This window comes from Ambystoma mexicanum, chromosome 2q, assembly GCF_040938575.1.
Source record: "Ambystoma mexicanum isolate Mex_15411 chromosome 2q, UKY_AmexF1_1, whole genome shotgun sequence".
NCBI lineage: Eukaryota > Metazoa > Chordata > Amphibia > Caudata > Ambystomatidae > Ambystoma > Ambystoma mexicanum.
Window position 1 is genome coordinate 564,700,435 of NC_090924.1, and position 144,179 is coordinate 564,844,613.

The following is a 144,179-nucleotide window of genomic DNA, read 5'->3' on the forward strand; positions in this document are numbered from 1 at the left end:
GTGTATGTTGGTCAGATATGAAGAGTAAGGACAGAAAATATCCAATACAAATGAAGTTCTTGATGCTGCTTCCCCAATGTGTCCCTCAGCGAAAGCTTTTTAGAATCTCTTCAGATAGCTCCTCTGATGGTTAGAAAGTTCCACTTGAAGTATGATTCCATGCAGGAGCATTCCAATCTGTGCAACATTAGTTGGATCTCTGATGAAAGTGAGTACGTCAACATCGATTGGTCTCCCTACTAGCTCTGGAAAATCGATGTCTAGGTGAAAAAGGACGTTGTGTGCCAACCTGCTGTCTTCTGGTGACAGGTACATCTGTCCTGTCTTTGTTGAGGTTAAGGATTATATGTTCTTTCCTAGATGTAAACAATGTCTGCACTGTCCAGTCGCATGGAGTGCAACCAGAATGAATATCTTATTTAAGAGATGGCTCAAATGTTCTGTATTTGTTGGATCTCGAAGAAATGTGATTGTGTCTGTTGTTCTCCCAATGAGAGTTGGACAATCTTCGATTATGCGAAAGAACAGTGTGTTGAGGAGCTCATCTATTTCCGCCTGTGTTGGGATCATTTGGTTCTTCTTCACTGTACTCAGGGAGTAAAACAAATCATTCAGCTATAACAGTGAGCGGTTGTCTTATTACCTTTTCATTTTCGGGATCTTACAAAAAGTCAGTGACACTGGTGAGCCTTCCTACCAATGACGAGTATGACTTTAGCACTAAGTCAAATTAGGTGATTACGTCTTTTGTGATGTTACTACTGTGGGACACCATAAGTGATTCCGAACAGGGTTATTGTGCGTAAAGAGTCAGGATATTGTTTTTTCTTCCAGCTTATATGTCCTCAATCAAAACTTCTCATGTTCTCCTTTCTTTATTAAGGCTTGTGTGTGTCTTAGTTCAAAGTTCAATAGCTAATGACCTCTGTTGTGGCTTACACGTACAATTTTCTTCTTCACCCTGCAACTAGGATGCACAGAGTGTCCGTTTTTATGTCCTTTCTCCCTTTTTTGCTTAGAGGATGTGTCCAATTTTAAGACACAACTTGCAAAGAGTTCCTTGTCTTTTGTCTGGCTGATTATGCGTCCTTCATCAGCGTCATGGATCTCGTCTGCACGTGCTGTGGTTCTTCCCTGTCACTCATCAAATCCTCTTGTTGCGGTGTAGGCAGGGGGCCTTCTCCGATGTAGGGGTTGATATCACAGAGAAAAATCCATGCTCTCCTGCCTTGCAGTTTCGCTGCGGACAGAGGACAGTCCTTCACTGTAAAAGGTTCATTGAATCTTGGCTCGTCCCACTTTTTCCTTGTATGGTTTTTCACGAGGACGACATCTCCAGGGAACATGGGTGGAACACGTAGACCTTGAACTTGGTCTGTTGTAGTGTCTCCTTCTGTGTTCTGTGCTGCGCTGCACCCTTTTCATTGTCGCTGCAGCTGGTCTGAAATTACAATAAGGCAAGATGTCATGCAGTTCAGATAGTTTTGCATTTCAGATCCTAAAACCTCTCCTGTTGACTGGGCATCACATCTATCTCTGTCTCGGGGTATTTGGGAGTTCTCATTCTTCTTCCTGTGGCTATCTCGTGTAGCGTAAGATGATGGTCAGAGCCGGGTTAGTTCTGAAGAGCATACAATGCCAGTGGAAGGCAGTGCAACCATCACTTCTTTAGAGTAGGCTTCAACTTGGCTATCCTTTCCTTTAACAAGCCATGGAGCTTCTCACAGATCCCATTACCTTGTGGATGATACGCCGACGAGAACTTGTGCTTTATACCAAGTAACAAGCTAATCTGCTCAAACACTCCATTGACAAAATGAGGGCCATTATCTGATCTCATGACTTTACAGACCCCCCATCTGGGAAAAACTTCCCTCACAAAAAATTTGGCGGCACAGGTAAAGTTTGGGTGTGTACATGGACCTGCCTCAATCCATCTAGAGAATGGACACACAACAACAATTAAGTATCTGTACCCTTCACATACTTGAATCATGTCGACGTAATCAACATGCAAGTGCTGAAAAGGCCCATCGGCCTGGGGATGACTCCTCTCATTACTTTTAATGTGTGCCCTGCTGTAAATTGCTGGCAAATTAAACAGTTCACCATGAAAAATGCAACGTGCTCCGCTAAATTCGGTATGAACCAGTCTTCCGCGAGCGTTGCTGCTAGATTCTCTTTAGTCATATGAGCTGTGTAATGTAACTGCTCCAGTGCTATTTTTAATAGGGCTACAGGCATTACTAGTTTACCAGTGCTGTCTTGTCACCACAAGCTGTCAGAGGGGTTTAAAGAACACACTCGACATTTCCACAGGTTCTTCTCTTCCTGTGGTGCCTCCCCTTGGAGTTCCATTAGTTTTGTTTGCCCCAAATCGCTATAACTTTCAGGCGTATTTCGTGCCACCATCATCCTTTCATTGATAGGGATGACTTCCACTTCCATGATCATCTCATCTTTCGATGCCCTTCATTTGGCCTCTGTGTCTGCTGCATGATTTCCACGTGAGATAAAATCTGTCCCTTTCGTGTGGGCAGTGCATTTCACGACCGCTATGCCCACTGGGAGCTGTAGTGCTTTCATGAGCCTGTCCAATAAGGCTGCGTGCTGCATTGGCGTGCCGTCCACTCGGAGGCAGCCCCTTCTTCTCCAGCGCGCTAAGCCTGCGTGCACTGTCAACGTCATATAGGCGGAGTCACTGTACATTGTTACTTCCTGGTCTGCGTGATTCTCAATGGCGAGTATCAATGCCAATAACTCTGCAGCCTGTGGTGAATAATGAGATGGTATTCGCGCACTATGAAGTACTTGAAACTCTCCATTTGTTGTGTGCTTCATCACAGCAACGCCTGTGTACTTCTGCCCATCACTTTGATCGATCCTCGAAGACATGTCAATAACTACGATCTCTCCTCCTGCCAAGGCATTTTCTTTCACCCTGGCGATTTCATCATAGAATTCTTCATAATTTGCACAGTCATGTATGGGCTCTCCTTCAGTGACTGGCTCTGCTATAAAGATAGCTGTGTTCACTATCTTAAATCAAATTATTTTAATTGATGGATTTGATATAATCACTTCATAAGCAGAAGCTCTCTGAGATGTCAATGTGCCCTTCGGTTTCTCTAGAATGGCAAATAGCGAGTGCTCGACATACAATGTCATGGAGCATCCTATTACAATGGTTGTGGTATTTTCTGTGGCAAACGCTGCGGCAGCTAAACTTTGTTCGCACAGGAAGTGGCCTCTCATCACTGGGTCCACATTCTTGCTGTAATATCCCAGGGGCTTGTACCCCAATGTGGTTCTTTAAGCAAGCACTGCCGTCATAACGCTGCCATTTGTGTGCGAAAACAGGTAAAATTCCTCTGCACAATTAGGAATCCCTAGAACTGGTGCTGTGCAAATAGCTCTTTTGAGTTTAGAAAACCCCTTTTAATTGGATTCAGACAATTCAATCTTCTCCTTCGTCACTTGGGCCTTCTTTAGGGCCTGAAGTAAAGGCTTAGTATAAGAGCTGTAGTCAAAGACCCATGCCCTGACATAGTTGCAGAGGCCTAAAACGCTCTGCATCTGCTTTATCGTGTGTGGCTTAGCCATGTTCAATATGGCTTCAGCCCTTTCTGGGGTCACCTTTTTTCCCTCATGTGAGATCAGCTGGCCTATGTACAGCACTTCTTGCTGACAATATTGTAGCTTTTCTTTGTCAACCTTGTATCCTTTCTGAGCCAGTATAATCAATAGCTGAATAGAATCGTATCTGTATTGCTCTTCTGTGGTGCTGCAAATCAAGATGGTATCCACATATTGCAAGACAACATTTTCTAGTGCAATGTTGCTTAAGTCCACCTGCAGGACTCTGTTGAAAATGGAAGGGGACTCACAGTACCCCTGTAGTAGCCTTGTGCTTTTCAGGTGCATTTGTCTGAACGTGAATGACGTCAGATCCTGTGAGTATGGTGCAACAGGATTGAGAAAAATGCATGTTTCAAGTCAATCACTGTGAAATATTTTGCCTCAACAGGTATATTACATAGGATTGTGGACGGGTTAGGGACTAGATGGAACTTGGCCTCAACAATATTGTTTATTGGCGTTAGATCTTGCACCAGCCTCCAAGACCCCCCTTTACTTTTATCACAGTATACACTGATGTATTACATGGTGACACTGACGTCACTAAGATGCCTTGGTCTATCATGACAGAAATTGTCTTAAAAATCCCCTCATCTGCCTCGCTGGACATGGGATATTGTCGTGCTTTGGATAAAATAGCTCCTGGTTTCAATTTAATTCTTACTTCTCCAACTCCCTTCAAGAGGCCTACGTCATAGGGTTCTGTAGTCCATACTGAGAGAGGCACCTGGGCCATGTCGCCATCAAAATATTCAGGATGCTGTAGTGCCAGCATCATTCGCTGGGGCACCTCTCTTTTAATCATTTTAACACAAAAGGTGACACTCACTTCCACCATTGTCTCTCCCATATCTGTTGGTTCTTCAAATAGATCGTCATCGGTGACGTCATTCACTCGATATCCTTTTTCAATGGCGATTATCGCGCACCATTGTCTGCCCTCATCATTGTAACCATCAATTAAGACTACTTTCCCTCGTACTACAGCTGTGTGTATCAAGGGAAATACTTGTCCCTCTTCCTCATGCATCAGTATTCTGGGTCTGAATAAGAACTCATCAGGGGTTCTCATTTTTTTGTCTGCCAGGCCTGGTAATCCTGCCATAAGCACCCGCATACCATATACAAAGATTTCTCGCTCTAATGGTATGGCCCTCATGGCTATATGTCCTGAGTATGCCCTAACTATTTCGCATATGTTTGAATAGTGCATTCCTGGAGTTGAACATACTATGCTCTCCTCCGTGAACAAGATTGTCATGTTTAACTTCGTCATTAAATCTCTTCCCAAAATATTTACTGGGGTCTGACGTGAATACAGTAAAGGTACGTTCATTTCACATTCTTTTATAGAGACTGGAAGTGTGTTTGTAAAGGGAACATGACTTGTTGCTGCCGTGAAACTCTGAGTATTTATGGCCTCGCCGGACAGTGAAAACTTGCCCTCATGAATACACAAGCATGTTGTACCCTTGTCAACGAGAAAGGAATATTCCCCATGCCCTATAAAGACATCCACCCTTGGTTCCTTTTGAGGGTCTGGTGTCACTGAGAGGATAGAACACATCAGGGTTCCCAGTGAGCTGTCCTAGTTCATATACACATTTGGTGCTGCTGGATTTCCTCCATGAGCAGTGTCATTTCCCATTCCAGGGTTCATGGCCTGCCCTGAGCCCACTGGTTGTGACTACTGCTTTGGTGCCTGTTGGGATTGTTCTTGTGGAAAAGTCTGCATGCTCTGAGGTTGTGCACCTTGTTGCGCTCCTGGCGCTTGTTGTTACACCGTGTGATTCTATGCAACTCCCTGCTGAAAGGCTGCAGGTGGATTCACCATACCTGCTCCTGTCCCTTGGCCGTTCTGCATCATGCCTTGGCTTCTGCATGTGCGCGCAAAGTGCCCTGTCATTCCAACAGCCAACATACGGTGGTGGTCAAATTATTTGCCCATTTGACATATCTTGATTACCATTTTGCATATTTTGAAAACCTCCTTGATTATTTTGGAAACCTCCCTGATTACTCTGCCATCCTCTTCCCCTAAATCCTCTTCCCTGTGGGTAAAACCATGCATTACCCTGATTATTTTCCTGTGGACTAGCCACCTGCTGCATACTTGATTCAGCTGTGCTAGTTATCATGGCTCCATCGAGAGCATATTTTGACAATTTCTTTTGCACCAATTTCGCTTCCTCACCATTTCGAGTTGCTTCCTTTTTGCAATTGTTATCCTGCAGCAACCTACAATAATGTGCGATGGTTAACTGTATTTCTGCCAAATGTTTATCTTCAATTCCCACCAGCTTCTTAGGCTGTTTCTGTACCGGTTCTGGCAATCCTTGGCACAATATATGGTAAAATACAGGTATGGATTTTGTCCAAGATTCTCGAGCACCCATGTGCCTTGAAAATTCTGTATATAAATCAACGGATCCTCAGACTCTGGTGGCTCTACAATTGTTAAATGGAGCTCCGTCATGCAAGGTATTAATAGTGGTTACACCAGGGTAGCCTGCTCGTGCCCACACATCATCAGCTCTCTCACCAAGTATGGCGATTAGGTGACCCTTAATATCCCCAATAGCTAACATGCTTCCCCCTGCCATTTTTTCTAACTCGTGTATCCATTTTCCGGCTCCCGATGTCAGTATTGGAAGATTGTTTTTCAAATTTTCTCGATCCATGTGTGGCCATGGAATATATTGCAGTCTTATTCCCCCCTTCGCAAGCAGTGGAATTTGGAATATGTAGCCCTCTCTCTCTTCTCTCATTGTTCTCCTGTCTATTGCAGGGGTAATATTTCCGCATCACTGTCTACCTGACAATGCCCGCAGTCTGTCTACATAGGGCGGCAAAGACACCCCCGTCTGACCATGAGATACTCCTTCATATCGGTCAGGCTGCGTGGCTGACTCTATGCCCTCGGTGCAGACTCACTAGTTTCTGACGATCTTATTCCCTTCTGCTTTGGGAGTCGCATTTCACTTCATCTCCTCCTCCTCCTCCATTTCACTTCATCTCCTCCTCCTCATTTTCCTCGCACTCCTCCTTTTCGGAGTCGGACATTGTCTGTCCCCAATTTGTGCAACTTCTTGCATTGTCTTGGTTCCTACTGATTTCTAATCTATCTAATCTATCTAGGGATAGTTCCCTATTCCCATTACTTCGGGTGACATCCTCAGTGTCGTAAAGCTGAGTGCTCTCTAGGTGCTCGTCTTCCCCTCCCCTTGGGCTATTTGTATAGTTTCTCTGATGCTTCCGGTGTCGAAGTCATCGTCAATATTTGCCCTAGACGTGCCTGGTACTGAATCATACTCAGGAAAAAATTCTTCGATGTCTTCCCAATCTACCAATGTAGCGGGTTTTTTAACCTCTCTCCCCAGATATTCAAGATCGCATGCTCTCTGTCTTCGCTTATGTTCTATGTCCTCATCAAACTCCTTGTGTTTCCTCGCCTCTTCTCTGACCATATCTTCTTCTACCTTTCTTTTTTCATTTCTATGTTCATCTGCCCTTCGAATTTCCTCATCTCTTTGTCTTTTTATTCTTTTCTCACATATCCTTTGCTCTTCTTCTAATCTTTGCTGGTTCTGTCTTCTTGATCATTGGCTGCTCTTGGGTTGCGATCGAGCTATCTCTCTTGCTATTTGCGATATAGCTGTTGTCGCCTTTGTCTGGCTTTTCTTTCCTTTTTTTCTTATCCTCTCGTCTCTTAACTCCTTCTCTTTCCCCTTTTTCTGTGCATCATCTAACTTCTCCTTCTGTCTTACGTCATCAAAGCCTTTGCCATCGAGTTTCAATAAAATGTGTCCTCCCATCCATTTGTCTTTTGCAAATGCTATCTCATCAGTTCTATTTTCATTTCCCTTCCATCGCTTTCCTTCTCTCTCCTTGTCGAGAGATGTACTTGTCTGTGCCTGATCTCTTCTTGCGTCATCACGTCTCTCCTTGTCCCGTGGGACTGCGGAGGTAACATTCTTGCCCTTATCCTTCCCTTGATTTTTGTCACTATTATGTGTAGGTGACTCATATGCTGGGTTGCTGTACCCCGTGGCTGCTTTGAGCTCTCACAGTGGGTATAACCCTGATCCTTACTTTCTTCAACTTTCGTTTCGAGTGGGGCAGGTGGCACGGTAGGCGTCTCACCCCCTTCTGTGCATACATTAAGTATCCAATCTGTTGGCGGCTCTTCCTCTTTTCCTTGTTCATACATTTTCCACAAATCGAGAACAGCAAGGCGTTTTTCCAACTTCTTGCCTGAATATGTGGCATGCAAATATGTGGTCATATGTTGTAAGGGGGCATTAGATAAAGACCCATTTTGTGGCCATGGCATAAACATCTTGTGGGCGGTACCTTTAACCCACTTGGTACTATATATCTTTAGCTTGGGTGCGTGTTTTGGCAACTGCTTGCATAAGTGTGCCAATGGAGTCATGTCTTCCATACTTAAATCTGTTCCCTTTCCTCTTATATAACAATTGTCCATGTTTTCGTGTGACTTAAACAACTTCTAACAATATGAGCGAGCACCAAAGACTGCAAGCTCCAATCCAAATTTTCACAAAAATGTCACATCTTCCAATTTACTCAAAAACATTAATTCACATGCAATTTCATCTCAGCTGTAAAATCGCACACAGTTTGGATCCGTTTTCTCAAAGAAAGAATTCTAGACATATGACGTCACAACAAAAAACATATATACGACAGACACTTGACAGACTAAACATACACCAGCTGGACACAGATATCTCTGCCACTAATCATTACCCTTTCATGGAGTGTAAACGTACCCTTTGACAACGTCTTTAAACGTTGTGGTAGTGTAATCGTTCCCCATTATGTGGGACTCTGGGTACACGTTTCTTCTAGCCGCTATATTAAAGAGTAGGAATAAGGCAAATCCTCTCACTTCTCGGGTGTCTCTCCCAGTATCCTCTAACTTCTCGGATGTCTGCACCGGTAACCTTTCACTTCTCGGGTGTCTGCCCCGGTAACCTTTCACTTCTATATTCTTGAGTCATTATCCCCTAATATATATACAGTCTTCGCTACTTCTAACTATATTTTGTTTTCTTCCCTCCTCCCTCCGTTACCTTTTCCCTTTACTTTTTCTAAGGCATACATTATTTGCCAAAACATTAAATTTTTTGATTCACTCACCGTTCGCATAGTTCCACTCTGGACCCTCAGGATCACTGCCTTCGTTACCGCCTTTTTGACTTTTTGCCCGCTCGGTTGCCTGTAGGATTGGGAAGGGAAGTGTGGGGAACACGGGTCCCTTTAGGCCCTGAATGCAGTCTTTCTTTACTCTGCCACTGTCTACAGGGAGCTTCATGGTCTACTCAGCTGAATGGCAAAAGACTTGTGATATTGCCGAAGACCTAGAGTTACTTTATGTCGACGGTCAATAGTTGTCTTACTTAATCAATTATTGATAGTCGATAAACCATCCTCTGCTTCCAAGTGTACTTGGGAGTCTCCTGGCTGGGCCCATAGAGTCAGGGTTTGCTCCGAAGTACTTTAAGACAAGATAGCTGCACCTTTGAGATGGATGGGGGTGCAGATTTATTACTCCAACACCAATCAATAAGGACAACTCAATGGTTTGGCAAAGGGAGTCTGTTTAATGACAAGTATAAAAAACGGGCAGTCATGGAAATCAGCAGTGATGCGATTGTTTGTCTCTCTTTAACTCCAATGAGCTTCATAAAAACAACATAATTTATACAAAAAACTTGTCATAGCTGACAAGAGTTAATAAGCATTTCTATTGGTTAGGAAAGGTAACTTTAATATAAGTACTATATCTGTATATGGTAACAGGGTGAGGGGATTGGGTAAGCACTGTCAGGTGGGCGTCTAAGTCCTTCCTTCAAGGATGACTACTGTAGATGTCACTAAAAGTATGATGTCCCATTGGTTCTACTAACTATAGGACCCTAGATGATTTGGTCCATTGTGATTGGGTTGGCACCAACCCAATGCATACATTTCCACTTTGCTAGCAGCATGCAGAATGGACAGCCAGGTGCAGGGTGTCCCCTCAGATTCCTGGCCTTTCTCCAATTAAGCTTACAATCAATCATCACTTCAACAACAATGTGTCAATTATGTTACTATGGTTGGCCTCGAAACTGCATCTTCTGACTGAGAAAATTCTGCTATCTTCTCCTGGGCGGATGCCACGCGTAGGTGTGAACTCGTATGGTCACGTGATGCAGACACCGTGAATTTGCCTAGTTTCTCTCGATTTGTTCATTTAATTCTTATTTGGCTTGCCACCTACCTATGCCTCCTTGACCTTTCAGAGACAGGATATTCTGTTCTTAACTTTCAATTAGATGTAGTTAATGTTCGCTTCTTCTATTGGTATGACCTTGGCTCCTTTGGCATGCGCTGCATCTGCTGAGTTTCGATTCAGCCGTTTATCCTCGTTTTGCTAGAATATTAAGCCTGTCGTGCTTGGCCTCTAGTAACCTAAGTTGATTCTGCTTTTACTGCAAAGTGGACTTGCTCTTATAATACTGTGCTTTGTTTTGAGGTACATTATGTAAACATGGTGCTTGCCGCTCTATTCTTCTACTAAGCATAGCAAGCCACACTGGTTTCTTAGCTTCTTGCATTTCAAGCATATGTACAGGCGTTAGTGGGTTGGATATCTTCATCCTGCTTACAGCCTAAGCTTCTTGTATTTTGACATTGTCCCTTCATTCTATGTTCACGATATCCTTATTCATAAAGTTTTGTCTCTCTGCATTATTCCATGGTTGTCATTTCTTCTATCTGCAAGTCAGTCCGGGCCCTTGTGATGTCACCATTCGTCTTTCATTAAGGCCTTTTTAGTTTCTTCCGGGACGGTACTTAAGCAATCTTCATTTCGTCTTATTTGCTGGGAGGGTTTTCTTAATGGATACCTTACTGTCCATGGTGTTCTTGGTATAGGTACGTCAATAGGTGCTGTTCTTCTAATGGGTATTGGGCAGAGGCCTACTGCGGCTCTGTGTTGGTTTATTTTCTCATCATATGTCACATATCTCGGTGTGAATGTTCCTGGTACTTCAAAATGGACGATTGGAGTACAGGCTTTATTTGGGACCTCCTCTAAAGATTGTTGTACAAGTCATGATACTCCTTAACATTACTCAATACAAGAAAACCGTTGTTTCATTTTCTACATTTTCAGTATTTACCCATACCGATATGACGAGATTTCAAATTAAAGATGACTAGGTGATATTTTTTCTTTCATAGTTCTAGCTTTAATTATGGTAATCATAGGTGTTCATTGGTCGAAGTGCACGAAAATAAGAAGTGGAACTGTGTTCCCTGCTGGCCTGCCCCCTCTCCTCACAAACCCCTTCACCACACCCCATCCCATGCACGATCCAAACGCCCAAACAAACACACCTGCTGTTTAGGGGAATTTTCAGTGCAGTGCACTGAAGTGCATGTTTCAACTACTTTCTACACTTTTAATTTAAAACAAAACCATTCCGGAAAGTGTCTTTTTAAAATAAAACTATTGGAACAGTAAAACATCTAAAAAAGTAAGTAGAGGAGCTCTGCTCCTAACCGCTCCTGCCTACTTCGACAACTGTAAGGGATTTTGAAATATTCTAGCTGTTCCAGAGGGAAGATAAACATTCTAGTATATCTTAAAGGTCAACATCAGTCAGTATTTCATCGGAACACTTCTGTCCTCTTTTTAAAATGCAGGAATTAACATTGATTACTTCCAGGAAGGGGGCAGAGATCTCGTTGATGTATTCATTGTCATTGAAAAGGCTAAACGTACAGGAATCACTCTCCTTTTGAATTCAAAAGGCATTTTTGAGTCAGATGGAATGAGATGAATATGCAGTATAATAAAAGTATGTAAGTTTAATCCATCGACTACATTTGCCTCTATGATGTGTCTTGTTAGGCACGTAATTGACAACCTTGTTCCATTGCAGAGTCCCTGTGATGGTGTAAGATTGTATTATAACATAATTACAACACCTACTTTCAGGTTTAGCTCGTGAGGAGGCATTTGTCCAACAGCATTTCACTCTTTAGAGACTGAAGCATTGAACCAGTTGTTAACTGTTCATTGATGCTAGAACCACAGTGCCTTGTTTGAAGAGAAGTGGGGGTGGAAAGAAGTAACTTGAAATTATTCAGAATATTTGTGATAGTGGAAGGTGACCATGCAGACCGTATTAACATGATAACAGTTGTTGAAGTGGAAGGGCAAACAGAGGTGCACTTTGCCATTTGGACAGCAAAGGGCAACCTACGACTGATAAATTGCTTTGTTTAAATGATAGCTGTTGTTGGAATGGAAGGGCACACAGAAATTGCAGAGGGAAACCTAACACTGATAAATTGTATCAGCTGAGTATTGAAACATACCAAAGCATTTTATTCATATAGATGGGCAGAGATTTCAAATTGAAGATGACAAAGTGATATTTTATCTTTCATAGTTCTAGAATTAGTATATGTGATCAGTGGTTGAAGTGTGTGAATAGAAGTAGTGGAACTATGGTCCCTGCTGGCCTGTCCCCACCCATGTGGCCAATAGTGAGTGGTATTGGCTCACAAGTGGAATCTTTGTCAGAGCTTATTGTGTGAAACCAGAAGGTGTCTCACCCACTAGTGCCTGGGTATCTGTCACCCAGCTGGCCGGTGGCCAGGACATGGCCATCACTTTTGGATCCAATTCCTGGGGGAGGAGTAGTGCCGGAGGATCACATGGGTGAGGGGTCTTCGGGGAGTGGGACACCAGATGGTGAGATGCAGTATCCCCTTTCCTTTAACACATTTACCCCAACCTACCACGTAGGATATTTAGGAACTCTACCCCCATTTTACACACCAACCACTTCAACATAGACAGTCGACTATGAGAGAAAACAGACTAAGACTCGAGTAGTATACCTGACGTGTCCCAATACAATGGTCAGGTGAGGTCAGGCAATAACTGACCATCACACACACCTGACTTCTATTAAGCTTCCCTACACAGATAAAAGGCAGAGCACAGGAGCACCCTCTGAGCGAGGCAAAGCACATGAAGAAACAGCAGTTTTGAGATGGCAGCTGAATGAGAGAAGAAAGATGGCAAAACAGAAGGGGATCACAAAGAGGGAGGTTCCCTTGACCTTTTTGACAAGGAATCATTACTTTCTAGTAACTTTGAGAATAGAAAGCTTAACACCAGGAAACCAAGCTGAAGAATCCTGCATTGTGCATCAGAGATACCCGATGACCTCCCGCGTCAATAATTAAGGCGGGTAGAAGCATAAGACGCTGTGATACTGTCCTTGGCTCCAAGAACAAAGCAGCCTCTATGAAATCAACATTGTATGGCGAGCGCTGGAACGGACATTGTTAAACCACGTGTGATAAAAGACAGTACATTTTAACTGCTGATGAGTGATTGAACTTTACAAGCAAGATACAATACCTTTGACAGAGTGGACCGGCACTGCTTGAGTGCTCATTCGAAGGTCTCTGTAAGGTATCCAGCTGAGAAGTTGTGAAAGTGAGATAAGGTTATATCAAGAAGAGAATGAGTAATTGTGAATAGAAGTGGTCCTGCAATGTTTCAAGCAATGTCCTTTGCACAGTCGAAAGTCTTTGATTTGAATGAAGTAGAGAAAGTTTGTTAAAGTAAAGACATATGGTCCGAGCTCGGTGGAGGGAGACCAATTGAATGTTTTGTGTTAAAGTGGGCCTGAGCCCAGCGGAGGGGGACCCGCTGTGAACAGTAAATCACCCGAGTAAAATCCTAATGAAGAAAGGAACTTTAATGTTTGTCGTGTTGCATAATGCCCTCTGGAATAATAAACTTTGAATGGCAAAGAGACTTTGGCACTGAAGGCCCTGATGTTAAGGTTTTGATCTGAATCCTTGTGATAGAGAAGTCAGAGATTGTGCTAAGCTCGAGTGTGTGGCTTTGTCCTGTCCTGAAAACATGGGGAAGGGAAGCCAACTGCTTAAGTATCCTGACATAAAATTTATTTTCTTTTGCATAACATTGTTTCCCACACAATTAGTATTTAAAAGTATGGATTGGCAATAGGTTTATTAGTATAGGCCCTTTTATTTTGACAGACTCGACTAGGACTGCGTTATTATTGTTTGATGGTCATAGTTTGCTCACCTCTTTAGATTTAGGATTGGATAGGCATTTTTCAAACCCAATTTAAGTTCAATAAACACCCTTCAACTGAGATCACTTGTGTCTGTTTTACTGTTTGATACATTGCCCTCATAACATTATCAATTGTTATTTTAGCCCAATAGTCTCTAATTTACCTTTTTATGCAAGGCACTCAATGCAGGTCTTTCAAAACCTCTCAGACTTACAATGGAATAGCAATTATATTTTGGTGACATTAGATGTAGTCATCTTTTATACCTCGATCTGACAAAAAATACCTTAAGAAGCTGTCACATATTTTTATGACAAGACATCAGCTTCATTCATGCGTGAACACACAATGATTATTGAGATATTAGAGACGACTTTGAATAATAATCATGTTTTATTCAATGGCACACTATATAAACAAAGGATTGGAGTAGACATGGCAGCAAAGTTTGCTCCTTGTTAGCTAATCTCTTTATGGGATATGTGGAACAGACCTATAGCAACATTGTAAATGATAACAATATAATGGTCTGGTTAGTGTTTATCAATGACATTTTTCTGATTTGAAAGGGGGATGAAACATCACTGAACCAGTATTTTGAATATCTGAATATCAATAATTTGGGAATACAACATACAATAACCATTAGCAAAACTAAAATCACTTTCTTGCATTCAGACATTTAGCAACATAATGGGAAACTAGAAACTAAGACCTATCAAAAACCCATTTAAGGAAATATTTTACAAAGTAGTAGTTGCCATAAGAGGAATGTGATCAATACCATACATTTAGGTGAATTCAAGAGGGCCAAAAGAAATTGTAGTCTTACCATGGACAATATGAATAAAGTTCAACTAATATATAAGAGCTTTAAGGAAAGAAGCTATGATGAAAACAACTGTTACTAACTGTGAATTAAAGGTACATATTAAAGTGAGAACAGAACTGCTGACATCCAACGTGAAATATACAGAAGCAGTTATTAAACAAATCAGATTCATAAATCAAAATAATTATAATAGTGATTACATATATAGGTATTAGAATAGACATTGGGCATCATCACGACTTGGGCGGTAACGGTAACGCTATTAGCGGGGGCGGTATTAGCCCTACTGCCGAACTCCCCGGCGCTAATAGCGCCGGATCACGAGTTCGGCGGTAATGTAAGTCCCCATTCCCCACTGAACCCATTCGGGAATGCCCCATTCCCCATTGGGCTCAATGGGGAATCTTTGCGCTAATACCGCCGGTGGATTTCCCGCTGGCGGTAATAGCGCAAATATTTGGCGGATTTCCCCCCAGCTCAGAGCTGGGGCGAAATCCGCCGAAGCCCTGATCGGCGACCCTTAAATCCGGCGGTAATAGCGCTACCGCTGGATTTAAGGGTTACCGCCGAAGTCGTGATGAGGCCTATTGACAAGTACTTAAGTCTGAAATGGACGTATGCCAATATATTTATAAATCACCTCTGATTAACTGTAATAAAGCTACAATTTAGAAAGACAAAATATCCAATTTGAAATATCTGCAGATCGGACGTGGTTAAACCCTGAAAGATGAGGTTTTCATAACTGTGGAAATTGGAACAAATGTTTTCTCACATTGAACGTTTTTAAGCAATATCATGTTAATGTTAATGTTAATGTTAAAGGATATTTTTACCGTGCACTATCACCACCAGAGTGGTCCCCTGATGCTCTAGTGGCTTTGAAAGAGGAAGGGAAGGTGAGTTAGTGGGAGGAAGCTGGAAAAGTGCAAGAATGCAGTGATCTGCTCTTGGCGGCCTCAGCCCGGTGGGTCCGTTGGCTGGGCCTGGTGTGTATTCGGCTGGTAGTCGTCGTGTACTGTGTGCTAGTCTATGTGTGCTTTTTTGTTTTGTTGTGCAGTGTAGTGAAGTTTGTGCAGTTTGTTGTGCTGTAGATTTGTGGTTGTGTTTGGTTTGGAGTTTGAGAGGTGTATGCAGAGGGGGGAAATTGTTAGTGGAATTGGTTAGTTGGCATCTCTATCCTGAATTGGTGTGTTGGGCTACCGTAATCTCACCAGATGGGATGGTGGTTCCCCGCACCACTGTCGTGATCTGGGCCCGTCTGGCATTCAATGACCTCATATCTCAATCCCATCTCCACCAGCCTCCCTGACAACCCCACCTGTCCTCCCTACCCACTTAAGTGGGCAGTGCACCTACCAGCACCCACAGCTCAGTTGGATGGGGTGATTGGTAATATCCTGATTAATCCACAACAGTGTGGTACCTAGTAGAAACTAAGGGGCGGATGAAGATGTTGAATGGGAATGGCTGGGGTTGTTAACTCTGTCTCTATGGGTGTCGCCTGTGTTCCATTCTACCCAATGTCACCCATCCAGGTGTCATGGGTGATTCTCAGTCGGCTCTGGGAGCATGTCAATGTTCTTTCCGGTTTAGTCATTCTTTTTTCCTTTCTGTTTCGGTTTTCAGTTTTGGTCTGTGGTGTTGAAGAGCCAGGTTTTTAGCAATTTCTCAGAATTTTAGGTGATCTTTGGTGTTTCTTATTTCTTTTGGGATGCTGTTCCAGGTTTTTGCGGCTAAGTGGTAGAAGGAGGTGCCTCCAAGTTTTTTCTTAAGGTATGGTTTTTGTTCCAGGCAGATTTCGTTGCTTGACCTGAGGAGTCTCGTTGGCTTGTAGATGGTTTAGGAATTGTGCTCCTTGTCCAAAGATTACCCTGTGCGTTATGCACATTGTTTTGAAGGTGATGCAATGTTTAACTGGGAGCCAGTGTAGTGTTTCTAGGGCAGGAGTGATGTGGTCTCTTCTGGATAGTTTGAGGAGTAGTCTGGCTGCTGAGTTTTGCATCCGTTGTAGTTTCTTTTAGAGGTATTCTGGTATTTCGAGGTAGAGGCTGTTTGCATAGTTGATTCTTGACATGATGAGGGCGATGATAGTGAGTGTTTTGTGCGTGAAGGAGAGGAAAGGTAGGATTCTTCTTGCCGTGTGGAGGAGGAAGAAACATTTGACTGTTGCATTTATTTGTTGTTCTAAGGTTAGGGTGTTGTCCATTAGGACTCCCAGATTTTTTACTACCTTGGATGGTAATGGTGCAGTTCCCACTTCTGTTGACCACGGGATGGTGATTTGTTCTCTTGGCCATTGGATATGATCATGATTTCTGTTTTTCCTGGGTTGATTTTTAGGTCCAGGCTTGGCAAAATAGTCATATATCAATCGTTGTATTACATTTTTATCTAGATGTGCACAGGCTACATTGGGGAATACATCAACCTAACTGTACAACTCAATCACAGGCTGCAGGATCGAAAAATGGATCAAAGTAGGGCAGAAGGGTGATTGGTCAATGTGCAATCTCGTGATAATCTACCCAAGTCACACGAACAGACCAAACCCATGCAACTTGGGGGACTATGGAGTCCTCTCACCAAGGCAGAACGAGACAAAAGGAGATGACAACAACTCTGCTTGTATTGTGGCAATGCAGGCCATTTTCTTCGAGAATACCCATTGAAACCACCCAGGAAAATAGTCGGAGCAACCGACAAAGATGAAGGAGAACAAGACTTGGAAAACTCCAATGCCTGGCAACCGTAGGGGTCCACTTGTTGAGCGGTAAAAAGGAACCTGTACAGACCTCACATCTAGTCATTCCGGTGCTCTTCGAAGACCACAAACAACCGTCAAACATACATGCTTTGGAGGCATACATTGACAGCGGAGCTGTGGGAAACTAAATAGGCCTTCCTTTCCGGCAAAAGCTGAAATCGGAAAATGTCACAGCGATAGATGGATCTCAACTTTCATCTGGCCCAGTAACACATTATACCGAAAAAGTCAAGCTCTTGTGTCAGGACGGCCACCAAGAGGACATTACCTTCAATTTCATTGGTGCTCCTCAGTTCCAGATGATATTAGTAATGCCTTGTTTCGAGACCAATAACCCTAAGATTGACTGGCAGAAACAAGTTCTGACCTTTCCCCCCAAGACTATTTTGACACCTGTTATGCTCAAACGCCCACCAACCCAAAGAGCAAGGAAGGGATTGTACTGGGTCTAACTGGCTCCTACCCACTTGAATACCTAGAATACCAGGATGTCTTTCAAAAGGAACAAGGAAATATCCTTCCTCCGCACAGGTCCTACGACTGCCAAATTGATCCCATACCTGGAGGCCAGATACCCTGCAGTCGGATTTGTGCTCTAACTGAGCAGGAAAACCAACACCTGAAATCTTACCTACACCAGTACCTAGCCAATGGCTTCATCCGCCCATCTAAATCCCCTGACTCCTCTGCACTCTTTTTCATGCCTAAAAAGGAGGGTGACTTAAGAACACGCGTTGATTATAGAGCACGAAACCAGATCACGGTGAAGAATAGATACCCGTTACCACTTATTCCAGAACTCTTGGATCAGGAAAAAAACACTCAAATCTACACCAAACTGGATTTACAAGGGGCTTACCACCTTGTAAGGGTCAAAGAAGGAGACGAGTGAAAGACGGCGTTCCATACTAAATATGGTCTCTACGAATACCAGATGATGCCCTTTGGGTTATGTAATGCCCTTGCGACATTCCAGTTCATTATGAACGACGTGCTCCGTGAATTACTGGATGTTTGCACCCTTGTCTATATTGATGACATTCTCATTTATTCAAGTTCCAAAGAAGAGCATATTGGTCATGTCCGGGCAGTGCTAGAAAAGCTTCGGCAACATCGACTATTTGCCAAGTTGGAGAAGTGTTTTTTCCATGTAACAGAGGTTGAATTTCTTGCCTTTATTCTCACACCATGAGGCGTTCGCATGTATAAACGCAAAGTGGACGCTATCCTTCAATGGCCCTCACTGACGTCTACAAAAGGAGTACAAAGTGTGCTTGGATTCGCCAACTTCTATCGTCAGTTTATACCCGGTTTCTCTCAGATCGTCCATCCTATTACCTCTATGCTGCGAAAAAACAAACAATTCTGCTGGTCCCCAGAGGCTGAGGAAGCCTTTCAGAAACTAAAACAAGCATTTACCATAGCACCCGTTCTACGACACCCGCAACCAGATTTGCTGTATGTGGTTGAAACTGATGCCTGTATCAAAGCAATGCAAGCTGTATTGTCACAACGAAACCCAGAAACCTGACAGTTACACCCCGTGGCATTCTGGTCCCGTAGGTTTTCTGCTCCCGAATTGAACTATGCAATCACTGACAAAGAATTGCTAGCAATCAAGGCAGCGTGTTAAACATGGAAACATTATCTTCTCGGAGCCAGACATACAGTCACTGCCATCACGGATCACCGCAACCTACAATACTTAAAGTCTGCTAAAGCGCAATCTCTGTGCCAACTTCGTTGGGCCCTCTTCTTTGAGGAATACGACTTTGTCATTACCTATAGACCAGGAGTTCATAATGGGAAAGCCATTGCCCTCTCCCGCATGAGCAAGGAAAAGGAAGCTTTCACTAAACCGGACCCTGTGGCTATCATTCCTGAAGAGCGGATTCACAATATGATTGTCACAGCAACCTGTCTGGACGATCTACATTCCAACTTGCGATGCCAGATGAGTCAATCTGTCCAACAGGAATGGCTTCGAAAAGGAGACTGATACACCATTAAAGACAATCTACCCTACTTCCAAGGACGATTGTACATTCCAGATAAGAAATTACAAAACCAGATCATTGCCAACTATCATGATTCCTTGGTAAATGGACATCCAGGAATAGCAAAAACTCAGGCTAAAGTAAAGAAACACTATTGGTGGCCCACTTGGAGGAAGAACATTGTCACTTCATTGCGACCTGTGGTGTCTGCGCTCAACACAAATTTCAAAAGCAAAACCCTGCCGGTCTACTACTTCCATTGATGGTACCGCCAGCACCTTGGCACACTCTGTCCATGGATTTTATTACATATCTCCCTTCCTGCAACGGTTACAACACCATCTTGGTTATTGTGGATTTGTTCTCCAAAATGGCCCACTTCATTCCTTTGAAAGGGCTCCCCGCTGCTTCTCCTCTCGTGACAGTGTTTATAGAACAGATTGTGCAACTGCATGGGTTCCCATCGGTATTGATATCGGATCGTGGAACCCAATTTGTTTCACAATTCTGGAGAAGGTGTTGTAAAATTGCCAAAATCAACCTTCAGCTGTCCACAAGTCACCACCCCAAAACCGATGGTCAAACCGAACAAACCAACCAGACCCTAGAGCAGTATTTAAGATGCATGTTACAACAATCTGAAGATTCCTGGAAAGACATACTTTGGTTGGCGGAGTTTGCATATAACAATTCCATTCACACCAGTACAAGGCAAAGTCCATTTTATACTGTGTGCGGAAGACATCCACGAACATCTGGTTTTGATCCTCTCGACACATTAGAAATGCCAGCAATTACAAACCTGCACAAAAAGATCACCAAGGTTTTTAAAGAAGCAACTTAGCATCTGACCAGAGCCAAGGAGAGACAGAAAAGGTTTGCAGATCAACATTGAAGAGAAGCTCCCAGTTACCAAATCGGAGACAAAGTCTGGTTGGCATCAAATAAAATTCCTCTGAAAGGACCAAGAGCTTTCTACCCCAGATACTTGGGACTCTACATAATCAAGGCCATAATCAATCCTGCTGCCATGAAATTGGAGTTGACATTCAACATGCAGATTTATCCGGTGTTTCACGTTTCACTTATAAAACCAATGGAACCGGGTACACGTATCAGCATTCCACCAGATCCTGAGATAATTGAGGGGGATCCAGAATACAAAGTCAAAACTATCCTAGACTCTAAGGTAGTCTGATCCAAATTATACTACCTCATAGACTGGAAAGGATACAGGCCTCAAGACCGAACTTGGGAACCCAGCGAACATGTCCATGCTCCCCGATTGGTTAGGCAGTTCCATCGCAACAACCCCACCAAACCAGGACCAGGAGGAGGACCACCCTTGAGAGAGGCCTTGAGGGGGAGTGCTGTCATGGCCAATTGCCCAGGATCACATGAGCTGCACCATCAGGTCGAGGGAGCAAGGGGCACCATACTTCACGCACGTCCCTTTGGGACGTTTATACACTGGGGGTCCGGTTGGACTCAGTCCTGGCGCCTTTGGAGCCAGGCTCATGGAGAAACATAAGAAACATAAGCAAGACTCTTTTATTATGGGCAGGAGTGCTTGAAACATAAGCAAGACTCTTTTATTATGGGCAGAAGTGCTTTCAAGAACTTTCCACTAGTGTGCAATCAGTCCGGGTGTGGCTTTCTATCTTAAGCTGTACGTGCAAGGATTGGCAGGGTGTGGCAAGCAGAACTGAGCTAGTGGGCGTGGCCTTATGAGCTCAACTATAAAAGCCAGCCCAACCCCAAGGCACACGCTTCGTGTTAATCTGCATTTGCATGAAGCCTAACGCTCACCGCCACCTGGGTTAAGTAACACTTACCTTGGGAATCCAGTCTCCTGTCCATACGCTTACCTCCTGGAGTCAGCTTTCACCTGCATTGTTCATCGCTGAGCCTAGCGTCCATTCTTCATGTTCCGGATTGCAGGACTTCAACTCTGAGCATGTCATCTTCTTCATCTCCAGCATGCAGATCTTCAGCTCCCGGCACCGCAGCATGACATCTTCTTCATCTTCCGACACGCAGGACTTTGGCTCTGGGCTCCACAGCACGACATCTTCTTCTTCCATGAAGGTGGACCCTGTAAAAGGACAAAAGGCAAGGTTAGACATACAAACCTCAGCTTAAAGTCGCGCTTGAAAAATTCTTCGTGTTTGTCCTTAAAAGCTAACTTACCTGCTGCCGGGCCGCCGCAGGATCCTCTGCTCCTCATCTGGAGCCACCTCGGGATCTGTTGCTCTGCTGGATGGCAATCACACCTAGTTAGGAGAAAGATAGACAATGTTACAGGGCTGAAAACAATCTGTGAACAAAACCATACCAATACTTCAAGACAAACAGAAAACAGAAAGACACTTACCAGAAAGGCGTGGAATAGTCGCAGCTGGACTGGACACCACGTATAAAGTGAAGGAACTCGGTCCTCATTCTACATGCGCCCCTGCCAGAAGTAGCAGGATGGAGAGTTCACCATTAACAATCTACAGGTGAGACTTAATTGGACGATGCATGCTCACCACACTATGGGAGGAATGGTTTGAGAGGGAATTCACTCGCAGGCCAGCAAACTTACATCCTCCCATATCTACGCAGGAGCATGGTTCCAATTCATCTCAGCAGCCCATGGCCTATTTGCAGTGGGAGAAAGCAGATCGGGGGTCCTACTTCATGGGAGAGCTGCAACCGTGCCCCAACGTCCCCGCAGAGACTAGGTGAGCGGAACAGCCTTGTGCCTTGGCCCATTTCCTCTGCTTACTGCTAACCCAGACTTCTCACCCAGAATGAATAAACTGGCCTTTGCACAATGGGAAAGGGATTCTCTAGTGAAATTAGGTGACCTATATAGGGAAGGGATGCCGCTAACATTTACTGACTGTAAGGAGACATTTGGTATCCCAGAATGTGAAAGATTCAGGTACGCACAGGTGAGACACTGGATCATAAAACCCAATAGTCAAAAGGGTGGCTATCAGGGCCCTGATGGGACTAGAACTAATGGTGCAGAAAGGTGCAGGTCTGGGAAGGACTCTCAATTATAAAAGCATCTAAAGAAACCAGATGAAGAAGGTAATTCCCCTACATGCTTCAACAGGCTTAGAACTAGGCCAAGAAATATCAGAACTCAGAAGAGCTCTAGATGCATACATATTAAAGAGATGACTATTAAACTGTGCTAGACTTTACAAAATATTTCTGAATACTGCTGACCACTTCTGGCTCGGTTGTGGGGACATGGGAGACATGATACAAATGTAGTGGACTTGCACAGTGATACAAGTGTATTGGACAGAGATCCTGGCACAGGTAAAATAAATCACAGGGAACCACCCTCCCTTATGTACCATGGTGATTCTTTTGGAGGATGTCCCAGAGGATGGCACATTCCCTCTTTCGGGTCCGCAGGCAACACTCCTCACTCAGTTACTGCTTGCAGCTAAAATAACCAGAGCATGCTTCTGGAAGTTTTCAGAGGACCCCCAATAGCATATTGGTGGATCAAGGTCTGGGAAATTCTGGCCATGGCAAGGATTCCAGCACTAATGACCAATTCCATCCCCAGATATGCCAGTGTGAGGTGCCCATTTATAGAGCATGTGAAAGATATGGATGCTGCACTGTAAAGGCCCCAACTCATGTGACACCTATGACTTGGCTTGTGGATTCTGTGGAAGGGCACTGATGGGTTGTGCTTGCTAAAACCTGTGAGTAGGTGGATTTTATCAGTCTACGGGTAATGAGTTCACACACGTTGTTGCTCTTTTAATAGAAATGCTTGTTTTGCCGTGTTGCTGTTTTCCCTTTTTCTTTTTGTTCTTTTTTTTGGGGGGGGGGTTAGGTCATAATTTTATTATCTATCCCTGTTATCATATTTCTATGTTGCACAATGTTACATGTTATGCGGATAAAGATGAAAAATAAGATTTATAAAAAAAAAGATGGCCTAACTGTTAATCACACATTAGTCCTTTTTTTACCTCGATTACTGTTTAAAATGGCGCCTAACTGCTGAATGATTTTATATTAGGAAATCAAATACGGGCCACAACAGGGAATCATTTATCAAGTATATGGTGCTATTGCCAGCCAAAAGATTTAGAATTAAATTCATATCAATATGCAAGATTCTGGTGATAATAAAGTAACTAGAGAGGCACATATATACCTAAAGTTGGCTGAACCATTAGCCATATGTCAGCCCTTTGCTTACCTCAATGATCAGTGAACTACTTAACAGCCATGACACCTGAGTGTTCAGGATGCCAGCTAACATGCAGGAATCTTGCTGCAGATGTACATTGTATTGCAAGGTATAAAGGAGTAACATTAAGCAGTAATACCCCCGATGGTGCCCCATTTAACAACTGTCAGGCACATCTATGGAAAGCTTTGAGGGACATATACCCAGGCACATCTGACATAAACTCTATCATGGCCACACAATGAAGGAAGATGAGGACCCTGCATACTACATTCAACAGATACAGGAGATATGGCAGTTAGATACTGGAGAAGCATGGGACAAGAATGTATGTTGTGTTATGTTATGTTAGACACATTTATAGAGTGCACAGACACCCGAAGGCACCCTGGCACTTGGATGAATGCAGGGCTACCAATAATAAATTAAAACACAGATGTTTTGAGCAAACGCCGAAAGGTAAAGTGATCGACTGTCATCCACAGTGACAAGGGAGTGGCATACCAGGCTTTGGCGGCAGCCACAGACACCGCACGGCCCCCCATACGAGTCAGTCTAAACCAGGAAACCTTGACCAGAAAAGCAGAGTCAGAGCGGAGACAGCGTGTAGGTATGTAATGGAGGAACTTTTCTTGAATATATTCCGGCCCAAGGCCATTGAAAGCCCAACGTACCATACACAAGGATTTGAACAGTATCCTCTTTTCCACCGAAAACCAGTGGAGCTGCCTCAGCAGAGGGGTAATGTGGGCTCCAATAGGGGGCCGGAGGATAGCTCTGACAGCAGCATTCTGCAATAGCTGTAATCGATGAATCACATATCGGGGCTGGGCAAGATATAGTGAGTTACAGTAATCTAGACCACTCAAATCGAGTGCTGCTACCACCGGAGCAGGGCATTTTTCCGGTATAAAAAGGAGGACTTTCCGGAGTATGCACAGCTTAAAATGACCACTCTTACATACTGCCACAAACTGGGCGTCCATCGCAAGGGAGGAAGAATTTACAACCCCTAAGTTCTTAACGGATGCCACAGGAACCAGAAGAGGGCCAAGGGAGGCCGGCCAGCAATCATTGGTCCAATAAAGAAGAGGCGAGGTAGTACCAGCCACCAGTACCTCTGTCTTGCTACCATTAATTATGAGCCAATTTGATGACATCCATTCCCCAACCTCCTGAAGACAAAACCTAAACCGACTGGCCGTATTGGCATGATTAAGGTCAAGACGAACCAGAATATGGGTGTCATCATCATAGGAATAATAGCGGAAGCCATGGGAATGAATAAGAGCCAAAAGGTGCCTAATATACAAATTAAAAGGAATCAGGCGGAGAGCATAACCCTGCGGAACACTGCAGGAAAGGAAGACAGGGCTGGAGGGAAAGGGAGGGAGAGAAACTGATTGTAAATGGTCGACTAAAAAGGAGATGAACCAGTCCAGAACTCTACCAGCCAGCCCGGCAGTAGAAAGCCGGTAGATGAAGGTGGGATGGTCGACAATGTCGAATGCAGCTGACAGATCTAAAAGAACAACTGCACTGACACCCCCCTGGTCAACCAAATGGGCCAGGTGATTGAGCACCGAGTTCAGGACTGTTTCGGTTCCCCTACCAGGCCGAAAACCAGACTGAAATAAGTCAAAGTAAGAACGTGGATTCCAAAAAAGTGGAAAGCAGAGGGGAGACCAGGGTCTCCAACAATTTCATAAGAAACGGAAGTAAAGAGATAGGCTGATAGTTTGTTAACACTTCAGGATCAAGTGAAGGTTTTTTTAGTAAAGGGATCACAAGGGCGTGTGTTTAAGTGTAGGTGGAATCACCCCCTCCCGAAAGGAGGGTTTTACGGCTGCAGTAACCTGAGAGATAATAGCCCTCGGGTTTTCCTTCAACAACGCCAACGGAATAGGGTCAGTGGGAGATGCTGATTTCAACCCAAGAATGTCAGCAAGAATATCTAATTCTAGGAAAGTGGGGAAAGAGGACCATGTCCTGTCTTCTCGACAAGGCTCAGTCAATGTTTTAGTGACTGTGGGGCACGCTACATCATTATTAATATTATCACGAATAGCAGCGATTTTAGACACAAAAAAGGATGCCAGAGAGTCACATAATGGTTGAGAAGGGGTAACCTGCGTGCTATTCATCGCAGTGGAAGAGAGGGACTGAACAAGCTGGAAGAGGGCTCTGGCTTGATTAAGGGCCTCTTCAACCGTAAGGGCAAAAAACGCCTTCTTAGCCGCTACCAGTAATTTATGGTAGGAAGTGAGTTGCTGGCAGATGCAGATTTAGTTTCCGGCAAGTAGTCAATACACCACTTTCTCTCAGCCTGTCTACACAGAAGCCTTTCAGCACCTAGCTGATCAGTGTACCATGGCTCTGACGGACATGCTTTTTGGTTGCACATCCTAAGAGGAGCCAATTGGTAGGCAGTGGTGGAGAAGGCAGATTCCAAAGTAGACAGGGAGCAAGACATATGCTGACCACAATGAGTGGCCAAGACAGTAGATATGGACGAACCCAGGACCCTGTGCCAGCTACATTTCAGAATCGTTGGCTTAGGCTGTACAGCAATCGGGACAGGAAGAGGGATGAAGAAAAGGGCCAAGTAATGGTCAGGCCAGATAATAGGGGCGGGGAGACAGGGTAATAGATTTCTCCACAGCAAAGACCAGATCAAGAGTATTACCCTGTAAGTGGGTAGGTTTAGCCACCCACTGATGGAGGCCAAGATCAAGCATCAGATCAAGAAATGTTTCCCCATGACCACTAAAGGCCGGGTTGTTAAGAAGATTGAAATCACCCATAATCTCTAGGTTGGGATGCTGAATCTGAAGCTCAAGGGCTAGTGCCGGAAAATTCAAGCAGAACAGAGTATTGATACCAGGGGGCAGATATGTTAATAGTACAGGCAGGGTAAATGTAGAGGATATGGAGATGCGGGCAAGAAGACATGTTCACAATGTAGCTGTCTTTTATCAAGTGTTGCTCCACAGTTTTCCCCCAGAGGTGCAAGCAAGTTTGAATAAGGTGGTTGGCATCGAAACAAAGGCATGGCCCAAAATACATGCACACATTGTACACTATTGGTGGGGAGGCAACAAAAGGAGAAGGAGAAAGTAGAGCAAGCACAGAAGATAGAAGCATAACTATTCTGAGCATGGAAGTGCAGTGATTACCAACACCACGGAAGGGCAGCTGGAAAAGAGCCCTGTGCAGGGATGGACAGAAGATGGGTGGTTTCCAGAGGGTAAGGGGCAGTTACCATACAAGTAGAGGAGGTGAAAGGGGAGGAATGAGAACAAGTTCGGAGGGCCGAGTTATGGACAGGACACTTTGCACAAGAATACAGAAGTAGGCCACCCCCGTCCTACAACAACACAAGTGGTCTACAGAATCGGCTCACTTACCACCCACCATTACAAATGCATGCTAGGCAGAATTATATGCAGTAACCTTTGGGAACACCACACACAATTAGGACTACAAGTGGCAGTACAAATTCACCTTTGGTACAAGCATGAACTACACAGTAAAGTGGTAGCAATGGCTGAGCAGCCAGACTTATCTTAAGAGTAAGTAAGCAGTATCAATAGTTACACAAAGGACAGCAATTTATATGATTCAAACAAACACTAACTCAAGGTTTCTGAATAAAAGAATAAACATTTATTTACACATCAGTTGTAGAACATTTCACTAAAGTAAAGCAGTTGAAAAATCACACTTTTAATGCACTACACCGCACCCAATAGATTCTGGACAAGTTAGGCTCAAAATAAAGTGTGAGCAAAATGGGACTCTTGCAATTTAAAAAGGAGGGAAAGACAAAGTTAGACAAGAATTGAGCAGTACCAACAAGTAAGTAAGCAGGGAAAACTAGAAAAAGGAACTACAGTGAGGAAATCAAATTAAAGTGGCCTGGCCCAAAGTCAAGGGACCAACGTCTTTGCTCAAGATCACAAAGTTCAGGGTAGTTCGCGGTTACATTTTTGCCAAGAATTCCGGACGAAGTTGGTCGGCAGAAAAGTTAGCTTAAAGAATAGTGAAGGACAAGCCCTCAGATTGGCAAAAGGTTTCACAGGCTTTCACCGCGGCTGAACGTAACGAACAACCGGATTTCACAGTACCTTAAATGGAGAAGAACGCGGTAGCTGAGGCGGACGTTCCTGGCAGGTCCTGCAGGTTCGCGGTCCCTGAAGCAACTGTCGGTGTGACACAAAGTAGGAAGACTGGAGGGTTCTGCACTGTCCAGGGAAGAAACCAGCAGCAGAGCAAAGCAACAAATAAAAGGTGCCAATCACACAGCAGGGTGGGGTTTCCACCGCAACAGTCACCACAGCCAATCAGAGTGCGACATGGATCTCCAAGGAGACCCTGTGCAGGGAGTCCTAAACTCCTCCCTCACATCCTGTCCCCCCAGACATACAGGTGCCTAAGGAGGGCTTCTGTGCAGAACCCCGCGAAAGGACAGCGAAAAATAGGAACCAAACCTGGTTTGGCGTGCAGAGTAAAACACAAGAAAGACTTTTACAAAAAGAAATGGCTAATAAATCCAGCCGGAACCGTACAAAAACATATATGTTTAAGTTCAAGATAGCCTAAAACAATACCAGGGTTATTTAAGATAACTGCGGTAGGAAAAATAGGGTAGTTACCACTGCCACCAGCCAAGTCTTAGTGAAAGCTAAACAATGCTCCAAGAGAAACAGACAAAAAGGAATAAGTATTAACCCTCTCCAGAACTCTATTTAAGATAGTTTGTACTGGATCTGTGACTTTTAAAAGAGACTAATAAAGTCAATGACAACTTTACATGTTCTGGGAGACAGTAGCCAGCCCCAGAAAATGGAGTCGGAGTGGGGGAGTCAAAAAGACACACCTGTGTCACTGCACTGAAGGTGCTGTGTAACACATAGTAAAAAGATGATGCCTATGGAGTAGGTGAGGCTCCACAGTCTAGGAACACAAGAAAATGTTAAACACACACAGCTAAACACATGTTAGAGTGGGACAAAAGGCTCACACTCTTACCAGGTGAATATAATAAATCCCAGAAATCCAAAAAAGCTGCTGAGGGACTGAGTAGGTAAGGGAAATTAGCCATTCTGGAGAATTCTCCCAAACAATGCAGCTGCCCATTATCCCACCTGTGCGAGGTCCCAAGAGGCCAGAATTGATTCAATATCCAGCAGCAAATCTCCCTCAGGCAAACAGGCAGCAGGCACCTGCTCAGCCATGGGATAAAAAAAAATGACCACAGGGCACAGTAACTCATTACACATTGTTGAGTGTGATAGGGAGCAATGCTTTCAAGCTTCCTGGCATGGATGTTTGCCCACAATAGGACAACACACAGAGAGATCTATCTGTACAATCTGTGGTTGACAGAGTTATCAATTCTCTGGAGATGTTGTTTTGGTTCCTTTCAGTTAAGGTTTACCAATCACCACAGGCACACTAGAATTGACAGCACCCGTATTGCATTCATAGATACCCCAGTTAACCTCCTAGGCAGGGATATCATGAGCATGTTGAGCATGACCATTTCATTCACTGAGGAGGGCATAGTGTGTTCTTCCCAGGCACATACCATGATAGAACTCAATACAAGAACTTTGTGACCACAGCGCCCTGTGGGTTTGTGTCCCTCTGCCCAGATTTGTTCATCTATGGAGTAGCATTTCTGTTAGGTTGGGTGCCCCGCAATTTTTAATTTTTTATTTTTACATTTATAAAGCGCACAAAACCCAGAGGCATCAAGGCACTTTTACAACCAGTTACACTTACATAAAAGAGCAAAGGAGAGAGTTTGGGTAAGTGTTAAAACAGATTTCCTATACTATACCAGGTGGATAGATGTATAGAAGGCCAACCTCTATTGTGACAAGGACAACTCTGGGAAGCTGTAGCCAAACCAGTTTAAGGTAGCAGTGACAGGCGGTCTAGGCCAAGATCTTCAGTGGGGTGAGAGTGTAAAGGGTCCACAATGAGGTCACACAATGGGAGTTACAAATTGGCCTTGGACAGGATGTATAAAAAATACAGTTATTTAATTATGGCCAAATACACTATAATAAAAATGAACATAGGCAAGTAGACTTATCAACCAATACCATCAAACTAAAATACATATATACTATCAGAGGTTCAAGTGCATAATACAAATCAGAATACTCCTGCAAGGGAATGAATAGGTGGGTATTACAAACAAAAAGGTCCACAGAGAGTTTACCCCCTAACTAATATTGTCCAACCCTAAGTTGCCTGGGGCCTTGTGCCCTATTCTTCAGGATACAAAGATACAGCACTCAGGAGGCAGGAGAAAATGAAGGTAGGGTCTCTATGGTCCAGTGATGGATTCTTATAGTCAGGGTTCAAGATAGACAGTGTGCAAAATTACCCCCCGACAGTTAGAAGTCTTGCCAAGGCAAGTATTGGCAAAGCCACTAGGTTTAAGATAAAGAATATTGTAAGTCCATTGACTTACAATGGGAGTGTAGGGGTATGTTAAAAGCTCAGTAACGTACCCCCCCACTCCGAATCTTCCCAAGACTTTCCAGAACAAATGTAGGGTGCTCTGGCTTGCTTTTCCCATCAAATTCCGCGGTCCTCGATTTTCACGGGTTGCAGGTTCGAGTGATTCTCCGGTTAGGATCTTTTGCTGGTGCAAGGACTCTTGATGAAGAAATGCAGAAACAAAAAGAAATGCAGAAACAAACGATGCAGCACCCTTCTCGGGACTGGAGGTGGGTCAGAAAAGCAGGTTTTGGACCGTGCACGCCGCGCACAGCGATGCAGCAGGACTCAGTAGCCGCGGTCAGACTTTCCAGTCTTTCTCGGTGTTAGGGAGAATTCTCTGTTTAGGCTGAATTTCCTAACCTAGTGAGTCCCCCAGCAGCTTTGCTGGATTTCTGGAGTTTGTTTTTTCCATCCTGCCAAGAGTGTGACCCTTTTCCTCTCACTCTTGGACATGTATGTGTGTAATTCCTTTGAGATGTCAATGTGTTCGATGGGCTATGGGGTCTTTTACTCCATAGGGTCTCATAAGTTTTTCTATGTGTGTCACTCTGCACCCTACGTGTCGTGACACGGGGGCACCCTAGCGGGTCCCCCCACCATAGACTCCATACCCGGGGACTGACTACTGTCTCCCCGGGCATGTAAAGTCACCATTGGCTTTACTAGACCTAAATTTGCTAACAGAACTAGTACCAACCATCTTATTGTGGACGTGCTAGTAGGGGTAATACGATTACTCCTGGATCTGTTACTCGAGGGGGCACTGTCCCGTCCCTCCTCGTCGAGTTTTGGCTGGTGGCAGTGGAAACTACTTGTTATGTTCGACCCCGAGCATAACCCTATGGGATCCGTCCCATTGTTGAAGATTGATACTGTTTTTTTCGTTAATCTCCAACGTACCACCGATCTACTTATCTTAAATAGGTTTATCGAGTGGTATTTTCTGCCAGAACTCGGGTTGTAAAATGGCGTCTGTGTTTTTTCTGTGACTCCTAAACCAAAGGTTGAGCCCTTTGTTCCACTTTTGGCGGGCCTCTGGACAGAGACCCGCGAAGGTGGCGCCATTCTGTCTGGGTTACCTCAGGGGTGTGGGAGGGGGTTTAGACACCCTGGACCGAGTTGCCTTGCCAACTCAGGTCGCACTCTGAAGTGATTGGCCCAGGTGGTGAGCCTTCCCGCTCACCACTTAGCATGTGTTGATTGGCAAGCTAGGCTGAATGAATGGGGGACGTCTGCATAAAAGCAGGGCCTTTGGGACTGGATCTTCAGGAAGTCGCCACTGGACCTAAAGAATCCGACGAGGGTAACGCTGAATCGACCTGCACGACGACACCTCCGGTGGAGCCCTGCGGAATCGTCTCACAATCTCCCGACGACAGAAGAGATCTCCCTGCCGGAGAGGCTCTTTCCCTGGCTGGTGGGAACAACCAGTCTTCTTCTTCTTTGTGCTTTTTGGTCGCCCAGGACGCGGTGGTCGAATTGCCCGTGCAGAGCACCCGGCAACCGGATAGCCACTACTCCTGCCCCGTGATCGAAAGGTGGTGCCTCGTGACGGAGCACTCCGCGGCTGGTTTCTTCCCTGGTGGTGCACCGGACATCTTCTCTTCGACGACGAGAGCATCTCTTCTCTTGGCCAAGACCCGTCGTGCATCCACCACCAGGAACAACTGCCCCCGTCGGAGCTGTCTTCCACAACAAGGTACCGTAACCGCCTGGCTTCCCTTTTCGATCGGTTCGTGTGAGGTATCTGATTCCTCTCCGTTCCGTTGGGTTGCCTCCAAGCTTTATTCACTCTTTGTTCTGAACTGGTTCCACCTGTCGCTAACCAATTTGCTAAACGAGACTTGAATGCATCACCCGTAGAGACTTTCCAGGACATCGTGCCTTGCCTCTCACCGAGTGGGCCTGGCCGCCGAACTGTATGATCTAGTGTGATTAATGCTTTCTTGCCTTGCATTTTTACCCGCTTCAGTACGAACCGTGTTGACTTCGTTACCTGCCTTTCTCTTCTCTCCCTTCCTCACTAAATATTCGAGTGTCATCTGGGTTGAGGTATACACCTCTGTCTGAAAATAAGTGGTGCCGTAGAACCTAGAGTTGTCAATAGGGTGTTTCGGGGGATTGAGCTTATTCCATTCTGCAGAGTAATTGTATTTTGAATTATTTGCCGTGTTTCGCTTTAGTATTTTTCGTAGACGTTCTGTTATCAATAAATAACTTACTATCTTTATACTAAAGCCTAGTTGCGTGTTTACTCGTTTTACTGCAGAGAATTACCCTATATTGTATGCTCCCTATACTGACCAACTTTTCTTGAGAGAAGTCTGACTGCTCAGCCACAGCTACCAATTGAATCTGTGTGGTACAGACTGCTACCAAGTGGGTTCATCGCAACACCTGTAGTCCTAAATCTTTTGCAGTGGTCCCAGAGGGAACTGCACAGGTTTCCGCCTAACACTGGTGTACAGCGGTGGGATTAGTATCGAGTATACAGTTTAGAGTGTTTTTCGACGCTGTAGAACGACTAACCACAAAACGTTACAAAAGCAACTTTCAAAAAAAAAAAAAAAAACATGTCTACAATGGAAATTTACAGCCAAGAGTCTTTGTCGGATAAAAATACTGAGAGTCTGCGAGCTCTCTGTAGACAAGAGAATCTTCCTGTAAAAGGCAAGAAGTTAGAACTGATAGAGAGATTGCTGGCGAACCAAAGTCTGGGTACTGGTTCAGAGGAACCAAACTCTCCAGCAACTGTAGATAACAGTAATGGTGTTGATCTGAATCGTAATTCTGATGATAGCGATGAAGAGGCTGACGAGGACGGCGAGGCTAACGAAACTGTCTCACCTGTTCCTCTACCTGCCTTACCAACTGTGCCTACGGGGCCAATACCAGGTCCCACGAGTAATTCTGCTTATTTTGAACTTGAAAAAATGAAGCTCGAATTAGAATATAAACGTTTCTTGGCTCAAGCTGAACGAAACCAAGAGCTCGAGTTCAGACGAATGAATGCCCAGGCTGAGCAGAAACAAGCTGAGTTAAGACTCAGGGAAATAGAGCTTAATCATGAGTTACAAATGAAAAAGTTGTCTATGGAAAATGCTTCTCTCTCCTCTGGTTCCTCTAGGAGCTCCAGTCCCAAAAGACCTCGGATGCCGAAGGAATTAGTGGGTATGTACGAACCGAGATTGGATGTGTTGGATTGGTTGAAACTGTTTGAATACAATCATGGGCTCCAGGACATCACCGGGAATGCGTTGCTTCCCTGGTTGTTCTCTAGGCTTCCTCCTGTTGCGACTGATGTGGTAATGGAATTGGGGGAGGTGGATAAGACGGATTACGAAAGTGTGAAACTAGCGTTGATAGCTAGATTCGGGAAGACCCCTTCCCAGTATCTTAAGAGGTTTAGAACCCTCAAAAAGCATGATGGTACCCCTTGGGCTACCTGGGTGAGTGAAGGGTTGAAAAACTTAGAGGGATGGATTAAGGGTTACAAAGTTGACACTTACGAGGGTATGCGAAATCTTTTTATGTTGGAGTCGATTTATGATGCCTGTTCTCCTGAGCTCAGACAGCACTTGGCTGATTCGAAGGAATTAGATTCCAGGGCTCTAGCTAAGGCTGCTGACTTGTGGGTTGCCAACAGTGCTATGTTCGATGGGCTATGGGGTCTTTTACTCCATAGGGTCTCATAAGTTTTTCTATGTGTGTCACTCTGCACCCTACGTGTCGTGACACGGGGGCGCCCTAGCGGGTCCCCCCACCATAGACTCCATACCCGGGGACTGACTACTGTCTCCCCGGGCATGTAAAGTCACCATTGGCTTTACTAGACCTAAATTTGCTAACAGAACTAGTACCAACCATCTTATTGTGGACGTGCTAGTAGGGGTAATACGATTACTCCTGGATCTGTTACTCGAGGGGGCACTGTCCCGTCCCTCCTCGTCGAGTTTTGGCTGGTGGCAGTGGAAACTACTTGTTATGTTCGACCCCGAGCATAACCCTATGGGATCCGTCCCATTGTTGAAGATTGATACTGTTTTTTTCGTTAATCTCCAACGTACCACCGATCTACTTATCTTAAATAGGTTTATCGAGTGGTATTTTCTGCCAGAACTCGGGTTGTAAAATGGCGTCTGTGTTTTTTCTGTGACTCCTAAACCAAAGGTTGAGCCCTTTGTTCCACTTTTGGCGGGCCTCTGGACAGAGACCCGCGAAGGTGGCGCCATTCTGTCTGGGTTACCTCAGGGGTGTGGGAGGGGGTTTAGACACCCTGGACCGAGTTGCCTTGCCAACTCAGGTCGCACTCTGAAGTGATTGGCCCAGGTGGTGAGCCTTCCCGCTCACCACTTAGCATGTGTTGATTGGCAAGCTAGGCTGAATGAATGGGGGACGTCTGCATAAAAGCAGGGCCTTTGGGACTGGATCTTCAGGAAGTCGCCACTGGACCTAAAGAATCCGACGAGGGTAACGCTGAATCGACCTGCACGACGACACCTCCGGTGGAGCCCTGCGGAATCGTCTCACAATCTCCCGACGACAGAAGAGATCTCCCTGCCGGAGAGGCTCTTTCCCTGGCTGGTGGGAACAACCAGTCTTCTTCTTCTTTGTGCTTTTTGGTCGCCCAGGACGCAGTGGTCGAATTGCCCGTGCAGAGCACCCGGCAACCGGATAGCCACTACTCCTGCCCCGTGATCGAAAGGTGGTGCCTCGTGACGGAGCACTCCGCGGCTGGTTTCTTCCCTGGTGGTGCACCGGACATCTTCTCTTCGACGACGAGAGCATCTCTTCTCTTGGCCAAGACCCGTCGTGCATCCACCACCAGGAACAACTGCCCCCGTCGGAGCTGTCTTCCACAACAAGGTACCGTAACCGCCTGGCTTCCCTTTTCGATCGGTTCGTGTGAGGTATCTGATTCCTCTCCGTTCCGTTGGGTTGCCTCCAAGCTTTATTCACTCTTTGTTCTGAACTGGTTCCACCTGTCGCTAACCAATTTGCTAAACGAGACTTGAATGCATCACCCGTAGAGACTTTCCAGGACATCGTGCCTTGCCTCTCACCGAGTGGGCCTGGCCGCCGAACTGTATGATCTAGTGTGATTAATGCTTTCTTGCCTTGCATTTTTACCCGCTTCAGTACGAACCGTGTTGACTTCGTTACCTGCCTTTCTCTTCTCTCCCTTCCTCACTAAATATTCGAGTGTCATCTGGGTTGAGGTATACACCTCTGTCTGAAAATAAGTGGTGCCGTAGAACCTAGAGTTGTCGATAGGGTGTTTCGGGGGATTGAGCTTATTCCATTCTGCAGAGTAATTGTATTTTGAATTATTTGCCGTGTTTCGCTTTAGTATTTTTCGTAGACGTTCTGTTATCAATAAATAACTTACTATCTTTATACTAAAGCCTAGTTGCGTGTTTACTCGTTTTACTGCAGAGAATTACCCTATATTGTATGCTCCCTATACTGACCAACTTTTCTTGAGAGAAGTCTGACTGCTCAGCCACAGCTACCAATTGAATCTGTGTGGTACAGACTGCTACCAAGTGGGTTCATCGCAACACCTGTAGTCCTAAATCTTTTGCAGTGGTCCCAGAGGGAACTGCACAGGTTTCCGCCTAACACTGGTGTACAGCGGTGGGATTAGTATCGAGTATACAGTTTAGAGTGTTTTTCGACGCTGTAGAACGACTAACCACAAAACGTTACAAAAGCAACTTTCAAAAAAAAAAAAAAAAACATGTCTACAATGGAAATTTACAGCCAAGAGTCTTTGTCGGATAAAAATACTGAGAGTCTGCGAGCTCTCTGTAGACAAGAGAATCTTCCTGTAAAAGGCAAGAAGTTAGAACTGATAGAGAGATTGCTGGCGAACCAAAGTCTGGGTACTGGTTCAGAGGAACCAAACTCTCCAGCAACTGTAGATAACAGTAATGGTGTTGATCTGAATCGTAATTCTGATGATAGCGATGAAGAGGCTGACGAGGACGGCGAGGCTAACGAAACTGTCTCACCTGTTCCTCTACCTGCCTTACCAACTGTGCCTACGGGGCCAATACCAGGTCCCACGAGTAATTCTGCTTATTTTGAACTTGAAAAAATGAAGCTCGAATTAGAATATAAACGGTTCTTGGCTCAAGCTGAACGAAACCAAGAGCTCGAGTTCAGACGAATGAATGCCCAGGCTGAGCAGAAACAAGCTGAGTTAAGACTCAGGGAAATAGAGCTTAATCATGAGTTACAAATGAAAAAGTTTTCTATGGAAAATGCTTCTCTCTCCTCTGGTTCCTCTAGGAGCTCCAGTCCCAAAAGACCTCGGATGCCGAAGGAATTAGTGGGTATGTACGAACCGAGATTGGATGTGTTGGATTGGTTGAAACTGTTTGAATACAATCATGGGCTCCAGGACATCACCGGGAATGCGTTGCTTCCCTGGTTGTTCTCTAGGCTTCCTCCTGTTGCGACTGATGTGGTAATGGAATTGGGGGAGGTGGATAAGACGGATTACGAAAGTGTGAAACTAGCATTGATAGCTAGATTCGGGAAGACCCCTTCCCAGTATCTTAAGAGGTTTAGAACCCTCAAAAAGCATGATGGTACCCCTTGGGCTACCTGGGTGAGTGAAGGGTTGAAAAACTTAGAGGGATGGATTAAGGGTTACAAAGTTGACACTTACGAGGGTATGCGAAATCTTTTTATGTTGGAGTCGATTTATGATGCCTGTTCTCCTGAGCTCAGACAGCACTTGGCTGATTCGAAGGAATTAGATTCCAGGGCTCTAGCTAAGGCTGCTGACTTGTGGGTTGCCAACAGGGCTATGTTCGATGGGCTATGGGGTCTTTTACTCCATAGGGTCTCATAAGTTTTTCTATGTGTGTCACTCTGCACCCTACGTGTCGTGACACGGGGGCGCCCTAGCGGGTCCCCCCACCATAGACTCGATACCCGGGGACTGACTACTGTCTCCCCGGGCATGTAAAGTCACCATTGGCTTTACTAGACCTAAATTTGCTAACAGAACTAGTACCAACCATCTTATTGTGGACGTGCTAGTAGGGGTAATACGATTACTCCTGGATCTGTTACTCGAGGGGGCACTGTCCCGTCCCTCCTCGTCGAGTTTTGGCTGGTGGCAGTGGAAACTACTTGTTATGTTCGACCCCGAGCATAACCCTATGGGATCCGTCCCATTGTTGAAGATTGATACTGTTTTTTTCGTTAATCTCCAACGTACCACCGATCTACTTATCTTAAATAGGTTTATCGAGTGGTATTTTCTGCCAGAACTCGGGTTGTAAAATGGCGTCTGTGTTTTTCTCTGTGACTCCTAAACCAAAGGTTGAGCCCTTTGTTCCACTTTTGGCGGGCCTCTGGACAGAGACCCGCGAAGGTGGCGCCATTCTGTCTGGGTTACCTCAGGGGTGTGGGAGGGGGTTTAGACACCCTGGACCGAGTTGCCTTGCCAACTCAGGTCGCACTCTGAAGTGATTGGCCCAGGTGGTGAGCCTTCCCGCTCACCACTTAGCATGTGTTGATTGGCAAGCTAGGCTGAATGAATGGGGGACGTCTGCATAAAAGCAGGGCCTTTGGGACTGGATCTTCAGGAAGTCGCCACTGGACCTAAAGAATCCGACGAGGGTAACGCTGAATCGACCTGCACGACGACACCTCCGGTGGAGCCCTGCGGAATCGTCTCACAATCTCCCGACGACAGAAGAGATCTCCCTGCCGGAGAGGCTCTTTCCCTGGCTGGTGTCTTCTTCTTCTTTGTGCTTTTTGGTCGCCCAGGACGCAGTGGTCGAATTGCCTGTGCAGAGCACCCGGCAACCGGATTGCCACTACTCCTGCCCCGTGATCGAAATGTGGTGCCTCGTGACGGAGCACTCCGCGGCTGGTTTCTTCCCTGGTGGTGCACCGGACATCTTCTCTTCGACGACGAGAGCATCTCTTCTCTTGGCCAAGACCCGTCGTGCATCCACCACCAGGAACAACTGCCCCCGTCGGAGCTGTCTTCCACAACAAGGTACCGTAACCGCCTGGCTTCCCTTTTCGATCGGTTCGTGTGAGGTATCTGATTCCTCTCCGTTCCGTTGGGTTGCCTCCAAGCTTTATTCACTCTTTGTTCTGAACTGGTTCCACCTGTCGCTAACCAATTTGCTAAACGAGACTTGAATGCATCACCCGTAGAGACTTTCCAGGACATCGTGCCTTGCCTCTCACCGAGTGGGCCTGGCCGCCGAACTGTATGATCTAGTGTGATTAATGCTTTCTTGCCTTGCATTTTTACCCGCTTCAGTACGAACCGTGTTGACTTCGTTACCTGCCTTTCTCTTCTCTCCCTTCCTCACTAAATATTCGAGTGTCATCTGGGTTGAGGTATACACCTCTGTCTGAAAATAAGTGGTGCCGTAGAACCTAGAGTTGTCGATAGGGTGTTTCGGGGGATTGAGCTTATTCCATTCTACAGAGTAATTGTATTTTGAATTATTTGCCGTGTTTCGCTTTAGTATTTTTCGTAGACGTTCTGTTATCAATAAATAACTTACTATCTTTATACTAAAGCCTAGTTGCGTGTTTACTCGTTTTACTGCAGAGAATTACCCTATATTGTATGCTCCCTATACTGACCAACTTTTCTTGAGAGAAGTCTGACTGCTCAGCCACAGCTACCAATTGAATCTGTGTGGTACAGACTGCTACCAAGTGGGTTCATCGTAACACCTGTAGTCCTAAATCTTTTGCAGTGGTCCCAGAGGGAACTGCACAGGTTTCCGCCTAACACTGGTGTACAGCGGTGGGATTAGTATCGAGTATACAGTTTAGAGTGTTTTTCGACGCTGTAGAACGACTAACCACAAAACGTTACAAAAGCAACTTTCAAAAAAAAAAAAAAAAACATGTCTACAATGGAAATTTACAGCCAAGAGTCTTTGTCGGATAAAAATACTGAGAGTCTGCGAGCTCTCTGTAGACAAGAGAATCTTCCTGTAAAAGGCAAGAAGTTAGAACTGATAGAGAGATTGCTGGCGAACCAAAGTCTGGGTACTGGTTCAGAGGAACCAAACTCTCCAGCAACTGTAGATAACAGTAATGGTGTTGATCTGAATCGTAATTCTGATGATAGCGATGAAGAGGCTGACGAGGACGGCGAGGCTAACGAAACTGTCTCACCTGTTCCTCTACCTGCCTTACCAACTGTGCCTACGGGGCCAATACCAGGTCCCACGAGTAATTCTGCTTATTTTGAACTTGAAAAAATGAAGCTCGAATTAGAATATAAACGGTTCTTGGCTCAAGCTGAACGAAACCAAGAGCTCGAGTTCAGACGAATGAATGCCCAGGCTGAGCAGAAACAAGCTGAGTTAAGACTCAGGGAAATAGAGCTTAATCATGAGTTACAAATGAAAAAGTTGTCTATGGAAAATGCTTCTCTCTCCTCTGGTTCCTCTAGGAGCTCCAGTCCCAAAAGACCTCGGATGCCGAAGAAATTAGTGGGTATGTACGAACCGAGATTGGATGTGTTGGATTGGTTGAAACTGTTTGAATACAATCATGGGCTCCAGGACATCACCGGGAATGCGTTGCTTCCCTGGTTGTTCTCTAGGCTTCCTCCTGTTGCGACTGATGTGGTAATGGAATTGGGGGAGGTGGATAAGACGGATTACGAAAGTGTGAAACTAGCGTTGATAGCTAGATTCGGGAAGACCCCTTCCCAGTATCTTAAGAGGTTTAGAACCCTCAAAAAGCATGATGGTACCCCTTGGGCTACCTGGGTGAGTGAAGGGTTGAAAAACTTAGAGGGATGGATTAAGGGTTACAAAGTTGACACTTACGAGGGTATGCGAAATCTTTTTATGTTGGAGTCGATTTATGATGCCTGTTCTCCTGAGCTCAGACAGCACTTGGCTGATTCGAAGGAATTAGATTCCAGGGCTCTAGCTAAGGCTGCTGACTTGTGGGTTGCCAACAGGGCTATGTTCGATGGGCTATGGGGTCTTTTACTCCATAGGGTCTCATAAGTTTTTCTATGTGTGTCACTCTGCACCCTACGTGTCGTGACACGGGGGCGCCCTAGCGGGTCCCCCCACCATAGACTCCATACCCGGGGACTGACTACTGTCTCCCCGGGCATGTAAAGTCACCATTGGCTTTACTAGACCTAAATTTGCTAACAGAACTAGTACCAACCATCTTATTGTGGACGTGCTAGTAGGGGTAATACGATTACTCCTGGATCTGTTACTCGAGGGGGCACTGTCCCGCCCCTCCTCGTCGAGTTTTGGCTGGTGGCAGTGGAAACTACTTGTTATGTTCGACCCCGAGCATAACCCTATGGGATCCGTCCCATTGTTGAAGATTGATACTGTTTTTTTCGTTAATCTCCAACGTACCACCGATCTACTTATCTTAAATAGGTTTATCGAGTGGTATTTTCTGCCAGAACTCGGGTTGTAAAATGGCGTCTGTGTTTTTCTCTGTGACTCCTAAACCAAAGGTTGAGCCCTTTGTTCCACTTTTGGCGGGCCTCTGGACAGAGACCCGCGAAGGTGGCGCCATTCTGTCTGGGTTACCTCAGGGGTGTGGGAGGGGGTTTAGACACCCTGGACCGAGTTGCCTTGCCAACTCAGGTCGCACTCTGAAGTGATTGGCCCAGGTGTTGAGCCTTCCCGCTCACCACTTAGCATGTGTTGATTGGCAAGCTAGGCTGAATGAATGGGGGACGTCTGCATAAAAGCAGGGCCTTTGGGACTGGATCTTCAGGAAGTCGCCACTGGACCTAAAGAATCCGACGAGGGTAACGCTGAATCGACCTGCACGACGACACCTCCGGTGGAGCCCTGCGGAATCGTCTCACAATCTCCCGACGACAGAAGAGATCTCCCTGCCGGAGAGGCTCTTTCCCTGGCTGGTGGGAACAACCAGTCTTCTTCTTCTTTGTGCTTTTTGGTCGCCCAGGACGCAGTGGTCGAATTGCCCGTGCAGAGCACCCGGCAACTGGATAGCCACTACTCCTGCCCCGTGATCGAAAGGTGGTGCCTTGTGACGGAGCACTCCGCGGCTGGTTTCTTCCCTGGTGGTGCACCGGACATCTTCTCTTCGACGACGAGAGCATCTCTTCTCTTGGCCAAGACCCGTCGTGCATCCACCACCAGGAACAACTGCCCCCGTCGGAGCTGTCTTCCACAACAAGGTACCGTAACCGCCTGGCTTCCCTTTTCGATCGGTTCGTGTGAGGTATCTGATTCCTCTCCGTTCCGTTGGGTTGCCTCCAAGCTTTATTCACTCTTTGTTCTGAACTGGTTCCACCTGTCGCTAACCAATTTGCTAAATGAGACTTGAATGCATCACCCGTAGAGACTTTCCAGGACATCGTGCCTTGCCTCTCACCGAGTGGGCCTGGCCGCCGAACTGTATGATCTAGTGTGATTAATGCTTTCTTGCCTTGCATTTTTACCCGCTTCAGTACGAACCGTGTTGACTTCGTTACCTGCCTTTCTCTTCTCTCCCTTCCTCACTAAATATTCGAGTGTCATCTGGGTTGAGGTATACACCTCTGTCTGAAAATAAGTGGTGCCGTAGAACCTAGAGTTGTCGATAGGGTGTTTCGGGGGATTGAGCTTATTCCATTCTGCAGAGTAATTGTATTTTGAATTATTTGCCGTGTTTCGCTTTAGTATTTTTCGTAGACGTTCTGTTATCAATAAATAACTTACTATCTTTATACTAAAGCCTAGTTGCGTGTTTACTCGTTTTACTGCAGAGAATTACCCTATATTGTATGCTCCCTATACTGACCAACTTTTCTTGAGAGAAGTCTGACTGCTCAGCCACAGCTACCAATTGAATCTGTGTGGTACAGACTGCTACCAAGTGGGTTCATCGCAACACCTGTAGTCCTAAATCTTTTGCAGTGGTCCCAGAGGGAACTGCACAGGTTTCCGCCTAACACTCGGGTCCCCTTGGAGCTAGGGCGACAACATTTTCCAGAGGGTGTCGTTGCAGTGGAAGCTGAGGGTGTGCCAAGTTTCAGGAGACATCTCGGAACGGCAATGAAGATAACCCGGTAGCCCAAAAACAAAGCTTGTCAGCCACAGGACGATTCCCGGGCACTTCCGAATGCGGTTTTTGCACTGGGCACCGAGAAGGCTTCGGGACTGGACGGTCCCTCCACTCCTGGGGTCGTAGCACCTTTGCAGGCCTACTGGAGATCAAGAGACAGACAGGGCTCCACCATGACTGCAGCAGAAGTTGGTTGCCAGGCCTCCTTCAGACAGGTTACAGGTTTCTTTGTGGGTCTTCTCAGCTGGACGGATTCTTGGCTCCTTCAGATTCTTCCAGGATCTCTGAGAATTGCATGCAGGGGCCCTCTTCCTATCCTAAAATCCAGGTAGGAGTTGAAACTCCCACTAGCTAATGGCAGAACTAGCCCACACACACACCCCACAGTGGTCCAAGCAGGACCACTGGTGGGAACACTTATGCATACCACTCAGACACACAGAAACCAGGATGTGTATTAGGGTCACACTGACCCAGCCCACATCCTGCCTGCAAACACACAAAGCCTTCCAGTGGCCCGCCAAAAGCTTCTGCTTTCCTGGGCACTGGAAGTCCTTATAAGGATCTTTCTGGCCTCTGAGGCCAGGAAGAAGGCTAAACAACAAGATGCAAAAAGAATGGGCGAAAAACCTCGTGGCACAGCCGTGTTTGACTAGTAGCCACAGTAAGTAGCGAAAACGAAATTCCGCAAAAAGTGGGGAAAAGTCACTGCTGCCACCAGCCCATCTTTTCAGCACCTCAGAATAACCAAACATTCCTTTGAGTGTTAGTCTAGGGCAAAACAAAAATGAACCCCATTGCACTGCAGTGTAAACTGCTGTGTGCAATGATAAAAAGTTACCACATGTGATACAAAAGTAACCACAAGTAGCAACACAGTCACAAGACTAAGGGAAACACTGTTTCCCAGTACTGAAAGCCTTAAGGACATATCAGCTTCCCCATAACATGTGAGCAAAGGCCAGTAAAGTGAAGCTTAAGGCTTCACTGTACTGCAAAAAGTACAGGTCAGATTGAAAAATAAAAGTAACACGTTTGGGGGTTCCATAAAGATGGAAGGAAAGGTGCAGTAAAGATAATCTTTCCTAACACACGCCCCCTACAGACCAAGGGGCAGTGGGAACTAATCTACCCCTGGATGGGTCCTCTGTTCCAGTCGGTTAACCCTGTTGGACAGCCCATCAACATTGCTACATTTGGGATGTGGCCTATGGCCAATAGTGAAGTTCAAGACCTGAAGACTCATGAACCACCTGAGCCACTTTGGATTCTCTCCCTTAACATCTATCAAGCACTTCAAAGTTTGAGGGGGAGCATACACAGTGAAGTGAGTCCCATAGAGGTAGGACCTGAACTTCTAAGGCAACATACAATGGAAAAGCAACTCTTTTCCACCTGGAGCCAACTGAGTTCTCCACTCCTAAACTGGTAGCTGACTAGACATATAGGGTGTTCCTCAACTTTGTCATTAAGCTGTGAAAGTGTTCCAACTAACCCAGTGTCATAGGCATCTGTCTGCACTAGGAAAGGTCTCTTTAAATCAGGTGCCCTTCGACCAGGGACCTGATCTAGGGATTATTTCAGGCCAGTGAAGGCCTTCTCACACTAGGGAGTCCATAAGAACTCTTTAGGTCCCCTATAAGTAGTGAGGGCAGTCAGAGGGACAGCTATATTTCTATAGGCTGCCACTTTACTCCTGTATTTCCCAGTGAGGCCCAGGAAAGTCCTCACTTGGGCTTGGGTAGTGGGGGTTGCCCAGTTCAGTACATGGTGTACATCACTGACAAGAGGTTGCATCTTGTCCCCACATAAACCAACTTCATGCATGAGGAAGGCCAATGGCTCCTGTTCATTTTGACACTTGGCTGTCTTTCTGAACAAGTTGGCCTGATGAAGGCCCTGACACCCAGTCTCTTGAGTCAGACCCAGTTCCTCCCGAGTGGGGGTTGAATCTGCCATGTCATCCAGACATGTATTGCTAAGATCCATTTTCCGATCCAGAACAGGGGCTAAGCTCAGTTGACAGGTGTCAGTTGCAGCCACCAATCCAGAAGACCTTACACTGAAGTAGTGCTCTGAAAAGGCCGAAACTGCTGTCTCCTCCTCAGCACAGACTGACAGGATATATTGCCATACCCTGCAGAGAGATCATAACAGCCTCTGTACCTTTCATTACAGAGCTGACCCACTAAGGTGTTACCCTTTAGTGAAGAGTGTGCTTCTGTCTTAGGGACAGAACCCAGAACTCTAGTGTCCATACATAATCCAGAACTGGCTTTACATGTATATCCCTCCAGTTCCTCAGAACTGAACTCTTGACAGCTAGAATCCTCAGACACTCTTTGTTCCAACACAGGGTGGATCTCACACCAACTGTCAGAACTTTGTCTTGGTTCTGAACCACCACAACACCCAATCTTGGTGGGTTCACTTATTCCCAGTATACAGTCTGGTTCCCACCATCCTGTTATAAAGGGTGTCAGTGACAACAAGAGGGGAGATTGCCTCAGCAAACTCTCCAGCTCACCTTGCTGATGTGGGGTCAAGTGAGGAGACACTATGCCATCCTCACTGAAGCCATTTGAAAGGCTGCTTTGACACAGGATAGGGAGACACACATATTTTTCTGGCTCCCACTGCATAGCCATAAGCAGGGCTCCAATTTCATCTCTCAAGATAAAATCCACCATACTATTCACAGTAAACTGTATGGCAACCTGTCCAGGTTCACCAAAGCCTTGAGAATAGTTTACCTTGCCAAGCTGTGAAACATGGCAAGGCCCAGACCACTGACAGGTAGTCGGGGATTTGTAGAACAGATTTGACAGGAGAAGGTCCCACCTCCTTCTGTGGGGCTCACAAAGAGCTCCAATCAAACTCCTGAGAGATCTGACAGATCAGTGACACTTGACAGGTCACTTCACCATCCCTCCACTGGGTCTGACCACTACTGATGACAGCAGAGGAGCTACCTCTGTAGCTGTCATTCAGCATGGTGTCAATGACTGACTTGGCAGTCATTCCCTGTGGGTCGGCATAAGGGCATATGGGACTATGATCAGTAATCCCTGATTGCATCTTATCGCCTGAAGTCTCCAGAGTCAAAGGGCTATTAAAATTAGGCCTTGTTTCTGGTAACAATGAGTTCACTCCTAAAAGTGAACTCTGGAGTAACTGAATTCCTGCCTCACTTCGGTCAACCTGGTGACAGAGAGTGAGACCACACCTTTGGTTTTTCTCTGGGTCCCCCATCCTGGGCCAGCAGGAATGTGTGTTAGACCACACAGGTGATATCCTGACACTAGGATGCATCACAAGGGGAATGTCACACACCAACTGTAGGAGGAAGGGCCTCACAACCTGAGTAACCTCCAACCTCTCAAAGTTTGCTCTGGTGGGCTCTGTGGACTTACTTTGCAGTAACCCACCTTCCTTGTGAATTCTTTGCTTCACTGGAGGAGAATCCTCTCCATTGGCCTAACCATGATGGTTTCCTTTTCTGTCTGCCCATACTTCTTGTTCTCCTATGACTCTCCTCTACCTGTATACTAGGCAGCTGAGGAGACCCATAGGATTCAAGGTTTTCTGGGGGTCCCTCTTCCAAACTAGGAGTGGGGACACTTCCAACTACCTCAACATCAGTTGTAGGTAAGGCAGGAGGAGTATTCTCCTGTCCTCTGCCTGTTCTTCTGAATCCACTAGACATGGGTTTCCCCTTAGGCCTAGGACTTCTCTTAGGCTTGGCTAAGAGAGCCTGATTTTGAGACATGGTGCTTGAAGGGGCTGGTGAGGGCCTATCAGGACCTATATCTTGAAGGTTCAACTCACCCAGCACTTTTCAAGGAACCATTCTCCTGACATTGACAGATGCCCTGACCATTTCTCTATGCACAGCTCGAATGACAGATGCTATTGGAACAATAAGAGAGGGCCTACCAGCAAACTGAGTATCCCCCACAGGAACTCTGGCAAGAACCTGTGGGTTTACCATGGAAGAAGCTACTTCCGTAGGACTGGGCCTAGTGTTCCTAACAGTAGAGGTACTTACACCTACTACCTGAACACTATCCTCAACATAATTATTACAATGCAATAGGACAGGAATGGGAGCCAAGGCTCCAGCACTGCTAGTTTCCAAGGAATCTAGACAAACTTTAGACTCTTCCTCTGAGGGAATGGGGCCTAAAGAGAAGGCCACCCCTGCTATCCCTTCTTCCTAATACTGAGAGAAGGCCAGACTAGCAGAGTGGACCCCCAAGGTCTTACCCTTACATTTGGGGGTCCCCCTTCCTGTGGTCACTTGCTCCACAAGTGTAACAAGCCCCACTGGCACTTGACACATAGGGAGGCTTAGAGTAGCCACTTACTTGCTTGGGAGGGTTAGGCCCACTACCCTGACCAAATTCTGATGACTTTCCCCTATTAAACTTTTTGTGGGCCATCTTGGACATAGTTTTATCAGTATCCCTAACCTCTTTCTACTTCTTTCCCTCCTCCTGCTTACCCGAAGCAGGCTTGTCCTTATGGGACACTCTATGTGAAGCCCCTAAATCAACAGCAATGGCTAGCCTCTTAACTCCGTTGAGTCAGCCAAATGCTGCTTGAGCTCTGGGGAACAAGAGGCAAAAATATGTTCAAGCATGACCAAATTAACCATCCACTCAAGTTGTTCAGAGAATCTGCAACAAAACTTACATAGGTCATACATTCTTTCTTTCTATATTCTCTAAGCCTCCTCAAATATTGGGCATGAATCTTCCCAAACTTGAGGATAAGAGAATGCTTAAGTTTTACAAAGTCTAACCTATCAGCCTTTGACATTTCCATAATTGCACCACAGCCAGAATGGGGCAGTCTGCTGATCAACCATGCAATTCTGTCAGCATCACTAACTCCTTGTACCTCACAAGCATATTCAAAAGTTACAAGCCAGTCAATTATATCATTCTTTTCCTCATACATACTCAGGAGATCTTCGGGAAACTGAGGATGTGAAGAGGACCCAGTACCATCTCCAGATCCTCTGGAAGAACCTAGTGAAGCCTGAATCATGGCAAGCTCCAACTGTTGATCCCTATCTTTCTGCTTCTCAACCCTCTCAATTTCCAATTTGGCCATGGCAACCTCAAGTTCTTTTTCATTGAACCTCAGGGTGTCTTTCTCAAAATTGAACAATGCCTCAGCATTAGAAAAGGCCTCAACCAGAAGTTCAGAGGATGCACTTTCTCTCTCCTCATCTAAAACACCAGTCACTGGAGTGACAGTAATGACATTACTGGTGCTGGGTCTACCCCCAGCTCTACTATCAGGACCGTTAGTTAAGATAGGCACAACTTTGTTTCTTTCAAAATCCAGAATTTTTACAATTAACTCAGCTTTTAAACCAGAGACTGCCGAGCCTCTATCAACAAATAACTTTTTCAATTGTTCCTCTTTTAAGGCACTCAAAGTGGTGAAAGTGATTGTTTTCATGATACTTAGTTTAGTAGTTGATTTATATCCACAAAGCAATCAAATAGTATAGTGTCTTGTGTGAGTATAATCTGGACACACCACCAGTGATCTACTGTAGCACCCAATACTGATCATGTTCACAAAACACCCAGATGTTATGTGGAGAGGGTCATCCCACAGCTGCCACCAATTTGTTAAGACTGATTTCCTATACTCTGGCCTGGTGGACATATGTATAGAAGGCCAACCTATATTGTGACAGGGACAACTCTGGGAAGCTGCAGCTAAACCAGTTTAAGGTAGCAGTGACAGGCGGTCTAGACTAAGATCTTCAGAGGGGTGAGAGTGTAAAGGGTCCACAATGAGGTCACACAATGGGAGTCACAAATTACCTTTAGACAGTATGAATAAAAATACAGTTATTGAATTATGGCCAAATATATTATAAGAAAAATGAACATAAGCAAGTAGACTTATCAACCAATACCATCAAACTAAAATACATTTATGTAATCACAGGTTCAAGTGCATAATACAAATCAGAATACTCCTGCAAGGGAATGAATAGGTGAGTATTACACACAAAATGCTCCACAGAGAGTTTACCCCAAACAAATATTATCCAACCCTAAATTGCCTGGGGCCTTGTGCCCTATTCTTCAGGATACAAAGATACAGCACTCAGGAGGCAGGAGAAAATGTAGGTAGGGTCGCTGGGGTCCAGTGATAGATTCTTAGAGTCAGTGTTCAAGATAGGCAGTGTCCAAAATTACCCCCCAACAGTTAGAAGTCTTGCCAAGGCAAGTATTGGCAAAGCCAATAGGTTTAAGACAAAGAATATGTCCATTGACTTACAATGGAAGTGTAGGGGCATGATAAAAGCTCAGTAACTTACCCCCCTGACTCCAAATCTTCCCAAGACTTTTGAGAACCAAGGAAGGGTATCCTGGCTTGCTTTTTCCGCTGAATTCGCAGTCCTCTATTTTCAAGGGTTGCAGGTTTGAGTGATTCTCCGGTTAGAATCGTTTGCTGGTGCAAGGACTCTTGATGAAGAAATGAAGAAACCAACAATGCAGCCCCCTTCTCGGGACTAGAGGTGGGTCTGAAAAGCAGGTTTTGGACTGTGCACGCCGCGCACAGCGATGCAGCAAGACTCAGTATCTGTGGTCGGACTTTCTGGTCTTTCTCAGGTCCCCATGGTGCTAGGATGCCCAAATTTCGCAGAGTGTCATTGCAATGGCAGCTGAGGAAGTGCCAAGTTTCAGGCGGGAACTCTGAACGGAAACAAAGAAAACCCGTAGCCCAAAAACGAAACTGGTCAGCCACAGGATAATTCCTGTGCACTTCCGAAGGTGGTTTTTGCACTGGGCACTGAGTAGGCTTTGGGAATGGGTGGTCTGTCCACTCCTGGGGTTGTAGCACCTTCGCAGGCCTACTGGAAATCAAGAGACAGACAGGGCTCCACCAGGACTGCAGCAGAAGTTGGTTGCCAGGTCTCCTTCAGACAGGTAACAGGTTTCTTTGTGGGTCTTCTCAGCTGGACGGATTCTTGGCGTCTTCAGGCTCTTCCAGGATCTCTGAGAATTGCATGCAGGGGCCCTCTTCTTATCCTAAAATCCAAGTAGGAGTCGAAACTCCCACTAGCCAAAACTAGCCCACACACACACCCTACCGTGGTCCAATCAGGACCACTGGCGGGAACACTCATGCACACAACTCAGACACACAGAAACCATTATATGTATTAGGGTAAGACTGACCCAGCCCACATCCTGCCTGCAAACACACAAAGCCTTCCAGTAGCCCACCAAAAGCTCCTGCTTTCCCAGGTACTGGAAGTCCTTATACAGATCTTTCTGGCCTCTGAGGCCAGGAAGAAGGCTAAACAACAAGTTGCAAAAAGAATGGGCGAAAAACCTCGTGGCACAGCCATGTTTGACTAGTAAAACGGTTTTGAGGTAAGCCGTATGTCAGAGGCGCTGGGACTATAAAAGATGGTAATAGGGGAAATACAGTTTGCGGTTGCTTAATAAAGTCAAAAGAGAAGACAACGGGTTGCTGCACGTTGGAGGGACAAGTGGTTACCTCATAACTACTGGGTTTAGACAATGACACAATGGAGAGGGTCACCTCTGTTTCGTTGCACAGCCCTAGCACAGATTATTAAATGCACAGCTATGCCTGATCAATGACGTTATTGAGAGACAATTGTCCAAATTGTACTGAAGAATAGAGTCATCAGCCTGAGTGCTTAGTTCAAAGTTTATGTGAAACAGAAACAGAACTGCCGACACGTGTTTCGACCCCATACATCGGGTCCTTTTCAAGGCAAAACTGTTCATAATGTAAAACACAAAATCACACAGTGTAATATACACATAATACATCCAAACCAAGCATTTGAGGTTAAAAGGGAAGAAAGAAATGTATTCCAAAACCAAGTTAAAAGAAGAAAGAGGAATGGGGCCAGAACCCATTAAAAAAAAACACCATAATACATATTCGTGGTGAGTGTAATATACACATGAGATGATGCCATGTTGTCAAAATTGAATGTTACCATGGAAAATAGGGCATTCATCATCCAAGGTCCAGCGATGTATCATCCGATGTTGCATGCATGAAGGAAGAACAAAACGTATGGGACTGAAAATGAACTACATGTTTTGCTAATACACATAGTACAAACTAATTTCATGGCATTTGTTACTACCCATTGGAATATAAATGAGGATCACTTGTGCCACCGACATTAGAGACTAAGGTGTTTTGTAATGGGGTAATAGGCCAACTAGAAATCATATTCATTTAAATGGCAGAGAGTACAGTATAGCAAAAAAGAGAAAGGATGAAGTGTGCAGTGGTCAAATTTACACTGCCCATCTCTTGTACACCCCAGTGAACTCATGCATGGTGTCAAAAAAGAGATTGAATACCAGAGTGATTAGGTGCCAGTTATCTTGTGGTATAGTTAGAAAATTCCATAAATTGGTAAATTACCGTAAGGTTGCAATCACGTGGAATGTGGGGGAGAGTGTAACGTGGCCGTTAGGCGGTGCCGTTAGACGCAATTGCATGTATTGCCCGATCGCCGTAAGCCATATAGTCAGCACAATGCTATTATGACAAACATATTCTGTATGGAGAAAAGTCCCATGTGAATGTATCATAAGTCCTATGATAGCCGGTTGAGTGTAAGGAAAGGTAAAGTGCTGATCTAGTAGTAACGGAGTTACCTGAGCAAGTTGCAATACAATTTGTTGAAAAGATTTGAGGATTGGTTTGTTATCCGACACAGTTGAGAAGGTAAAACCTGCAGGTTTGCAGAAGAGAGAAAATGTAGAGTGCAGCAAAGTAGCTACTCAACCTGTTTTGCATTTCTAACATTCCGCACGCAAATCAATATGTAAGAGTACCTGTCTATACTGGGGTTAGATCCACTCTCGAAGCGACGTGTCCCGGCATAGATTTCTGGTTAACAACACGTGTCGCCTCTTCTGCGTTTGTAAAGAAAAGGACCTGGAATCGTGTCACGTGACTGAGTCATGTGCGCGTCTGTAGTCACATAACTACTGAAATGTAATGTGGTTGCTAATACTACTACCGCAATTCAAAAGAAATCAATGCCTGCCCAAATAGGGATTAGTTCCTATATTCAAGCAAAATAGTCACCTCTTTAACGTTCATGAAAAAGAGTGACTGATGTTACATCACGTGACAGGAGTCACGTCTCTGTGTAATGTATGATAAAGCTACAGAGCATTTGGTTCGCTATACTGACTAATACAATGGACGGCCCTTACTTATGTAAAATTCCATATGTGGACCTGGGATAAAAATAGCGATTTAAATAATACTAGAAACAATGTAAGATAGGAAATGCCAGACTATCACTTATGAGAAATAGCTTGTTGATTGTGAGCCTAAAAATGTGATAGCATGTCAGGGTTGAACAAGATGGACAGATAAAGATGACACTAGCACACAATAAAACTGTTGCATGATTGAAAAATAATTATGTGGAAAAACATAAGCATTTCACAATAAAGACATGACTGAAAAATGGACATGCAATAAATGATAATTTGGAAAAACAGATTCTAAGAAGAAGTGAAAAAGTTGTTTACAGGGGTCAAAAAGTTCAAATAAAGACTATGGGCCTCATTACACGGTCGGCAGTAAACCATGGTGCTATTAGCACCATGGTTGCCGCCGGTACCATACCGGTACCACCATGGAGGAAAGTGGAATTACCACCCCATTCCAAGGTTGTCGGGGCGGTAATTCCCCCTTTCTCCATGGCCCTTCCCCATTCCCATTTTTGCGGTACTGTAATTAGCACCAAGGTCCCTTTGCGGGTCCCGCAAAGGGACCTCGTAGTAAGGCGGTAAGGGCTAACGGTCACTGGTACCCTTATCAGTGACCGTTAACCCTTACCGCCTTCCATGTAATGAGGTCCTATGTCTGAGAACAATAGGGTAAGTCAGTAAGCAAATGCAGGACTCAGGAACCAATGGTGAATAGCACACTCAAAGGAATACATTCAGTTCGGTGTCTGTATTTAATCCCAAACTGGTACAGCGAAGTTTGGCAATGGTCCGTGCCTCGAGCTGGCGTAATAGAAGTTGACGGTCACCACCTCTTGGGTGAGAATGTGCTTGAATTAGTCCAATGAACTTAAGGTCATGAACTGAGTCCAATTGGTGCTGTTGTTGCCAATGCAAGGCAAGTGGGAATTTGGGATCTTGGCTTTTCAAATGAGCGAAATATTCCCGGATGCGTACTCGCAACTCTCTAATCGTAGAGCCAACATATACCTTACAGCATACACATTGGATAGCATACACAATACATTTAGATTGACATTTAATGAAATCAGTTATGTGAATTGTAAAACCTTGATGACAACTCAAAACATTCTGATTCAAGGTAAATTTATAAAAGTTACATGAGCCACACTTGAAAAAATCCATAGGTTTGGACGGAAGCCATGTAAGGGGATGTGTCTGAGCAGACTTTGTCCGTAGGAACGACGGACATAGTTTGTTACGTAAAGTTTTATTACGAGTGAAAATAAATTTAGGAGTCAGGATCAAGACACAGTAAATGCCAATGTTTATTCAGAAGCTGGTAAACCATATTGTTGTCTAGAGAGTATTTGGTGATGAACTGAACACTATCAGATTGTGGAGTATTTTTAGCTTTTCGGCTGGCCAAAATCAAATCTCTAGGTGTTTGTTTGACACAATCTAACCCTTTATTGATGGAGTGTTCTGTATAACCTTGTTCTAAGAATCTCTGCCTGATCATGACACACTCTCTTTCAAAAGCCTCCTGGGTACTGCAGTTGCGACGTGCATGGTAGAATTCCCCAAATGGGATGTTTGTAATAACTGATCTTCTATGGCAGCTGGAGGCATGGAGAATAGCATTGACAGCAGTTGCTTTCCGAAAGGTTTGGGTCTGCAGAGGGACATTAGCGATATATATATATATACGTAGATCAAGAAATTCTAATGCATCGGGGCTCACATAGCCAGAGAACTCAATGCCAAAATCATTCTGATTCAAATAGTGTGAAAATTCTTCAAATGTTGGTAACGTCCCATTCCAAATGACCAGGACGTCATCAATTGGACCACTGCACACCTCATCCTTTCTCTTTTTTGCTGTACTGTACTCTCTGCCATTTAAATTAATATGATTTCTAGTTGGCCTATTGCCCCATTACAAAACAGCTTAGTCTATAATGTTGGTGGCACAAGTGATCCTCATTTATATTCCAATGGGTAGTAACAAATGCCATGAAATTAGTTTGTACTATGTGTATTAGCAAAACATGTAATTCATTTTCTGTCCCATACTTTTTGTTCTTCCTTCATGCATGCAACATCGGATGATACATAGCTGGACCTTGGATGATGAATGCCCTATTTTCCATGGTAACATTCCATTTTGACAACATGGCATCATCTCATGTGTATATTACACTAACCACGAATATGTATTATGGTGTTTTTTCGAATGGGTTCTGGCCCCATTTCCCTTTCTTCTTTTAACTTGGTTTTGGAATACATTTCTTTCTTCCCTTTTAACCTCAAATGCTTGGTTTGGATGTATTATGTGTATATTACACTGTGTGATTTTGTGTTTTACATTATGAACAGTTTTGCCTTGAAAAGGACCCGATGTATGGGGTCAAAACACATGTCGGCATTTCTGTTTCTGTTTCACATAAACTTTGGGCTAAGCACTCAAGCTGATGAATCTATTCTTCAGTACAATTTGGACGATTGTCTCTCAATAACGTCATTTATCAGGCATATCTGTGTATTTAATAATCTGTGCTAGGGCTGCACAACGAAACAGAGGTGACCCTCTCCACTGTGTTAATGTTTGACTTTTACCCACTATAAGTAGCCAAACGTGGAAAATGCGGTTAAGCTAAAACGCAATTCCGCAAAAAGTGTGGAAATGTCACTGCTGCCACCAGACCATCTTTTAAGCACCTCAGAATAACCAAAAAATCCTTTGAGTGTTAGTCTAGGGCAAAACAAAAATGAACCCCATTGCACTGCAGTGTAAGCTGCTGTGTGCAATGATAAAAAGTTACCACATGTGATACAAAAGTAACCACAAGTAGCAACACAGTCACAAGACTAAGGGAAACACTGTTTCCCAGTACTGATAGCCTTAAGGACATATCAGTTTCCCCATAACATGTGAGCAAAGGCCAGTAAAGTGAAGCTTAAGGCTTCACTGTACTGAAAAAAGTACAGGTCAGATTGAAAAATAAAAGTACAAAGTTTGGGGGTTCCATAAAGATGGAAGGAAAGTTGCAGTAAAGAGAATCTTTCCTAACAGTAAGACTGAAAAGAAACGGAAAAAAAAAAAAACACTATGCATTACCACAGAATTTCTATTCAGACCAGCAGTCCCCCAGGAGGAAGCAGCAGGCACCATCATCACACTTGATTTAGAGGCAGTGATAACTAAGGTAGACAAAGTAATACCTTTTGGCACAGATGAGAATCCCATTGAATGGCATACAGTTCTATGTATTGACTCAGCACAGCAATTGTAGGAGATGTCTGATGAGCAATTCTTCAAGGACACTGATGACACAGGAGAAATGGTGTTTCAAATTGGCATGCATTGTCAGCTAATTATTGAGCAGAGATAAGTACTGCACACTGTGTTCCTTGCTAAGAAATGGGCACCACACATGAGGAAATGTTTAGAGGTGGTGCCAAACGAGTTATGGACCAGAAGCCCCCACAATGTAAGTCTCTTAAAATGAATAGGGGCAGTCTGCATCAAACTGAAACAAGGGGCAGTGTTTTCCAATAACAAAGAAGCAAATAAAGTGATTTATTCCATCATATTTATTCCATCATTGTAGCATTATGGCATCAGTGTGTAGTGACATCAGGGTCCCCATTGAACATGGTGGTGTACCCAGTGAAAAAAGCAAAAGGGTTGTCATGGAGGATGGTTCAGGACGGATGCCCATTGAACAATATTTTAGAGGCAGAATTCCCAGTGGTCCCCAATCCTGCCACCATCCTTTGCAATATCCCCTCAACTGCGACCGATTTCACAGTAATAGACCTCAACAATGCATTTTTCTGCATTACACTGCATCCTGACTCCCAGTATCTAACAGCATTCACCTACAGGGGACAAAGGTTCCAACACATTTGTTTGCCACAGTGGTATTGTGAGTCACTGGGGATTTTCAACAGGGTACTGCACATGGACTTATAACACTTACAGTTTCAGAGCACAGTAATTCAGTATGTAGACTACCTTCTAGTGGTATTATTATTATTATTATTATTATTATTATTATTATTATTATTATTATTATTATTATTATTATTATATTTATTGAGCACAGACCTTGCTTCAAGAAGCAATGGAGTGCTTAACAGAGGTACACACAAATACAAATACATAACGGAGGGCTTTACAGAGGTGTACAACATTACAGATGCATAACAGAGTGCTTTTCTGTGGTAACAACAGACCAGAAATACAGCGGGTGTAGGATACAGAAGGGGACAGAGGAGGGATGCAGCTGCCATGGGTGGTGGGGAGGAGAGGGGCGGTCGGTCTCTAGTGAGTCAGGTGGCGTGAGGAGTGATGTGATGGCTTACGTGTTGAACACAACATAAGAGCAGTGTAGAAATTACTAAATTGCACATTTGACTATTGGCAGAGAAGGGATACAAAGTCGACAAAGAGAAATTGCAATACATCCAGCAAGTAGTCATATAGATAGGGCAGATAATATCCACAGCAGCAAGGAGAGTAACATCATAAAGGGCAGAAGCCGTACACAACACAGCCAGCCACTGTCAAACAGATGCAGCAATTCTTAGGATTATGTAACTATTGTCGTTCCTGGATACTTGATTACTCTACCTACACCAAACCTCTATTGCAGGTTCTAAAATAAGTGCAGAAAGTTAAGGGAGCCCTTGTCTGGACAGATGAGATGGTCCAGTCTTTTGAGGAACTCAAAAATGCAATCAGTAATTAACCGGTTTTAGCTACACCAGATTACAAAAAATAATTCTTCCTGTTCTACCATTCAAATGGTCAAATGATGATGGCTGTCCTCAATCAACAGACATCAATTGGGACAGAAGCCTTTGGCTTATTACAGTGGTCTCTTAGACCCAGTAATACAGGGATATTTTCCATGTGAACACTAGCAGCTGCTGTTTTTGCAATACAGAAATCATCCACAATCACAATGGGATGCCCTGTCATGAACACACAGTTTTCGCCATACTAGAGAACTCAAAATCCACTCTCACCACACAAAGAGCATCAGGATAAAAGGTAATTTTTTCCAACCCTTCCATTAACATAGTGAGATGTCACCCTGTCAATCCAGCAACATTTATTACAGAGCCAGAAGAGCAAGGTGACCAAGTGAATGATTGCGCTACATATGAAGACATTGCAAATGACCCTATCCATGTTAGGGAAGACCCACAGGAAGAAGGTGAAGTGCTCTTCGTTGAAGGGTTATCAACGATTGATCGGAGCACTGGTATCAGGCACATGGGGGCAGCGGTAATGAGGATTAAAGACGGTGAGCATGAAGTGATATCTATAATATGACTGCCCTCGCACTACTCACATCAGGCGTGGGAGCTCATAGCACTAATAACAACATTAGAAATGTTCAAAGGGTGCTTTTCTACCATTTACTGAGATCCAGCATGTGTCTCATCAACAGTACATTCAGGCCTCTCTAGATGGCACAGGTGAGGGTTAAAAAAATCATGTTGCCTTACTTTCTAGGTTAATTGATGTATTAACACTCCCCACATCAGTTGCTGTAGTAAAGTGCATTGCTCACACCAAGAATACTGACACTGTATCCTATGGTAACAATGTAGCCAATTTAGCAGCAAAAGAAGAAGCATTTCTGGAAGTGCCAAATTGCATTGTCCCCTTAGGTAATATTACAACAGGTAGAACATAAAGATTCCTTACAATGCAATCCTATTGACTCAGATTATCAAATTACAGGCACAGGCTCACCAGCAAGAGATGGAGCTATCGATCAAAAGAGGGTGTTCCTTATCCCCTACATATTTAAATTGGAGACAGAATATTTCAGGAAAAGCTGTGATGCCCCAAGAACTACTTACAGTTGGTCTTAAGCAGTTGCACTACCCAGCAAACATATCGAAGCAGTACATTGCAGCTGATTTAAAGGAAGAATGGTTTGCTCCCAATCTCCAAGAACATCTTGATCATTTCCTATTTAATTCCACCACGTGTCAAATGTACACTATAGTGTACACCATTAAAATGTTTAATGCAACATCCCATCCTCCCTGAGTGCCATTTTCACACCTCCACATTGACTGCATGGACATGGTTCACAAGGGCAGTATCTTCCATTATCTAATTGTTGAGGTGTGCCCCATCTCCGTTTGGCTTGAAGCAGGTACCTGTGTTCTACCATGAGGCCAATCGACATAAACATTTCAAGTACGTGAAGTATTTCCCGATGGGGAATATGTGATGTCCTCAGATCTGACAGGGACACACATGTCTTTAATGAGTGCTTATAAGAAATGTCCCTTTTATTGGGCATAAATCACACGTTGTGCTCAGTTTATCTCCCTAAAGCCAACAAACTTGTAGAGCACCTCAATGGCCTATTGAAACAATGTCTTCCCTAGATGTGTAACACATTGAAAAAGAGTTGGCTTTATTTTCTGCCATTTGCATTGTTTGCTGTTCGTAACCAGTCATGGTCAGATCATCATCTCACTCCTCACAAGATATGTAGTGGCAGGAGGCTGCATACTCCACTCACAACTGCACGCCCAGGCTCCAAGGCACAAAACTCTGAGCAAATTATAGGTGATTCATTATAGTGATATCTTAGGGAGTTAATCAAATCTTATTTCCCATCAGAAATCTAACTACTCCAGCGACAGACATACCAAAAGAACAACAGGATTACGGACTTCCGCAGCAACAACAGCTCTTCGCCGGTGATAAGATTTTAATCAGAAATTTTGTACGGAAGTGGACTGAGGCAATATTTTAAGGACCCTACAACATCATCTACAGCATGCCCACAGCAGTCAAGGTTGGTGGTCGAAAGACTTGGATCCATGTAACAGACACACAGAAAGACAACACATCCATCACCCTTCTTCAGCAGCCGCAGGAGGAAAAGGGGGGAGAAAAAGATAAGTGACATTGATATTTCTTTAATTTCTCTGAAATCAATGTGCCCCTTTCGGCGTACGGACATTAACACTTTTTCACAGCCTTCACGAACAATGGAAAATGTAAAAAGTATTATGCCTTGTATTATTTTTCTTTTCTTTTCTTTTCTTGCTCTCGCTCTTTCCTTATGGTTGAACTGATATGGTTGTTTTCTAGGGGCGGGTCCAGTCAATTCATTAACAATGCATATATATTCCAGTGAATAATAGTGTATCTCTGACCAGAATTAGATGGTATTTTGCAAACCCAGGGGTTTATTTCAATAGCGTAAAAGATGTGCACGACCCCGAAACAAACAATGGGGTTCAGTACAAGTTTGCCAGTATCCCGCCGGTAATTGCGGCAGGAAACCGGGAAACTGACACTGCCATTTCTGCCAGCTGATAACCTGGTATTACTGGGATATTCTAGGTGATGTAAAGGGTGGGAAATCCCCATTCAATGGAGTCCATGGAGCGGATTGCTGGAATTGTAATTTTGGCCTTTACCTGCTGGTAGGGGCTTGAATTACCTCCAGCTCTTGGCTGGAGGTAAATCAGTGACTTCTGCCGGCAAACTTGTGTTGTGCCAGTGCGAGAAAATTGTCGGAATTACCTGCAATTTTACCAGCAATTTTCTTGCACCTGCAAACTTACAATGAACGCTAATATGTGGTATAACCCCATGAAGGTAGTGGGACAAGTGTTATTTAATCCCCCATGCAACAGTCACACCCTTTCCTTATGTTGGGAGCAGGGATTGATTCAGGGACAGAGGGTACACAAACAATGGGTACAAGTTGACACCACAAGATACACAAGTAGCTACATAAAGATAAAGAAGATGGCAGAGATGGAGGGTCCAATGCACCTTATACTGAACTATCAGACAGTAGAGCATAGGAAAGGAAAAGCTGTCTTTAGGGTACCAACTTTGATCAGGTGGCCTAATGAAGTACGACAGGAGCAGCTTCACTGCAAAGCAAGACCTCAATTGCAGATGGAAGTTGCTGTTTACCATTGAGATGAGTAGGTCGAAGGACTGATAGGGTGCAAAGCAGGAGGGATGGCTGGACTTTCAGAGAGTGCAATATTACAAATAAATTAGACTTATTTTAGTGTTTGGCAGAAGAATGTTACAAAATTGACTTGAATTGACCAGCATGAGAAGCCTATGCAAGTACTGAAACTCACATGATTTTCCGTGTCTATCAGTGGCAACAGCAGCATGCATGTGGGGACAAACACAGTGTCTAGTATGAACATCGATCTTCCAGATATCATAGGGGGTACAGCAACCCTCATTGATGTATATTTGATTTGCGAGGGTCTGGCATACACCCGATTGCTGCCACTCTGGAACGGTGTGTACCTCAACAACATTGCAATCCCCCATGCTCATGGTCCCAGATGTCAATTTCAACACAATCACCTATCGCCACATGTCCAAATTAGTCAACTGCATGCATCTGTGGTCTGGAGTTCTTTTGGCATGCAACTTCATTAATGCAGCAACTATTTTTTCCAGGACTGCAGTGACAAACTAAATGCTATTCCCAAGAAGTGTAGGCTATTCAGTAAGCTGAAAAAATGGTTGCCTCTCTTCTTGCTCCTGGACCACAGGCAGTGGTGAATGCGAAATGGCTCCAAATTATCAGTTGGGGATCCAACTGGCAAATGAAACAGAACATGGACTAAAAACTGTCAGGGAGGAATCAAGAGCGATTATGTTGTCAACCCTCCATTATAGATACGTACTGAAGTTACTCACCGCCACGCAGGGTGGCATCTGTGTGAAGGTAGGCAGTTCCTGGTGCACTTATACACCTTCCAATGACGCAGATAATGGCAGCTTAACGCAAGCTATTCACTCACTACACACTTTGCGAACTCGGATGGAGAAGATATCTGTGTGCTATATAGCTTATTGCTGCTATTTTATTTTAGAGTGTGTATTTTAAAATGAAGTGTACTCAATTTTGAATTGAGGACTACATGTCACATTAGGCTTTGCTGTCACCTAAGTATTTTGATTGTGTGGAACACAATTGTGCACATAAGGTCAGACTTAAGCCCAAAAAGGCTTATAACATGTTACAAAGATTTTTGTCAATAGGTCTTTCTCTTCATAGCTCGCATTGCTTTGGAGATCACGTGGAACGAGGTACAGCTGCCTTAGGGGAAAAGGTTGACATGAGCAGTGTTAGTCAGAAGTTTCATCAGGCATGTTTGCACAGAGACTCATGCGAGAAAATGGAAACATTAAGATTGACGGGGGATGCCCACTCAGTATGGTTAGTTACACAATAAAGTATAGCTGGTCAACCCTTAGAATCTGTAAACATTGTAGATTTGATGCATAGCCCCTTAATTAGGACTAAGAGGGTTGATCCTGTTTTGCAGCAGGGGTGGGGAGTTTGATTCTATTGCCAGTAGTAATGGGATTAATCTCTGCTTGAACTCAGCTGCTGATACAATTGTGGATGATTCAGTACCTAAAACTGTAGAAATTCATAGGTAGAGAGAAGGATAGCTGTAGGGCTCATCCTTCAGCGGACATATTGAAGGTAGCTGCCTGTGGGTCCCACCACCCAAATGTATATTAGTTAATACAAGATCCTTGATAAAGCACACAACAGAGGGTTCCGATTATACCCTGGCTCATCAACTGGACATCTGTGCAATTTTCATAGTGCTTGCTTCATCAGGCTGCTGGCTTGTCCCTCTCATTAACCATTCTGACACGTCATGGTATTTTTCATGCAGAAAGGATTAATGGCAGAGGGGGTGGGGCATCCTTCATTTATAAATCCACACTGAATGTGCATGAAGTCGAATTACAGGGGCTAATTGACTGATTGGAAAATCTTAACTGATCGGAAAATCACACTCACAGGCCGATTCATGGAATAATTAGCGCGGCGCAAGTGGCCAAAAACGTGCGATTCGCAGTGGAATAGCGAAAATCGCAGTGGAATAGCGAAAATCGCACGAAAAGCAGCGCACATCGATTCATGGAAGGCCGTGCGCGAGAAAACCATCGGACGTGCGATAAGAAAGTGCGCGGCGCACGTTGGCGCACAGGCCATCTAACGGCATGCGCCAGGTCACAGCGAAAATCGCACAGTCCACAGCGAAAATCGCACATAGCGCGGCGCACGCAACAAAAGTAGGCGGAACACGGGGCGTAACACTCGGAATGGGGAACAACTTGCCAAAATGTGGGCGTCACGGGGGAAGCACAGGGTAAAAGTGCGTAGAACGCCCACACGCTCGCCTACAACACGTATTCATGGAATAGAATAGGTCAAAAAAGCGCACGCTCAAACCAGCGCACAGGCACAAACACGACCGCCACAAGAAAGCAGGCGGTAGCGTCTCAGCGGCTGTAAGAAATGTGCGCCAAAAGGTGCGCCAACAAATAGCACCCATATACTGCCATGATGAATGTCCTATACTGTGGCCCTCCAGGACAAATGAGGTGCAAAGGGGTACCCACAAACACGGACACGCTGACAAAAAATACGTGTGCGCGGGAAGTCTCACACGCGATTTGGCCGGGTACGTGGATTTCAGGGGTGCGCGGGAAGGTCCACACGCGATTACAGCAGGGTACGTGCATTTCAGGGGTGCGCGGGAATTTCCACACGCGAATAGCCTGGCCGCGTGTATTTCAGGGGTACGCGGGAAGTTCCACACGCGATTACAGCAGGGTACGTGTATTTCAGGGGTGCGCGGGAATTTCCACACGCGAATAGCCTGGCCGCGTGTATTTCAGGGGTGCGCGGGAAGTCCCACACGCGATTACAGCAGGGTACGTGTATTTCAGGGGTGCGCGGGAAGTTCCACACGCGAATAGCCTGGCCGCGTGTATTTCAGGGGTGCGCGGGAAGTCCCACACGCGATTACAGCAGGGTACGTGTATTTCAGGGGTGCGCGGGAAGTTCCACACGCGAATAGCCTGGCCGCGTGTATTTCAGGGGTGCGCGGGAAGTTCCACACGCGAATAGCCTGGGCACGTGTATTTCAGGGGTGCGCGGGAATTTCCACACGTGAATAGGCTGGGCGCGTGTATTACAGGGGTGCGCGGGAAGTCCCACACGCGATTACAGCAGGGTACGTGTATTTCAGGGGTGCGCGGGAATTTCCACACGCGAATAGCCTGGGCGCGTGTATTTCAGGGGTGCGCGGGAATTATCACACGCGATTTGGCTTGGTACGTGTATTACAGGGGTGCGTGCGAAGTTACACACGCGATTAGGCTGGGTGGGTCCTGTCACCCTCGACGGCCCCTGCAGGCAGCCCACAAAACAGGGTACTACCCTGCACACCTGCTCATGTCTCCCACCACCCGAACGCCCCCAGTCACCAGGGGTACCCTCCACCAGGCCCCCACTCATGTCACCCACCACCCTCACCCCCCCGCCACCAGGGGCACCCTCCACCAGGCCCCCACTCATGTCACCCACCACCCCCACCCCCCCGCCACCAGGGGCACCCTCCACCAGGCCCCCACTCATGTCACCCACCACCCCCACCCCCCCAGTCACCAGGGGCACCCTCCACCAGGCCCCCACTCATGTCACCCACCACCCCCACCCCCCCAGTCACCAGGGGCACCCTCCACCAGGCCCCCACTCATGTCACCCACCACCCCCACCCCCCCAGTCACCAGGGGCACCCTCCACCAGGCCCCCACTCATGTCCCCTTTCACCCCCACCCCCCAGCAGTGCAGGGGCAGCCTCCACCAGGCCCCCACCCATGTCTCCCACCACCCCCACCCTCCCGCCACCAGGGGCAGCCTCCACCAGGCCCCCACCCATGCCTCCCACCACCCCCACCCCCCCGCCACCAGGGGCACCCTCCACCAGGCCCCCACTCATGTCTCCCACCACCCCCACCCCCCCGCCACCAGGGGCACCCTCCACCAGGCCCCCACTCATGTCTCCCACCACCCCCACCCCCCACCACCAGGGGCACCCTCCACCAGGCCCCCACCCATGTCTCCCACCACCCCCACCCCCCAGCACTGTGGGGAACCTGCCAGCAGGCCCCCACACATGTCCCCCTGGCCCCAGGTCCTGACGATACACAATCATGGCAGTAATGGCCAGCATACCCAGCACAAACACCCAGGCAAGGATTGCATCCACCCACATAGTGAATGCAATCACATGACACAACCCCAATGCCAAGTATGCAAAAGAACACATGTCCGTCACACACACATACACAATGGGTGCAAGTGAATGTCAAAACCCATATCATGACATGTAACAAACCAATGAGAAAATAACACAAGTGTAAGAAAATATAAAAAATGTATTAAATACCAAAAATAAGTGAACTTTTCAAACATACAACGATGTGGCTAAGTAAATAAATGGTCCATGTCCGAGAACAAAAGTGATAAACAAAAAAACAAAGGAATAAAAAATTAAAATGAATTTGTCCAAAGCAATATCATGTCATAGGAAATTAATGAAAAACCATTACGTCATGGTGAAAACAATAAGAAATTAAAAAAATGTATCTCCCAAAAAAACAAACTATATACAGGAATGTTCCAGGGTCCATGAGCCCAACACCAAAAATGAAACCTACCACTAACTAATGAAAAATATATGTACAAAAAAGTGGCCATTGTCCGAGCGGTCCAAAATAATAAAAATAAATAAAGGAAACCTAGCACTAACTAACTAAATAACTATATACAAAGGCAGCGGGCAAGTCCTGCGGCTCACTTGGTGATGTTGCTGGCCAGGGCATCATCGAACTCCATGTCGATGTCCTGGAGGCGGGACTCTGTCCTGGCCCCGAGGTCTCGCAGGGACAACCCCATGTCCACCTCAAACTCCCTGCGAGCTTCCTCGAGGCACTCAGCCCGCCTCAATGCCCGACGCATGGAGAACTCCGCCCTGACCATGGCGAGCCGCTCCTCTTCCACCCGCTGCCGCTCCGCACCTATCCGCTGGCCAAACTCCTCCCACACGGAACACACCACCATCCCAGGGTTGCCCTGCCCTCCGGCCGATGCCTGCCCCTCTGATCTTGATGGCCCCGAGCCATGATGCCTCCCACGTCGAGCCCGCTGCTGCCTCCGACGCCACTGCCTCTGCCAGCACGACGGCATCCAGGCTGATGGAAACCACCGACGCCGTCGTACACGTGCCCTGCCCGATGATGCCGTCACATCTTCCATCTGCTGGGGTCCACTTGCTGCGTTGTCCACCCCTGCTGGACCTCCGACTCCCAACTGTGGCAGGGATGGGATCCCCACCGAGCTGGCTGCATTGGTCGGGGCAGGTCCACAGGGGGCCCTGGTGGCATCTGGGCCGGAAGACGGCAAGGAGAACGACCGGTGGATAGCCTGCACAGAGGAGGAGAGGGCCGTCAGATTGGCCAACACATGCAGGAAACCCCCGAACATGGCCGATCCCAATTGGGCCACGTCGGCACGGTGCACTTCGTGATGACGTGCGTGCTCCTCCCGGGAAGCACGCACGTCATCACGAATCACAGCCGTGCGCATCGCGACCCCAATCAGGACCTTCTCCACGCGGCCAGGGGTTACCACGTCCGCAGGTGGAGGGGAGTCAGGTGACATGGACATCCCCTCTACCTGCGGACGGGCCTGGGACGGGGCATCCCTGCTGGTGCATGGTGGTGCACTCACAGGGTCAGGGACAGTGACATGCACAGGCCCCTCCATGGTGACCTGTGCTGCCTCCTGCCCCTGGCCCTGGACTGCACCACTTGCACCAGCAGGGATGCTCCCACCAGGCCCCATGTGTGCACCAGTGTCGGCCTCCTCCTCCTCTGTGCAAACCACCAACCTGGATGGCTCCTCACCGTCTCCCGCCGTAGCAGGCCCCTGTGGGGGCTCACCCACCCCTTCCGCTGCAGCCGTGGGGGCATCCCCGCCGCCTTGCTCCACAGCGCCGTCTCCGCCCTCTTCTTCACTAGACGCTGCATAGAGGGAGACAAAGGACACAAGCATCAGGCTACTGTACAATGGTCCCCTAGACAGGAAGCAATAGCAGATGAGCACCACTGTCAAAGTACACTTCCATCATGTCCCTCCACAACACATGTGTCAGTCCAGGCAAAACACACACAGTAACAGGCATGGTGCATGCCGTGGACATTTCCATGCATGTCCAATGGACTCTAGAAACATTCAATGATATGTAACTCACATGCATCATGGCTCATGCATATCACATGCACACACTTCACCTCAGTCACATCCATCTGGCCCCAAACACACCGAACACAGGCGAAACAAGGGTAAGTTGGGTGCGTCACTGAATCTGTGCATTGTCACACACATGTGTCATGCATCCATGGCATGCACAAGTCACAGACACGCAGGTCAGGCACACAGACATGGCTACCATATATGTACCTGGCATCAGCACCCATCCTTCACCCCCATCCATGTCCAGGTACAGAGACTGGCATGCTCTCATGTCCAAAATCTGCATAGGGCTCCCCATGCCGCATTTCAACACATGCAACAACCATGTGGGTCACACATCACTGGTCGCACATGCATTACCATGATGTCCCTGCACACATACATGCATACATGGCCCATGGCACACATACAGGCAAGTATCATAGAACCAGCACACCGCAACATGCCCTGTCTCACACAGTAATGCTTGGACACATACCGCTCAACTCCAGACGGGCCTCCCTCTCAAGGACCTGGGCGTGGAGCGCTGGGCGTACGCGTTCCAGGACCCTCTTCTGGATGGAACTCATGCGGCCCCGGCCCCCCTCCACGAGGCGCCGGGCCTTCACAAGGGTCCTGGACCTCAAGTCCTCCCAGCGCTTCTTGATCTTCTGGACGTTGCGGGTTGCCACCCCCTCCGCGTTGATGGCAACCACACAGTCGGCCCAGATCCTCTCCCGTCCTTCCTTGCTGGTGCGGGACGATCCAAAGAGGGCATCATACTGCCCCAGGACATGCTCCACCAGGACACCAACTTTGGTGGCAGTGAAGCTGGTGCCCCTCTGCCCCTCTGGCCTGGGGTTGCCACTGGTGCCAGATGTGGAAGTGCCCGACATGGCAACCCCAGAGGCAGGTGTGGGTGGGCAACTGGGTCCTGGGGCTGGGCTGTGGAGCGATGTAATCCCAGTTGGGAGTCTTCAGTTCCAGCAGGGGTGGACACAGCAACTGGACCCCTGCAGATGGCTGATGTGCAGGCACCAAATGGCAGGGCACGGTGGCAGCAGGCAGGCAGGCAGGCAGGCAGCAGCAGATAGCACGTGGGAGGCTGCTCGGGGCACTGGGGGGCAGTAACTCGGCCTTCTGGGCAGGAGCGTGGTGTTCCGTGTGTTTTCGGGTGGCCAGCTTGATACGGAGTGATTTGGCACGTGAAAATCCTGCACGTCAGCGTGAAATCCGAGGAAAGGCCCTTAGCGCGTAAGCGCGTCAGCACGCATACGCGATTCTATTGGACCAGAGTCCCTCAGCGCGTAAGCGCGTCTGACGTGACCCGCACGGGCGTTCCCCACTCAGCACGTGATGACGGAACACACGTGGAAATACTGCACGTCAGAGTGTCATCGCGTGATTGGCCTATGTACGTGTATTTCATTGCGTGTAATTGGACAAAAGTGCGCGTACACGCGATTGGCCTATGTACGTGTATTTCAGGGGTGCGCGGGCACTTACACACGCAAGTACGTCAGCGCACCTGTATGGCTGCTGCGTGGGAATTTCCACACGCTATTGGAGTGGGAACTAGATTCCAGGGGTGCGCGGGTCACACGCTCGCCTAGAACACGCGCAAAGCATTAATTTGCGCACTTTTCAAATAACAAGCCAGATGCCAGGATGAACATACCGTTCCTAGCAGCAGTGGCAGTGGGCTACCAAAGGAGGAGGAGGAGGAGAGTCAGGGCCAGAATATTCACACCCAGAACCAGCCTTTTCGGGATGCCTGATGACCAGGTGTATGGAAGGTACAGGTTTCCACCACACATAATACTGGACCTGGTGAGTGAGTGGGAGGATGACCTCACATCACCCACCCTGTGCTCTCAAGCACTCAGCCCCCTGGAGAAGGTCCTCAATGTACTGCACTTCTTAGCCACTGGATCATTTCAGCGGACAAGTGCCATAGTGGGTGGGGTGTCACAGGCCACCCAGTCACGCTGCCTACACCAGGTCTTGGACATCATCACTGCACGCCCATCAGTCCGCAGGCACATATACCTGCCCAGAACACCTGCTGAAAGGCATGCTGCCGCCCTGGATTTTTACGGAGTGGCACGATTCCCCAAAGTGCTAGGTGCCATCGACTGCACCCATGTGGCTCTACGTCCCCCCAGGGCATCAGAGCACATCTATAGGAACCGCAAGCACTGGCATTCCATCAACGTGCAGGTAGTATGTAATGCCAAGGGAATCATCACCTCAGTATATGCCAACTATCCCGGGTCCACCCACGACAGCTTCATTTACCGAATGTCCACCCTATGCCGGGACATAGATGCTGGGCGGCATGGCGATACATGGCTTCTCGGTGAGTATGTATGCCACTGCACATGCATGCATGTTGGATACTGAGCAAGGTCACAACCCCACCAATGATACCAATCACCACCTCCACAGGGGACAGTGCCTACCCTCTCAGCCCCCACATGATGACGCCAATTCGGAACCCCACCACGCCACCCGAGGTAAGATATAACACAGCCCACATTACAACCCGGGGCATAGTGGAGCGCACATTCGGAGTGCTAAAGTCACGCTTTCGCTCCCTTGACCGTTCTGGCGGGCAGCTGTTATACGCTCCCCCAGTAGTGTGCAGGATCATAGTGGCAGCATGTGTCCTGCACAACGTTGCAACACGCCGGGGCCTGCCCGTGGACATGGTGGTGGCCCCACATCCCCAACCACATGCACAGCCGCTGCGCATGGGAGGGGAAAGGGCACGAGGGGAGGCAGCCCGTACACAGCTAGTGGCTAATTACTTCACATAGTATTCACTCCCCTGTGGAGTGCACACTGGCCTGGCACATTCCATCTGACAATCAATGATGACTCAACCTGACACTGATCCTGAATGTCTGGAGATTCAACCGTGAAAAGCATATCAGCCTGAGATTGTTCACCTGGAAGTGTTACAATGTGTGCATCCCTACCCACACACAACACCAATGCAGTTTTGTGAAGGAACACATTCAAGCAGCCAAAATTAATACCCACTTGCTAAATGCAACAAGAGGACAGTGCCATGTCACCCAACCCATCCCCAGCACCGCCACACAACACACCGTGCCATGTCATGCTATGTGCAGGTAAACAAAGTAATCCCCACAACGTGACAAGTGTTGCGATGTACAGTGTCCCCAATTGAAACTTCCTACACCTGAAATGCTCACTGTAATGCAGGACAAACAACATACTTGAGCACGTACTACCATAAACATGACTTCAGTAATGTAATAAATCAGTTGTCTCACCACCTGGATATGCCTGCACTCCCACCACTTCCAACTGAACAGTGTTGGTGCCATGTAGAGTTGTAGGTGCACTGCTGCCAACAAGGACCCCATCTCCAGACTAGAGGTCCTTGTGTAGACATGAGGAAGGGACCTGCAAATTGGGAGGCAGACACAGATGATGAGTTACACATCAATGCAACATGCAGTGTAGAACACAACAGCAATATGCACTAGGAATGTATACACAGTATTGACTAGACTACCCACACATGTAGTGGGAGTCCAATGTCACCATGTACTTCAATGTCACTTGGGCACACCCTTTGCAAGCCCATGGAAACGGGAAGCTGGAGGGGTGTGTGTGACTCAAACCCAGGCATCTGAACCTAATACATGACAAGCCTGCATGTGCCCAGCCACAATGCAGCGTATGCCCACAGGAACCACGGAAGCCAACAATGTGTCCCCAAAAAATTGGGAAAAATATAAAAATAAAAATAAAAATAAAAATTTAAAAAATATAAAAATAAAAAGAAAATCAAAAATGGCCATTAAAGGGCCCGGGGGGGTTGGGGAGGCCACCCAGGAGGTCCGAGGTCAGGGTGCACACCAGAAACCACCTGTGTGGATCCTGGGAAAAAAAAACACCTCCATGGGCTCATGGCCCACACGGCTACCCTATTGTGGGAGTATCACTGCTGTCGCTATTATCACCCTGTGCAGCTGCATCCGGAGGTGGTTGCACTATGGGAGGCAGCCCACGCAAGGCCCTACTCTGTTCCTCCATGGCTGCAAGCATGCGGGTGTGGTAGGTCTCGTTCTGGAGGATGAGGGTGCGGAGGTCCCCATGCAACAACTCACGGGATGCCCGGACCTCCGCCCTCGTTGCTTGCATCTCAGCTGAGAGCGTACGGGTGAGACGCTCCAGCTGCTGTTCTGTCCTTTGGTGTGTTGAAGCCTCTAGCTCAACAAGAGTCGTCCTGAGTTGATGTAGCTCCTGCCTCAGGGCTTCCCTGTGGCCCTGGGACTCTATGGAGATGGCCTCCTGCAGAGTCGCCAGTGCCGCCCGCCTGTCCCTGTTGGACGCCAACATGTCCTCCATGTGTGACTGGCAGATGGAGTCGGTTGCCTGCTCTAGTCGCTCCATCAGCCTTTCAGGGGGGACAATGGAAGTGGCCACCCTATCCATGGCCTGAGCCATCATCTCGGATGATGCTGCCTGTTGGGTAGCCATACCGTAAATGGATTGCTCCCATACAGTATTGCCAGGTGGCGTATGGCCACCACGTCGGCGGGCACCACACCTGTCTGGGGCAAGGCGGACTGCGCCTTGCTGTGCCGGCACTGCCTGAGGCTGCAGGACTGCATTCCCCCTCTGATCTGCTGGCCCAGGAACAGGATCAGATGTCACGGAGTGTGACCCTGCATCCGTAACCACCAAAGGCCTAGCTGCCAACACTGACATCCCCATTGAGGGTTCTGACCCTGGTGCAGGTGGTTGGGACAGAACAGATTCCCTCCCTGGAACACTCACCTGCGACGGCACGTAGGTCTCATCATCCGAGTCAACAGCTGAGTACAGCTCGGGGGAGGTGCAGCCAGAGACACCCCTTGAGAGCACGACCTGCAGCACTTGTGGGTTTTCACCCACCAGCACACCACGTCCCTCACTGGTGGTTGGTTGGCCCTCGGACCACTCCTGGCTCTGCACCATCTCCACAATCCCAGCAGTATCAGGTGCGTCTTCCCCTGCAATGACATAATGACAAAGAAATGGAAACCCGCATTAGCACCATGGCACACAATGAGGGCTGTGAAACAAGAGAACCAGTACTTGATTGACACATGTCCCACATGACTAAGACCCTCCCATGCATGCACCCTCACTGCGTATGAAGGGCAGGCAAATGGCACACACTCATTACACAAAGATGGAAGATGAACACATTTCATGCATGCTGCCTGGCAGTGGCATCACACATTGCCCTGTGATTGCCAGGTGACACACACATGCCATCACACAGATGGCATGTGCCATTGCTATTGAGTGTAGATGGAGAGGAGGGCAGCACTTATTCATTCTGTCCAGTTCCCACATGGAATAGCTTTTCTAATTCTGACAGGTCTGCTTTATCACCTGGAGCTGCCAGTCCAATATGGTCCAATTGCACAGGGACATGTGTGAACATATGATATCCAGGTAACAAAGTAACTCCACTTTACCATGGCCATGCCATACATGTGACTAGAGGACTGAGGAATGCCTAGTATAAGTGGTGGAATGCATACAATCTGTCTGATTGAACATAGGAAAATAATCAACAATGTAGTGGCAAGGTGACACTTCAAGGCCAACTTGGGTGCTGTTGGGCTAGATGTCTACTGTTGGCAGAAGGGATACTGCAATGGCGAAATGCAGCTGCCCAGGATGTCTTGCATGAAGCACATGGCTGACCCATTCGACTCAGGCGCACACACTCTCACCTGGCACACAAACAGATGCCCTCACACACACACCATGCACATGGATGACACACACATGCATGTGCACTCACCGGACAATGCCTCGTAATCAGGCAGATCTCCCACGCCTTGGATCTGTTCCTCCGTGACGTAGGTCCCAGCGACTGACTCATGTGGAGTGAGTTCCATGTCTTCTACTGGAGACCCACCTCCAGTCACTAGAGTTGCGGCATGACTTGAGGCCAGCTTCTTCTTTGCCCTGCGCTTTAGGTCATTCCAGCGCTTGTAGCAATCATTGGCTGTGCGCCTCACGATTCCAAGGGCACTTACGATGTCCGCAATGGTCTGCCAGTGTGCCTGGCGTTGTGCAGGTGTGGTCTTGGATCCTGCAACAATGACCATCTCGTTATCATGTCCGGACACATACTCGACAAGTGCATTCAGTTCCACATCCGTGAAGCTGGGCTTCCTCGACGGACCGGACTGTGTAGCCGTGTCTGGGGCATCAGCCTGTGCCGGACGAGCACTCTTCCTCTTCCGCTTGGAAGGTGGTGGTGATCCTGAGTGTCCTGCGCCGCTCTGGACACTAGGGGCAGGAGCCCTGGTGGGCTCTGTATCAGGTGTGTGGGATTGCACACTCAGCATGGGAGTTGGTGCAGGCATTGGCTCAAGTGTAATGGTGTCATGGGGAATGTCAGCAGAATGGACTAGGACGGACACTGTCCTGGCTGGGTGTGTGAGAGCTGGGGTGGATGGAGCTGCAGCTGCCCCTGCAGCCTCTCCGCCCTGCCTACTTGGGGCAGCAGATGACCTTGCTGCCCCAGATCCACGTGGCATGATAGCATCAACGTGCACCAGCGCACGTGTCGTAGCCCTGCCGACCTGGAAGTCAGCCATGGAGTCAGCCAGGTCTGGTGCCACAATGGGCTGGTCCAACAAGGGCTGAGCATGGATGGTGTCAGCCACTTCAGCCTCAACGGGGGGGGGGGGGTGATGGGTGCCCTTGACTGGTCCTCCACACATGGGGGGACAGGCTCACCCTGCAAGTTACGACCACGTCCCCTACCGGATCCACCACGGCCACCACTTGTGGCTCTTCCACCTTTGCCACCCTTACGGAATCCTCGCCTCCCAGCCATGGCACTGATATTAATGTGCGTATGGGAGTGGCTGTAGACAATTGTCCTGGGCAATTGGGGGTCAAAGGGGTTGGGTACCAGATGGTAATTGTACCCTAGTGCTCTAGCACGGCTGATTGTAACCCCTGGGGAAAGATGACGGGTCACGCAACGCACAGGAGGCCCAAAAAAGGGAGATGACGTGCACGCAACCCCTCCTAGACCACGTGTGCAGAAAGAAAAACCTGCACTACGCTGTGGCACCCAGTAACACAAGAATGAACGTATGCGTGTCACACGCAGCCTAGAATGACCTCTGAAGGGGTAGGCTACACACGGGGCAAGCACAGAAGTTGGATACGTGCGTGACTCACCGTCTGCCAGGTAAAAGAGCGTGAAAAATGAGCGCGTTTGGCTGGCTAAACCCCCGCCAAAAGAAGATGTGTACGCTGTCTGAGAAGACAGGACAACAGTAGAAGGGGACACTGTTTGAGGGAACAGGCCCAGGTAAACCAGTACAAGAGGAAAAATAGAGAAAAAGCTGCCAGAGGTAACAGGGAGTACGAACTGGAAACGCCGTGAAGTAAATCGCGTGTGAAACGACAAGAAGTACAGAATTCACCCACTCGCTCTCCACGAAAAGCACGTACAAGGAAATGGTGTTCTACATGTACCTTATATACAGGCCCACACGTACAGCGTCACTTACGCGGCGTGTACGTTCACCAATCACACGCTTTGTCACTCCTGCGTGTAGATCCATTTTCACCAATCACACGCTTTGTCACTTCTGCGTGTAGATCCATTTTCACCAATCACACGCTTTGTCACTTCTGCGTGTAGATCCATTTTCACCAATCACACGCTTTGACACTGGGACGTGTCACGCAACAATTTCCTGCACGTGCAGGTGACTATAGGCGCGCATATGCTGTTGGCGGGTTTACGCGCTAAGGGCCTTTCCTCGATTCACACGCTGACGTGTGGGATTTCACTCCCTATCAGGCTGTCCACGCGTTCACACACGAGAGACCACGCTCCTGGCCAGGAGGCCAAATTACTGCCCCCCAGAGCCCTGAGCACGCTCCCACCTGCCATCTGCTGCTGCCTGACTGCCTGCTGGCTACGTGCCCCACAGTGCTGGTGGGTGGGGGTGTTGGGAGACATGGGTGGGGGCCTGGTGGAGGCTGCCCCTGGTGGCGGGGGGGTGGGGGTGGTGGGGGGCATGGGTGGGGGCCTGGTGGAGGCTGCCCCTGGTGGCGGGGGGGGTGGGGGTGGTGGGAGACATGGGTGGGGGCCTGGTGGAGGGTGCCCCTGGTGGCGGGGGGTTGGGGGTGGTGGGAGGCATGGGTGGGGGCCTGGTGGAGGCTGCCCCTGGTGGCGGGGGGGGTGGGGGTGGTGGGAGACATGGGTGGGGGCCTGGTGGTGGGTGCCCCTGGTGGCGGGGGGGTGGGGGTGGTGGGAGGCATGGGTGGGGGCCTGGTGGAGGCTGCCCCTGGTGGCGGGGGGGTGGGGGTGGTGGGAGTCATGGGTGGGGGCCTGGTGGAGGCTGCCCCTGGTGGCGGGGGGGTGGGGGTGGTGGGAGGCATGGGTGGGGGCCTGGTGGAGGCTGCCCCTGGTGGCGGGAGGGTAGGGGTGGTGGGAGGCATGGGTGGGGGCCTGGTGGAGGCTGCCACTGGTGGCGGGGGGGTGGGGGTGGTGGGAGGCATGGGTGGGGGCCTGGTGGAGGCTGCCCCTGGTGGCGGGAGGGTGGGGGTGGTGGGAGGCATGGGTGGGGGCCTGGTGGAGGCTGCCCCTGGTGGCGGGGGGGGTGGGGGTGGTGGGAGGCATGGGTGGGGGCCTGGTGGAGGGTGCCCCTGGTGGCGGGGGGTTGGGGGTGGTGGGAGGCATGGGTGGGGGCCTGGTGGAGGCTGCCCCTGGTGGCGGGGGGGTGGGGGTGGTGGGAGACATGGGTGGGGGCCTGGTGGAGGGTGCCCCTGGTGGCGGGGGGGTGGGAGTGGTGGGAGGCATGGGTGGGGGCCTGGTGGAGGCTGCCCCTGGTGGCGGGGGGGTGGGGGTGGTGGGAGGCATGGGTGGGGGCCTGGTGGAGGCTGCCCCTGGTGGCGGGGGGGGTGGGGGTGGTGGGAGGCATGGGTGGGGGCCTGGTGGAGGCTGCCCCTGGTGGCGGGGGGGGTGGGGGTGGTGGGAGGCATGGGTGGGGGCCTGGTGGAGGCTGCCCCTGGTGGCGGGAGGGTGGGGGTGGTGGGAGGCATGGGTGGGGGCCTGGTGGAGGCTGCCCCTGGTGGCGGGGGGGGTGGGGGTGGTGTGAGGCATGGGTGGGGGCCTGGTGGAGGCTGCCCCTGGTGGCGGGGGGTGGGGGTGGTGGGAGGCATGGGTGGGGGCCTGGTGGAGGCTGCCCCTGGTGGCGGGAGGGTGGGGGTGGTAGGAGGCATGGGTGGGGGCCTGGTGGAGGCTGCCCCTGCACTGCTGGGGGTTGGGGGTGGTGGGAGGCATGGGTGGGGGCCTGGTGGAGGCTGCCCCTGGTGGCGGGGGGGTGGGGGTGGTGGGAGACATGGGTGGGGGCCTGGTGGAGGCTGCCCCTGCACTGCTGGGGGTTGGGGGTGGTGGGAGGCATGGGTGGGGGCCTGGTGGAGGCTGCCCCTGCACTGCTGGGGGTTGGGGTGGTGGGAGGCATGGGTGGGGGCCTGGTGGAGGCTGCCCCTGCACTGCTGGGGGTTGGGGGTGGTGGGAGGCATGGGTGGGGGCCTGGTGGAGGCTGCCCCTGGTGGCGGGGGGGTGGGGGTGGTGGGAGACATGGGTGGGGGCCTGGTGGAGGCTGCCCCTGCACTGCTGGGGGGTGGGGGTGCAGGGGGACATGAGCAGGTGTGCAGGGTAGTCCCCTGTTTTGTAGGCTGCCTGCAGGGGCCGTGGAGGGTGTACAGGGAACACCTGTGAGGACCCACCCAGCCTAATCGCGTGTGACTTCCCATGCACCCCTGTAATACACGTACCCAGCCAAATCGCGTGTGATGATTCCAACGCACCCCTGTAATACACGTACCCAGCCAAATCGCGTGTGATAATTCCTGCGCACCCCTGTAATACACGTACCCTGGCCAATCGCGTGTTAAACTTCCCGCGTACCCCTGTAATACACGTACCCTGGCTAATCGCATGTAAAACTTCCCGCATACCCCTGTAATACACGTACCCTGGCCAATCGCGTGTTAAACTTCCCACGTACCCCTGTAATACACGTACCCTGGCTAATCGCATGTATAACTTCCCGCCTACCCCTGTAATACACGTACCCTGGCCAATCGCGTGTTACACTTCCCGCGTACCCCTGTAATACACGTACCCTGGCTAATCGCGTGTATAACTTCACGCGTACCCCTGATATGCACGTTACCCGCTTTGCGTTCCTTGTTTGGCAGCCCTGTAAACTGGTCCAGGGTTAGCGCAGCCCTTTGCGATGATTTTGCGATTTTGATGGCTTTTCCTTGCGCGAGGGCGTTCTTGGGGGCGTTACTGGCGCTGCTGCAGGGTCGCTGCGATACTCTGCGCCACGGCTGGTTTGGGAGCCTAAAATCCATGAATACGCTGTGCGCGGAAATCGGTTTTAGCGCACGTGCCTGGCGCAGTCAATCGCACGCGGACACTCTGCGCCAGCCGCTTGCGACACTTTTCTGCGAAATTCTATGAATTACCCTGACAATCTCTAACTCTTATACAGACCACCCACAACTATGTCAGATTTTCCAGAAAGATTCCGAAGTATGTTGTTACCCATGCTTAAACTGTCTTCAAAATGTATTATTATGGGTGATTTTAATCTTTGGGTATCTGAGAGCTCTGATCAAGTTGCACTATGGATGGATTCTGCCTTTAGAGCTCTTGCTTTTTCTCAACAGGTACACAAGCCTACCCATGACAAGCATAATATCTTGGATTGGCTTCTCACTTTTGATACCCAAATCATGAGTTTAATTTCCTACTTTGTCCATGGTCAGATCACAATCTTATTTCCTTCATCCTTGTAATACCATCACTGTTAAACCAGTAAGATCCACTATGGCATCTAGGAATACCTGCAAACTCTATCCAGAAGCCATGGGTCTGTTCACCTCTTCTCTTGATCAGAAGATGTTGCATTTTGAGTCTTTAAATGATATTGATCATGCTTAGCATAAGACCTTCTGATGCTGTCAATCATCTTGCTCCATTGAAAACTCGTTAAATGCCACCTAGAAAGCAGAACACTTTGCATTCTTCTGAAATTGATGAATTAAAGATCAATGGAAGAAAACGTTTTAATAAATGGCTTCAATCTAGATCAGATGAAGATAAACACACTTAATACTATAGCAGCAAAAAATCATAAAGTGGCAATCTAATTATGATTCCAGAATTTTGAATACTGCTTCTAATACTCAGAAGCTTTTTAGAGTCTGAGAGGCCATTGAGAATCGTCGCCCTAGTGAGTCAAATCAAATTGCCAAGGCTAGTACTTTGTGCACTTCGATTCAGGAGGCCATGTTCGGGAAGTTGTGTGGCATCAGGGAGAGCATGATTGACAAAAAGAAATGCACCAGTGATGATATATTGTGTGAGGCTATGGGAGCACCAGAGAGAGTTGAATCATCACCTGTGACTAAGGCTCAGATGCCTTTTACATTTACACCAGTTACAGAGACTGAAATGCTGGATATCATTACTCAGTTTAAGCTGACTAGTTGCAAGGGGATTGTTTGCCCAACGATGATTTTTAAGGACTGCTTGCCATTGATAATGCCATCAATAACAACAAATATGAACCACTTACTTGCAGAATGTCATGTTTCATATTGTATCAAGTAGTCTTGGATATCACCATTGATGAGAGAACCTACACTTGACCCTTCTGTGCCTACCAATTATAGGCCGATCACCAATGAGCCATTCATAAATATTATCCTGGATAGGGCTGCCTATTTGTAGGTGCAGGATTACCTTATTAATAATAACATCTTGGGTAAAAGGCAGTCTGGGTTTCAAGCAGCACATGGCACTGAGTCAGCTTTATTAGATGTAAAATCTAACCTCTTATGCTGTAAGGACAAGGGCCAAGCTGTTCTGCTGATGTTATTCAATCTCTCTGCAGCGTTTCACCTCGTTGATCATGCTCTTCTCGTTGATAGACTATCGCAGGCAGCAGGTTTTTTCTCCATCTGCCTCAGCATGGTCAGTTCCTTTCTTGGGAACAGATCAGCAAGAGTCTTCAGCCGGGATGCAGCAGCTGTGGTGTCCCACAGGGTTCATGACTGTCACCTACACTCTTTAATGTGTACACCCTGCCTCTGTTTCAACTACAAGATGATGGCGGGATTAGTTACACCAACTATGCAAATGGTACGCAGTGTCTAATCCCCCTGTCTGGTGTATATAAAAAACATTTTGAGGTGATAAACTCTACCTATTCTGTGATACAGCATTGCATGATGTCTAATGACCTAGCATTAAATGAAAAAAAAACTAAACTTTGATCATAGGCACATCAGATAAGTTAAAGAAATAGGGCTCTGAGTACCAACATTTTGAGATTGCAGGATGCAAATTGAACACTTTGGGCCTCATTAGGACTCCGGCGGAAAACCATGGTGCTATTAGCACCATGGTCGATGCCGGAGACCGCCATGGCGGAATGGGGAATTACCACCCCATTCCAAGGTTGGCGGGGCGGTAATTCCCCATGCCACCATGGCCCTTCCCCATTTCCATTTTTGCCCCATAGGGCATAATGGGAATGGGGAAGGCGGTAAGTGTGGTACTGCAAATTGCGGTACCGTACTTACCTCGAGAGTCCCTTTGCGGGCCCCTACTTTAACGGCTGGTCTAGACCAGCCATTAAGGTCGGGTCCCGCAAAGGGACCTCGTAGTAAGGCGTTAAGGATTTAACGGCGCCGACACCTTTTACGGCGCTGTTAACCCCTTAACGCCTGGGTCCTAATGAGGCCCTTTGTCTAAAGTCAAGACCTTGGGGGTATTTTTGGATTAGCAAACGGATAACAGATCTCAAATTAACCACCTCCTCTCCTCAACAGATTACTATATTAATCTACTGATACATATTCAACTATTTATCACTAGGCAGTACTGTGCCTTGATTGGCAGGGCTGTGGTAGCCTTTTGTATGACATCTGCAATAGTGATATGACTAGGCTCCAGGTCATGCAGAACAGTGCTGTATGGCTAGTGGTTGGAGTGAGGAGGTGAGATCATGTCTTGCAAGCCAGAAGAGAGATGCATTGGCTCCCAGTAGCTACAAGAATGTCATTCTTGCTTTTGACCATTAGATATAAATGCCTGTTCAGTATCAGTCCTGCATACTTATCTGAAAGCCTTAAATGGCTTTGAATCGTTCAACTCTGTGTCCCAATAACAGCAATCCTCTGGTGGTTCCCAGGACTAGGCTGACTCTGGTTACCAAAAGTGTTTTTTTTTTGTTGTGGCTCCCTTGCTAGGGAATGCTTTACGCCTGATTTGAGAAGCATTTCATCATCGGATCTCTTTAAATGGTCTTTGAAAACTCATGTTTATGTGGGAGTATGTAGTTTTTTGATGTGTTCTTCTTGATTTGTTCATTGTGTGTAGCACCCCTATCCCGAGAGGCCTTTTAAGGCACATTACAAATAATACAATAAATACAATAAATAAGGGGGAGTCACATAAAAAGATTGGTTTGAGGCTATGTATTCATAAGTTCCCTCATGGATGGGTAATATGTTCAAAGTGCTGATTCCTGTCCTTGTTCAGTTGCTTATATTTATTTGTACCCACCAGCCAGTTGTGGGTTGCTGCAGGAAGACATTGGCCATGGGAATGCCTATGTTGTCACTTACACCTAAAACAGGTGGTGCTGCTCCCCTTTGAAACATGCACACACACAGACAGACAAATAGAATGGCAAGGTTGGGCAGTGCATGGTTAGAGTAGAGCAACGGAATGCTCTACCAGGAACACTTTCTTATCCCCCTGCCGACCCAGAGAACTATTGGGAAGAATATGATTACTGCACAGGGGATGGGGGTTGCTGTTTTTTGATGTGTATGCCAGAGGAACATGCACACCAAGGAGGTAACTTGCATTAAGTTAATTTGGTTTGGGTACCAAAAAACTGATTTTGACAAGATGAAGGAAGCAAGTAAGGAAGTTAATAAATTAACTAAAGGAGGGAATGTTAGGATGCAGGTACAACACCCCAAATATGAAGGGAAGTACATGGTGTGTAACTTCTAGTATCATGAACATTTGGTCATTGTTAGTGTCACTGTTTCTGTCGTTTGTCGCAGAATTTCAAGCTATATGCAAATTGAAATTAGTTTGCCACATTCTAGAGAGCACTAAACTTCCAAGTATGTGGTGGAAGGATGTGCTGCAAAATAATATTGTTACTGGTTTGCATTAGCATAGGACCTCTTTCCATATTAGCCCAAGTCCTACCGTTTTGAACTAGGCCTTCTTAGAGTTGTAGATTTCTGCCCTTCAGGGCACTAAGCCACATACTTGAGCCTTTATCATCCCATTTAATTAAACTTTATTGTTCTTGCTTCCCCCAGTGAGTGTTAAGCATGCCAAGGCCCTTGGAGAAAGGGTGAGGTGTAACACACATATTAGTTATTGTTGCATGGCCTAGCTGTTCTCAGGAGCTTTGATTGAAAAGTAGAATAGCAGTTTGTGTTCTTGACGATAGATAAGTACAATAGTTGTGAAGGACATATTTTTTTGTGAACCAAGACTTGAGTAGAGACATTGCCAAAGTGTCAAACCTGATCATGGTTATACCTCCTCCTAGGGAGTTTTTGGACAACTGGGTCTGCAGTAGAATGGCCTGCTATCACAAATACATACAAGGCATTTATTTCCAAAGAGTGGAGCTTCAGTTACATTTTTTAAAGAAGCCACCTGGTTCCCAAAACATAGCCAGGTGGATGTGTGCTAGGGAAAGCAACAGGTTTCAAAATGGCAGTTACGAAAGTTGTTCCAGAGTATACAAGCCTGATAACTTTCTGGATTGCCAAAGTGGCCAAAGTGGCTGAGCCCGTGGGAGAGACTTTTACTGTGCCTAATATGCTGACTTCACTGTTCACACTCACTACATGATTGGGTCATTTTGGTGGGACTGCACATCAGAAATTAAATGAATTTGCTTTGACCAATGAGTGTGTACCATTTTTGGTAAATGTTGCATGTATAACTTTAGCCAATCAGGATTATGTATTTTCTTCTGACTGCACAATCAGCTCCTTCGTATGGGGCTGCACTTAGGATGGTCACGGGCAATAGGGCATGCTAATATATATTGTGTTTAGATCTCTACATAGGGGGAGCCAATAGGGAACGTGGGACTAACATGTATTTGTTACTTGTAATGTACTCAAATTTTGTGTTTTAAATACTGTTACTCAATGTAGGAGGGTCAAGAGCACTTGGAGTTTTCAGTTCTAAGGAGCTGACTGACCATCCCACACATAATTTGCAGATGTTAAAGCTGTTTTTCTGGCAGATAGGGTACTCCATTATTGCTTCTTGAATTTATGTTTCCAATCGGTTTTTGGGCCTACTGTACACTCACTATTCTGCTGAACCCATACCAACGCTAGATTGACCACTTCTTGCCTGAAAATCCAACAATAATATTGTTGTATTTAGGCAACCATTTATGTTGTGTTTAGATGAGCAATTATCCAGAGTGAATCTGTCTAGCCACCAATACAGTTACATGTGATTTTAACTAATAGAAAATAACAAACAAGATTTATGTCTAAAAGAATTTAACTAAGAAATACTGCATTTTTGATTTTCTTTATTTGAGGGGGTTCACTCATGCCCCTGTTTCCCTTCATTTATAATCTACCCGTCTTCTATCAACAAACATGCTGTTAATTTTTGCACTCCACGATCCGGGAGATGCCCATATGGATAACCTGTCCAGTCAATACCAACCACAAACAAATTAAAGATTTTCATTTCGACACACAAGTAGCAGGTACTTCTAAGCTGCATCCATCAACACTAAAGGTTTCTGCATCAAAATTATTGGCAGAAGAGCACAATATAAGACAACTTTACATTACATTACATCTTCATGAATCTATTTTTGACCTTCTAATAGTGTTTATTTCATCTCTCATTATTGGGACTTACAAGAGCACCCTATCTTGTTGTTTGTGGGTCATATTATCACATCAAGTCGAGGCAATCCCACTCCTTGGACCATGTACAGTGTGAAAGACCAAATGACAGTGAGACCTGAGATATATTTCAAACTTAGCTACAACTGGACCAATCAGACAAACAATAAGGGCTCCAATCTGAAGAAAAAAATGTTCTCCATCGTAGCCTCAAGGTCTAAATGTTGTCAGATTTAGGTAAATGCTTAGTTGTGTTGATTTTCTTCCTCCATCTTCCCATTGAGATAGACGAGATCCACCTAATCTTAATTCATCAGCCACTTTTCCAGTTTCACATTTGGGTTTCTCAAGACCTTTTGCAGCTCACCTGGAGTTCAGGATTCCTTTCTCCTTGTGGGTTTAGTTAATTTGAAATGTCCCAAGTAGTTTATTGGTTCATTTCAAGTCCAGGGCTCTCGCCCTTTTTAGGATTTGCAACAGGGGTTCATGGCAGCTTCAGGTGGGTCCACCAGGTTCAAGCATTCTTAGACTTAGTCATCCAGAAATCTTTTACAGTTCAGGGGCTTCCTCAGTCTCTCTGCAAACAGTCTCTGTCGTAGTGTTAAACAGAATGATCCTTCACACTCCCAACTAAGCCTACACAGATACATTTGGGTGAACCCTGAATCACCCAATTTGGCACTGTGTTTGGGATTTGCAGGGTTAACAGAATTTTTAAGTAATTCCAGAAAACGATTTGGTTTAACCTCATTCTAATTTCATATTGAGGACATGTAGTTGTAAACAGTGGCAACATTATTGGCAGAAGAGCACTATACAAGACAACTTTACATTACATTACATCTTCATGAATCTATTCTTGACCTTTTAATAGTGTTAATTCTATATCTGATTATCAGTGGGACTTACAAGAGCATCCTATCTTGTTGTTTGTGGCTCATATTATCACATCAAGTCAATACAATCCCACTCCTTGCACTATGTACAGTGTGAAAGGCCAAATGACAGTGAGACCTGAGATATATTTCAAACTTAGGTTAATTAGCTACAACTGGGTGGTCTCTAGATCAATCAGACAAACAATAAGGGCTCCAATCTGAAGAAAAATAAGGTTCTCCATCGTAGACTCAAGGTCTGAATGTTGTCAGATTTAAGTAAATGCTTAGTTGTGTTGATTTTCTTCCTCCATCTTCCCATAGAGATAATTTCATATTGAGTACATGTAGTTGTAAACAGTGGGTTTAAGTGGTCGGGAAACTTTCTACCAGCACAGATTAAAAGAAAATAAACCATAAACTTAACCAAATATTCAAAACCATTACTGGGATGGATGTCCAACATAGATAAAGCATCTAACTGACTAATGGCTTGTACCTCGCTTTTTCTTTAATATAGAAACCAACATGTACTTTTGTTTCACCAGTGAAAGGCATCTTTTAAAAAACACTTGCTGTAGTGACATCTCATGTGCTTTCCCAAGTACAGGGCTCATAACCTTGCAATATTTCCCAGTTAAATGGTAATCATTTAAGCCTGGTCAGAAGGATGAAAATATTTATCATGCATGCATGATATGTGACTGACTCTGACTCAATCATAAAATACTTAACCTTAGTAATTCTCATCAAAACAAACACAAGAGACAGAATTGTCATGCACAAATCTAAAGAAATTTCTGCTGAACTTCCATGAAGATATGTGGCTCTTTCAGGAGATTCTGGCAAACTCCCAGAAAACAAGATCACATTGTTTCTTAATCTGCCTTCAGACCATATCTCCCTTCCAGGTAAAAATATATGCCTTTTATTGGCCTAGCTCATCCCATTAGTTGTCCTCTTCCTTTTCCATCAGTGCTTTGATTTAACATCCTGGTGGGATGATAAAGGTTTGGTACTTTTGGATTTCCTTCCATAGTTCTCCCTCCCATGAAGTGTGACATTCTGCTGAATGTCATGGGCCGAGGATAAAGCATGGATCAGCCATTTTGAATCCCTTTGCAAGCATTTGTTATGCATATTCTGACATCTGACATCAAATTATTTCTGTCATTTAAATGTGTCATAGCATATGTGTACCCTGCTCAGAATTCAAAATCTATTCAGTAATTTGCCTTCTCGCACTTCCTTCCAGACTGAGTTTCGAAGGAGCGTTTTTAACAGCAGGTGCATTGATGGTTGATAAAAGAGAGGTCCTGCTTTTATCAGTTCTTGATCTGGGCACAGTTGTCATCCTCCCTCTATCACTCTGCGCACTGACCAAGCCATGGTCACACTCCATAGCTGCATTAGAATTAGAATGCATTCCATAGCTGCATTAGAATTCTATTATTAATAGAATAAATGTCAGCCTTCTCTGATTTCACGCCAATGATTTGCAAATTCAGATTTTTTTGAAGGTACATATGCTCTTCAAGTTTTATTGATGAATGTGCTGTTCAACTCTCTCCTGATCAAACAACTCACTAGTTTAGCATATTCAGTCTCACTGAGATGTTATTCCTGTCAGAAGAAAATATATTTCTCATCTTTTAAATATAAATCAGTATTTTCCTCTCTTCCCCATATTAAGAACACACACATTCTTTGTAACCATACTAAATGATACCATGCCAAAATCAGAGGACTGATATCTTGCGTGCAAAATGAATGCCAACTAAACAGATTACAAAAAAACAAGTGCAACACGAAGACCAGTACAAAATGTACTACTTAGATTTGCAGTTGATCTGCCCAAAATAAAACAATAAGAAAGGGGGAAGGAAAAGTGATTCAAATTCATTAAGTAAACATACATCTCAATTCAGTGTGTTATGTCAAATTAGTGAAAGGTCTCTCTGCCTCAGTCCAGCAGCAAACATATTTCAGTGCCTAGATGTCTTATTTTATGTTGTATTGCTAATTTGCGCTGTTTATCAATTCTACAGGTAAACAAAACACTTCAGTGTAGACAGGATAAAAAAGGGGTAGTGGGAACAAGCAGGGAGGGCAAACATTGAAAGCATTAAGAGCCCTAAGGAACAAAGCTTTCAAGCTTTATATCAAAGTTGACATTATAATAGACATAAACAGCAAATCATCCTAGGAAGGCTAATTGAAGAAAAGGTCAATGTTCATAGTCTCACTTCTATGCTAAGAACAGGGAAATTTAGTGGGCCTGATTCAGTTGGCCTGATACTAAGTGCTCCAGAAGAGGAGCAGATCTTGCACTGGGAAGGTACTTCTTAGACTAAGGGCAATGGTTTTCAGGAATTTTCTCAAGATTAGATAGTTTGGTCCTTGTCTAAGCACTGGTGGGGAGAGATCCAGAGCTCCAGGCCAGTGGTTACTGGACTCTTTTTGCCAAATTTCTTCATTCTTGAGTGAGGGAGGATGATCCTCATGGACAAGGTTTATAGAATGTTTCTCTTGTGGATGTATTTGGATCGGTGTTGCCAAACTCATGATTCACAGGGTGTTTTAAATTTCAGAAACATGAAAGCACAGGAGCAAGTGAAAATCTTGGTGGTGATATTGTCATGTCTTATTTCATTCCAAAATTGTGAGGGTTACTCAATACCATGCCTAAAACCTCCATGACACCTATAATAAATCAAAATTAATTCAAGTGCATGACAAGCAAGTATTTGGAGACCAGTTTATGTGAATCAGAAGTGCTGATCATTTGTATAGAGGCCATGTTCTGCAGGCTCCCATCCAAGATGATATATCACCAAAGGTATCAGCCCCTCAGCTTATAAGTAAACGTACATCAGACAGTCCCAGATTCATTAGAGTGTATTATGTCATTCACAACTTGCAGGGGCACATTTAAGCTCTGTATGCATTGTTTCACCATAGGTAGGTATTCCATTTTTCTGACAGAGCTCAGGACTATGTTCATTTAAGTAATTTTAGCCTAAATATTTTCTTTTGCTGTAACATGGTTACAAGACAATCTATGGGGACCATTTCATTTTTTAGCTCCTTTGTCACAGCCCCGTTTCTTCATTATTCTATTTGTTGTAGTCCTTCTCCTTTGTAAATGTGCTTCACTTTCTTCACAGTTCTCCTTCTTCATCAGAGTTCTTCACCTTCATCACAGACCTCCGTTGTCAGTCCTTCATCACAGCCCTTCTCTGCAACAATCCTTCATCACAGTCCTTCTCCAATGTCACAGTCCTTATTATTCAAAGTCATTATCCTTCATCAAGTTTATTTTTCATCATTACAGTCCTTTTAGCAGCGAGGGGGGGGCATTACCTCTTCAGGTAATGACCCGGGCCCATAGTTACAGGGCAGAGTGAAGCAAGGGCCTTTATGCAGGCCCCAGCTCTTTACCTGAAGCTGTAATTCCTCCCTGCAGGGGCGTATTGCTATTAGTATCCCGGGCTGTAAAACCGGGGTACTAAAAGCAATACTTTTTTTCACTTGCGAAACATTCTAGCATTTTGAAACTGAAAAAGAATATATATATACATATATATATATATATATATGGCCGTCAAGGAAGAGGAAATTAAGTCAGTTCTCATTTTCCATAGTCCCTTCTCCCTTTCCTTGTCGGTCATCAAATAAATTGGAAAAAAGTAACAAAACAATGGCTGTGAAAAAATAATGAAGTATAAAGCTAACCTTCCCTCTTGTGCGTGGGCCTGGCAGTCCTTCTCAGAGATGTGCAGGTGTGGGATAAATACTGCACCAAGCAAAAGGTCACCCTTCTGTATTAGAAAACATCATAGTTTATTCAACAGAAACATCAAAAAACATATATAAAATAAGAGTTCACATAAAAACATTTATACAATGTGGGGTTAGTAATGGTGTTTTCCTGATGTGTGAAAAATGTGTTTGGACAATTTATACAATGTTTGTCTATATGGGTGTGCTATGTCCCCCTTTTTTAAGCTTTCCAGACTGGATTGTCTTATTGCATTTAACACATATGGCTGGATGGTGTATGTTGTTCAAGAGTAGTCAATACCAAACATTGCCCTACGGAATTCGTTTAATAAACCTATTTTCCACTGATGAATGTTTAATGTTTGGATGTTTATCTAAAGAAAATTGTCGACACAACGTGTTTCAGCTTTTCTTGTGATGGCCCGCACATACCAGCGATCATCGTTTCTAGATGGCTGTAAAGGAGAGAAGGGATTACATGTAATGTAATGTAATACAAATGTATAAAATGCTCCTTCACCAGCAAGGGCATCATGGTGCTGCCATGTCAGGGACTGTACAGCAAAAGAAGGCAGAGAGGTGAGACCTATTAGATATGATATGATATGATATGATATGATATGATAGGTTATTTATAAAGCGTTTAATGCCCAGAGGTTTCTAAGCACGGACCCAGGGATCTAACCTGTGTCTTGCTTCCAAGGTGAGCACGTTGCCATTGAGATATCCTTCTGAGACAAATTAGGAATTGAAAAGATGGGTCTACAGTGACCACTGAAAGGAAAGGTGGTTTTATGTAGCCTACAAGGACAAGGGGGTGGCATTACATAGGAGAGCTGCTGCGACAGAACAAGAACAGAGTGAAGACACTGTTACGGAACATAAGGACGAAGTTTAGCTTGCAAGTATTCATGCCCTCTACCGTAGAATGCCCGATGAAACACACAGAGGGCCTTGAACTTAAAACACTTGGCCACGGGAAGCCAATGTAGTTTTTACCAGAATCTGGGTTATAGAGCAGAATCTGGGTGACCCAAATGCCAAACAAGCCACAGAATTTTTCAGCACCCATAGCTTCTGCAGCAGATACCCTAGCTGAGCCAGATACAGAGCATTGCAGTACTCAAGGGAGCCGGATATTAACTAGGACACAAGAGCATGAAGACTCGGCATCCTACTTCTCACAGGAAGCGATAGGTTGGATACAATCGTTCCTTAACCACAGAACTATGCATATGTATTCCACTTCCGCATCAGCCGACCCCACACCCATCACCTGTGGGGTACCCCAGTAGTCCTGTGTCTCCCCCACATTGTACAACATCTTCACAAAGCCCCTTTTTGATGATCTTGATGGTCTTGGTATCACCTACACCAACTATGCCGAAGATATCCAGATCCTCATACTGCTGACGGGAGATTAGGACAAGGATTTGGCCTTGGTGAATAGGGTGTACCTCATCATCCAGGCATGGGTGGCTTCTCATGGTCTATACCTGAATGATGATAAGACTGAATTGTTTATCCTAGGCACCACCTCCAACATCAACAAACTCGGTCACAACTACTTGTGCTTCACTATTGACGGAAACATCATCAAGGTAGCCAAGGAAGTTAAAACTCTAAGCTTTAACTTAGACGCCACCCTCTCTTTCATCAAACAGGTCAGCTCTATGGCCTCTTCCACGGTCTACACATGTAAATTAATTAGAGGGGCCAAACCCTTCCTCTCCACCAACAGCTGCACACCCTGGCCAGAGCCCTTGTTTTGTCAAAACTGTACTATTGTAATGCCATTTATCTGGGAGTCAACAAATATATTACAGACATCACCCAGATTTTACAAAATAACGCTCTGAGAGCAGCTTTGAGCATCCCCAAAAAAGATCACATTTCCAACATAAGGAGAGTCAATAACTGGCTCACCACTAAAGACAAAATATCAATTAAAGTAGCTTCACTTACACACAAGTGCCTTAATAAATCTGACCCACAATACCACATGGACACATTTCAGAGATACAACACAAACCGCCCCGCTAGGTCTGTTAACTCTAACCTCCTCAAAGTGCCTAGATACAAATGCTCAAAAACTGTAGGCTCCAGCTTTCAGGTGAAAGCAGCCCAACACTGGATGCCCTAAGTGTCACCCAAATGTATCCACACTTGAGGATCAAATAAATCCATTGGATTATGGAAAATGACTGCAAATCAGCAACCGGCCATTCCTGTACACATATTGCTTAATTCCAACACGAGCATTCTCTTGTATTCATATTGTAAAATCTGACATTTGTATATAACTCATATATCATAACCTTATGTGTATTCTCTGCATATAAAAAACTCTTCATTTACATGTATATTATTACTGTATATTTCTACTGCATAGCAATATAACCAAGCTGAAAATATCCTTTTTGCTTCCTGCTCCCTGATACCTCCGGCTCTGGTGCGCATTACAAATAATAAAACAAACAAATAAAATTAAGATGAGCTGGGAGGTAGGGAAGAACCTTCCACAATATCTGCAGCTTAAAATGGATTTACTGACACAGTGAACTAATCTGGGATTGCATGGAGAGGGAGTTAGAAAATCTTACCCCAAGATTTTTAACAACCGTCGAGGGCACAGGCGCAGAACCCATCTCAGGAGGCCAAAAAGGCTGAGGACCACCCCAGAGTGGCAGAGGAAGAACCAACCACCAACACCTCAGTTTTCTAACCATTAAGGCAGAGCCAGTTCCTGCCCATCCAGAAATGAATTGAACAAAGGCAGGACCGGCAACATCCCGGGGAGGGTGGGAGAGACAGATCAAGCTGCACAAAGATCTGCTTGTCATCGGCATAGGAGAAAGAACAGATGCCAAAAGAGTGAATCAAAAGAACAAGACGCTGAATGTATAAATTAAAAATAATCGGTGAAAGAGCCAAGCCTTGGGGGACACCACATGTGAGAGGCTTAGCAGCTGAGGTGAAAGGAGAGGGAGAGAGACTGGGTCTACCCAGAAAGAAAGGAGGCAAACCATTCCGGGACCTGACCCAAAAAACCAGCCAAGGACAGTCTCCCCAACAGGATGGCATGGTCCACGGTGTCAATTGCGGCAGAGAGATCCAATAGGATCAGAGCTGCTGTGCTACCCTGATCCACGACTTGGCCCAGATCATCGGCCACTCCCACAAGAATAGACTCTGTTCCCCGGTAAGGCCAGAATCCAAATTGAAAAGGAGTCCTCCAGAAAGGCGCAAAGAAGTGGAGTCACCAGAGCTTCCAGCAGCTTCATAGGGAAAGTGAGGAGGGAGACGGGCCGGAAATTGGATAGAACAGCCAGGTCAAGATTAGATTTCTTTAGCAAGGGAAAAATCAGAGCATGTTTAATAGGGGAGGGAACATGAGCTGACACAAAGGAGGAGTTAACCGCTGCCGTACAGAGATGTGAAATGCTGGGACAAATGTCTTTCAAGATGTTAAGTGGAATACGATCTGCCGGGAGGCTGATTTTAAAGGAAGTGCTGCTGAGATCACAGTGGCGTCAGAAAAGACTGAAAAGGAAGACCAGCTTGATAAACCCTTTAGCACATCTACACTAATAGAAGGTGGGGATGGAACAGATGTAACTAAGATTTTCTGACGGATGGTTAAGATTTTCTCCTCAAAGAAATTAGACAGAGAGTCACTGAGCCTTTAGTAGGGAGCCACCACTGCAGTAGAAGGGGAAGAAAGAGAGCAGATATCCTTAAAACACTCCTTAGAGCAGTTAACAGAGGCTTCCACATGAGAGGTAAAAAAAGCACATTTAGCCTGTGTGATGGAAGGCTGGTAAGAGGCTGTCCCCCGCCGAAGAGTAAGGCAAGACGGGCGCGGTAAGAAAAAGCACAATTTGCTTTCGCTGTGCCCACGGGCAAGCCACAACTTGACCAGATTGGCTGAGAACCACGGCTTAGAAGGCCAAAAACAGGGTTTGAAAATTGTAAGGGGGGCTAGTGCATCAGCTGCAGAAGACATAGCTAGAGTGAGAGTCCGAATATTACAGGAAGCTCCACCTGGCTGCCACTGATTGATTGCTAGAGTAATATCAGGGTGCTTGACCTTACCCTACTGCCTTTCGGAAGGCCGGGGGAGTCACACCGGGAGCTGCGCTAAGGGAAACTCAGCTGAAAAAGTGATATTAAAGTGGTCGGACCATAACACCGGAAATGGTGTACATGAGAGAGAGCAAGCAAGGGAGGGGAAAAGATGAGATACAGAGTATTTTCTGAGTGGTAAGTGGAGCCATCTCCACGTGCCTGCATGTCCCTGGCATCATTGGGATGAAAATTAAAATCTACCAGGACCACCAGCATCTCAAACCATAGTCTGAGATCAGCCACCAGTTTGGATAAAGCAGCAGAAAACAATGAGTTAGAAGTAGGGGGGTGGTACATGTAGTCCCTTCTTCCTTTCCATGCGGCATGTCAAAGATCGGGAGTGGACGCACTGGGGACAGAAGTGTTCCCAACGTGTCCGCTCCTGAAACATATCCAAAAAGAAGTTAAGTGGGGGGGGATCTGTGGATGGGGTTGGGGGAGAGGGGAGCACTTACCGTGTTCACCTGTGTGGACAATGGCGGCCTCCAGTCCTGAGGAGGCTCAAGCGGTGGGATTACCAACTGGTAATGCCCCCCTTCCAAGCCTGCTCATATGCTGAGAGGATGCCAACCTCCCCACCGGGTACTCATACTTTATAGGCCTGCTTTTTCATAACATTCCTTCTTGTCACAGCTGTTCCTCTACACCACAGTCTTTGTTTGTAATAGTCATAAATCACAGTGATCTTCATTGTGGTCCTTCTCTTTTATGATGTTCTTCATTTTGATCATAGTTTTCCTCTTTTGCCAGAGATGTCCTCTTTTGTAATAGTCCTTATCATAGATCATATTCCTTTTCCATTGTCACAGTCCTTTATCACAGTACTCCTTCACACTACTAATTTGTCACAGCATTGCTCCATCACATCCTTCCCCTTTATCATAGCCCTTCTTCCGTGTCACAGTCATTTTTACACTCCTTCTCCTTCATCACAGTAATTATTCTTTGTTACAGTTCTTCTCCCTCGTCACAGTCCATCTCATTTGTCACAGTTCTAATTTGTCAGACTCCTTTGGACTCCTTGCCCTTCAACATAGTTACTTTTCCTACTCATGCTACCTCATCACAGTCCTTCATTAAATAATGTGAATTTTAACACTTCACTACTTTTAGCATCTCAGCACAACTCTTACAAACATTGCATTTCTTCATTTTCCTTTTCTTGCATCCTCCGCCCCAATTTAATCATACGTTTACTTCCTAATCCTGACTATGTATATGCAATTAATGTGTTTTGTGTTAGTTTAATAAAATATGCATGTGAAACATTTTCTTCAACATGTCATCTTATATATTGTTGTCTTCTTCACTATAACTATTAGCATCACTAAATTAACGTTCTATGCTATCAATAAACATATGCAACATCTTTGATTATGACAATATATGGAGTTCTATGGGATTGCGTGTCAGCAGCACCACTCCATAATGTTAAAGTGAGAACAATAGCCACTATTACCATAAAACACAATGGCCCTCATTACGACCTTGGCGGAGAACCATGGTGCTATTAGCACCATGGTCCATGGCGCTAAGTTGCCAACTCCGCCATGGTGGTTGGCGGACTTACCGCCCCATTCCGACCTTGGCGGGGCGATAAGTCCCCAATCCCCATTTACCCTTCCCCATTCCCATTTTTGCCCCATAGGGCATAATGGGAGTGGGGAAGGCGTTAATTACGCCACCGTAAATTACGGTGGCGTAATTAACAACAAGGTCCCTTAGTGCCATGGATTTTAACGCCTGCAAAAAGCAGGCGTTAAAATCACCATGGCGCTACGGGAACTCGTACTCAGGCGGTAAGGGTCGGCGAAGTTTATGCCGGCGTAAACCCCTTACCGCCTGGGTCATAATGAGGGCCAATATCCACTTATATTAATCAATCACTTATAGGGCCTCATTACGACCCAGGCGGTAAGGGGTTCACGGCAGCGTTAACAGCGCCGACCCTTACCGCCTGAGTACGAGGTCCCTTAGCGCCATGGCGCTTTTAACACCTGCTTTTAGCAGGTGTTAAAATCCATGGCGCTAAGGGACCACAGAGTTAATTACGCCACCGTAATTTACGGTGGCGTAATTAACGCCTTCCCCACTCCCATTATGCCCTATGGGGCAAAAATGGGAATGGGGAAGGGTAAATGGGGATTGGGGACTTATCGCCCCGCCAAGGTCGGAATGGGGCGGTAAGTCCGCCAACCACCATGGCGTAAACGTAGTTTACGCCATGGTGGTAAAGTCACGGCCCAGGCGGTAACTTACCGCCTGGGTCGTAATGAGGCCCATAGACTTTTATTTTCATGACACAATAAATTCAGCATGGTAGAGAAGGATACTGTTTTATGTGCTATTTCAAAAGCACTAATTTCACAATTAACTATTGCTTGCAATGCACAAAGTTATTTTTTTATCTGATAGTCTACAGTCTTCGGACTACAGTTCTACCAAATTAAATGGAAACATAAACAGACCAGTGGAGTTTGACTTCATATTTCAAAGGCATTTTATAATTTAATTCTGCAGGCCAGAGTACAATATGTCATTTAATCATGGTTAAAATTGTAAAGCTCACATCAAATGCCAACTGTTTTTTTTGGGATATCATTTTAGATAAACATTTGACTCACATTTGCCATCAACCTTCGGCACTCCCTTTCCTGCAGATGTGATCTTCAACAGTTAGTATATAACGTGATTTCAGTTTCTCCATACATTAGATCTAGTTGTGTTATTTTGGTCATACTGTCCAACCATTGGCAATCAAATGCGTAAATGTTACTTCACTCAGGAACGCTCATCATGTAACGATTAACTCCTCTTGTTTCTCCCAGATGTTTTGGTGAATCATTCACTTGCATCTGCAGTTGCAAAGATGTCTGACATTACCTGGTACATTGATGCTCACATCCCTTAACTGACCCACACACACTGAAGGAGCATCTCTCTGTCTTAATGTCATAGTGCCAGTTGAAAACTTGAGTTGGCGGTAAACAAAACTTCACAGTATGCTTGTTATGTTACATTATGCATGGGAAGAATGTATCTGGATTCATCATCAAGCTCTATAGGAAGATAATGATAAGAGCTGCTTTATATTCTCCCGGTACAACTCGCAGTGCGAATGACAAATTAAATATTACACAAAACAGGATCGTTTTTATTCCAGAGAGTTGATTGTTTCCAAGGTATCACATGGCCAGTGTCCAGTGGAGAACACATAACTTTCTTGTTCTACAAATTCTTTTTATATAGTGTTTTCGAAAAGGTTAATTTGGGGTGGTGCACAATGTTTGTACTGCTACCAGAGAATGGCCCTCATTACGACCCTGGCGCAAAGCGAAAAACGATGGCGGTAAACGATTACCGCCATCGTCTTCCGCTCGGGCCGATTACGACCCGTGACCAAAAACTACGATGTCACTAGCGGCATCGTAGCTAACGCTGCCGCTGACTGCGCCAAGGGCGCGCGCACGCGAACATCCACACCGTACTTAGCGCCATGGCGGAAAGGTGCGGGAATGCCGACCCAAGCGGACATGCCCCTAACGCCATCACCCAGGCCGTTAAGTACCTTACCGCCATGGTGCAAATTACGCCATCGCGAACCAACCGTAAAGGGCCATGTAAAGTGAATGCAGCTGCCACAGGTGCACAGAAACAGCACAGGTGAAGGCAATACAGACACAGGAAGTACAAAAAGAGCACACCCCACCCCTTCCCACACCCAGTCACACTCCACAATGATACCAATAGGACTAGCAATGTTGGGGCTGGAGGACCTGATAGCAATGCGAGTGCTACAACAGCAACTACAACAACCACAACTACAACAACAACAACAACAACAATAACAGGCTGCACAGAGGAGACGCAGGAGGAGAAGGAGGGCAAGGCAGGCCCAGCAAGCCCCACCAGCACAGCCAGTGCCACCACGCAGGCAGCCCCCAATCCCACGCATCAGACCCAGCCCATTCAACCTCACCGCTGAGCAGATCCACACCCTGTACCGACTGGACCGGGACACCATCACCACCATTGTGGACATGATACACAACAACATCGTCAGCATGATTGATACACCCACTGCCACCCCCCCCTACTGAAGGTAGTGTCCGTGCTCCACTTCCTGGCCACAGGCACCTACCAGCACACAGTGGGGCACTTGCATGGCATATCACAACCATTATTCTCGTGTACACTGATGCAAGTGCTCGATGCCCTCCTCAAGCACACAGATGACCACATCTCATTACCACGGTCTGCCCAGGAGATTGCCAACACCAAAGTGGGTTTCCATGCACTGGCCGGCATACCTGGTTGCATTGGTGCCATTGACTGCACCCATGTTGAATTGGTGGTCCCACATGCCATGGAGGTACCGTACCGCAACCGTAAACATTTCCACTCAATCAACGTGCAAATGGTCTGTGACTCCAACAGGATCATCACACATTGTTGTGCCAGATTCCCCGGATCAACCCATGATTCTATGATCCTTCGGAACTCAACAATACCACGCTACATGGAGCGACATGCAGGCCCAAGATCCTACCTACTCGGTGAGTCTAATGACATGAGCATGGAAATGCAAAGTGGGTGTTGAATGACGTACCAATGCATATTACATCTGGCAGATACAGGGGGGTGGGTGCAACTAGCAGTAGCCAGATCATTCCCTGTGGCAGCACTGACGTCAACAGAGAAGTGTACACATCATGCCTGACCTAATCATCCCAACATGTGAATGAAAGTGCATCCCAAAAACGACACAATCATTTGCAAGTGCATTGTGCAAATTGTGGCCGCATTGACCCTAAAGAATAACACCAACATGCACGTCACCATGCACCAACTACTGAAAGGCCTGTCCCCCACAACTGCGCACAAAGGAGGCACATGACAGACAGGGACATCAATGCACCATTACAAGACCCACAAACTGTCCCCATTGACACCAGTAATGCTCACTGGGGTCATAATGAGCAAGACATCGATGTTGCTATCATGTGAGCTTCAAGCTCACAGGACACGTGCAAGGTCACATGAATGACGTCCTGAACGGACACAGTGGATGGCCACTCACAAGGCAATCGTCCCCCCTGCATTGTGTTTTAGCACGCAAAACAGTACATGAGAGCCATGAACACATACTGGTTGCACAGTGTAAATCCATAACCACAACTCCAATTGGTGCACAGTAACAGTCAGAATCAAGGCATGGTTGTGTGTCATGTTCACATATCAATCTCGTTCCTGACACATTCTTTTCCCACATTTTACAGGTGATGCGGGCTATCCCCTGAAGAGGTGGCTCCTCACACCAGTCCGGAACCCATCGAACCAGCATGAGGAGGACTACAACCATAACCATGCACGTACCCGTGTGGTGATAGAGCATGCTTTTGGCCTACTGAAGGCACGTTTCCGCTGCCTCAGCAGGTCTGGCGGGGCACTCCTGTACCGCCATGAGAAGGTTGCAAAGATCGTCATGGCATGTGTCATGCTACACAATATGTGCATCAGACGAAACGTGCCTCTGCCCCCTGACGCAGAACCACAACCACCTGATGATGGGGATGATGATGATGGGGATGGGGCAGCACCTCAGGGAGGCAGCGATGCACAGTAGGGCCATATAATGCGTCAGAATGTCATTGACCGATACTTCTAGCACACACAGCGAGTGTGTGACATATGGATGGCACTTGGGGCACTGTGTGTGTCTGGTATGTCAACACTGTGGACTGTAACAATAAAGCACACATATGCAATGAGCAATGTCCACACTTTTAGTTTGTGAGAAAAGAAAAAGTGTATTGTACTACTGAATAGGTATAACAGTAACCCTCCCCCTCCCCCCTGCACACTCCAACACACCCAATACCCCCCTCCCCCTCCCCCCTGCACACTCCAACACACCCAATACCCCCCTCCCCCTCCCCCCTGAACACTCCAACACACCCAATACCCCCCTCCCCCTCCCCCTGAACACTCCAACACACCCAATACCCCCCTCCCCCTCCCCCCTGAACACTCCAACACACCCAATACCCCCCTCCCCCCTGAACACCCTGCAAACATGTGACAGTGCCCGTGGTGAAGTGAGTATAGTTCAGCACACTATTGACTGCCCCCTCTCCCGGAACCTGGGGCCCCCCTGCCTGTGCTCCTCAGGGTCCTGGATGACCTGCGGACGGGAGAGGCTTGTGCTGAACTTGCAGCCGAGGATGTACCGGGCTGCTCAGTACGGCATGTGTCCAGAATTGTCTGGATGAGCTGGCTCATCATCTGCCGCCCTGCAGCAAGTTCGGTGCAAATGTCCCTGCTGGCAGTTTGGATGGCAGCCCTGATGCCATCAGCACTCCTCTCCATGGCTGCACTGGTACTTACACATTCTGCTACATGCTGCGTGAGGAGTGTGCCCAGTGCTTCCTGCCTGTTGGCAATCTGCTCCAGCGACAGCTGGAATTCTGGCCCAATGGGGGGTGCCAATGGGGGACCAATGGGACTACTCCCATCTTCCACAACTCCCACTGGGCTTGGAGTTGCTGGCCATGAATTAGCTGGCGATGGGCCCAGGGTGTCATCTCCATGATGGCTGATTGGGGATAGGTGTGGTGAGTGCAGTTGTGTGTTGTGGTGAAGTCCGGTGTCATCCTCCACATCACTGTCGGAGCAGGCAGCGATGGCTGCAGTCTCCCCAACAGTACTGCTCCCTGCTGACGCATTGCCCTCAGTGGGCAACAGTGGGTGTGGTTGGGCTGCAGGTGCTGTCACGACCCCTTCCTCGGGGGACTTTGCTGCCCTGGGCTCTTCAGCCTGGCGTGGATTCTGCCTGGGTCCAGCAGAGGTGGATGCATGGTTCCCATCTCCCACTTTCCTGGCCTTCTTGGCTGGGGTGCTGGTGCTGTCGTCCCTGCCAGTGTCCGATTGCGAGCCTGTGGTGGAGCAGAGGAGGGTGACTGTTATTGATGGTTCAGCGGACATTGAGCAGGCATTGTGAAGAGTGAAATGGATAGATGGTGGAGTTAGTAGCCCGTGACATACAGGTTGCCTCCCTTTAGGTTCGGTTTTGCATGCAGGTGTGTGTCTGCCTACTGTACAGAGTACATGCTGCATGTGCGCAGGGTGTGGCTCATCTGCTGATGTGTTGCGTCTGCCACATTGTGATTGTCACGTGCAAGTGTATCAGGGTGTCTTGCAAGGCTGGATATGAGGCACCTACCTGTGTCTCCAGATCTCGGGGCCCCTCTCTCCATCTCGCCGACACCTTCGATGCACTCAATGCCAATCAGAGAGGCACATGTCTCCTCCCATGGCTGCATCTTCAGTGGGGAGTCTGCTCCCCCGCCAGTTCCCAGGGCCAGGTTACGGTTGGCAGACATAATGCCCCGGACCCTGATCCGCAGGTCGTCCCATCTCTTGCGGCACTGTTTGGAGGTGCGTGGGGTGGTTCCAACAGCACTGACACGTTGTGCCACAAGTTCCCACACCTCCTTTTTGCGGCCTATGGCTGTTCGGGTCATCTCATTGGAGAAGACAACATCAGCCTTCTCCTGGAGCGTGTCTGCAAGCATTTGCAGTTCCTCTCGACTGAAGCGCTCCTGCCGCTGCCTGTCACATGCCTTCTTGACAACTTTAGGCATGGTTGGCTGTGGAAATGGGTGGGTTATGGGAATGTCAGGGTTTGAGGGTTGGTTGTGGTGTGGTTGGGTAGGATGGCAATGGATTGTGTTTTTTAAGATGGCCGCTGTGCTGTTTCCCGTTCCGCCGCGATTACGCTATTTCCGGTTCCGCCTAATTGCGGTCACCGCTAATTACGGTGACCGCTGACTACGGTCGGCGCAATGATGGGTGGCGGTAGGTCACCCTGCGCTGTTAACGAGGGCGGTAAGGGCTGTTTACGGCATGGCGTAGTTTACGTTACCGCCATGGCGTAATGCTCGTGCGCGATGGGTCGTAATGTGGCGCTCTTATCGCCATCGGACCATGGCGTTAACGCTCATTACGCCATGGCGGTAATTTCAATCACTTACCGCCTGAGTCGTAATGAGGGCCAATGTCTGTTTAACCAGTCCAGTCTTACTTGTTTCTCATCTAAGATGAATCTGTTCAGAAATAAATGTGTTGATGAAATAGGTAGCAAATATATAATTGGGTGCTTGTGGGGTTGCATGTGTTTTGTTGCAGGCGGTTGGGTTTCTGATTCACTTAGTGAGTTTGGATATCTCCTTCTGTAGGCAGGATTTTAATTCTTTGTTTCTGGCATGATGGCTTTTCTTTGCTATTAGTACCTTTGCCCATTAATGTTGCATTTGTCATTTATTTACTCATTTTTCCATTATAGTTCTTCCTCAAGCGCATTTTCAATGTTCAGATTTTAATTGACGAGATTTTCCAGTGAGAGGCTGTACCATCTGGCAGTGAATTTTTGGTTGGAAGGCATGAAGGGCTCCACATGTGGGAGCTCTTCCAGAGCATTCAGGAGCCAATTCATTAGCATGTACAGTTCACCTTCTTGGTCTATAGATGGTTGTAATTGACCTTTAACTCTCAAGGGCTGACTTTCAATCATCCACATAGATAGTATTTCATGTTTTTGTAACTGTTTGCAAATATTGTTCTTTGTGGAATCAAACATTAAAGTTAAGGAAGAGAATGGTAGTACATTATCTCCTGGGATGTAGGAGGGGTGAAACCAAAGTTGTGAAATCTTCATTGCAGAATATTCTGTCCATCTTGTGGCTTCCCAAATGTGTAATTGCTTATACAAGTTCCTTGAGGAGCAAGGATTCTAGCTTTAAGGACAAGGACCTGGCTACAGGAATAATTCTCTGCTCCAAATAGATGGAGAAATTCCCTAGGACTTTGAAGTACTCATAGTTTACTGCTTTCTGTTTATGTGAACTCGTCAGTAAGAGTGTGGTTGTATTAAAAACGCCTTTATATCAGTAGAAAGGCTATGTCAGAGGCAGATGGGGTGAGCAATCTAACTTTAATCTCATCTAAACATGTATTGACTTGTTTAAGAAGGATGGCATAACTTGTTTATGTATTCCCATAAGCAAACAACAGACGCCTGTTTGATCAAGTTTGATTTATTACATCGCAAACATGTGGAGAAAAGTGCAAACAAAGAGTTCACAAACTTGACACTAAGGGGGTAATTCATAGAATCCAGCGCACAAGTGGCGAATGCGGCTGGCGCACAGTGTGCATGTGCGACAGTCTGCGCCAGCCGCGTGCTCCAAAATCCATTACTGCACACAGCGTATTCATGGATTTTAACATCCATAACCAGCCGTGGCGCAGAGTGGCGCAGCGACCCTGCAGCAGCGCTAGTTATGCCCCAACCCCTCCCTGTGCGCCATGCACAGCACACAATTCCCGTACATGGCGCACAGGCCAGTGGATCAGCATACAGCCCCCAACCACGAAAACGCCTGTAAAACTCCCCGCGCACCCCTCCGAATCCATGTATAACCCTGCGCGGGGAGAATCCCACGCGATTGGGCCTGTGCGAGCGGGGTACGTGTATTACTGGGGTTCGCGGGGAGTTGCACATGCGATTGGCCCTGTGCGAGCGGAGTACGTGTATCACTGGGGTTCATGGGGAGTTTCACACGCGATTGGCCCTGTGCGAGTGGGGTACGTGTATCACTGGGGTTCGCGGGGAGTTTCACACGCGATTGGCCCTGTGCGAGCGGGGTACGTGTATTACTGGGGTTCGCGGGGAGTTTCACACACGATTGGACCTGTGCGAGCGGGGTACGTGTATTACTGGGGTTCGTGTGGGGTTTCACATGCAATTGTCCCTGTGCGAGCGGGGTACGTGTATTACTGAGGTTCGCGGGGAGTTTCACACGCGATTGGCCCTGTGCGAGTGGGGTACGTGTATTACTGGGGTTCACGGGAAGTTTCACATGCGATTTCGCTATCAGAGCGGGGTACCTGTATCCAGTGGGGTGAATTGGCAGTGTGGGTCCTCCCAGGTGTGCCCTCTACCCCCTCCATGGCCCCTGCAGGCAGCCCACACCACAGGGGGTACGTGCCCCCAGTAATACACGTATCCTGCACCCCTGGTCATGCCCTGCACACAGCCCATCCACCATGGGCATGCCCCCCAGCCAGCCCACATGTCACCTTGCATTAGTGATCACCAACTCATGTCCCCCAGCACCCCACCCACCCAGTAGTGAGGCTCAGGCCCTGACTCATGTCCCCCAGAACCCAGACCCACCCAGCAGTGAGGCTCAGGCCCTGACTCATGTCCCCCAGCACCCCCACCCACCCAGCAGTGAGGGCCACCTGCCAGCGGGCCCCAACTCATGTCCCCCAGCACCCCCACCCACCAAGCAGTGAGGGGCACCTGAGAGCAGGCCCCGACTCATGTCCCCCAGCACCCCCACCCACCCAGCAGTGAGGGGCACCTGCCAGCAGGCCCGACTCATGTCCCCCAGCAACCCCACCCCCCAGCAGTGAGGCTCAGGCCCTGACTCATGCCCCCCAGCACCCCCACCCACCCAGCAGTGATGGGCACCTGCCAGCAGGCCCGACTCAAGTCCCCCAGCACCCCACCCACCCAGCAGTGAGGGGCACCTGCCAGCAGGCCCCGACTCATGTCCCACAGCACCCCCACCCACCCAGCAGTGATGCTCAGGCCCTGACTCATGTCCGCCATCACCCTCACCCACCCAAAAGTGAGGGGCACCTGCCAGCAGGCCCCGACTCATGTCCCCCAGCACCCCCACCCCCCAGCAGTGAGGCTCAGGCCCTGACTCAAGTTCCCCAGCACCCCCACCCACCCAGCAGTGAGGGCCACCTGCCAGCGGGCCCCAACTCATGTCCCCCAGCACCCCCACCCACCAAGCAGTGAGGGGCACCTGAGAGCAGGCCCCGACTCATGTCCCCCAGCCCCCCCACCCACCCAGCAGTGAGGGGCACCTGCCAGCAGGCCCGACTCATGTCCCCCAGCAACCCCACCCCCCAGCAGTGAGGCTCAGGCCCTGACTCATGCCCCCCCACACCCCCATCCACCCAGCAGTGATGGGCACCTGCCAGCAGGCCCGACTCAAGTCCCCCAGCACCCCACCCACCCAGCAGTGAGGGGCACCTGCCAGCAGGCCCCGACTCATGTCCCACAGCACCCCCACCCACCCAGCAGTGATGCTCAGGCCCTGACTCATGTCCCCCAGCACCCCCACCCACCCAGCAGTGAGAGGCACCTGCCAGCAGGCCTCGACTCATATCCCCCAGCACCCCCACCCACCCAACAGTGAGGGGCACCTGCCAGCAGGCCCCGACTCATGTGCCCCAGCACCCCCACCCACCCAGCATTGACGGGCACCTGCCAGCAGGCCCTGACTCATGTCCCCCAGCACCCCCACCCACCCAGCAGTGAGGGGCACCTGCCAGCAGGCCCTGACTCATGTCCCCCAGCACCCCCACCAACCCAGCAGTGAGGGGCACCTGCCAGCAGGCCCCGAATCATGTCCCCCAGCACCCCCACCCACCCAGCAGTGATGCTCAGGCCCTGACTCATGTCCCCCAGCACCTCCACCCACCCAGCAGTGAGGGCATCTGCCAGCAGGCCTCGACTCATGTCCCCCAGCACCCCCACCCACCCAGCAGTGAGGGGCACATGCTAGACTGCCCCGGCTCATGTCCCCCAGCACCCCCACCCACCCAGCAGTGAGGGGCACCTGCCAGCAGGCCCTGACTCATGTCCACCAGCACCCCCACCCACCCAGCATTGACGGGCACCTGCCAGCAGGCCCCGACTCATGTCCCCCAGCACCCCCACCCCAAGCAGTGAGGCTCAGGCCCTGACTCATGTCCCACAGCACCCCCACCCACCCAGCAGTGAGGGGCACCTGCCATCAGACCCCGACTCAAGTCCCCCAGCACCCCCACCCACCCAGCAGTGAGGGGCACCTGCCAGCAGGCCCGACTCATGTCCCCCAGCAACCCCACCCCCCAGCAGTGAGGCTCGGGCCCTGACTCATGCCCCCCAGCACCCCCACCCACCCAGCAGTGATGGGCACCTGCCAGCAGGCCCGACTCAAGTCCCCCAGCACCCCACCCACCCAGCAGTGAGGGGCACCTGCCAGCAGGCCCCGACTCATGTCCCACAGCACCCCCACCCACCCAGCAGTGATGCTCAGGCCCTGACTCAAGTTCCCCAGCACCCCCACCCACGCAGCAGTGAGGGGTACCTGCCAGAAGGCCCTGACTCATGTCCCCCAGCACCCCTACCCACCCAGCAGTGAGGGTCACCTGCCAGCAGGCCCTGACTCATGTCCCTCAGCACCCCCACTAACCCAGCATTGACGGGCACCTGCCCACAGGCCCTGACTCATGCCCCCCAGCAGCCCCAACCCCCAGCAGTGAGGCTCAGGCCCGGACTCATGTCCCCCAGCACCCCCACCCACCCAGCAGTGAGGGGCACCTGTCAGCAGGCCCCGACTCATGTCCCCCAGCACCCCCACACACCCAGCAGTGAGGGGCACCTGCCAGCAGGCCCCGACTCATGTCCCCCAGCACCCCCACACCCCAGCAGTGAGGCTCAGGCCCTGACTCATGTCCCCAGCAGCCCCACCCACCCAGCAGTGAGGGGAACCTACCAGCAGGCCCCGACTCATGTCCCCCAGCACCCCCACCCACCCAGCAGTGAGTGGCACCTGCCAGCAAGCCCTAACTCATGTCCCCCAGCACCCCCACCCACCCAGCAGTGAGGGCACCTGCCAGCAGGCCCTGACTCATGTCCCCCAGCAGCCACTCCCACAGAGCAGTGAGGGGCACCTGCCCGCAGGCCCTGACTCATGCCCCCCAGCACCCCCACCCACCCAGCAGTGAGGGCACCTGCCAGCAGAACCCGACTCATGTACCCCAGCAGCCCCACCCCCCAGCAGTGAGGCTCAGGCCCTGACTCATGTCCCCCTGCACCCCCACCCACCCAGCCGTGAGGGGCACCTGCCAGCAGGACCCAACTCATGTCCCCCAGCAGCCCCACCCCCCAGCAGTGAGGCTCAGGCCCTGACTCATGTCCCCCAGCACCCCCACCCACCCAGCAGTGAGGGGCACCTGCCAGCACGCCCCGACTCATGTCCCCCAGCAGCCCCACCCCCCAGCAGTGAGGCTCAGGCCCTGACTCATGTCCCCCTGCACCCCCACCCACCCAGCAGTGAGGGGCACCTGCCAGCAGGACCCAACTCATGTCCCCCAGCAGCCACACCCCCCAGCAGTGAGGCTCAGGCCCTGACTCATGTCCCCCAGCACCCCCACCCACCCAGCAGTGAGGGGCACCTGCCAGCAGGCCCCGACTCATGTCCCCCAGCACCCCCAGCACCCCCACCCACCCAGCAGTGAGGGGCACCTGCCAGCACGCCCCGACTCATGTCCCCCAGCTGCCCCACCCCCCAGCAGTGAGGCTCAGGCCCTGACTTATGTCCCCCTGCACCCCCACCCACCCAGCAGTGAGGGACACCTGCCATCAGGCCCGGACTCATGTCCCCCAGCACCCCCACCCACCCAGCAGTGAGGGGCACCTGTCAGCAGGCCCCGACTCATGTCCCCCAGCACCCCCACACACCCAGCAGTGAGGGGCACCTGCCAGCAGGCCCCGACTCATGTCCCCCAGCACCCCCACACCCCAGCAGTGAGGCTCAGGCCCTGACTCATGTCCCCAGCACCCCCACCCACCCAGCAGTGAGGGGAACCTACCAGCAGGCCCCGACTCATGTCCCCCAGCACCCCCACCCACCCAGCAGTGAGTGGCACCTGCCAGCAGGCCCTAACTCATGTCCCCCAGCACCCCCACCCACCCAGCAGTGAGGGCACCTGCCAGCAGGCCCTGACTCATGTCCCCCAGCAGCCACTCCCACAGAGCAGTGAGGGGCACCTGCCCGCAGGCCCTGACTCATGCCCCCCAGCACCCCCACCCACCCAGAAGTGAGGGCACCTGCCAGCAGAACCCGACTCATGTACCCCAGCAGCCCCACCCCCCAGCAGTGAGGCTCAGGCCCTGACTCATGTCCCCCTGCACCCCCACCCACCCAGCCATGAGGGGCACCTGCCAGCAGGACCCAACTCATGTCCCCCAGCAGCCCCACCCCCCAGCAGTGAGGCTCAGGCCCTGACTCATGTCCCCCAGCACCCCCACCCACCCAGCAGTGAGGGGCACCTGCCAGCACGCCCCGACTCATGTCCCCCAGCAGCCCCACCCCCCAGCAGTGAGGCTCAGGCCCTGACTCATGTCCCCCTGCACCCCCACCCACCCAGCAGTGAGGGGCACCTGCCAGCAGGACCCAACTCATGTCCCCCAGCAGCCACACCCCCCAGCAGTGAGGCTCAGGCCCTGACTCATGTCCCCCAGCACCCCCACCCACCCAGCAGTGAGGGGCACCTGCCAGCAGGCCCCGACTCATGTCCCCCAGCACCCCCAGCACCCCCACCCACCCAGCAGTGAGGGGCACCTGCCAGCACGCCCCGACTCATGTCCCCCAGCTGCCCCACCCCCTAGCAGTGAGGCTCAGGCCCTGACTTATGTCCCCCTGCACCCCCACCCACCCAGCAGTGAGGGACACCTGCCATCAGGCCCCGACTCATGTCCCCCAGCACCCCCACCCACCCAGCAGTGAGGCTCAGGCCCTGACTCATGTCCCCCAGCACCCCCACCCACCCAGCAGTGAGTGGCACCTGCCAGCAGGCCCCAACTCATGTCCCCCAGCACCCCCACCCACCCAGCAGTGAGGGCACCTGCCAGCAGGCCCTGACTCATGTCCCCCAGCAGCCCCACCCACCCAGCAGTGAGGGGCACCTGCCCGCAGGCCCTGACTCATGCCCCCCAGCACCCCCACCCACCCAGCAGTGAGGGCACCTGCCAGCAGGACCCGACTCATGTCCCCCAGCAGCCACACCCCCCAGCAGTGAGGCTCAGGCCCTGACTCATGTCCCCCAGCACCCCCACCCACCCAGCAGTGAGGGGCACCTGCCAGCACGCCCCGACTCATGTCCCCCAGCAGCCCCACCCCCCAGCAGTGAGGCTCAGGCCCTGACTCATGTCCCCCTGCACCCCCACCCACCCAACAGTGAGGGGCACCTGCCAGCAGGACCCAACTCATGTCCCCCAGCAGCCACACCCCCCAGCACTGAGGCTCAGGCCCTGACTCATGTCCCCCAGCACCCCCACCCACCCAGCAGTGAGGGGCACCTGCCAGCAGGCCCCGACTCAAGTCCCCCAGCACCCCGAGCACCGCCACCCACCCAGCAGTGAGGGGCACCTGCCAGCACGCCCCGACTCATGTCCCCCAGCAGCCCCACCCCCCAGCAGTGAGGCTCAGGCCCTGACTCATGTCCCCCTGCACCCCCACCCACCCAGCAGTGAGGGGCACCTGCCAGCAGGCCCCGACTCATGTCCCCCAGCACCCCCACCCACCCAGCAGTGAGGGTACCTGCCACCAGGCCCTGACTCATGTCCCCCAGCAGCCCCACCCCCCAGCAGTGAGGCTCAGGCCCTGACTCATGTCCCCCAGCACCCCCACCCACCCAGCAGTGAGGGGCACCTGCCCGCAGGCCCTGAGTCATGTCCCCCATCACCCCCACCCACCCAGCAGTGAGGGGCACCTGCCAGCAGGCCCCAACTCATGTCCCCCAGCAGCCCCACCCCCCAGCAGTAAGGCTCAGGCCCTGACTCATGTCCCCCAGCACCCCCACTCACCCAGCAGTGAGGGGCACCTGCCAGCAGGCCCCGACTCATGTCCCCCCAACATGTCATCATGATCCTCAATCATGGGCTTCATGACCTCCCAAATCCAACCGCACGCCACCCCTGTGCAAAGACCCAACCAAGTATCCCATCCACTCCACATTGAAATGCCCATTACGTGATACAACCCGAATGGCAAGAATGTACATCAACACATGTCTGTCACATACACACAATGGGTGCTGGTGATTGTGAAAACCTACACCGGGACATGCATGAAACCAATGAGAGAATACCACACATCAAAGTAATAAACCAAAATGTATTGAACACAAAAAGAATTTAATCAAATGAAAACATTAAAAAAATGTTTGAAAAAAAGATGAAATGCAGCATGTCCAAAACACAAAAAGAAAAACATTAAGTCTGAATCCAAATAAATCGAAATGAAAATGTGTCCAAAGTCTCCGGCCACCAAATCAAATCCAAAGGAAACGGAAACAGTAAAATCCATTGCTCCATGGTGAGAAAAATAAGAATAGATAAATCCACTGTTCAACTATGTACAAAGAAGTAAGCCAGGGTCCATGAGCCCAACGAATGAAATGAAACCTAGCAAAAAAACTACCTAATAAAGAACTATATACAAAAAGGTGGGGCATAGTCCAAGCACCCCAAATGAATGAAAAAGATAAAGGAAACCTAAAACTACAAACTATATACAATGGCGGCGGGCTAGTCCGTCGGTTCACTTTCCGATTTCCCGGGCCAGGGCATCATCGAACTCCTTCTCGATGTTCTGGAAGCGGTCCTCTTCCATGGCCCAGAGGGTTCGCAGGGACGATGCCATGTTGGACTCCAACTCCCTGCGAATGGCCTCGAGGCACTCGGCCCGCCTCAGTGACCTCCGCATGGAGTTCTCCGCCCTGACCATTGTGAGCCGTGCCTCTTCTGCCCGCTGCCGCTCTGCTTCTATACGCCGGCCCAACCGCATCCACACGGAAGACACACCCATTCCAGGGTTCTCCTGCCCTCTGGCCGATGCCTGCCCCTCTGATGTCGATGGCCCTGAGCCACTATTGCTCCCACCTAGAGCCTGCTGCTGCTACTGCTGTCCATGTGCCCTGTCCGATGATGCATGCACATCCTCCATCAGCTGGTCTCCAGTAGTTGTGGTGTCCACCCATGATGGACCACTGACTCCCGACTGTGGCAGGGATGGGATCTCCACCAAGCTGGCTGTGTTGGTCAGGCCAGGTCCACAGGGGGCCCTGGTGGAATTTGGGCCGGAAGACGGCAGGGAGAACGACTGGCGCATAGTCTCCACAGAGGAGGAGAGGTCCGCCAGAGTGCGCTACACATGTAGGAACCCACCGACCAGGGCCCCTCCCAACAGTGCCACGTCGCGACGCTGCTGTTCATGGTGCCGTGCGTGCTCCGCCTAGGAAGCATGCACGTCATCATGAATGTCACGCGTGCACAACGCGACACCAACCATGACAGAGCCCATACGGTCGTGGGACCCCTCGTCCGCAGGTAGTGGAGAGGCAGATGACGTGGCACTCCCCCCTATCTGCAGACGGGCCTGGGACGGGGAATCCCTGCTGGTGCATGGTGGTGCAGTCACAGGGTCAAGGACAGCGACATGCACAGGCCCCTCCGTGGTGACCTGTGCTGCTGCCTGACCCTGGCCCTGGACTGCACCACTTGCTCCAGTGGTACTGCCCCCACCAGGCCCCATGTGCGGCTCAGTAGCGGGATCATCCTCCTCTGTGGAGACCACCAACCTGGATGTCTCCACACCGTCTTCTGCCATTGCAAGCCCTTGTGGGGGCTCACCCGGCCCTTCCCCTACAGCCGTAGTAGCAGATGCGGCACCAGTCCCCTCGCTCCCAGATGATGGCAATTCCTGGGAGGGTGGCTGGGCATTGCATCACCGCCTGGTGGAGGCATCCCCGCCGCTTGGTTCCACAGCGCCATCTCCGCCCTCTTCTTCACTTGATGCTGCGTAGAGGGAGACATAGAACACAAGCAACAGGGTACAGTACAATATTCTGCTAGACAGGGAGCAATAACACATGAGTGGCTCTGTCAGATGTCACTTCCATCCTGTCCCTCCACAATACATGGGTGAATGCACGCCAACACACATGCAGAAACAGGCACGGCGCCTGCAATCAACATCAGCATCCATGTACAAGGGCCTCTTTTAACCAAAATGTTGCCTTCAAACTCACATGCATCATGGCTCACACTGATCCCATGCACACACATCACTGGAGGGTCAAGTATCATGGCTTGTACACCACAGACACAGTGGATAGACACAGTGGATACAATGGTGATCGCACTGCATGAGTGAATCTACACATCATCACGGACATGTGTCATGCATCCATGGTGTTTCAAAGTCACACACACATTTCTCAGACACACACACATGTGCACCATACATGGATATGAGAGCAGCACCCATCCCTCACCCCCCTCCATGTCCAAGAACAGAGACTGGCATGCATTCATGTGTGCATTCCACATACAGCTCCCCATGTTGCATTGGAACACATGCACCATCCATGTGGTTCACACATTACTGGTCTCACATGACCATGATGTCCCTGCACACACACATCCATACATGGCCTATGTCACAAATATAGGCAAGTATCAGACTACCAGCACACTGCAACACGCCCTGTCTCACACAGCAATGCTTGGCCACTTTCCACTCAACTCCAGACGGGTCTGCCTCCGAAGGATCTGGGCATGGAGCACTGGGCCTACGCATTCCAGGACCCTCATCTGGATGTTGCTCATGCTGACCCAGCACCCCTCTGCATCCGCGAGGCACCGGGCCTTGTAGAGGGTCCTGGACCTGAAGTCCTCCCATCGCTTCCGGACGTGCTTTATGTCGCGGGTTGCCAACCCCTCCGCGTTGATGGCAACCACTGCGTCCTCCCAGATCCTCTCCCGTCCTTCCTTGTTGGCGCGTGATGTTCCGAAGAGGGCATCATAATGCCCCAGGACATGCTCCACCAGGACACCAACTTCCTTCTCACTGAAGCTGGTGGCCCTCTGCCTCTCTGGCTGGGGGTCGCCAGTGGTCTCAGATGGTGTTTGCCCTGACAGGGCGACCCCCGAGGCAGGCGTGGGTGGGCAACTGGGTCCTGGGGCTGGGCTGTAGAGCGATGGTATCCCAGTCAGGAGTCTTCTGTTCCAGCAGGGGTGGACACAGCAACTGGACCCCTGCAGATGGCTGACGTGCAGGCACCAAATAGCAGGGCATGTGGGCAGCAGGCAAGCAGCAGCAGATGGCTGGTGGGAGCATGCTTGGGGCTCTTGGGTGCAGGAAAATGGCCTTTTGGGCAGGAGTGTGGTCTTCCATGTGTTTTTGCGTGGCCAGCTTCATACGGAGTGATTTGGCACGTGAAAAAAGTGCACGTCAACGTGAAATCTGAGGAAACCCTTAGCGCGTAAGCGCATAAGTGACGTTACGTGCGCGGGCGTTCCCCACAACACGGGTGCATTGTGATTCAGCATGTGAGAAAACTGCACGTCACCCGTGCTATTGGAGGAAAGTGCTTTAGCGCGTAAGCGCGTAAGTGACGTTGCACGTGTGGGCTGGCTTAAAAAGGTACGAGTATCACGCTATTTTCTTGTACGTGCTTTTTGTGGAGAGTGAGTAGGTGTTTCTTGTACTTCTTGTCGGTTCACACGTGATTACTTCACAACGTTTCCAGTTCGTACTCCCTGTTTCCTGCATTCTTTTCTTCTTTTGGCGCGGGTGTTGCCAACACGCACACGGGCGTCTTTTTCACATACTTTTTTAAGGCAGACAGTGAGTCGCGCATGTATTTTCCGACTGTGGTTGCCCCCTTGTGTCGCGTACCCCAGGCTGCATGTAACACGCGTACATTTATTTTTGTGTTTCTGGGTGCCACAGCGTAGTGCGGGTTCATTTTTCCATGCACTTGGTCTACCAGGGGTTGCGTGCACGTCTACTTTTGTTTCTGGGGTGCTTGTGCATTGCGTGACCCGTCATCTTCCCCCAGGGGTCACATACAGGCTTGCTACAGCACTAGGGTACGAATTCCATCTAGTACCCTTCCCCTTTCACCCCAATTGCCCAGGACAATTGTTTACTGCAACTCCCATACACACAACAACATCAGTGCCATGGTTGGGAGGCGACCAAGCAGTAAGGGAGGCAAAGGTGGCCGACCTCCAAAAGGTGGGCGTGGTGGGTGCAGTAGGGGACGTGGCCAGGATTTGCAAGGTGCCCCTAGAGACCCGTGTGTGGAGGACCAATCGGGGACACCTATGCCCCCCCAATGGTTGTGGGAAACGTAGCTGACACCATCCCAGCTCAGCTGTTATTGGACCAGCCCATTTTGTCACCTGAACCGGCACAGGATGACTCCCAGGCTGACTTCCAGGTCAGCAAGTCTAATCCACGTGTGGCAGTGAAAGTTGCTGTCACCAGGCACGTGGATCTGGGGCAGCAATGTCATCTGCTGCACCAATTTGCCAGGGGGGGAGGCTGCAGGGGCAGCTGCAGCTCAATCCACCCCAGCTCCGAGTCTCCCAGCCAGTACAGTATCGGTCCAGGTCCATCACACCGACGTTGGCCCTGCCGACATCACCCTGCAGCCAATGCCTGCACCAAGACTTATGGGCATTGTGCCTTTACAGGCTTCTTGTACCCAGTCCACCTGCGCTTCTGCCCCTACTGACCAGAGCGGCATAAGCCACTCAGGATCCGCACCACCTTACAAGAAGAAGAAGAAGGGCGCTCTTGCACTATAGGCTGAGACACCAGACACGGCTACACACTCCGGCACATCAAGGAAGCCTAGCTTCAATGACGCCGAACTTGATGCACCTGTGGCCTATGTGTCGGCACATAGCCGCAAAATGTTGGTGACTGCAGGCTGTAAGACTACGACTGCTCAACGTAGGGCCCACTGGTAGACCATCGTGGACCACATTAGTGCCCTTGGATTTGTGAGGCACGCAGCTGATGATTGCTACAAGCTGTGGAATGACCTGAAACGCAGAGCAAAGAACAAGCTGGCTTCCAATCATGCCCCTACTCAGGTGACTGGCGGTGGGTCTCCACCAGAGGACGACCAACTCACTGAACATGAGTCTGTTGCTGGAACCTTCATCACAGAGGAACAGGTCCAAGGCGTGGGAGACCTACCAGATTATGAGGCATTGTCCGGTGAGTGCCCATGCAAGTGTGTGTAATCCATGTGTATGTTTCTTGGGTGATGTGTAATGATTGAGTGCCAGGTGAGGGTGTGTACTCCTGAGTGGTATGGGTCACCCATGTGCTTCCTCCAAACCATTCATCGGCCTTGGGTTTGGGTATGACAGTATCCCTTCTGACCACAGTAGCCAATTAACGCCACATTACTGCAGTTGCCATTGAACTGTCATCTTGCAACAACATTGTTCTGATTTTTCAGTGTTCATTCAGCCTGATTGTTTCAATCCTCCCATTTTTGCAACACATTTTTCTGCCCTAATGCCACAAATGTGACATGCTTCTGCAATAGATTACAACCCACATTGGCCCACATTTATTACCTTGTTATGGGAATGATTTGACCATTCAGGCTGATTGAATAAAGGCCTGCTCACATTCATTTTTGGGGCTTGTTTGAATGTGGAACATGATTGTTGTTTCCTGTCATGTTGAAGTGACCAACCACTGATGTATCCATCTGCCTGCCATCACTGTATTATTGCACACTGGATGTGTTGCAGTGTGTGGCACATGCATATTTTGTCACACTATTTTGCATTTTACATCTCATCATGTCCATCTCACATGGATGGGTGACAGTACTCATTCACTGACATATGGTTGTACTTGTCAAATGTACCATGACTATGCTACGTGCCATCTGTGTGCTTTATGTGGATTGCCCATGCCACTCACAGGCTAATATGTGATGCCAGTGCTATCCAGCATGCAGCAGATGTGTTGATTTTCCATCTTGGAGTCCTCAATGTCTGCTTTTTGCCTCCCCTTCCAAATCATTGACAGTGCATGCATGCCAGGGTTATGGTCGTGTGGGACATGTGTTATTCATGTACTGGATCTCTGCCTTGTCAGGCCTATGTGTGTGCTATGGTGCTCATGCCTGTTTACATTTGTTGTCTTTCATGTTTTTGCAGGTGATGACGCACTTGATGCTGTTGAGGTGGAGAAGATGGTGCAGACCCAGGAGGAATCTCAGCCACGACCGGGCACCAGTGGAGGACGTGGTGTGGTGGTGGGTGAAAACCCTATCCTCCTGCAGACCATACTGTCCAGGGGTGTCTCTGGGTGCACCTCCCCAGACCTCTATGATTCAGGTGCTGAATCGGACAGTGGGACTTATGTGCTGTCGCAGGTGAGTGTTTCTGGCAGGGATGCTGTTCTGTCCAACCCACCTGCACCGGGGGTAGGCCCCTCTATGGGGATGTCAGTGTTGGTAACTCCGCCTTTGGCGGTTACGGATGCAGGGTCACACTCCACAACATCTGATCCTGTTCCTGGGACAGCAGATCAGAGGGGAAATGCAGTCCTGCAGCCTCAGGCAGTGCCAGCACAGCAAGGTGCAGATCGCCTTGCTCCAAACAGGTGTGGTGCCCGCTGAGGCGGTGGCCGTATGCCACCAGGCAATACTGTATGGGAAAACTCCATGTACAGTATAGCAGCACAACAGGGAGCAACGGTTGAAATGATGGCTCAGGCAATGGGGAGGGTGGCCACTTCCATTCTCCCCCCTGAAAGGCAGATGGAGCAACAACAGCAGGCAACAGACTCCATTTGCCAATCACACAGGGAAGACATGTTGGCGTCCAACAGGGATCGACGGGCGGCACTGGAGACTCTGCGCGAAGCCATATCTGTAGAGTCACAGGGCCACAAGGAAGCCCTGAGGTTAGAACTCCATTTCCTCAGGGAGACTCTGGGTGAACTTGAGGATTCTTTAAATTTTAGGTCAGAACAGCAGCTGGAGCAGCTCACACGTTCGCTCTCAGCTGAGCTGCAGGCAACTTGTGAGGAGATCCGGGCATCATGCGAGGCCATGTGTGCAGAAATGCAGGCAACCCGTGAGGTGCTGCATGGGGATCTCCGTACAATCATCCTCCAGAACGAGACCTTTCACACCTGCATGCTTGCTGACATGACTGACCATACCAGGGCTTTGCGTGGGCTGTCTCCCATAGCACCGCCACCTCCTGATGTAGCAGCAGATGATGAAGAGAGCAACAGCAGTTCTCCCACATTGGCGTAACCGCGCAGGCCATGAGCCATGGAGGTATTTTTTTCTTCGCAACATCCACGCATTTGGGTGTTGGTGTGCACCCTGTCCTCGACCCTCCTGGGTGTCCTCCCCCCTACCCCCCTGGTCCACACATGGCCATTTTTTTTTTTTTTTAATTTTTTATAGTGTGTTGCCTTGTGTGGCTCCCGTGGGCATCCACTGTGTATTCCAGCTGGGCACATGCAGGCTTGTCCTGTCTTTGGGTTAGATGCTTGGGTTCATGAGACACACACCCCATCCTGCTTCCCCTTTCCATGGGCTTGCAAAGGGTATGACCAAGTGACAGTGACGTACACAGTGACATTTGGCTCCCATGAGCTGTGTGGGCAGTCTGTAGTCAAAACTGTGTGAACATCCCTAGTGGGGAATGTTGTATTGAACACTGCATGGTGTACTGATATGTGCTTGTGCATCCATGTCTTCCTCCTTATTCACAGGTACCTTTTTCATGCCTTCACAAGGCCGTCTCCTTTGCAGATGCAGTTCATGTTGTATGCAGTACACTGACACATTTGCCTGACAGCAACACTCTGCAGTCGGAAGGGGTCAATGTGCTGGCCTATTCAGGTTGTAAGCCTTACACTACTTTGATTTTGTACTGTCATATTTTGCCACTGTTTCATCCGGTGTTGCTGTATTGTGTTGCTGGTAAGTATTTGTTCATGTGTGCTGTTTGGTATTGATTACTGGGAGCATATTGTCTGTGGCCTGTTTCCATTTGGGACAGAGCACTTTGTGACACTTGTGTCATGTGTTGTGCATTCATTTGGATGCTTTAACATTGCATGGCATGCCATGGTGTGTTGAGTAGCTGAGATGGGGAGGGGTTTGGTGACATGGCACTATTTTCATGTTGTATTTTGCAAGGGGGTAGTCATTCATGCAGCATAAATGTGTGTCTTTTTGTGACACAACATTGGTTGTCTTTCAGTAGGTAGGGATGCACACAATGTAACACGTCCAGGTGACCAATCTCAGGCTGGTATGGTTGTGACAGTTGACTGTCCCTTATGTCATCATCATTGATTGTCAGCTGGTATGTGCCAGGGCTGTGTGCACTCCACAGGGGTGTGATTTTAGGTGAAGTAATTAGTCATCAGCTGCGTACGGGCTGCCTCACTACGTGCCCTTTCCCCTCCCATGCGCAGCGGGCGTGCATGTGGTTGGGGATGTGGTGGCACCACCATGTCCATCGGCAGGCCCCGGCGGGTTGCAACGTTGTGCAGGACTCATGCTGCCACTATGATCCTGCCCACTACTGGAGGCGCGTATAGCAGCTGCCCACCAGAGCGGTCAATGGAGCGAAAGCATGACTTGAGCACTCCGAATGTGCGCTCCACTATGCCCCGGGTTGCAATATGGGCTGTGTTGTATCTTACCTCGGGTGGTGTGGTGGGATGCCGAATTGGCGTCATCATGTGGGTGCTCAGAGGGTAGGCACTGTCCCCTGGGGAGGTGATGATAGGTATCCTTAGTGGGGTTGTGACATTACTCAGTATCTGACATGCATGCATGTGCAGAGACATTTATAATCACCAAGCAGCCATGTATTGCCATGCCGCCCAGCTTCTAGGTCCCGGTTTAGGGGTGACATTCCGAAAATGAAACTGTCATGGGTGAACCCTAGATAGTTGGCATATACTGAGGTGATGATTCCCTTGGCATCACATACTACCTGCACGTTGATGGAATGACAGTGCTTGCGGTTTCTATAGATGTGCTCAGTTGCCCTGGGAGGACGTAGAGCCACATGGGTGCAATCAATGGCACCTAGCACTTTCGGGAATTGTGCCACCCCGTAAAAGTCCTGGACAGCTGCCTGCCTTTCTGCAGGTGTTCTGGGCATGTATATGTGCCTGCGGACTGAAGAGTGTGCAGTCATGATGGCCAACACCTGGTGTAGGCAGCGTGACTGTGTGTCCTGTGACACCCCCCTCACTATGGCACTTGTCTGCTGAAATGAACCAGTAGCCAAGAAGTGCAGTACAATGAGCACCTTTTCCAAGGGGCTCAGTGCTTGGGAGCACAGGATGGGTGATGTGAGGTCATCCTCCCACTCGCCCACCAGGTCGAGTATTATGTGTGGTGGGAACCTGTACCTCCCATATACCTGGTCATCAGGCATCCCAAAAAGGAAGGTCCTAGGTGTAAAAATTCTGGGCCTGGCTATCCTCCTCCTCTGGCGGTGTCCCACGACCACTGCTGCGAGGAATGGTATATTCATCGTAGCATCTGAGCTTTTTTGTTGTTTGCGTGCACTTTTATGCTGCGCGCGGTCATGTATGCCTGCTTCCTGCTGGCGTACGTGTTTCCGGATTAGCGCGTCTTTTTTGGCACACGCGTTTCCCTTGTTAGATTCCATGAATACATGTTGTAGGCGCACGTGTGGGCGTTCCATGCATTTACCTCCTGTACTTCCCCTGTAACGCCCACATTTTCACACGTTGTTCCTCATTCCGCCTATTACGACCCGTGTTCCGCCCACTTTTGTTGTGTGCGTTGCGCTATGTGCGCTTTCGCTGTGCGCGTAGCGCACGCCATTTGATGACGTGTGCGCCACGTAGGATTTTAGCGCACATTCCAGGATTTACACGTGCACAGACTTCCATGAATTGATGTGCACGGCTTTCGCACGCTTGCGCTGCGATTTTCGCGCTTGCGCTCTGATTCGCACACTTTCGCATGCTTGCGCAGCGATTTTCGGCGCACATTAATTCCTTGAATCGGGCTGTAAATTTCTTTTGATGACAAGCAGATTTGTTGGATATACAAAGTTGAAAATCACGAATAAGCTAAACATGCCAATTGATAGCACCATAGTTATCATACAACACTTTCTACCACAAAACACTTTAGGGTTGTCAAACAGTTCAATTTTCAAAATGTCCCCGAAGGATCCAATGGTCTCGAATTTTTAGCTGATTGATATATTTCTAATTTTCCAACAATTAGTGAACCAATCCTGGTTTAAATTTAGCTACAAACAAGAACCAGTGTAAGTTTAACCTTGCTGGCTTGGAGTGACACCATTTTCAATTGATTGCATACTAAATTAGTTTTCATTTGGGGTAATATTATCGGGCTGCCATTCCGGCCCTTTGCGCAACTCCCTCTCTCCTACTTCCTTGGCTCCTCCTGCCTGATTCCCCTGCAATCTTGTTCCTGACTCCCCGCCCCGCACTGTGGACCATGATTGGGCCTGCCAACCCCTTAAGGCAGCCTCCTAGAGCAGCCCCTGCCTGTTGCAGCCCCCTTGGCTAAGAAGCTAAGGCAAATGACAGCTCCTGCACAAGCAGCTCCAGACCGTTTTGGCCTGTATTTGCCTCTGGGGCCTGCAATCATCACCCAGCAGCCACCGACTGAGTAAGTGTGGTTACGGGCAGGGGGTGCAGCCATTACTGCCCCCCACTAATCTGGCCAACCCAAACCCTCCTTATTACCTTTGCACTAAACCTGATTGTACCAGATAGCCTGCATGTACCATTTAGCCTGATTGTGCCAAGTAGCCTAATTGTGCCAGACAGCCTTATTGTTCCAGATAGCCTAATTGTGCCAGATAGCCTGTTTATGTCCAGTAGCCTAATTGTGCCAGGTAGCCTAATTGTGCCAGATAGCCCTTTTGTGCCAGATAGCCTAAGTGTGCCAGATAGCCTAATTGTGCCAGATAGCCTGATTATGCCATATAGCAGCGTTCCACATCGAGCCTGATTGTGCCAGGTAACCCAATTGTACCAGACAGCATTATAGTGCCAGTAGCCTGATTGTGCCAGATGGCCTGATTGTGCCATATAGCAATGTTTCACATCTAGCCTAATTGTGCCAGGCAACCTAATTGTACCAGACAGCCTTATTGTGCCAGACAGCCTTATTGTGCCAGAGAGCCTGATTGCGCCGGATAGTGTCAGGATATGCGTGTACTTCCCATAACTCCTCCTCACCTGTCTCTTCAAATGAACCTTCTGTGTTTAAAGAGTCCTTCCTCTTCCTTGGTCTTCTTAGTTCTTTACTATTTTTGTCTTTTTTCTGGCTTAGATAGGGGCGAGCTCCTTTGGTGGCCACCTGACCTGAATAGAACCAAGTCCGGGGGACCCCCAAGGAGCAAGCTCCCAATTCAAGGAAAAAAAGACAAAGATGCCAAAAAAAAAACCTGTGTGGTATTAGTAAGTCCTTGCTTGCAGAGAAGACGACAGTGTGAATACAACAGATTCCTTCAATGTTCGATGGCAGAACAGACTCGATAGCAAACTTCTCCAGACTGGATCGTGGCCGAAAAACAGGTGATTGGTAAGTAACGGAAGAATAGTAAATAACTTCAACCTCCTTTTGCAATTTTAGGACAATCGGATAGAAGAAGAAAAGAAACTAGAGGTAACACACAGATTGACAGAAGCTGCAGGAAAAAAGGACAAAGACAACAGTAAGAATCAGAATAAGCAGAAAAGGGGTAAGAAAGGAATAAATGGCGAAAGCTCGAGAAGAAGAATTTTAAATGGAAAAAATATGACAGAAAAGGGAACCGGAATACTAGCAGAGAAACTACGGAAAAAAAATTATACAGACGAGGTGAGTAAAGGAAAGAAGCCGGAAGTAGCCTGTCAGAGAAAGTAAACAGACTACGATGTAAGAGGAAACAATGGAATACCCTCGAAGTTTACCATACAGAACGAGCAGATCCAAAGCATGCAGAAAACATCAGGGGACAGGAAGGCAAGTAAAAAACGGGGAAAATTAAGCATAAAAACTCGAGTCTCTGAGAAGTAACAGGGACTGGCAGTGTCTAGGTCCAAGGACGATACAACGCATCGAGCTACTGATGCTGCGGACGTAATATATGTATCGACGACCATCTTGGATGTGGCATAGACCGTCAATGTGGAACCAAGGCGTTCACGTTAGGTGTATTTCCACTTATTCCAGAATCGCCTCGGCTGATGCATGACAGTTAGACTTATTGTGCCAGATAGCAGTGTTCCACATCTAGCCTGATTGTCCCAGGTAACCAAATTGTACCAGAGAGCCTTATTGTGCCAGACAGCCTGATTATACAAGAAAGCCAAAATGTGCCAGCTAATCTGACTATGCCAAATAGCCTGTCTGTGCCAGATAGCTTTATTGTGCCAGATAACCTGAGTGTGCCAGATATCCTGATTGTGCCAGAAAGCCTGTTTGTGCCAGATAGCAGCATTCCACATCAAGCCTGATTGTGCTAGGTAACCCGATTGTGCCAGATAGCCTGTTGTGCCAGATAGCAGTACACCACATTTAGCCTGATTGTGTTAGGGAACCTACTTGTACTAGATAGCCTGATTGTGCCAGATAGCCTAATTGTTCCAGAAAGCCTACATTTACCAGGTAACCGGACTGTGCCAGATAGCCTGATTGTGCCAGATAGCCTATTTGTGCCACATAGCAGCATTCCACATCTAGCCTCATTGCGCCAGATAATCTGATTGTGCCAAAATAGCCTCATCTTGCATTCAGTCTGATTGTGACAGAGAGCCTACCTGCGATTTTAGCCTGACTGACCCATTTAGCCTCAACTCTACTGGGTAGCCCGGCTGTGCCTGATAACCATAGTTCAACTACCTATAAAACTCGAATCTTGGACTATCGCTATCTCTATAACTACTGTGCTCTGAAACTTGGGCCTTCTCGCCACTGTCCAGAATTCTTTTTATTTCTTATTGGTCCTCATTATGAGTCTGGCGGTAGGCATGCTGGTAAAAACATCTCCGGTAGTGGAGCAAACCGGGGTCCTCTTCAAAACTGTGGTGATTTGGGTGCTAATAAAAATCGCTTGTCTGTACTAAAGAATGGGGTGTGGGGAGATTAGAGGTGTTCCGCCTCATGTTATGGTGTTGTTATTTTCTATTTCTTATTTTGTTTACTGTGTAAAAGTCAATAAATACAGTTAAAAAAAGAAAACAGCCCCGCCGGTCCCGGTAATTCCTCATTGCCGGGTGCTGGAAAATATTCCTCCCCATTCCCATTCCAGTCCCATTGGACTCAATGGGAATGGGGAGGTCTGATGCACCGGCACCATTCATGGATGGTGCCGGTGCATCCGCCAAGGTCTGTGAGTGGGTGCCTTTCCGCCCACCAGGTCAGACCTGCTGGGCGAAAAGGCATTCACTCACAGAACTCATCGTTTGCCAGTCTGAAAACAACAGTACCAGTACGCTTACTGGTGCCGTTGTTTCCGGACGGGCAACCTCATAATGACCACCATTGACTCCTATATCTAAAACTAGAGAAAGCCTTTTAGGGATTACCCAAAACCCAACAATAAACCTTGAATCCCATCAAGCCTAGGAGCTCCTTGGGCTTCCCCTCGTAAATTCAATGGTATGGCAAGGAACCTTGATCTACTCCCCCCAACAGCCCTCCCACCCTACCCCACAACTACCCGACATACCAAGACATAAGACCACCCGACTCTAAACCATTATGCCTACAATCGCAAATGTAAGGAAACAAAAAAGTCACAATCCAACCAGGAAAGTAATGCATGTGGGCTACAGCCCCTGCAATCTAAAAAGAAAGCAAAACACAAACAAACTTACAAACAAACGAAATCCAAAAAAAATCACAACACCAACAACCCAAACGAAACGAAATGCCTAAAACAACCTACCACTAAGGAACGCAACGTGCCACGAAAACTAACAGGACCTCGCGAATGACAACGAAGCATAGGAATGAAACAAATGTTACCAAACCACATAATCTCAACTGCGGAACACACCCCCACAAACACTGACAATCATCGCCCTCATCCTGTCAAGAATTGTCTAAACCAACAGCCTCTACCTCGGAATGCCAGACCACATACTGACGAAACTGCAACATATCCAAAATGCAGCAGCCAGACTCCTCCTTAAACTACCACAAAGAGACCACATCACCCCAGCACTAAATATGTTACACTGGCTTCCAGTCAAACAGCAAATCACATTCAAAACAATGTGCATAGCGCACAGAGCAATCCACGGCCAAGGAGCAGAATTCCTACAAAAGAAAATACCGATTTACCAACCAACCAGAAAACTCAGATTATGCAACGACATCTGCCTTGAACCAGAACCTTACACAAGGAAAAAGCTAGGGGGATCCTTCTTCTCTCACCTGACCGTAAAAACATGGACACCCACCCGAGAGACATCTGAAATACAAAGGACCACCTAAAATTCAGGAAACTACTCAAAACCTGGCTCTTCGCCACATAAACAAAATTGATCCTGGACCTCCAAAGCCAAGCCCGCTCACTAGGCTAAACCCAATGGACAGGGACTGCTGCTAGAGTCGAAGAAGTATTAAACACTAAGGGCCTCATTACGACCCTGGAGGTAACCATGCTGCTTTTTGCGTCATGGCTACCCCCATTCTGGGTACATGGTGCGGGTTCCCTGAATGGGTAAATACCGGGCAATTCCGACCATGGAGGGCCCGGTATTTCCCCATTCAAAGAACCCGGACCCGGTACATCCCCATTCCCATTTCAGCCCCCATAGGGCTCAATGGGATTGGGGATGATGCTAACAATGGGCCCGTTAATGACGGGCCCGTTGTTAGCATTCTGGTCTGCTCGCGGGACCCGCTAAGGACGCCTGGTTTTACCAGGCGTCCTTAGCGGGTCCCGCGACCAGACCTCGTAATGAGGCGGTAGGGGGTTAACGGGGCGGGCAGCTCTACCGGCCCCGTAAACCCCCTACTGCCAGGTTCGCAATGAGGCCCTAAATAACACCCAACAGGAGAGGAATTGCTTAGAACTCAAAGGAAGGGTCCAACCCCTGGGAACAAATGGGAGACAATGCTAGACAGAGCACTCTTATGACCAGAAAACACATGATAACCTTAGCAATGTCAAACCTGTGTGGGGGAGTCCCTCATCTCCAGCCCCCCCACGAAGCATCAGATATAGAATGTCGCCTCAAGCAGAAATGGGAAAATGAACCACAGGGAAATGCTCCAACAGACAGCAAGACCATAGAAAGAAAGACAAGACAGTTGCCCAAAAGCATGAGATAACCCCACTAACCCAACTGCTAAAACCTCAACTCTTGGCACACGCCTCTCAAACGCTAAACAAACACAACCACTCTACTGCACCCCAAGCTGCAAGCTCTTCACCGCACTACAACAACAAAGCAAACCACAATCAGTACCGCACAACAGCAGATGGGATCCCACAGATACGGAAACCGCACCGATGCTCAGAGAACAGTGCTAACCAAACTGAAGCAGTCAACAGAACATCTATATCTCACTCTACCTATATCCCACCTCAGCCACCAACCGATCCTACACTCTGAACTTTCAGATCCTACAGAGAGTCAAGGGACCACTCCAGCATTGATAATGCATGGTATAAATATCTTTTATCATAACATAACATACAATTGAGCCTGATTGTCCCAGATAACCTGACTGTGCCGGATAGCCTGAATGTGACAGATAGAAGCATTTTGCATTCAACCTGATGCTGCTATCTGGCACCAGATAGCCTGATTGTGCCAGATAGTGGGATTTCACATTTAGCCGGATTGTGACAGATAGCAGCATTATACATTCAGCCTGATTGCGCCAGAAAGCAGCATTTTGCATTTAGCCAGTTTGTGCCAGATAGAGTGATTATGCAAGATCTCTCACATCAAGATAACTATTAGTGGGAAATATCTCACAACTAGGTAGAATATACTCTGTGCTAGCTAGTCCAGATAAAATTGAATATGTGAGAAAGCATCACAATTAGACAGAATTGTGAAGATTCACATTACGTCATATCTAGAAAGAACAACAATACTAGCTTGCATCATATCTAGACAGAATTATGAAGAATAGCTTGCATCATATCTAGACAGAGCTGTAATACTAGCTTGCATCGTATCTAGACAGAATTATGAATGTCAGCTTGCGTCACATAAAGACAGATTTGTGAATGTCAGCTTGCACCATAACTAGACAGAATTGTGACGATTAGCATTGCATCATATCTAGACAGAAATATAATACTAGCCTGCGTCATATCCTAGTATTCTAATCTTCACATTTCTGTCTAGATGTGGTGCAAGCTGACATTCACAAATCTATCTAGATGCCACGCAAGCTAATATTTACAGTCCTGTCCAGGTGTGGTGCAAGCTGACATTCACAAATCTGTCTTGAAATGATGCAAGCTGGCATTCATAATTTTGTCTAGATGTGATGCAAGCTAGTATTACCGCTCTTTCTAGATATGAGGCAGGCTAATATTCACAATGCATCACTTCTAAGCAGAATTGTGAAGATAGCATTGTGTCATATCAAGACAGGATTGGAAAGAGTGAATTGCGTCACATCTAGACAGAATTGTAAAACTAGCTTGCATCATATCGAGATGAAATTGTGAAGACTGGGTCAAGTCACATCCAGACAGAATCTGTGAAAACTGGCATTGCTTCACATCTAGACAGAATTGTAATACTAGCTTGCATCACATGCAGACAGAATTGTAATGCTAGCTTCCATCACATCTAGACAGAATTGTGAATGTCAGCTTGCATCACATCTAGACAGAATTGTAAAGATTAGCATTGTGCCACATCTAGACAGGATTGTGATGAGTAACATCCATCTCTTTCAAATAGTGATGCCACTAACCAACCCCACTCTCTTACACTCTAAACAACCACACCTCAAAACCACTACAAACTGGATGCACTTCACTACATCGCAACAACAAAACATAACACACATAGCCTTGCACAACAACACATGACTGCTATGGACCGAAAATCAATCCTACACTCAGCTTTACCGGACTGAGGCTGCCAAGAGTACATCACAGATCTCTTGCTCTTTTCCCGCTCAACCTTACTAACCCATCCCAGTCTCTTTCCTTCTCAGATCTGCCACAGCATCAGGGGTCCACCACAGTGGGGATAGTGCGCGGTATAAGTATCCTTTAACATAACATAAGATGTTTTCAGCATACTTAGCATGTTCGTTCTTTTAACACAAAATGGCATGCCATATTTTCTGCACGTTTAATTATCTGGGGTCCTCTGGTTCAATGATGGCATTTCAAGTGACTACTAACGTTTCCCTTTTGGGATGTTTTTTACTAATAGCTACTGTTCCCACTGAGTCTGAGTCACTCAATAGCTGCAGTGCGTCATTGCGGAGAATTGTATTGATTACTCTTTACTTTCAGCTAATGAAAACAACGGCATTAAGCTGCACAAGAATAGAAAGACGGCGTTCGTCAACAAAGCGTTAGATTCAGGTGTACTCAGTCAGGAATCAGGTCATAAGGGTTCTGAAAAGAGAAAGGGGCATGACATCCAGATTAACTAGGCGCAAAGGGGAAGAAAACTGAACAGAATCAAGCAAGAGGAAGGAAGGAAGGAAGGAAGGAAGGAAGGAAGGAAGGAAGGAAGGAAGGAAGGAAGGAAGGAAGGAAGGAAGGAAGGAAGGAAGGAAGGAAGGAAGGAAGGAAGGAAGGAAGGAAGGAAGGAAGGAAGGAAGGAAGGAAGGAAGGAAGGAAGGAAGGAAGGAAGGAAGGAAGGAAGGAAGGAAGGAAGGAAGGAAGGAAGGAAGGAAGGAAGGAAGGAAGGAAGGAAGGAAGGAAGGAAGGAAGGAAGGAAGGAAGGAAGGAAGGAAGGCACAACTCTGGCCAGCCATACTGCTTTGGGATCCAACACTATTCTCGTTATTATCTTTAGTGTTTCGTGCATTATATAAACTCTACTGTTTTTCTAGGTTTTACAGAGGGGTATTTTATTATAACTCGTGTGTGTGTGTATGTGTGTGTGTGTTTTTTACCGCCGGTGCAATCATTCCCATCTCCTGCTTTTACCTTCAGAAAGATGAACATCTGCTATGTTGTTGCTTCGATCCATACTGTATCCTCCATTTCAGGAAAACAATATTATAATACTCGATAATAAGTTCTATTCTAGCAACTGTGCGCCCTGCTTTGTGCCCAATGAAGTACTTGAGTGTAGGCCTTATCTCACGTTCTCTGTCATAGTCGTTCATCAGAGGGAGTTGTGATTTCTAGTCATATCATCATGATCATCTGTCATGACCTGGATTCTCCTGTCCTTATTTCATTTGATCCATGACATTAAACAACACTATCACTCTATCTTGTTGGGATCTGACTGGACTTCTGACACCATGCATCACAATCACAATGCATGATTAGTTTGAGTGAGCTGTTATGTAAGAGAACCACACTTGATCTTCCAAGGCTCTTGTTGAGTCAAAACAGAATCATGAGCTTGTCCATGAAATAGTCATACCACTTTTCAGGTGTAAAAAACTGAGCATGGGATTCTTGAATATGGGGTACCGCTATTGTCAGATAGAGGGATTGTCCTATGCAGCCATAACCACAACTGCCCTTCCTGGTCATGCAAGCATCCATCACCAATGGTGTCTGATTACTTCAGAGACTGCATGGCCACAGTTGAGTCACTGCTCACATCCTGCAGTCTAAGTTGGTGCATGTCCTTCCAGAAACACATAGCCAAGAAGGCCCAAACAGCCTGGCTCCAAATCTCCATCCTTTTGCAAAATCCAACCCTTCATCCCTCCGCAGGGCTTCCGTACCGTAGTGCAGTGCCCTGTGGTGCACATAGCTGGGGGGAAATGCCCTCCTGATGCTCACTTTGCTCCCCTAAAAGCAGCCCACCACCCTGCAGCACGTCTTATTAAGGGTGCTGGGAAATTTGACCGAATCACCCCCATCCTACGCAAACTACTTTGGTTTCCTTTCCAGGCCAGAATAGTATTCAAGACTCCATGTATCGTTTATAAAGCAGTCACAAGTAGCACACCAGCCTACCTGCTGGCTAAGCTCCACATATCTGATGACACCTGCTCCTCGTGCAGCAATTCAACCAACCGGCTCAAATCACACCTTGTCTGCAAAGAGAAGAACCCCAAGCAATCATTCTCTTGTCACACACACACCCTCTGGATCTCGATATCGGTGTTGGCTTGGAATGCCCCCACAATTCACCCATCTCTCATCATCGCTAAAAACATGGCTTTTTCAACAATACCTGATCAAGGACTCATTCCAATCGACACACATACACCGACACACATACCCCAACTCACAGTGCTATGCTACTGTCAAAATAGGACAGCCCAAATGCCGGCTTCCCACACTATGTACAGCGCTCCGCTGCTCTCGAGCTAGTTCTGCACTTTAAGCAATAAAAGAAAAAAATCCCTAAAATAAAAATAATGCCCTAGTGTAGAATCGTCCCCACTGATTTTCTACAAATGAACTTGCTGCACCAAACTGGAAGAGTTCTGGAGGGAAGACTGGTAACATTAGGAGAGATGCTAGACCCCATCAATATCTATGACTACTCATATTTTATGGAACGTGTAAGATATGTCACCACCATTTCACTGGGCTGGCCGTGCTCCTAGCCAGAAGGTGCATTGCATTATGATGGTTGACACACTCTCCACCATTAGTGGAGAACTGGCTCAACGATATGGAAAGTCTCCAAGAGATTGAAAGGGTCAACTGAGATGTTCAGCCAGACAAGACAAGACCGATGGACTTCTGGAAAGAATTCCGAGCATGCATACTGAGGTGGAAAACCCAGGGCAGCTCTGACTAATGGCCAAGCACATCCCAAAGTCTCTTGACAGGACCTTAAAATGCGTATGTCCAACAACATTGCGCTCCCGATGCAAATGTAACTGAAATTCCAATGGAAAGGACAGCCACCACTTCCGGACTCAGAAACTGCTACAAGATGCACGTAGCTGACGTGCTGCAAATATGGGATTGTTGATTGTTTTTCTATGCTTATGTCAATGAACAGGCATGTATTGTCTTGTTTAGACAAATCCAATACAAACGTTTAGCAAATGTTATGATATTTTATTTGTACACATGTTTTATATAGCTAAAATTTGATACGAAATAGATGTGTTCATGTTTCATTATAATAACATTTGTATGTTTTTTTAAAAAAAAATAATTGTGTAATTCAATGTTTAGCACTTTAGGTCTCCACATTCATCCCAAGTGAAAAATAAAGGGTCTGGCATTGGTTAGCTTCCCAGTACATTGAACAAAGAAATGGCAAACAAACAAAATACCGTTCAGTTATCATTCTTTTAATTGCTTTTTTATTATATATAATGTGCAGAACCGGGATTCTAACCTGTGTCCAAGACAAGCACTTTGCCACAGAGCTATACTACCTGTGATTCAGCAGTCCCTTCCCCTGCCACCACATTGCCCCGTCTTCCCTTACCACTCTCAGTCTGCTGACTCTGCTGTGCTGTACACTGTGCGCAAAAACAAATCATGCATTGCAAAGACAAGATCACATTAAAATAAAATGGCTAGGATGCAAGTCCTTTCATACTGCACACTCATTAAACCAGCACATTTTTGATTATCATTTGCAACGTATTCCTCAGGATTCACCATTCCAATTTGAAACCAAAAAAACGGAGTTTGCGAAATATGTTTTCCTCCGAAATATGACTTTATCATACCCATAAGTGCTCAAATACTACACTGACATACATTGTAAATGTTATGGACGTGTCTCACCTGTTATGTTAAGTTTCTGTTTATTTCGTTTTTTTTTTTTTTTTAATACAAAGCACGTCATTAATGGAACGTACTGCTGACTCATTAGATTATATTCAAAAATCGAAATTGAGAGTTATGTTTTCCTATTGCAAGTGATGGCTACTTGTAAGATTTGTACTTTTGGACATTTGTCTCTAAGTGTTGACAGTCAAAAAGAAAATTTAGTTCTTGGACGAACTAGCAACTGCAACCATTTTTGCAGGGGAACATTTCCAAGAAGCAACTAAAATTGTTTTGATAGTACAGTAATTCGTCAAATGTTTAAAAAGTAATGTGCCTGCAATTTCTCCAGTAGAAATCAGTTGGAACTAATCCGCATCAAATTCTATTAGTTTGAACAAGAAAAGAGTTACATCTTATAAACTTCACCCAGTTTGGAAAATTAAAATCTCTTTATCTATTCAGTTCAATTCATGGTGAGAAATTGTAAACAAAAGGGGCAATCAATAACAATCTGCTACTGACGTCATTATCCCGATCTTCAGATCCTTCTAGTGATTGTCATCTCTGTGGTGACTGCAAAGCTCACCAACCTGAAATCTCTCCACGCAAACCGTAGGATTCTGATTACTGATGCCAAAGCTGCTTACTACTCCACCGCCATTACAGAAGCCTCCAACAGGAGCAAAGCCCTCTTTGAAGTAGTAAATCATTGTACCAAACCATCACCTGACCTCAAGGTCCCAGGAACTCAGGAAAAATGCAATGGAATGAACAATACATTTCAAATAGACATCATGAGCTAAAGCAAAACACATCTTGCACACAGCCGAATTTGAGACAGCTGAAGAACAAACAAACAAACTGTGTCGGATCAAGGAAAGCCCCTATGTATCAACATGACTCGTAAAATATGCTGCGTGCCCTAGCAACTAAAAGTTCAGCCCTTATTTGGGGTCTTCTAAACCAAGCTCAGGGTTTGAGTCAACTAGGAGTCCAGATCAATGCAATTCCTGAGGAGGTCTGGATTAAATATTACAAGTCACTGTATGCAGAAATTAACCTGTCCTCCTTAGAACGCATTGAGTTAGTTAAAGAACAAATCAACATCGACTTTGACAGAGGAGACATTTTATATCATATAAATAGACTGAGTACATCTTGGGCCCCGGGACCGGACGGCCTATCTAACTGTATGATGAAAGCTCACCCTGAATCATGGGCCTCCATCCTGGTCATAATATTCAGGCAAGTAATTCAAAGTGGAAGAGTGCCGCATTTGTGACAAACATCATTAGTGGTACCCCTTTATAAAATGGGGGACTGGCTAGTACCTGAAAATTATCGGCCAGTGACCCTTCTGGATGTTCCTGGGAAGCCATTTGCACGGATAATCATTAAGCAATTTACCACTTGGGCAAAAGAGTCAAATACAGCTGACCCGTTTCAGACAGGGTTTGTGGAAGGAATGGGGACAAGTGTGAACCTTATGACCTTACATGCAATTAAGCTCCAAGAGAAAGAAAAATATCAGGCCCTGTACATGTCCATCATAGATGTTAAGGCCGCTTTCGATTCTGTATCAAGGGAAGTGCTGTGGGGAAAGTTACTAAAAGCGTCATGCCCAGTCTCATTATTTTATTGGATTAAACAACTACATAAAAACACCTCAATTCAAATACAGCTGTCTTTGAACGGTAATTTGTCTGCTCCAATAGCCACACACTGAGAATTGAAGCAAGGGTGTATCCTTCTGTCGGCTATCTTCAATTTCTTCATATAAATATGAGATTCTCATTTGGGGAAATTGTATCTGACCCCCTCGAGATTGAGTGGGCACTGCATCCCCTGGTTGCTCTATGACGATGACCTTGTGTTATTGGATAAAACTCTCTGGGGGTTGCAGGAGCTGTTGAATCAGCTGGGTGATTATGTGGGGAAGAACTTCTTGACAATTAACAAGGACAAATGTAAAATCTTAGTGCATCTCAAATCTCGAGCAAAATTAAAGATCCATCCTCGTTGGCTCCTTCACAATAATTCCTTTAATATTGTCAGGGAGTATAAATACCTAGGCTTAAATTCAAACAACCATCCTTCTGATGAACCTTATTACGAAGATCTAGGAAGAAAACTTAAGACAGCCACATCCCATGCTCGCATAATTACAGCCAAATATGGAAAATGTTCACTGATGCCTTCCTTGAACTTCTACAAGCAGAAGGTAATGCCTATATTATTATATGCTGCATAAACAAGAGCATGGCGGGATGATCTATTTTGGTCCAGGTTAGAGGGCTATTATTGGAGGAATGTATTACAGATACCCCAAAGCCAACCCATGTCTAGCATCAGACATGAGTTGGGCTTGATATCCCTGAGTACTGGCTACAAGTGGAAAATGATGGCATTCTATTGAAAATGTTTACTATCGGATAACAGGAATTCAATCATGAATGTCATCACAAACTATGTTCTGAACACATCACATAAACAAATGCATCTATGGGTAACAAAGGTCCGGCAATTTTTAGAAAAAGCTGATATCTTCGAAGCCGTTTTACAATTCAACCCAGAAAGAGCTAAAATCAAATTATATCAGTGGGACTGGGTTCTTAATAGAGAACAATGCTTGCAACTTCAGTTGTCTAAAGAACATGGTTTTTGGGTAAGAAACTGAATGTTGTTGAATCCTACTTAGTGAAATTTCCAAGTGCAAAGGCAAGAAACCAATATCTAAGGTTTCAAATGAATTTATGGCACAGAAAAGGCGTGGACTTTGTAAACAAGATGACTCCTTTTGTAGGTTCTGTGAGCAACCATCCATTATTGAAACCCTGGGACATTTATTGATGGAATGTAATCAACTAGTTGATCTGAGAAAAAAGTATTTTTACCATTTACTCAATTCTTACCGCCAGGTAACATTGCATGTAATGTTGAATGTATTACTTAATTGTGAACATACTTCCCTAAGGTTAGCTATCATAAACTTTCTGAATGCATTGGACCTAGAGAAACACGAATAATCTCATTTGAATCTGGGAATTTTAGTGCCTTGCATACATTTTTATTTTATTTTAGGATGTCATCATTAGGAATTTCTATGTATTAGTGCTGAATTATGTAAGGTCTCCTTTTAATTCTATTGAGAACTTTGATTTCTGTTTAGAGACAATGGGCCTCATTACGAGTCACCCAGTCTGGAAATAACGGTGGTGGTAAACCCGCCGCCACCGTTGTTTCCGGACCGGGTGATCGCGAGTTCTGCAGGTCGGAGGTGTCATTCCCGCCAGGTCTGACCTGGCGGGTTTAACACCACCCGCCTGCAGGCGGACGTGGAAACAATGTCACCATCATGAAATGGTGCCAGTGTTCCACTTCCCCATTCCCATTGAGTCATACAGGACTCAATGGGAATGGGGATTTACCATATTCTGCCTCCGGAATCCACGGGTCACTGGGGTCGTAATGCCCCGGTAATTCCGGGAATCACAGTGGCGGAATGGTAATACGAGTCCGCTGGTAACCTGCCGGAATTTCAGGCACAGTTACCGCTGGACTCGTAATGAGACCCATTGTATTATTATTATACTGTTTGTATTCATGAACATTTTATTCTTCTGTAATTTCTTTTGTATTAAATTGAAACGTTCATTTAATCAGCTAATTCAATAAAAAATTAAAAATAAAAATAATAATCTGAGAGATCATCATATCAACCTATTACAGAATTAGCATCCCCTGCACCCAAGCACACACACTATCCCTCTGGATCAAATTCTTTCCTCTCTTTTCCCCAGATATCCTAAACATGATTGCCTCCCTCAAACCTACTTCTTACTTTGATGAAATAATTCCAGCATCCACCATTAAATAATTGACGGGCGTGCCGCTAAATTTGTTCCTCAGCATCATCAATGCCTTCCTCGCAGAAGGATAATTACCGGAAACCCGTAAAACTGATTTCATACAACCTCTTTTGAAAAAAACAACCCTAGATTCAGGCGACCTAGCCAACTACAACCCATTACGGACCTCCTATTTAGTGGCAAAATCTTGGAAAAAGTAGTTGCTACTCATCAACTTGCCAGAATTTAACAACTCGACCTCCTAAATGACTACCAGTCAGGGTTCTGCACCAAGTGTAGCATTGAGACAGCCACCATCCAGGTGGTGAATGATGCCCTCTAAATCATAGCTAATGGAGACTCATGCCTCAATGTCCTCCTTGACCTCCCAGCTGCATTCGACACTGTCAACCTCTGCATCCTTCTCTCCCTCCTTGCTGACAGGATGGAATTCTCTGGCACTGTCCTGAATTGGTTTACCTCCTACCTCTCAGGCAGGCACCTGGCTGTTCAAATGAACTTATTGCATTCTAACCAACTCCAGGTGGCTTGTGGAGTCCCCCATGGCTCCATCCTCACACCTAACACCCTCACACCAATCCTTTTTAACCTTTACATGAAGCCTTTTGGCACTCTCCTCAAAGATTACAATTCCAAGATCGAGCCATCCACCAATACATGGACGATACTCAGTTGTACCTGAATGTAAACAGCACGCAGGACATAATTTGTCTCAATAATTTCCGAGCTATCATTCAGGTCTGCATGTCAATTGCGTACCTCAAACTAAACCCATCCAAGACTGAATTAGTCCTCATTGGTCCGGCTGCTAAAAATAACTTATCCAACAATGACTCAGTGATATGCGCCTAGAAGCATTTGATCCACAACTCTCAGACTCAGCAAAATCCTTAAGCTTCACCATTGACTGCAGCCTGCCCTTCCAGAAACACATTGTCAAGAAAACCCAAATAGCCTAGCTCAGAATCTCTCCCCTTCGAAAAGGCAAACCCTTCACCCCCGCCGCAGGACATGCAGACAGTAGGGCAGGCCTTTGTGGTCTTGCACATGGTTGGGGGATGTGGGGATTGCTCTCCTGATAGGGCTCCAAGCTGCTCATTTGTCCCCCCTAAACCAGTCCACCACCTGCAACACGTCGTATTAAAGGAACATGGAAATCTGACAAAATTACCCCCATCCTATGGAACTACATTGGCTTCCATGCCAATCCAGGATACTGTTCAAGACTGCATATATCATCTGTAAAGCAGTCACAAGTACCACATCAGCGTACCTGGTGGCACACGCTCCTCATGCAGCAAATCGACCAACCAGCTTGAATCACAACTCGTCCGCAAAGAGAGGACCTGCAAACAATCCTTCTCTTGTCATGCACCCACCCTTTAGAATTTGAACCTGGTGTTGGCTTGAAATGCCCCCACAATTCTCTGATTTCACAAATCTCTCAAAACATGGCTCTTTTAACAACACCTGACCAAGAACTAATTCCTATGGACACACATACCGATGCACAGACTCCAAAGTACTGTGCTACTGTTAAAAGATGGCAGCCCAAATGCTGGCTACCAACACTCTGTACAGCTCTCCGCTGCACTCGAGCTAGGTCTATAATTTAAACAATAAAAATACAAAAATAAAACAAAGCCCAACTCTCCACAAGTATAACAATATCGGTTGCTTTGGGCTTTATCAGTTCTGCACATTAAGTGGATCATGCTTGGTCATGCATTGTTGACTCCTTTATGGACCTGATTATCATTATTGTCATTAAGTCACATTTTAATATTTTCCATTTGCTTCATCTCGCCCAATTGCCCAATTACCTTAATTTCTATCATGTGTGAGAAAATGGCCACTTAATTTCCTGCAACCCTTCACTTAAATGTCTCGCAGCTTATCATGAGACATCAGTGTGAAAAATCGTCCCCTATGAGATATCACACCACTAGGTCAGACTCATTTCCATGATGTCATGGATTGTTTGTTTTACTTACATCATAACTTGTCTTTAAAACGTTAAGCATGAAAGTGGTACTTAAAGACAACCCCGAAATATTTTGTATTTGATAAACAATGCTTACTTTGCCTCTTTTCCCTAAGCTAATTTGTGTTTCTGCATACTACTTGGATGCCTCTCATTATTCATCAGTCTGCCTTATTATCTAATTTATTTGATGCTGACGCGTGGGAAGATAATTGAGGGGGATTGCCTTTGTGCGCTCTTTAAATGTTCGAAGTGTGAAGCAGTAGCACTCTTGGCTCATTATGAAAATTAAATGTCATAACATCTGCTAAATATAATGCACAATAATGATCTAACGTAACGAGAGGAAAGTGTGATTACAAAGACGTTTGCTTAAAATAATCAGAAATAATGAAGATATGTATAAACATTTTTTTTTAACTCTAAATTGTCAAGCAAGAACCTGGTCATACAAAATGCAGTACTTGTCATCGAGGGCATCTGAAATACAGCAGCCTCTCTGTAATAGTAGAGCATATCACTGGCTTTGTCATCACATATCTGACAAAGGGCACAGTACCTGCATCTCCAAAACATGTCACCATTATTCACCTCCTCATTTAACCGACTGCAGGCCCTAAGACCCTAGACTACTTTGCTGAATTTCCAACCTTTAAACAGTATGTTCTTATTGTAGAAGCGCCTAAAAATCAAACCAAAAATAATTAAATAAATACATAAACCTCCCTATACTCCACAACATTATGGAACAGGAAATAACCAAGCAACAGCAAGACTACTCGGAAGCCTGCCTGTTGTACCAATATCAATGAAGTTTCTGGTCTGGCAGAGGGATCAAAACTGCCCTGGCAGACGTCAGAGAAGATATGTGCCTACTCTTGAAAAGGACCAGCAAGTAGCCCTGGTACTCTTGTATCTATTGGCTGCATGAGATTCAGTTGACAACTGGCTCATAATCAATAGACTCAGAGGTTTGGCTGGGTTAAAAGGTGCAGCCCTGGATTCAATATTGTGCTTCCTCAACACCCAAAGACAACAAATCCAAATGGGCTGAACACTATCATCATCGCTCGGCCACATGGATCGGTTGTTTAGTTTACACGATAACTTGTTTTACATCGTTAAACTTGAATCTAGTCCTTAAAGGTAATCTAGTGGCACTGTTACATATTGTATTTGATAAACCACGCTTACTTTCCCTCTTTCTGAGAAAGGCAAGCATTCTGAATCTTCAGGCTGAACACTGATGCACACGCTACTTCGACGCCTTTCATTATTCATTATTCTAGCGTATTAACACATTTATTTAATGCTGAAGTGTGGGAGGATAATTGATGAGGATTGTCATTGTGTACTCGAATGTTCAAAGTGTTATAGATCGCCTATACAATCCCCTTCCTCGTTCCAGTACTTATTTTCAAGCAACCCACTGTTGTAATACGCTATTTGGTTCTGTGGAATTCTACCGTGGTAGGATTCCACCCCTGCTGTATACAGTTGTTTACTTACCTGGTGGGGGTTCTGTATTCCACAGTTAGTGGAGTTCCTAAGTACGGTGTTTGACAGGGAAGGGGTACCAGCCATTATTGTTACTGATAACGGGGTACAATTCGTGTCCGATTATATGCAGGAGTTTTTGAGGAGCCTTGCCATCCGCCATCACAAGGTCTCACTGTACAATCCAGAGGCTAATGGTCTTGTGGAGCGTATGAATCGTTTTGTAAAAGGGGCTATAAAGCTAGCTCTGGCCAATGGTCTCCCGTGGAAGAGTGTAGTTTCTGAGGCTTTGCAGGCATACAGATATACCCCTTCAGCACTTACGGGGCATTCTCCGTTTGAGCTGATGCGGGAAAGGAAACCTGGTTCAAAACAGGGTGCCGGCGCTGGGTGGTGGTATTCATTCGCAGGTTGACATGCAACAGGTTTTGAATCGGGTTCGCGGTAAGCAAGAGTCATTCATGCAGAAACAACTGGCGTGTAGGAAGCCTCTGTCGGTGAAAGTAGGGGATAGCGTCCAAATCAGAAATCCGAGGTTCGTGTCCAAGGGTTGTAGCAAGTATATGCAACCTCGGGTGGTGGTGAAGACTGGGCAAAGATATGTTAAACTTGATGACGGGTCCTGGTGGAGCATGAGGCGGGTGGTGGTCGTAGGAAGGGCCCAAGGGTCCCATGTAGAGAGCAAGTCCGTGGAAGACTATGGAAGTGTGGGCCACTCTGCAGTGGCTCCCGATGTTCCTTCCGGGGGTGGTTTCCGAGGCAACTTTAAATCCTAATGTTCATTTTCCTTGTGCTGATGTTGGTGTGGCGTCAAGCTGTCATGATGCTGGTGATGATTCTGTTCCGGGAGAGGCTATCGTTGCTGGTGGTGGTGCCATTTGTTCTTCTGCCCCGGTTAGAGTCAACATTCACCCCGTCCGAGAGAGGAAATTACCTTCCAAATTTGATGATTATGTTTTAGGTGCCTTTGTTCAGTAGGTTTCTTCTATTGTTCCAGTAGGTGTTTCTATTGTTTCCTTCCTCTCTGCCTTTTCCTTCCCTTCCCTAGGTTCTTTATCAAATGGGGGTGTGTATTGTGTATATTGACGAGGGTTGGGTGAATGTAGGGTTGAATGGGGGTGTGTAGTGATGAGATGTGTGACTGTTGTAGTGTTTTGTGATGTTATGGGGGGAGAAGTGTTGTAATATGCTATTTGGTTCGGTGGAATTCTGCCGTGGTAGGATTCTACCCCTGCTGTATACAGTTGTTTACTTACGTGGTGGGGGTTCTGTATTCCACAGTTAGCAGTTGGAGATGTGATGGTGGAGTCCTGCTGGGCTCAAGCTGGTTACAATTAAAGCCGCTTCTCTACCCTTCCAGTGTGTGGCTTCCTTTCTACACCCACCTTCATTCTAGGAACCCTTCTTTTGATTCTAACTTTTTTCCATTCATGCCCCACCTCCACTTCAGACGGTATATTGCCCTTGGAGAGATGGCATGCCTCAGATATAACATTTTCCTGCCTCAGACAGGGAACTGGGAAGACAGTTTAGCTGTCTTAAAAATGGAAGCTCTCTTTGCACTGTTTGGAAGGGAAAACCTAGAGCTCGGACCTCCCTGCAGGGATTAGAAGGACTTGGCATAGAGGGAAATGTGTTCCCAGAGTCTCTGCTGGGTGAGGGACTTCTGGTTGAAACAATAAGCAGCCTTGTACCACTGCAGAGCTGTCAGCGTGGTCCAGTAAGTGAAATGGTCCATGGGGAAAGCAGAGAAATAGGCTGCAGTTACAGTCTCCATGCACAATTTCAAAACTGGGGCACTAGTAAGGGGTTAGAGGAAAGTGAGAACGAAACTTGTATTGTTTTTTTCCTGCCTCGCAGTTAAATCCTGCATTACGGGTTTACATGGCAATAGGACAATATTCGGGAGCCATGCAGGCGTCCAGAGAGAATGAATAAAACCTGGACTTCACGTGCGCTTTCGTGCACAGCAAAGGGTTGTATACAACTATAACCCAGCAGTGACAAGTTGAATGTTGAGCGCCTTGTGGCTCCTGTAATGAAGCAACACAGCCTCGTATAACGGTAGACCCCAGGCCCACCACAGACAGACACTGGTACAGGTATTCGGTCGGGGCTCTCCCTGACCCTTTTATTCCCGCAATGGAGTTGCATCACTACGTCGAGGCCGTAACGTGACTACGTCAATATACTCCTCCTTTTTCACAACAATTAACATGACATACAAACTAAAACTGTCAACACCTTAGGCACACATTAGCAATGCTGTTGAACTCAAAAACACTCCACACCAGTCTCTGGATTCTCTCGGTGCAACACTGGCAGCGTGTTAATCGTCCACCACATAGTCCTTCAAATGGGACAGACGGCACCTGGACTCTCATTCGGGGTATCTCATACCTGTACTCCATCGGGGCTCTTCTTCTACCCCTGGGCCAGGATCTGTTGTCTCTTACAAGCTCCACCCTTGATCAGTAGTTTGGTCGGCCTCGCTTCTCATGGGGCTTAGGTCCACTGTATTCTTGAAAAAGCTAGAGTTCCGGGTCAGTGTCGTCCTCCCTTATGATGCAGTCACCATGAATCCCTTTACTCCTACCACATCCAATCGTTTGGGGTCATATGGTAACGAGATCTTGCCTTCGTGGTGCTGGTACCTGACCAGCACCTCATTGCCCAGGGATATGTCTGGTGGTTGCTGTTTCCTCCTTATATTCCCTCTCTCACTTTGCATCCTCTGATCTTTGGCCACCTGCTCTTCATCAATCACTCCTGGTGCCCTATCTTCACTGCCCGGCGAAAACCCATGCAGGCACCTTCTGAACAGGGCTTCTACAGGGGCAACTCTTGTGCAGCAGTGCAGAGTGATATGATGTGTTATGATAGGTTATTTATAACCCGCGCAATCCCATAGGTTTCTAAGCGTGAACACGGGGATCAAATCTGTGTTGCTCTGTGTCGTCTTGCTTCCAAAGTGAGCATGTTGCCCCTAAGCTATCCTTCTGAGAGGCCCTGTATTCCCTCAGGAATTGGATGCAGGCACTGCCCGTGTCCATGAGCAACCCTAAACACCTTGTTCAGGGTCCGCATGGAGAGCACAGCCTCTGCATTCACTCTGGGCCACAATGGAGATATCTTCCTGTGCTTGACTCTGCACTCCTTCAAGAAGCCTGCAAAACTCTCTCCGTGAAACAGTGGGCCATTTTTGGTACACACCACTTCCGGGAATCCATGAGACCTTCTCCCCCACTGGTACAATGTTCTCAAATGTTGTTGATTCCATGAACTCCACCTCCGGATACCTGCTCCATTTGTCAATTACCACTAGGAAGTACATGTCTCTCCCTATCAATCCAAAATCCATGTGCACCACTTCACACGGCCCAGTGCCCCTGGGCATCGACTCAATCTGGGGTGCTCTCCGAATGGTGGCTGTATCCATGAACTCCACCTCCGGATATCTGCTCCATTTGTCAATTACCACTAGGAAGTACATGTCTCTCCCTATCAATCCAAAATCCATGTGCACCACTTCACACTGCCCAGTGCCCCTTGGCATCGACTCAATCTGGGGTGCTCTCCGAATGTTGGCTTTATCCTGACACTACACACAATTCCTCACAAACTCCACTAGCAGTTCCAGTTGAGGAACCACACCATCCTCATGAATGACTTGGTTTTGGGCGACTCCTGATGCCCCTGATGAGCCAGTGTTATTACTTTGGTGACCACGCAGATGGCACGACCATTGTCTGGTGTCTCAACAACAGCCCCGATTCCGCAAATGACAATTCGTTCCTCACTTGCCGCAGATGCTCCAGCACTGCCTTTGCGTCCTGTGTGCATTTGTCTAGCCCCATCAGAGCCCACTTCCAGTCGCCTTTGGCGAGGGCCTCACGGAGTAGACAGAATCATGTGTCTCCTGCGTAGCTATCTGCCAGCTCTTAAATGGACATGGATTCCAGAGTGCTGGACACCAGCCTGATAAATTCCTCAACATCCATCTTGAGATTCCAAGACTCTACATCAGACTTCCGTGGATCTCTGGGCAGGTAATCTGCAGCATTGTTTGCCCCTTTTGGTACACCAAACAGACATCGTACTCCAATAAGGGCAGCATCTAACGATCAATCCAAGCTGGTGGCCTCGATTAGGATCCAGCCATGATTGGTAGCAACGTCTTATGGTCACAACTGTCACCGGTCTACCCAACACATAAAGCCTGAAATGCATGCACCCACAGAGCACTGCCAGTGCCTAACTTTAAATTTGGGAATACAGCTGCTCGGTATCCATCAGGGATCTGCTCACAAATGCCATAGGTGCACTTCACTCTTCAAGTTCTGCTGGGTGAGCACTGCTCCAATTCTGATAGGGCTCACATCCAACATGATCTCTGATGCTATGGCTGTGTTGAAAAACACCTTAGTGCTGTCTGCCGTTAGGGCTGTCTTGATTCCCTCAAACCACTCTATTCCAATAGGCCCCACTGCCATCCGCTCTCTTTCTTTTTCAGATTTTGTAGCGGTCCAGACAATGTCACCAGATTCCTGATGAATCCTCCACAGTATATTACCAAACGGGGAAACTTCTCATCTCTGTGACTGATTCCGGGGGCTTTGCCTCCTTGATGTCCCTCACCTTTCTGGGATCCGGCGGCACACCTCCTTGCTGAAACATGAACCAGAAAAACTTAGTCTTTTCCTTGAAGAATTCACATTTCTCCTTATGGAGGATGAGTCCCAGCGACCTGATCCTTTCAAGTGTCTTTTTTAGCCTCTCCATGTGTTCAAAACCGAAATGTCATCACTGATATTAATGACTCCGGCCATGTCACCCAGCACTCCATGTATAATGTTCTGGAAAACCTCTGTGGCCGATGATACACCAAAACTGAGTCACTTATATCTGTATAAGGCCTTGTGAGTTGTGAAAGTTGTAATGTAATGTATAGAGACTCAGAATTCAGGACCAGCTGATGATAGACCACCCTCTGGTCCAGTTTGGAGAAAAACCTTGCACCTTGTAGTTCTGCAATTATGTCATCCAATGTCGGCGTGAGGTGCCTTTACCCTCTTGATGGCCTTGTTGGGCAGGCGCATATCTACACATATCGGGACAGACTCCGGTTGTTTCGGCTTTCGTGCCACCACTATCGGTGACACCCATGCGGTCAGCCCCTCTACTGTCTCAATGATGTCCATCCCCACCAGGTGTTCTATCTCCTTGTCCACCTGGTCCCTAAGATGAAACAGCACCCACGTGTACTTAAGGGCAACCAGGCAGATGGATTAGTCGATATGCAGTTTCACCGGCTCACCCACCAGTTTTCCTATACCCACAAATAAACATCCAGACTTCTGCAGCACCTCGTGAATGTCTTCCAAGAAGACCCCATATGCAAAACTGACAATCTAGATGGCCTCTGCCACGACACAGCTCAAAAGAGTATCCTTGCTGACATTGGTGACAACAAATCTCACCTTGATGGTATTCGGGCCATGATCCACTTTCAAGACAAATGCCACTTTTAACTGCAACGGTTGTTTACCACCGAAGGTGAAGATTCTCACTTTCACCCGGAGACTCAAAGCTGAATACAGCAGACATAAAAACAATGTTGTTGTATTTAAATATACTGCGGTTTTCTTTCTATGTTTCCCGGAGCACGAGAAACGTAGAAAGAACACCACAGCATTTAGAACTACAACAAAGACTCAAAGCTGAAGCCACAACAAACCTAAATACAACATTGTTGTATATAAAAATGCTGCGTTTTTCTTTCTACATTTCCCGGAGCCCAAAAAACATAGAAAGAAAACCGCTGCATTTAGAAATACAACAATGTTGTATTTCTGACTGCGGCGGCTTTCGCTTTGACTCTCCTGGACTCCCCTGGGTCAGAGGAGCCCAGGAGACTCAAAGTGAAAGCCGCTGCATTCAGAAATACAACGCTGTTGTATTTAGAATTGCCGTGCCTTTGCTTTTTTCACTTTAATTTTTCATTTTCAGTGCTTCCCTGGGCTTGGGGAGCACCGAAAACATAAACTGAAAGTGAAGGCAGCCTCCCAAGCTCATGTACAGCTCTGCTCTGGTTGCAGTAAGCAAAAGCTACCCGTAGGGGGCTTTTGCTGCTTGCTTAGCGCCACCAGGGCAGAGCTTTTACATGAGCTGAGGAGGCTGCCTGAAATGGCAAAATGGAAGCTCCCATGTAAACGCTTTGATCCTCGTTTGCTCAAAAGTTTACATAGGAACTCTCATTAAAATTATGTTTAATGCATGTTTTTCATTTAAGCCCATCTTTTGGGACAATAATATTTTTGAGCGCACTATTCCTTTAAGAGGGATGATTTTAGCAAGTGAAAAAGAGTAGTATCTAGTGACTTCTGCAGAGAAAGATCAGTGCCTTGCATGGTTGACATGTTAGGTCCAGGTAGAGGAATTTAACATTAACCAGTTGTCAGTGAAGGGAAGCCAGGGAAAAGATGATTTGCGTTTTTTTTCTTAAGTCACTGGCAAGATTTCCAGCAGCTTTCAGGTATTTTGCAGTTTGTTCAATTAGTATCCTGGAAAGCTAGAGTGGAGGGGTTTGATATTGAGCAGTTTATTGTTTATTAATGAGACCATGGTCACTTCTTGTAGTAACAGACACAAGTAGTGCTTGTGGAAACATTTGAAAACCTAGTTGCTGGGAGGACATGTTGGAAACAGGTTTGATGTGCTTGAACAAACTTAGATTATGATCCAATTGTTTTTTTGATGATTGAAAACTCAAATCTCCGCTGAAACTTAGAAAAAGTAAGTCTCAAAGACATCTCAATACATGGTTCTCCCCTACCCGAAATCTCTTAGACTTGATAAACGCAAAAAAGAAATCATACGGGCCAAGCAAGAGACCTATAACTTAAGAATATCGCAAGCCAACTCCAGTATAAAATAACTGTTTACCATCCTCAAAGAATTGGAAACACCCATCCCAGTACCAAACACTTGTGTAAAAGATAAACATTGGTGCACTAGCATCCAAAATGCCCTGTCTAACAAAGTGACAGGTCTACAAGTCAAAATGAACAATAAGAAAGTATCCCTACTCTCCACCGCCCGTGCAGTAAACACCCCCCTCCATTTAAAAAACTCACACCCAAACCACCCCTCCGCTTCACTTTCTCCAAAGTATCAACATTAGAGGTTGAAAAAATGATCCTCACTCTTTAACCCTTGAATTGCCAGGGTGACCCCTACCCTGCACAATTCATCAAAGACGCTGCCAGAGACCTCTCTCTCTTCATCACCAAGCTCATTAACTCATCCTTCTCCTCTGGCACTATCCCCAGCAACCTCAAAGTGTCCTGGGTTCGCCCCCTACTCAAAAAACCTTCTTTAGACCCTTCAATACCCATTATCTACAGACCCATCACCACTGTCCCATTCCTGCTTAAAATACTAGATAATATAGCCTATCTTCAAATACAACAATACTTAGAAAACAACCATCTCCTGGGTATCCGGCAGTTGGGCTTTAGACCACAACATGGGATTGAGACAGCCCGCATTGACCTCAAGGCAAAAATTGATACTCTTGGAGACAACGGAAAGACGGCCCTACTACTTCTTCTCTACCTTTCAGCAGCATTCGATTTAGTAGACCACGAAATACTCTGTAACCACCTTGACTCGGCAGCCCACTTCTCACAAGAGGCGATCGGCTGGATTCAATCCTAACTCAACAACAGGTCCATACGTGTCTTTTCTACCACAGCTTCCACTGACCCTATCCCCATCGCCTGTGGGGTCCCCCAGGGCTCATGCGTCTCCCCCACTCTGTACAATGTGTTTACAAAACCCCTCTTCTATGATCTTGATGGTCTTGGTATCACCTAAACAAATTATGCTGATGATACCCAGATCCTCATCCTGTTGACGGGAGATTACGACAAGGATTTGGCCTTGGTAAACAAAGTGTACCTCATCATCCAGGCATGGACGGCCTCTCATAGTCTATGCCTGAATGATGACAAGACGGAGCTCATTATCTTGGGATCCACCCTCAACCTTAACAAACTCAATCATAAATACCCAAGCTTCATCATAGACGGTAACCTAATTAATGTAGCCAAGGAAGTTAAAACTCTAGGATTTTATCTTGATGCCACCCTTTCCTTCCACAAACAGGTCAGCTCCATGGCCTCATCCACATCCTACACCTGCAAATTAATTAGAGCAGGTAAACCCTTCCTCTCGACCTATAGTTGCATTACCCTTGCCAGAGCACTAATCCTATCCAAACTGGATTATTGTAATGCCTTATATGTCAGAGCCAACAAATATATTGCTAACAAAATCCAAATCCTGCAAAATAATGCTCTCAGAGCAGCTTTGAGTATCTCCATAAAAGAACATATCTCCAACACCAGGAGAGCCAACAACTAGCTCACCACTACTGACAAAATCATGCTCATGGTAGCCTCACTGACGCATAAATACCTCAATAATGAAGCCCTACGCTACCTTGTAGACAGATTTAAGAAGTACACCCCCATCATGATCGACCAGAACAGCAAACTCCAACCTTATCACGGTGCCCAGATTCAAACGATCCAAAACTGGGGTAGAAGCTTCCAGGTGAAAGCGGCCCAATATTGGAACTCCTTACCACCCACCTTAAGGACAGCCCAAACCTACCCTCATTTCAGGCGCAATTATATCCACTGGATAAAGGAAAATGACTGGTATCCACCCGATCCACGCCCCTAATGTACACTATATAATTGTTGTTAATGCACCCGCCATGTACTGGTGCCTGTAATACCTTTGCATATGTCTGTAAATATTGTACAGCAATGTAACCAAGCAGAGAATATTCTTGTCGCTCATGCACCCTGATACCTTCGGGTCTGAATAATAAAAATGAATAAAACAAACAAACAAAACAAATCCATTAGTAGACGAACAAGGAAACAGTTATGTGCATTCATAATGAGAATGCATACCTTTATTTCAATAGGAATAGCTAATATTGTAAACATGACAATGTTAATTAGCTACTTTTATGGTAAAAACAGATATATATTGAGAGAAACATATTCTATCGAAAAAATAGTAAATGCTAAAGATATTTCTCTTACTGCTTCAAAATAACTATTTCCTCCGTATCTACAAAAGCATGAGGTTATATTTTCTAATGCAAACACACTTAGTTGTAGATGAATTTTGAGTGACCAGTAAAAATTCATAAGTTGCTGCTATTTTTGCATCACACTGCAAACCTGTAGTGAGAGATGGTTGTTCATGCAAACCCCGCCATAGAAATAGTACACATTTAATGTTTAATCAACCATACAAAATAGTATTTATATACACTGCAAGTGGGCCAACACTGGAAATACGGAAAACATATATTACTGTGGGAAATTGGTGCAGTTGAATTTACAAACAACTCTAGGGCCAGTACGAGGTCCACCCACACTAGACATTTAGAAAAATATTTACGCGAAAAATCACCTTTTCAGGGAGTATCCATTATAATGTGCTGGAACTTAAAAACCAAACATTTCTTGCATGTGAGATTTCAATTATGAAGTCCTCTAGAGCTCAAAATGATTCTGCCTAGTTCCAGCATGTTTGTGTCACTTTATAGCTTTTTCCATTGTTCTGATCTTAAACAGTGTTTATTTGTACTACTCGCACACAGCTCAACAAATCTCGACCATGCTACACATAGAATACAACGCACAACACTGCCCTGCAGGGAACCAACCTATTCCCGAATGGAACGTGGTGCATGGTCTAGAACGATGCAGAATTAGAGCAACGGTTTGGTGATACTACACACATGTGGCAATCCAAATTTCGGCCGACAGTGAGCTTTTACAAACAGTTTCACCA